At 48.0% G+C, this 144,179-nt stretch overlaps 3 protein-coding genes across 9 annotated transcripts; all 3 read right to left on the reverse strand.

Annotated features, from left to right (window-relative positions):
- Positions 1 to 335: 335 nt before the first annotated feature.
- Positions 336 to 51,426, reverse strand: TRIP11 (thyroid hormone receptor interactor 11). 2 transcript variants are annotated; one of them, XM_083166714.1, is made up of 21 exons: positions 51,104 to 51,424; positions 47,758 to 47,828; positions 46,519 to 46,629; positions 44,328 to 44,594; positions 43,874 to 43,942; positions 35,139 to 35,304; positions 34,284 to 34,607; positions 33,107 to 33,147; positions 30,055 to 30,147; positions 28,944 to 29,129; positions 24,266 to 27,235; positions 22,565 to 22,705; positions 20,887 to 21,080; positions 20,631 to 20,794; positions 20,148 to 20,251; positions 18,570 to 18,669; positions 4,989 to 5,070; positions 4,212 to 4,326; positions 3,845 to 3,970; positions 3,393 to 3,513; positions 336 to 2,233 (listed from the first exon to the last, which is right to left on the reverse strand). In XM_083166714.1, exons 1-21 carry the CDS (start codon positions 51,240 to 51,242, stop codon positions 2,034 to 2,036), a joined length of 5,784 nt encoding a protein of 1,927 aa, XP_083022840.1. In that variant the 5' UTR covers positions 51,243 to 51,424; the 3' UTR covers positions 336 to 2,033. The 2 variants fall into 2 exon arrangements, 1 of the variants encoding a protein (XP_083022840.1); XR_014466251.1 differs by lacking the exons at positions 336 to 2,233; positions 3,393 to 3,513; positions 3,845 to 3,970 and having other exon boundaries at positions 4,271 to 4,326; positions 18,570 to 18,659; positions 51,104 to 51,426.
- A 3,641-nt stretch (positions 51,427 to 55,067) lies between these two features.
- Positions 55,068 to 68,928, reverse strand: ATXN3 (ataxin 3). 2 transcript variants are annotated; one of them, XM_083167288.1, is made up of 11 exons: positions 68,805 to 68,928; positions 67,993 to 68,157; positions 66,578 to 66,622; positions 66,084 to 66,169; positions 65,853 to 65,919; positions 60,729 to 60,816; positions 59,947 to 60,076; positions 58,739 to 58,908; positions 57,421 to 57,547; positions 57,168 to 57,229; positions 55,068 to 56,868 (listed from the first exon to the last, which is right to left on the reverse strand). In XM_083167288.1, the coding sequence occupies exons 1-11, from the start codon at positions 68,889 to 68,891 to the stop codon at positions 56,777 to 56,779; spliced, it is 1,119 nt and encodes a 372-aa protein (XP_083023414.1). In that variant the 5' UTR covers positions 68,892 to 68,928; the 3' UTR covers positions 55,068 to 56,776. The 2 variants fall into 2 exon arrangements, with proteins under 2 accessions (XP_083023414.1, XP_083023415.1); XM_083167289.1 differs by lacking the exon at positions 68,805 to 68,928 and adding an exon at positions 68,664 to 68,790.
- A 7,246-nt stretch (positions 68,929 to 76,174) lies between these two features.
- On the reverse strand, positions 76,175 to 108,924 carry RCOR1 (REST corepressor 1). 5 transcript variants are annotated; one of them, XM_083167511.1, is made up of 12 exons: positions 108,322 to 108,924; positions 108,162 to 108,221; positions 91,985 to 92,065; positions 87,420 to 87,472; positions 85,295 to 85,456; positions 84,800 to 84,918; positions 84,157 to 84,235; positions 82,822 to 83,016; positions 82,285 to 82,362; positions 81,943 to 82,000; positions 80,650 to 80,885; positions 76,175 to 79,797 (listed from the first exon to the last, which is right to left on the reverse strand). In XM_083167511.1, the coding sequence occupies exons 1-12, from the start codon at positions 108,470 to 108,472 to the stop codon at positions 79,759 to 79,761; spliced, it is 1,311 nt and encodes a 436-aa protein (XP_083023637.1). In that variant the 5' UTR covers positions 108,473 to 108,924; the 3' UTR covers positions 76,175 to 79,758. The 5 variants fall into 5 exon arrangements, with proteins under 5 accessions (XP_083023637.1, XP_083023634.1, XP_083023635.1 ...); XM_083167508.1 differs by having other exon boundaries at positions 80,557 to 80,885; positions 108,322 to 108,922; XM_083167509.1 differs by having other exon boundaries at positions 80,578 to 80,885; positions 82,822 to 83,019; positions 108,322 to 108,918.
- Between the last annotated feature and the right edge of the window lie 35,255 nt (positions 108,925 to 144,179).

Here is a 144,179-nt window from a genome sequence, read left to right on the forward strand (position 1 = left end):
GGTATAATGACATGTCTGTGTGACACTGGGTGATATTCATAGGAACTGTTCCTTGTGTAACAGAAACACTGGTCATGTCCCTTCCAACCAACCAGACAACAACCATGGGCCGATTGGTCTGTGTCTCCTTGCCCCCATTTATACAGGTCTCCCAGTGTCATCGGGTCTGAGCTTACGCAAAGCTACAATACAAACAAGATCGGAGAGTGAAAACAAAAGAAAAGTAAAACAATGGGAATTGTTTCATGGGAATCATCGCTCTTCTCCCACGGACGCCCCTATGTCAGCAAGTTACGGAACACATTGGATATTCACTCAGAACCACAATGATGATGTTCATTAATTTAGATTTATTTTCTATACATTATATTCACACTATAGCCCTCCAATTATCAGGTATGTAACAAGTAAGCAATATACATGAGCAAAAAAAAAGATGCAATAACATAACACAGGTGACACCTCCCACTGCGTCGTGTAACGAGATGGCAGGACTGAGAGATTGGTGACAACGTACTAGTGGTATCTCATACCGAGAAATCAAAATCTTCAACATAGAGGAACGTCCATTCAATTAAATATATATAAAATATTACCTTCTTATCAACCCATCAAAGGCTAAAGGGAGTACCACCATTCAAGAGCTATCTGCACCCTAATGTCACCCAAAAATAGCAGCAGATGCCATTGGCTGCACCGAGACCAGGATGTACCACAGGTACGACAATAATCACATCTGCCAAAAGAAGGTAACAGGTGTCTGATATCAATTCCACAGAAACTGTGGAAAAACATAAACGGCTTCTAAAACGGTGCCGCTGACTGTAGAGGTGCAGTCACTGCTCTGTCACTCAGGGGGACAATGGTAAATTGTTACAGAACCGCAGTCACCAATCCTGCAGATGCACTAACATATGCGATCAAGAACAAACAAAAAACCAGCTCTTGCGATAAGAGCTGTCCTTTGCGTCTGAGACCCTGGAGTCCCTCTGCGCCAGCTGCGTGGCATGCTGGGAGGGATCCATGATGCATCTCTCACTCAGCGTTGCGGAGAGAAGCCCATGGGTTTGTATAGGGTATCTGCAGCATTTGCTGGCAATTACCTACGCAATTCTCGCTGGACTATAAAGCAATATATGATTGTAAGAAGTGTATAGATGTGTTACAATACCAGTTCTCATAAAAAAAAAAAAAAAAAAAAAAAAACTAATGAAAAGTAAACTCCGTTTAGTTGGAAACTCCAATTAATTTAAAGACCAATTCTTCACTTTAACCAACAGCGGATGAGATGGTTCATAAGCGATAATTTTTTTTACGGCTGCCTTGTTCCGCGGAGTTATCACCTGACAGCTGGTGAGACCAGCAGGGCACCCATCACCCGCATTCCATCGCCACCTTATTGGCAGTAATGGTTTCTTCCCTTCTTCTGTATCTCAGGCCACATAAAAATGGGTGCGCATCATACCCTAGCGCCGAGTATACAGAAATAACCAAACAAGACGCAAATGAGTGGACATCACATATGTACAATGGGGGATTGGTTGGAAGGTTTTGCAGCAGATGGTCACTGTGTATTAGGATGAAGTTAACACTGACTGTGATTCATGTACTGACAGGGACACACTGTTCTACTATTGATTATTGTCCCTAATTCAGGGGGATCTTCTTTCTGATAAAGTCTTATATCACCGAAAGTGAATCACTTCCTGGCATGTAATTATATGACCCCTAATATCAGATCGGCTTTACCGACCCCCTGGAACGGAGACCCCCTTAAAGTGTCCGATTGCAGAGCACATTTATTTGGCAGATACTGCTCTGTTGTGTGCTCGATAGTTCTACATCTGGATTATTCCTGTTGTGGCTTTTGTGTCAAGCAGTCAGATTGTTTTTTGTGTTTTTTTTTTTTCATTTTAAATAAAGTTTTCTGATTGTACAAAAAAAGTCTCTTTGGGTTTTCTTATTTACAATAGTGTTTTTAGATTTTTTTTTTTAAAGTGCTGTAATGCTCCATAGTCTCCAATCAGATAAGTCTATTGCTTTAGCAGGTCCTTCAGCATGGCCCCGGCGTCAGATGAGACTGGCATAGGCGTGAATGTAGGCAGGGCGCTGGAAATCGGCTTCATGAGGAGGTGCCCTGATGTGCCCGCTGCTGAGGTGGAGATGAGGGGAACAGCGGCTGAGCGGGGAGCCAGGAATGGGTTGGACTCCTGACGTCGACTTGGCACAGCTCCTGCATGGCAGAAAATCAGTCTCAGTAATAATCGTACATGTCATCTTCCAGTACCACAGGAAGCCAGCGCGTGACAGTGATGGCCGATTACCCAAAGGGCAGCCAAGGTGGGTTATCCATGCAGGGGGGTTATCCCAAGGGGAGAGAAGCAGAGAGGTGGGCAGCCTATGTGGGGGGCAGTTACCCATGCAGGTTATACAGAGGGGAGAGGCAGGTACCTATGCAGGGGGGTTATACAGAGGGGTGAGGGGAGCAGTTACCCATGCAGGTTATATAGAGGGGAGAGGAGGGCAGTCTATGCGGAGACAGTTACCTATGCAGGTTTTACAGAGGGGAGAGGTGGGCAGCTTATGTTGGGGGCGGTTACCTATGCAGGGGGGTTATGCAGAGGGGTGAGGGGAGCAGTTACCCATGCAGGGGGGTTATACAGAGCGGTGTGTGGGGGGCAGTTACCCATGCAGGTTATACAGAGGGGAGAGGTGGGAAATCTGTGCGGGGGGCAGTTACCTATGCAGGGGGGTTATACAGAGGGGTGTGGGGGCAGTTACCCATGCAGGTTATACAGAGGGGAGAGGTGGGCAGCCTATGCGGAGACAGTTACCTATGCAGGTTATACAGAGGGGAGAGGTGGGAAATCTGTGTGGGGGCAGTTACCTATGCAGGGGGGTTATACAGAGGGGTGTGGGGGCAGTTACCCATGCAGGTTATACACAGGGGAGAGGTGGGCAGTCTATGTGGGGGGGCAGTTACCTCTGCAGAGCGGTTATACAGAGGGGTGTGGGGGCAGCTACCCATGCAGGTTATACAGAGCTGCATTATACTGAATATTGCAGAGTGATGGTAAAGAAATCAGTGGCCTGAAACTCTGGAAACAATTACTGGCCTTCGCTTATTAAGCGCTCATTTGGCATATAGATGATACATGAACCAACAAGTCCTAAGACTACTGCGCTACCAGCAGTTATATTACCAGGTCTCATTCAGATGCTGATCGATCTATGCTCAGCCAACAGCTAAGTCATTAGTATATTTAGGCAGGTAACTTGTGGGATGTAACTGCGTGCACCTCTGACTCACGCACTACGGCTGTTCTGTCATCATCCATACCATACCCATCTACTGGGCAGCAATCAGTGTGTGGCAGAGGAAAGCGTTGTACCTGGAAGCGCGGCGGGTACACTCTGGCTGAGTGGCGCCATGTCCTGCATCGTCAGCTTGGGTGGTGGAAGCTTCGGCCGTGATTCCGTCTCCAGAAACTTCACGAAGAGCTCTGAAAATGACTGCACACAGAACATGGATTACATGACCGGAACGCAAGGAGCAGGGAAGCAATGCAGGATCACCCCATGGCCAAGCAACAAACATTAATCACCTCTTATGTTCTGTATGGCATATCCCCATATCTATGTCTGCCTCTCTCTGCACCACTGAAGCGGACAATCAAATTTCACACACACACACACACACACACACACACACTTACCAGTAGATGGACTACAGTAAACCACATAGACCAGGTGGGATCGGATGACAGAATTCTAATGAAGCCGACAGGACTTACACCATGTACGCACAAGTTGGGGACAATTTAGACTGTAATTGATCACTTACGCTATTGAACAAGGATTGATGGCTTGGCCTTTGAGGGGTGCTGGGGACACTCTTGGAAGTAGTCGCTGCTCCTCCAAGCCACCCGGTCACCCACCGGGTAACACCACGGTTATCTTCTACAAAAAGCTGCAGGGACAGGAACAGAACACTTAAGAGGCCTCCACAACTCAAACCAGTGACCCCAGCCAACAGGTCGGCCCATCTCCCTTACATGTGGTGGATCTCCCCATCCACCCAAACCCTCATTCCCACTGGTCTATCAGACTCACTGCATCACGCTGCAGCCCACAGTATAGAGTCGGCAGAAGATAGGAGAGAATACTAGGCATCAGCCATCCGTCAGGTGTGTGACCCTACAATGACTCACCTCATCCATCTCCTCTTTCTGCAGTCCTAAGATGCTCCCCATCAGTCGCAGAACCTCGAGACGCTTGTTTTTTGGGGTGTGGAAGTGGCCGACAAAGAGATTCCTCATCAAGACCCTGGGAATTGCAGGAAAATGCTTTTGAGTGAACAGGAAATAGCATGCGCCCGTAGATAACGGCACAATGCACGTGGAACATGACATGTCCAAATGCGATTAATGTAATACTAAATCCACATGCAGACGACATAAATACTTAGAGCCACGTTTGTACGTACATGCAGGAGAATAAAAGGTGACAAATCTGCTTTTGGCTGTTGCTTTGGAAGGTGTTAGGCGCAAATGCTTGTATAAAATATCCCTTTGCTAGCTATAAGCCCATCAAAATGACGGCTTCTGCAATGTAATTTCAATTTGAGCTGTGACCGTTTTTACTTTCTTTGAGCTGTGACAGGTTTTAGCACACAAACTCTCCCCCACACCCCCATATCTTCTCCTATCTCCAACCTCTGTCTTCACAGGTTTAAAACAGATCAGTGCCCCAGCAAAAATTGCTTGCACGTCTTGTTATGACATATTGTAGCGAACAAAGGAGTAATTTGGTTCGTTGAGTGGCCTCTAGTGGTCAGTGGCAGTACTTCACCTCATAGAGGTGAGGAGTCGTTAGCCTTTTATATACATATATATTATATACAGGAAAGTATTAAGGACGGTGTGGTGTGAAAGTTGAATGATTCCTCAGTGCACTACCACGCTGTGGCTGCAGGGGGTGACACTTACTTGTCCACCTTCCCTTCGGTGCTGTTCAGGAGGTTCATCAGCTTATGCTGCGCTTCGTCCAGCATCTCCTGCTTCAGATCGTCTGCAATACAGAACGAGATGGATTACTGAGCGGCGCATAGCAGAATACGGAGAGGCCCATTCTAAACTGTATCTGCGTCTCAGATCACAGAACCCCCAGACTAAGGGGATATGTGGAATATTGGGTCTAGACGGGCCGGAGCACTCCATTGTTTTTATTGTATTGTATATAGAAATGGAATGTTGTTTCTATGATTGCTGAATGACCTCGAATGTTCCCTGGTGGGTTCTCCACCCAACGTGTAAGCGTGTGAACGTTTGTGGGCAATCAGCTGGGAAACACAGGAATGAAATCTCCATATATGTACATGTGTGTTAGAGAGCGTGTAATTACCCACGGGCAAGGCCAGTAATCATGCGGTTACAGGTGTTACACGGAATACACGGAGTTACGCCTCGGCTGAGGGAGAACTCAATACAGAGTCTGCGGCTCAGTCTGTGTGCGTTCTACAGGTGATCGCTACGGGGGCTGTAATGCCAGGGCGTGAATCAGAGGATCAACATTGACAAAAAATCGGCACGTGCAAGGTCGACACATGAAAACGTTGACGTGCGTTTTTCTAAATTTTTTGGTTTCAATGTTGACACCTGAGCATGTGGACCCCCAATTAGTTTAGCGCGCACCCTTGAAAAAGTCATCCCCCCCAAAAAGTTATTGTGAAAAACTCAAGTTGACCTTTTCCTTTGCCATGTCGACCTTTTGCCAATAGCGACATTGTGCATGTCGACCTACACATCGCTGAACCCTCATCCACCGCTGGGCTGATGCGTATTCGGTCTGTCTGATGTTTCTATATAGGGGCAGATTTATCAGAGCTTGGAGTAAGATAAAGTCGAGATAGATAAAGTACCAACCAATCTGTCCTGTTACAGGCTGCGTTTGAATAATGGCAGCCTGGAGCGGATTGGTTGGTAGTTATTCTCTCTCCAAAACGTTGATAAATGTGCCCCACAGTACGTTACAGCGGAGCGGCACATGAACCTCAAACGTTTCCTTAAAAACACTCAACTAACTCATACATACCCCCTCCCCCCCCAAATAAAAGACTTGGAAACAGCGAAAATAAGAGATGTCTGGACAACATTTGTTAACCATTTATGGCAATTGAGAACCGTGCCCCTGGCAGGCCGGGTGATTCTGTGAGTTCAGAGCCTATGCTGCCAGCACGTCCATAAAGGAATCCTTCAGGAGGTTTGGCTACGACTGTGTCTGAGAATGCATTTGGGACTGTTCTCAATAGGCCTCTCTTCTGTCCATAGCAGGCAGTAACTGTTTCACTTCTGAGACGGTGACTGCAGTACGTAATTTAGGGGAGAGTACAATAACCCCCTCCTGCACACTGCAACAATCACCAGGGCGCACCTTGGCATTTCTGAGCCACGGCCTGCAGTACGTAGATTAGGGAGGAGTGCAACACGTCACCCCCCCCCCCCCCCCCCCCGGACAGATTGCCAGGGCGCACCTTTACATTTCTGAGCTACTGCCTGCAGTACGTACATTAGGGCGAGTACAACAACCCCCCTCTTCCCCGCACCCATCGCCAGGCCACACCTATACATTTCTGATCCGGTGTCTGTAGTATGTACAATAAGGGGGGAGTACAACAACCCCCCCTTCCCCGCACCCATCGCCAGGCCACACCTATACATTTCTGATCCAGTGTCTGCAGTACGTACATTAAAGCGAGTACAACAACCCCCCCTTCCCCGCACCCATCGCCAGGCCACACCTATACATTTCTGATCCGGTGTCTGTAGTATGTACAATAAGGGGCAAGTACAACAACCCCCCTCTTCCCCGCACCCATCGCCAGGCCACACCTATACATTTCTGATCCGGTGTCTGTAGTATGTACAATAAGGGGGGAGTACAACAACCCCCCCTTCCCCGCACCCATCGCCAGGCCACACCTATACATTTCTGATCCGGTGTCTGTAGTATGTACAATAAGGGGGGAGTACAACAACCCCCCTTCCCCGCACCCATCGCCAGACCACACCTCTACATTCATTGTGTTCTCTCCAGCGCACTGATCTAAGACAAATAAAATGCCCCTACATTGCTACGTGTGTAGGGGCCACAGCGATAGTGATGCGCAGCCCTCACGTCGCTATCACTCAGCGATTAATATCCAGCATGCTGGATAAAGCTAGGTAATCGCCGGTCAGGGCCAGTGTTCTTACCGCAGAACACTGACAGATTGCTCAGCACACATCGCTGTGTGCTGAGTGATCTAGAATCGCTCCAAATGCTTCAGTATCTCCCTGTGTGTAGGCCCCTTAAGACCAGGTAAAAAGTCTGACAAAAATAGCCACCAAAAGAAGGGTGTTACTATTGTCTTGTGCAAAACCCTGAATGATTGACCTATTAATTGTTATAATGCTCAGTATGTAACTCAGCCCCTTACGCACTATTAGGTTCCGTAATGAGTGGTGTAAGAACACAGCGAACACACACACGCACACACACACACACACACACACACACACACAGTTGGTAGTCAGACTATTAGGGAATTCCTGATAATATAATAGGCTGAATGGTAACAGTTTTATATGACAACCTATACATAAGATCGGGTGTGGCTCAAAGAGTCAACATGGGAAAAAGGTCGACATATATAAAATTTCAACACAAGCAATAAGACGACATGGAAAATGCTGGCACATGAAAAGGTGGACCTCAGTTTTACAGATTTTTTTTGTTTCAATGTTGCCACTTGTCGACATAGACCCCCAAATAGGTGTCATAGCTTGCCATGCTTGGGTTTGATGATGGGCCCTCGCCGCACGGTACCAGACACAACCGTAGAATACGCGGATTGCAAAGCATGAAAAAGTCCAAAGAAAAGGTCGACCATTGACATTTCGATTTATTGCTGGTGTTGAACTAATGTCAACCTAGTGCCTGTTGACCCTTTGTCGCCAACCTATCATCCGGATGCCATATGAACGCAGAGTTATAGGATTTGATACAAAAACAGCAGCACAGAGAGTGTCAGCAAATATTTACTCACTTCATAACCATTGATTACGCACCAATTGCTATCCCCACAGCAAGGCCAGAATGAGCGACCAATCAGCATTAGGAGAACTAATCTACCTAGAGATCAATGGTACATGTGGTGCAGCAAGCGCTGAGACTTACATTTACTAACGCTTCTAAAAGTGAACAGTGGAGATGTTGCCTATAGCAACCAATCGGATTTCATAATTGCATCGGATGCAATAGAGAAATTCTAGCTAGAATCTGTTAGGCTTAGTACATCGACCCCCTTCTAGTCCAGAAAACAGTGGAAAAGCCTCAGCCACGTTGGAGCGCACAATGAAAGCAAAGCAATTACAATGACCTTAAAAGCTTACAATCTAATTTCATCCATTTCAGGGACATGAAACCTATACCCCTCAGTCACCAGCCAGCACAGCGGCTGTAACAGCAAGGGTTAACTGAACGTCCAACCTGCGCCCTCGCTCACTCAGACGCACATAATCCTGCACCTTGGAAAGATATTAGCAGCCGGTATTAGGCGAGTACATTCCGGGAGGGATATAGAGAAGGAAAAGCAATTTGCCTGTAACAGTCATTTTATCGCTCAGGCTCATAACAAGATGTCAGGTTTCACTTGTGGAGAAAAATACTGCGCCAGCAGCCGGGGCCAAGACACAGGATGGGGGGGATTAAATTGTGTAGCCTCCCACAATGGTTTCCTAATTATGCTGCATATACTAAAGCCTATATATTATACCCAACATCTATCTGCCATATACTCTTATACACACCCATATAAATGCAGTGTGTGACAGTACCATCGCTGCCCAGCTGAGGGAGCTACTGACCACAACCACCCGATCTAGCCCAGGTACATGCCTGAACCATGCAATGGCTGTTCCAATGTCACTTACCGTCATACAGTCTCAGAACACATTATACTATTCCTAACGTCTACGCTACACTAAATACCCGGAACACCGGCTGCCCATCTCCTCCAGACTCATCCACAAAGCCCTCACACACCTTGTACAGATCCTTACTGTGGCTTCAGTCGCACCAAATACCCCCCACAGTCCTGGGCGTCTCGACCAAGGGTCTTCCTCACACAAACTGTGCACCTGAATCACATAAGTAGAACAGCTGGCAGTGACCACACAACAAAACTAGCTGCACTGACTGACTGACCTGCGACATATTCCCACCTGTGAGTCTGACATTGATAGCGCATTTCTCACGCCAAGGGTGAAATTTACTAAGATGTGAAATACACGTCACAGGTCAGGTTGCTATAGGCAACCAATCAGAAGCTACTTCTTATTTATTTATCACCCTCTAGAACACGGGTGTCAAACACAAGGCCCGCAAGCCAAATCCGGCCCGCCAGACCTTGTCATGTGGCCCACGCGAGGAGATAGCACGCAGGAGCAGTGTGTCTAAAACAGGAGTGCTGCGGGCTGCGTCCAAGTCCGCGGCCGCCTTACCTGTTCCTCCACTGTCGGCGGCCATAATCCTGTAGGCACATATGTATGCGGCTACAGAAACATGGCCGCCGGCCTCCACGGCTATGTGGAGGAGGGCCCGGCCGCCTGTTCCCTCTGATGCCCGGCAGTGACAGACACTGGGTGGGGACGTCATGACGATGACGCCGCCTGCCCATGCGTCTGTAGAGAAGTAGGAGCAGGCAGGGAAGCTGGACCGGGAGTCGGGGACAGTATGGACGCAGCAAGCAGTGAAGAAAAGCTGGAAGCCGCAGCAGCTGCAGGACAGACGGAGAAACAGTAAGTGAGGATGAGGATCACACTCACCATAAAAAAAAATATATATCTGCTGTTTCCTGAGGGGTCCCCGTGTATAATAATAATAATGCCATGACACCACAGGCTGCTCCTCCTGTATAATCATTTATGTGTCATGGCATTACTTTTATTGTATTATACAGGTGGAGCAGTCTGTGGTGTCATGGCATTATTATTATACAGGGGGAGCAGCCTGTGGTGTAATGGCATTCATTTTATATTATACAGGGGGAGCAGCCTGTGGTGTCATGGCATTATAATTATACAGGGGGACCTACAGATACAACCGGCCCTTTAAGGGTGACCAAACCGCTGATGCGGCCCCCGATGAATTTGAGTTTGACACCCCTGCTCTAGAAGATAGTAGACAGGATGTGAATGGTTGTCCACAGCAACATGACCTGTGAAGTGTATTTCACATCAAGTGTCTTTGAGTTGTGTGACTTTGTACAGGTGTTATATGATTTTCTGTGTGGCCCAGGTTGCAGCCCAGGGTCTCCAGTGATGGAAGAGCTGCTGTTCCCTGCGTCTGCACCTAATACGGACAATGTACAGAACGTGATGGTCCCCTACTCGCAAAGTGTCTCAGCCGCACAGGGCATTGTGCGCTGCATGGCATATGGACATACGTTAAGTGAGGTCACAGCTGTAAGGTGCCCGACGCTGCGCAGAACTGTGGGGCCTCACATGGTACACGTACACATATGGAGGCTCATGGGATGTGTGTGGGAGAGGAACAGTTAATACATAGAAATTCCTTAGTCCCCGCATTCGAGTACTTGAACGTTACCATCCCTGAAAATGAGCAAAGATTCATTAATCTTCTCGAAACACAAACACTTCTGCTCATGGATTTCCCGTCTAGTCGGCCTAATGCGTGAGACACACGGGACTTTTTTCCCCTCCTAGTCTAATATCAACACTTACACAGTGTAATCTCCTAGGGAAAACAATTAGCGCTCAATTAATGGAAAGACGTCTGCTGTAATCTGATCATTATCTCAGGAAGGGAGAATATGGAATATATTACACATGTAACAGCCAACTACTCCCCCTCCCACCTGACAATGGGCGGAGTGATACGGCTCTGGGTGGTTAGCCCTCAGATAGAAACGGTTATCCATAGGTGGCTTTGCCATAGTTAGTAGCCCTCCGTGGCATATCTATGTGCATGCACGGACTACAGCCACATTAACCACCAGCACAATGCCATCGATGTACACAATGGGGGCCTCCCACCAGTGGTAAAACTGGCCACCAGCAGCTGATGGGGGGGGGGGGGGTTTCCCAGAAGGAACTATACAAACAAAGAATTGGCGCTTTCTGTAAAATAGAAGCATATAGGGGGCGTGGCTTTGCCGGATAAGTGAGAGGACGTTCCTGGGGACTGCTCTGTATATATCCTGTTAATTGATCCTGCCCCAGGGACTGCAGATCTTTGCCTTCACTCTGCTTACCCTCCGGAGCCTCTTCTGTCTCTCCTGCGCAACCCACTGGTCTCCTACGATTCTTCCCTGCGCTGATCTCCCATTCGGGGCCTGCCGCACTCTGAGCTCCCGGGCGCCATCTTGGTTCCTATCTCCTCTTTGCTCCCACAGTGCGGCGCTGTCTGGCAGGTGAGGCGGCGGGAGTGTTTACTGAGCGGGCTGCTGAGACAAGCTCTCCTGCCTGTTCAAAGATCTTCATTGTGGCTGGTGACCTTCAATGAGGGAAGCGACTCCCACATACTGCGCTACTGTTGCGGCTGTCTGGTCACCAAGCATTATTCTAGATCCTCCACCATTCCTGGGTCAAGAACTCCTGCAACCTTGTACAGTGGATGTCCGCTAACCCCTGGTGAGTGCTGGGGCCAGAGTACCGCTGGTCCCCTGCTGAACGGCTAGAACCCTGCTTTGGCGCCTCTCTACCGGGTACCTCGAGTGTTAGGGTGACTGGTGACCGTGGCTCTCTGTTGTTGAGCGGTGAGAACGGGAAGCAGTCTCTTTTGGGACGTGCTGCCGTGGTCCGCGTGGAGGGTGCCGGCGCCATCCTGCATGTGTGCGGCCTGGGGCGCTCATATTCACCTGTTGATACCTAGCTGGGACTTGCTGTGACTACTAGTTTTTGCTATATATTGACATTCCGGATTCCCCTGTTGCTCCGTCTGCTGGTGGTGGTGTGCTAGCTGCCACCGACATACTTTGTGTCAATTGTACTGCTAATACTCTGAGGGGGGAGGGAGGGAGTTGGCTGGATTAGTAGAATTTAGCTGTGGGTTGCGATCCAAGTACGCCTTAGTTGGGGGTGGGTTGTACAGGGTGGGGGGTTATAGGGGTGGGTTGTTTGGGGGGGGGGGGGGGGGGGCTCAGTTAGTTTTATTTCTTATATTTCCTGTTGGACCGGACATCTGTATGCGCAACGATCTTTTCTCCCAGCATAATGTTTCCTTTTCCATTATCTGTTCTTAGTGGGTATTATGATGACAGACCATATTTGGTACTTATGTAGAAGACACGCGCCCAATTTGCATACGTACGGTAACTTAGGAAAATCGCACCGCATCGCACCTCCCGCAAAATCGTATGTGATCGCATGTGATTTTATAGGGTGTACGATGCCATTACATTAGCTATACAATAATATGATTGTATGACATACAATGAGGTTTTAGGTACCCCCCCACTATCCACGCCACCCCGAACACTGGCGAGGGGCGGTGGAACGCGTCCTCCGACCTTTTCATACCCCCACTATCCACGTTGGCATGGAGTTGATTATATACAGTGTGGCGAGCGCAGCAAGCCCCGCAAGGGGACGTGGATTACTTTACATGTATTCCGCGTCTGCTCGCCACGCTTCGGGCTCGGTGGCTCGCCACACTATATAAAATCAACTTCATGCCGACATGGATAGTGGGGGTATGAAAAGGTCGGAGGACGCGTTCAGCTGCTGCTCGCCACGCTTCGGAATGGCGTGGGTAGTGGGGGGGGTGCCTAAAACCTCAGTGTATGTCATACAATTACATTATTGTATAGCTAATGTAATGGCATCGTACACCCTATAAAATTGAATGCAATTTTGCGGGAGGTGCGATGCGATGCAATCCCCCGGTGCTAAGAAAGCAGTGAATATATTACATAGGAAAATCGCATTGCATCGCATCGCACGGCCCTTAAAATGGCCCATGCGATGTGATGTTCCTACGCAGAATTGCCCATGAAGCAAATTGCTTAGTGGGCGCCTGTCTACTACATAAGTACCCCATATTTCCCTTTTTGCTGCAGCCTTGTCATATTTTAATGTGACATACCACATTGATTATACGTGTGCTATATATTAGTTCTTCTCTATGCCCCCAATAGCGCCTTTGGGTACTGGAAGACTACATATCCTGTGATGCAACACTTTTGCCTGGAACGGTCACATTCAATATATTTTTATCTCCGTAGTTTATTTTACTGTCGGACCGTCGGCTGTGCTATCAAGCGGACTGCTGGACCACCACCCGCTCCCGCTGGGCCACCAGGGTACTAGTTTGTGGGCAGCGGCGCCGGTAAGCAGGGCGGTCAGCGTTGCACGTGGACACCTCCCTGGGGGTCACTTGTTAGCAGGGGTAGGAGGGTCTCCCCGCATCAGCCCCTCCCCCGGGGACAGTAGGCAGGTAACTGGGCTCAGCACAGAGACTTCCCGCCACTGACATCCCTTCTTGTCTGCCTGGCTGCACGTGAAGAGGGACACGGAGAAGCTCTCAGCCACCCAGGGTTCCACTCCTTCACGGCCAGAACGCTTGGGCAAGTCCCCCCTGTACCTCTCCTACGGGACACAGGGTATAGTATTGTGCTCCAGCCAGCCATAGCTGCTGCAGGAGCTCAGTGCCATTTTTTCCTTGCATTGTATGCTTTCCTGTATTGTGTGTACCATATTAACACTTTAGCTGCCTGTCAGTTTATTTTGTGTTAAACTGTACCATATAGCCTGCCTGTATTTCCCTATTCAATAGAGGAAAGTCCAAGAGGGTGGAGGCTCCAGCATTGCTGTCATGCACAGCCTGTAATGCTGGCCTATCCCCCCAGGACTACGTACAGGATGGCTTATGTGCAAGCTGCTACAATGCGCAGGTGCTGCCCACGCCTACGGCGTCCTCACAGGAGCCTCCTTGGGCCACATCACTCACATGATGGCGCAGCTAGTTGATAAGGTCTCAGCTGCGCCACCCCAGCAGCCCATGATGCCGTCCTCATCCATGGCGGGTGTAACCCCCTGGAGCTGGATACCCCCGAGGCGCGTTCAGTGCCTGCAGATAGATGCAGGGCTTTATTCAGGAACCCCCCGTCGTCCCGGCACCTCCGTCAGCATGACACTGACACAGAGGAGGATGAGGATTGTTTGGAGGAAGCCGTTGATGACAGTATTGATGAAGGGGAAACCTGCAATAGAGAGGAAGTTTAGCTTGCCTAAGCAGTTTTCCTCCCTCTACCCCATCCCCGAGGAGGACAGAGCCCCCTAGGAAGTGGACGCACATGTGGCAAAGTTGGTAAAACCCTCCACGCTGCCCATTCCTACTGGGTCCCTTAAGGACCCAGCTAATCGGAAGTTGGAGAACTTCCCAAAACTCATTTACACCACTGCCGATGCAAAGGGTCGGCCTGCCCTAGCATCTGCCTGGGTGGGTGGCTAAGGCTTTGGTTGAGTGGACAACTACTCGGAGGCTGCTTAGGGGGTGCCTGCAGAAACCCTGCTACCTACTATTGAATTGGTGCATCAGGCTGTACTTTATCTGGGAGAGGCGGCCCTTGATTCTGCCACTCTCACCTCCAGAGCGTCAGCTTCGGCTGTGGCAGCATGCAGATCCTTATGGCCGTGCTCTTGGAAGGCGGACACGGACTCTGAAAAAAACTTTAGAGGTCTCCCCTTTGAGGGTTCCCCCTTATTTGGACCAGAGCTGGATAAAATAATAGCTACGGTAGCAGCTTCTATGGCTGCTTTCCTGCCGTCTGCCCCTGCCCCATGGCCCCGGGTTCCCTTCAAGTCCTTTTGCTTTCAGGGCAGGGGACAGGCCTCCTCTAGATCTTCCCAGGGGTCAGATCTTCCAAACCCAAGGCTAAGTGTTCCTGGGCCACCAGACAGGCCGATCCTAAGCCAGTGGACAAACCCTCCCCATGACGGGGAGGGGCCCCACCTGGGGGATCCCAAGGTGGGCGGACGTCTGTTGGGGTTCTCGCCCATCTGGCTAGAATCTACAACAGACGCTTGGGTTTGGGACGTGGTCTCTCGAGGCTACTGCTTAACTTTTTGACATTACCCACCAAACTCATTCTTTTCCACAGATCTCCCATCGGACCTGGAAAACTGTAGGGCTTTGGAACAGTCTGTTCAAAAGCTGCTCCAGTCAGGAGTCATTGTACCCGTCCCCGTAGCCCAAAGGGGTTCTGGGTTCTATGCAAGCCCTTTTCTTGTTAAAAAGCCCAACGGTTCCTTCCGGGCCATCCTCAACTTGAAACGGCTCAATAGGTTTGTTCAGGCCCTATCTGGATGACCTGTTAATTTTGGCACAATCTGCAGACGTTCTCCAGAACCACCTGACCATAGTGGTGCATCTCTTGGAGCGTCACGGCTGGGTCACCAATTGACCAAAGTCTACCCTGCTTCCGGCTCAGTCTATGGTCCATCTGGGGGCCAGGTTAGATACGGTTCATCAGAGGATCTAGAGGAGGAACGCTGTCTGGCTCTACAGTCCCAAACCTAGCATCCTCTCTCCCCAGCGGGTGTCGGTGCATGCATGCGTGAGGGTCTTGGGTTCGAAGGTATCAGCATTCGACATGGTAGAGTATGCTCAGTTCCACTACTGCCCACTTCAGCAGGAGATTCTCTCAGAATGCTCCGGATCCTAACACAACATCCGGGCCCAGACGTTAGCTTTGTCCCCATCAGTACGTCTCTCCTTTTACTGGTGGCTCCTGAACCAGAACCTCACTATGGGGAGGCCTTTCTGGATCCACCAATGGACACTTCTCACCACGGATGCCAGCCTCCTAGGTTGGGGGGCGGTCACTTGCCAGAGGTCATTCCAGGTCCATCAACGTCCTCAAACTGAGAGCAGTCTTTCGAGCCCTCTGTCTAGCGGAACCCTGGCTGAGGGGTCGCCTGGTGCAGGTCCAGATGGACAATGCGACAACAGTGGCTTATATCAACCACCAGGGCAGCACTCACAGTCAGGCCGCAATAATGGAAGCATCTTGCATCTTTCAGTGAGTGGAGAAGAAGATTCCGGCTCTTTCAGCAATCTTTATCCTGGGAGTCCTGAATTGGGAAGTGGACTTCCTCAGCCGTCAGACCCTGGATGCCGGCGAATGGGCCCTCCATCCAGAGGTGTTCCAGATGCTGGTACGGCGGTGGGGCCTACCCGAGGTGTACTTGATGACCTCTCGCCACAACCACAAACTATCCCTGTACGGGTTCAGATCTCGCGACCCAGGGACTTGTCTGCTGGACGCTCTGATAGCCCGTGGCCGTTCACACTGATGCACGCCTTCCTGACGATTTCACTCCTCCTGTGAGTGATCCACAAGCTGAAGGCGGAGGGGGCACCTTGATTCTGGTGGCGCTATACTGGCCCAGATGGATCTGGTTCTCGCATCTGTAGGCCCTGTCAGTGGCCCCTCCGATTAGTCTTCCCCTACACAGAGACCTGCTTTCAGGGTCCATGTTGAGGCATCTGGCTTTGATGGGGTGGCTGTTGAGTCCTCCCTGTTAAGAGCCAGAGGCTTTAACTCGAAAGTGATTTCCACCATGCTTAAGGCGAGGAAACCTTCCTCGGCAGGGGCTTATCATCGCATTTGGAGGGCTTACTTTGCCTGGTGTTGAACTCGCCGCTTCAATCCCAGGACTTAACACCTGGCTAGGGTTCTGTCCTTCCTGCAGAAGGGCCTGGAGGCTGGGTTGCGCTTATCTTCCTTAAAAGTTCAAGTTTCGGCCTTGTCCATCTTGTTCCGTCGAAGGTTGGCGCCATTGCCAGATGTCCGCACATTCCTGCAGGGTGTCTTGCATATCCAGCCTCCCTTTATTCCACCGGTTACCCGTGGGACCTCTCTCTAGTCCTGTCTGCTCTTCAGGGCCCTCCTTTTGCAGTCTGTGGACCTGTGTTGGCTCAAATGGAAGACTGTTTTCTTGTTGGCGATAGCTTCGGCCAGGAGAGTCTCTGACCCGTCAGCTCTGTCCTGTAAGCCCCCTTTTCTGGTCTTCCATTCTGACCAGGCGGTTCTTCGTACCATCCCATCTCACCTACCGAAGGTGGTGTCCAGTTTTCATGTCAACCAGGACATTGTCATTCCGGCCTTTAGAAAGTCTGATGTTTCTCCTGAACGGTCTTCCTTGGATTTTGTCCGGGCGTTGCGTATCTATGTGCGCTGCACTAGGCCGTTCCGCAAGTCTGACTCTCTCTTCGTTCTCTATGGGTATCAGAAGAGAGGGTGGCCCTGCCTCTAAGCAGACTACTGCCTGCTGGATTAGCTCTTATATAAGGCTTGCTTACTTGGGCGCCTCCCTCCCGGTTCCGGCAGGGATACGGGCACATTGCACTAGGTCTGTGGGGGCGTCTTGGGTTGTTAGGGGCGGTGCAACAGCTGAGCAAATTTGCAGGACGGCGACTTGGTCGTCCGCCAATACTTTCTTGCTCTTTTACACATTTGATACGTTTGCCTCCCAGGACTCGGCCTTTGGCCACAGTGTGTTTGCTGTGGCAGAGGCATGTCCCCACCCTTAGGGGTTATGTTATATTGTTCCTCTGTTGAGGGTACTAACATGTGTTCAGAATGTGTTCTGTGTGGTGCTTCTCTTCCTTCTATCTTGTCTCCTGCCTTGGCTTGTTAAGGTGGCGTAGAGGAGGGGAGGAGCCTGGCTGCCTGGGAGGCAGTGAAGTTTTAACCTCTAGGGTGCTAAACTCTCTCCCACTCCACTACCCACTGTAAAGCCTGTGGCCCCTAACGTCCTCGCCGAGCAGTGACAGAAACGCAGGGCGGCGACAGAGAGAGAAGGAGGGCAGGGACAGAGAGACGCAGGGCAGGGACAGAGAGACGCAGGGCAGGGACAGAGACGCAGGGCAGGGACAGAGAGATGCAGGGTGGTTACAGAGAGACGCAGGGAGGTTACAGAGAGACACAGGGAGGTTAGAGACGCAGGGAGGTTACAGAGACGCAGGGCGGTTACAGAGAGACGCAGGGCGGTCACAGAGAGACGCAGGGCGGTCACAGAGAGACGCAGGGCAGTGACAGAGAGACGCAGGGCAGTGACAGAGAGACGCAGGGCAGTGACAGAGAGACGCAGGGCAGTTACAGAGAGACGCAGGGCAGTTACAGAGAGACGCAGGGCAGTTACAGAGAGACGCAGGGCAGTTACAGAGAGACGCAGGGCAGTTACAGAGAGACGCAGGGCAGTTACAGAGAGACTCAGGGCAGTTACAGAGAGACTCAGGGCAGTTACAGAGAGACACAGGGCGGTTACAGAGACACAGGGCGGTGACTGAAAAGCAGAGGTGTGTGATGGCTGGGTAAGAGCTGTGACAGAGATGCAGAGTGGTGACAAACAGACGTGAAGTGGCGAGTTGGGTGACCACACAAGACGTCAGTGACCTAGGGACCCGGGGCAAGCTTTTGGTGGCATTGTTACAGACACACTACATAAAGTCTATGAAAACATTCCATGTGACTGGAGCACAGTTCCATGTACCGCACTCACCTCGTCTCCGCAGCTCCTCTATCTGCTCTTCTTTAAGGTCCAGCTGTTCTGTGAGTCTTGAGGCAGCTTCCAGGGCACCATTGGCTTCATCTAAGCTTTCCTAGGATGGAAATATGCTTTATTCCTCACATATATGTGCATTCCCCTCTATGGCTTCTGCGCCATCATCAATTAGAATTATTGTGATATAGCACCAACATGTTATGCAGCACTGTACAGAGCATGTAACACTCTGAGAGAACTCAAAGGACCATAGGAGGAGGTTGACCATAGCAACATAACACATTCTACCTATTATTTAACATATTATACTTGATGCTCTCTGTATGTGTGACTGTTTCATTACATTCCATCCATGTTGCGAGAGATTTACTATTTTTAGGGAAGTATTATATTTCATTATACAATGGCTGCAGTCTGGTTCTGGTTCCCCAGGAGAGGTCATCTGGTTCAGGATGATAGCGGAGGAGGAGAAGCAGGTGTGTGTAAGAGATATTATTGGTTCTCCTAATCCTACATCATAGGCAGTGTTCCCTCTAAGCTGTGCGCATGCACACAACTCGACAAGCCTGCGCACAGACATGACAACAGAGCGCACAAAGCAGCAGTGGTCCCTTTTTGCAGTTGTGGACTCAAGTAATGTGTGTTTCACCCATTAACTACATTGTGTGCTGTGTTTTGAATATTTAAATGTTTAATATCATTTTGAAGTAAAGTTAACACAAATGCTGAACGTCATTTTCCAGTTATATATAAGTGACGCACAAAAATTAAAATTTCCTTCCAAAGTTGCACAGCCAAGATCTTTTGCCGCACACAGACTTCGTAAAATTAGAGGGAACATTGGTCATAGGGCATGTGAATGTGGTTGCCGTGATAGTCACATGCCACAGAAAATAACAGGGGACAGGAAGGGGTCAGAATGACAGGTTAGGCTTTGGGATGAAGAGTTTTATAGGGCAGGGGTGGGGAACCTTTGGCACTCCAGCAGTGGTTGAACTACAGATCACAGCATGCCTTGCAACGGTTTTAGCAAAACTGCAGCAGGGCATGCTGGGATATTTAAACAACCGCCAGAGTGCCAAAGGTTCTTCATCCCAGTACAGTGATGGATCTGGCATATACAATACAAACTGTTCTGCTCATATCCAAACTGTTCTGCTAATCTCTCCCTGACCATGGCCTGCTGCCACATGCAGAGGAAAAGGTATCCTGCACCACTATCATAGGGGAGCAAGTCATGATGCTGGGAGTAGGACCAAAGCCAGAGCACCCAAGCAGAATAGCCATTACACAGGGGAGGTCTGGCCAGAGTAACCAGCTCACAGTGTTTCCATCGGCTGCTGGGAGAACACAGGCTTACACTCTATAGGGGAACAGGAGAGTGATATACAAGGCTAAGTGTTGCTTAGCCAGATTGCAGAGGTGGCTGTATGACTTAGTGCAGGGGTGGGGAACCTTGGGCCCTCCACCTTTGTCGCAGCACAGAGAATGTCCATGCTGCACAGACCAGGTGGATTATGGGACACACGAGACATGAGACGTTGACCACATGGTCGAAGGTTCTGATCTCCTTACCTGAAGAAATAGCACTTTGTCTTCCAGTTTGTCCACTTTCTGCCTAAACTCTGCGTTCTGTTTCCTGTGTTTCTCTAACTCTGCAGAGTACATGGCTTTCTCCTCTGTAACATCAGACAGACATACTGACATTACAGCAATGGCTACACAGGGGTCTGGCCGCATTATAACGGTACTGGTAATATTAAATAGAAAGCTTAACCAGAAGTTGTGTCTGAGCAAAGTTTATTACAGCGGCAGAGTGTACGGAATGGACTAATTTAGACATGCAAGTATATAATTAATTACTTGTTTAAATGCATTTTATATTACAAAAAAAAACAATGTAATTTAAAATAGAGCGTGCATGTCTGTACTACAATTGCAGACAGTACAGAGGTCATGGTCCGATTCACATCATGGCCCTAACTCTTTGGGGTTTTACTCATCTGTGGTCACATTCCATGTAATCTGTGTGTGATCCCCTGCATGGGAGAGACTCACCTTGCTGGAATTGCTCTAGCACCATCTGCAGGTTGGTTAGTGACAGTGCATACTGTTTGACTTGCTCCTGAGACATGTTAAACTGGAGCATGAACTCGTCTCTTTGTCTGGACGCAAGATTAAGCTGCTCCTGCAGAGACTCCGCCTGCATTGTAGCTTGATGACTGTGGGGGCAATAAAAAAAATAAATACGCGTTTTGTTTGTCCTATTGCAGATACACCCAGCCCCATGTCGCAGTGAGCACCAATTAATTACCTGGCCGTTTCCACAGCAGAGGACGAGGATAAGACTCTCTCTTCCAACAAAGAAACTTTTTTCTTCAGTTCCATTTCTCTGTCCTCTGCAGCCAGTGCCTCGCGGGTGTAGGAGTCCTCCATCTCTAGCAGGTGATTGCGCAGCCTCCCCAATTCCTGGTTCAGTCGCTGTTCTTTCTCTCGGAGATGCTGAAGCTGAGGCGATGGACCGCCCGGAGAAAGTAAAACATATAAATATATCCAGCATTTCATGTCAACACCTAAAACCCCTATAAAGACCACAGATACTGACCTTTTCTTACAATTAAAGGATTTAGAAATGGCTCAAACCCTGTGATGCGGTGCCAGTCATGTCACCCAGGGAATCAAGTGATTAAGAAGAACCTGACCACATAACAGAATGCCATCACATAATATTGTGTGCAGAATTGCTGGTATGAATCACGTGACCAAAGCCATGTGATCCCATGAAAATTAAGGGAATGCGAAAAAGCCAAAAGGAAGGTTATGCGATTACCCCATGGATGCACACATGTACAGAGGCTTTCCTGTGCGGGGGATCTAAGGAGAGGAAAGCACTAATAGTGTGGAATCTGGGAAAGTGTTAATATTCATACTGGCCAATAAAACCAATTACAAATTAGTTTGAAACCAGAACCATTAAACTGCAGGGAGATCACAAGTTCTAAAGATCTCCAGCGAACACTCACACATTGCGTGGCATATCGGCGCACTATTTTAGAGATAGCAGTGCCAATACAGACAGCATAGTGCCCCAATCCTTGCCGGTAATCACTCCAGACTTACATGGGGAAGAGAGGTAATATGAGCTAATAACCCTTCACCCCCAAACTGCACATGTGACACGTAGCATTGCAGCGGATATTTCTAGTAGCATTATGACGACTATGCTAGGACTTCTAGTTACACATATCACTGCAGAGCTGCATATAGGACCTTATTCTGGGCCATTTCCTCCCCTGCATGTTCGTGCAGGTGAGCGATGGTGTGCGACTGTGCATGCGCATAAACCGTTATGACCATGTGCAGCCACTTGGTGCGAATGGCCAGGACGGATAGAATATTCGAGCGGTCGCACCCATGGGACCGTCCAGCATTTCATGGGTGCTCACATGAAAATGCTGAGCGTTCCCATTGAAATTCGGTGATGATGCGGGGGCCGGGAGGGTTCAGCTGACATCAGTGGATGTCAGCTGCCTGCCCGCTTTCTGCACAGGGCGCCCGCAGACCTAAGATCCCACAGAGGAGTCTAATGCTGCCCATACACGCTGCGATTCCCGGCGGTGCGATGTGTGCTGCACATACTTTTTGTACTTGCACAAGGCATGCAATGCGATGTGATGGATTCTATTTAAGCCCGGAACGCACGCCGGGATCGCAGCGTGTATGGGCAGCTTTAGGTCTGCGAGCGCTGTAGAAGTTATTGCCAGTGACCATCGAATCAATTCCTCCCTGCACGCAAGCTGCGAATGGATGTTTTGCATTTTCATGCCTGCAGCGCACATGGGGGGGGGGGGGGGGGGGGAAGAGAGAGAGAAGGGGGCCTTTGGTGAAATTCGCAGCCTTGGCTATCAACCAGAGTAAGGTCTGTACCCAAACTCGATTGGCACTCCTAGATATCCCCCACGGAAAGCAGTAATCAGCCTGGGCCAGCTCACCTCATTCTGCAGAGAGGCACTTTCCATCTGCTTCTGCTTCAGCGCCAACATAACCTGGTCCCTCTCATGCTGAAACAACATGGCCTTTTCCTGCATCGATTTCACTTCGTTTAGCAAATGGTTCAACTCCCCAGCTTTTCCCTGTGTACGAAGAGAGGTGATCATCCCACAGACACTAAATGATCCACCTAAGTAACTGTATGTGGAGAATTACAGACCAGGAGCTCCCGGACATAGTGAATTACCAGAACCCTTTTGCCACCCAACACAGTCATCAGACATCCACCGCCACCTAACACACTCATCAAATGTTTGCCAAGACGCAACACAGTCATCGGACGACTACTCCCACCCAACACAGTCATCAGACATCCACCGCCACCTAACACACTCATCAAATGTTTGCCAAGACGCAACACAGTCATCGGACGACTACTCCCACCCAACACAGTCATCGGACGACTACTCCCACCCAACACAGTCATCGGACGTCCACCCCATCCAACACAGTCATCGGACGTCCACCCCCACCCAACACAGTCATCGGACGTCCACCCCCACCCAACACAGTCATCGGACGTCCACCGCCACCCAACAGTCACCGGACGTCCACCCCCACCCAACAGTCACCGGACGTCCACCCCCACCCAACAGTCACCGGACGTCCACCCCCACCCAACAGTCACCGGACGTCCACCCCCACCCAACAGTCACCGGACGTCCACTCCCACCCAACACAGTCATCGGACGTCCACTCTCACCCAACACAGTCATCGGACGTCCACTCTCACCCAACACAGTCATCGGACGTCCACTCTTACCCAACACAGTCATCGGACGTCCACTCTCACCCAACACAGTCATCGGACGTCCACTCTCACCCAACACAGTCATCGGACGTCCACCCTCACCCAACACAGTCATCGGACGTCCACCCCCACCCAACACAGTCATCGGACGTCCACCCCCACCCAACACAGTCATCGGACGTCCACCCTCACCCAACACAGTTATCGGACGTCCACCCCCACCCAACACAGTCATCGGACGTCCACTCTCACCCAACACAGTTATCGGACGTCCACTCTCACCCAACACAGTTATCGGACGTCCACTCTCACCCAACACAGTTATCGGACGTCCACTCCCACCCAACATCTGCCGCCACCCAACAGTCATCAGACTGCCACCACCCAACACAGTCATAAGATGTTCATTACCACCCAACACAGTCATCAGATGTCTGCCGCCACCCAATACAGTCATCAGATGTCCATTGTCACCAAACAGAGTCATCAGACATTCATTATTACCCAACAGAGTCATCAGACGTCTATTGGCACCCAACACAGTCATCAGATGTCCACTACCACCAGCAGTCAGCCAAAGGCACTCAATACAGTCTGCCTCTTAACATCTTTATAACTCTCCCCTTGAGCATGTAATATGTTCTCTATGAAAGAATGCTGGACAGTCTGTGAAGATAACCCAATCTTTTAGCAGCCACTCTATTTCCATGCTACAGCTTTGTAGAAGTTTGGAAAAGATACATAAAAGGCAGATATTAGGTTGCGAGCAGGGTCCTCCTACCTCTATATCGTTCTGTTACTACCTAGTTTGTTTTATCATGGTTTCGAATTGTAAAGCGCAAAATAACCTGCTGCACTATATAAGAAATTGTAAATAAATCAATTTAAAAACCTGTTCCTTTTCTTTGAGAAGGTTCTCTAGTGCTGAGGCCTTTTCCTTCATCGAACTGGACTCAAACTCCTTCTCTCTCAACAGCATTGAAAATTGCATGTTGGTCTCATGCAGAGCTCGAAACTCAGTCTCCTTCTCCTTCTCCTTGGCCATCACCCTTTCGTTCTCTTCCTTCAGCTTGCTGATGTCCATTTCCAGAATCAGAGTCCTCTCTTTGAGGTTGGTGACAGCCTGTTTTAACAGCTCATTCTCCATCTCCTTATTCCGCAGATTTTCGCTGGCAGAGTTAAGCTTGTCACCCTTACTTTTTATGAAGAGGTCCTTTTCTTTCAGCGACTGTTGCAATACTTCATTTCTCTCTCTGACCTGCTTCATCTCCAGGACAGAGTCCTGCTGACTCCTGCGGCCCTGCTCAGAGGTCACAGCTATGGAATCCGACAAGCGCTGGTTGTTCTCCTGAAGTGTCCTAATGGTGGCATCCCTCTGTTGAATCTGACTTCTCAGCTGCTCGCACTCTTGCAGGACCTTCATGGCTTCATCGGTTTTCAGTTCGGAAGATGCAGCCAAAGGGCAAACGACGGGAACCTTACCTGTCTGCAGGTTGACCGAGTCAAGTTGACCAAGAATACGTTCCTTTGTGCTGTTAAGTTCCCCAATACTGCTTTGGACATTATTCAGCTCAACACTGAGCCCCCTGAGTTGATTCTCATTGTGTTCGTAGCTCTGAATCAGGTGGTTGTAATCCACCTGCAACCTGGAACTGGAATCACTGTCTATCTTTATTTGTCCCTGCAGCTTGTGTAGCTCCTCGTGCAGGTGAGCTGACTCATGCTGCATGTTCTGGACAGTGGTCATCACTTGCTGCTTCCACTCTTCTATCTTTTTCACCTGCTGCTTCAGCTTGTCACGCTCCTCCATCAGCTCCTCGAACTGGTTACTATTCACTGTTCCGAGTGCATTGCTGTTTTCGGCACTGGAGGCCTGGAGGACGGTCAGCAAAGTCTGGCATTTCTGAGTCAAGGCATCTATTTCAATGTCTTTCTCTCGGATGATCCGTGACAGATTCTGGATGGTCTCTCTGAACATCTCTTGGGTGCTTCCTTCTTGGCTGTGAGAGAATCGCTGGTTTTCATCTTGAAGCTTCAAGAGCGCAGACTCCTTGGCTGCCACTACATCCATCATCTTGTGATACTCGGTCCTCAGCTGACTATTTTCCCTGGTCTTCTCACTGAGGACGGCCAAGACCTGCTCTCTCTCCATGGCATAATTTTGTAGCTGTTGCTGTAGGTAAACAGTGTCTTGCATGTAACTGACCGAAGACAAGCGGGCATGAAGACTTTGTATTTCCAGGTCTTTCTGTTGAATAATCTGGGTGAGTTTCCCGACTTCATCTCTAGACAACTGATCTATCTGCTTGGTCAGTGTACAGTTCTTCTCATTGAGCATTTTAATCTCCATCTCCTTCTCTTTGATGCCTTTGACCAATCGCTCCAAATCCACCTTAGACAGGTCATGTTTCTCAGTGTCGTTATCGCAGTTATTAATATTTTGTGTCTTTGTGTCGTGGAGTACAACGGAGGAATCAGTGTGGATCAGATGCTCGTTCTGCAGCTGGGAGCTTATCAGCTCGTTCGTCTGCTGCAAGCTTGATATCTCGCTGTCCTTCTCAGAAATTAGACTCTCATAAGCATCCACCATTTCCTTCTGCTGCAACTTAATCATGTCTGTTTCTCTGATCTTTTCCTGCAGAGACTTTTGCAGCTGCACCGCAGTCTGATTTTGCTTATCAGCGGCTCGCTTCTGAAGCTTCAGCTCCTCTTCGTAGTTACTCTGCACTTTGGTCAGCTGTGTTATCTCTGCCTCTAGTTCAGTGATAATATCCAAAGTCTTGGGTTCCATTGCTGGTGGAGAACGGCTCTGGTCCTTCATGCGCTCAATTTCCTCCTTCAGGTGGCTGTTGTCTTCCTTCATCGATGCAAGTATTTTTTCCTTTTCCTCAATGTTCTGTCTTAGGAGAACACATTCTTCAGAGGCTTTGGCTTGATGTTCCAGCTGTCTTTGGAGCTCCAGATTTATCTGCTTAAGATCAGTGACAAATGTTTCCTTCTCTCGTAAGAGTTCAGTGAGCTGCTTCTGGCCTTCTAACGTACTGTTCAGCAACTCCTTGGTTTCCTCACAGTCCGTCTCTATTTGCTCTAAGGCTCGTTTGTTCTCTGCTATTTGGAAGTCTTTCTCCTGACTGAGCATAATGAGGCTCTCATGTTCTAGCTGCAAGGCTGAGGTGCCCATCTTTTGTGTATTGGAAATCTCACCGATGGTGTGTTCATATTTCTGAGCCTGCGCGATCAATCGGTTTTCCATCTGGTGTAACTCCTGCTCCAGTCGCCCTTTCTCCATCCTCAGCGCCTCAATCACGGTCTGCTTCTCCATGGACTCCTTATCGTTTGAGGCCACTGCTTCCTGCAGTTGTAGCTTCCTCTGCTCTTGGGTTGAAAGCAGCATCTCATTCTCCATCTTGAGATCACAGATTTCTTTTTCCAGATCGTCTTTTAATTGCCTTACTTCGGAAAGATGGTTTTTTAGTTTAAGAAGCTCGGACTCTTTTTCGTTGTCGTTCGGATGCTCTTGTCTAGAGAGTGAGTCCACCTTAATAACAGAAAGCTCTTCTTTCACTTGGTTTAGGTTTTCCAAAAGTTCTTTTTTGTCACTCCTAAGGCTGGTATTGGTGGTTTCCAGATGTTTCTGCTTCTCCAGCAGTTCTGCCACCTGGGTCGTCAGCTGCTGGTTGCTCAGGTTTAGTTCGCTGAGAGACTGTTTGAGCCTCTCCTGCTCAGATTCCAGTTGCTGAAGTAAACTGCCCTTCTCAGAAGCTTCTGCCAAAGCCATCTCCTTCTCGTGGTCCAGCTGAGCAGTGCGGGACTCCAGTTCAGTCCTCTGCTTGGACAGCTGCTCCTTCACAAGCAGAAGATGCTGCAAAAGAGGAGGATAATCGGGTCACTTAGTATAAAGCTCTGGTTTATTTCAATTGTGATCGCAATACAACATTACAGTGGTGCATTAAAGACACATTTACTGTACTGTACCAGATCAATTAACCAAGGAATTGCCTTTATCACAGGCGCAGCGAACAGGTTAACCCATAGCTCCAGAAACTTATCCTGAGATCCATGGGTTAATGCTCATTAGCCACAGATTTACAGCACAAGGAAAAGGGGCTATACGCAAACAGCTTTGGGTGTAACAGCCTGAGGTTACAAGCCTTGTCCTCGCACAGTAAGGATAACTGTATCTGGCACTGTGTGTGCTGCAGTACTAGGGAAGTGTCACTTGTGCCTTATACTGTATTTATCAGGAAACGTGTAACTGGTGCATTCGGATGTAACAGTCTGAGGTTACAAGCCTTGTCTCGCACAGTACAGATAACTGTATCCGTCCCTATGTGTGCTGTAGGCTGCAGTACTAGGGAAGTGTCACTTGTGCCTTATATTTATCAGGAAACGTGTAGATGGCGCATTCGGATGTAACAGTCTGAGGTTACAAGACTTGTCTCGCACAGTACAGATAACTGTATCCGGCCCTACGTGTGCTGTAGGCTGCAGTACTAGGGAAGTGTCACTTGTGCCTTATATTTATCAGGAAACGTGTAGATGGCGCATTCGGATGTAACATTCTGAGGTTACAAGCCTGGTCTCACACAGTACAGATAACTGTATCCGTCCATATGTGTGCTGTAGGCTGCAGTACTAGGGAAGTGTCACTTGTGCCTTATATTTATCAGGAAACGTGTAGATGGCGTATTCGGATGCAACATTACAGATCTAATTTTTGGTGGTCATTAAAATAATGTACTTCTGACAAGGAATTCATCTGTATAATACATTGCTCTACTTTAAGTCACTATAGATATTTGACGCCACATTGATCTTCATGATCGGTGTGAAAACCTACAGTCTAGTAACACCAATAACTTGTGATTAAAAACCCATTACTTTTATATACTTAGGTATAACGAATGACAATCACCTTAGCATTACAGACATTGGGAATCATTCAGGTACGGTTGCACCTGTAATAAAATGATGTTTCGTTTTTTTGCTCATACACAGATGGGTCCTACGTTCTTAGAAGCTGGAGGACAGTAGAATGTAAGTGGCTGCTGTTCTGGGGGCAGCGGCTGCCTCCATTCCTAAAAACGATGGTGCCGAGGCGCTCTTTAAGGGGATCGGAAAGGTCAGGGATCTCCGTCGCAGGACAGAGATTTTATGGCCTCTGCAACGGTCGCACACCACTACAAGCTGCTGAGAGAGGTCTGATGCTGCGTCCTAAGATGCTGGTCGGATCCCTACGGCATCTGCTTGTAATAGATGCCTCATACTGCATATAAGTGCTATCACCTGTGTGGGGTTTGAGGAGCACTGCTTTAGATTGTAAGCTTTCAGGAGCAGAGCCATCTTCTTTTATGTGCATTTCCTTCTCTCACTTATACCATCATCTCTTCCCCACTACCTGAGACTGTATCTATCCCCTGGGTGCTGCTACGGTATATCGGTACTATGATGGCTAATGCTGCAATATGCACTGTACTGTTGTCTTGTTTACATCATACCGTTTGTTTATGTACATTGTAAGGCGCTCCAGATCCCTTGGGGCACCATATGAAGACACAAGCAATGCCTACCTGCAAGGCCTCTTGGTTCTGTTTATCCAGCTCCTCCAGCTCGGCTGTGAGAGCTTCCTTTTCTGCACAGCTCTCCGTCAGTCTCCTCTCACGCTCCTCCAGATCTCTTCTCAGCTTCTCATGAACTCCACTGGCTTCTCGGGCAGAGACAGACATCACACTATCCAACTCCACCTGCAGTGCCTCCTGAAAATGGAAGGGTTAGTATTTGTAGCAATAAAATGAAAGCCTGTGCCTGCTTCCTCACATCGGTACTGCTGACCGCAGGCTCTACAAGGAAAGCCCATCTTTTACACACCATTCTATGCCAGTACCTGATTAAGCCAAGTAACAGCTAACTAGGGCCTAACAAGATAAGCCGGTATTAATGCACGGCAGCTTCATCACATTAACAACTATAAAACAATGAGCAACTGCTTGCTGCGACCCCGTAGAACAGACCGCGTATAATACATTGCAGGGAGATTTTCCTTATATGGATTTTGAATGTGTTACATGTAAATGATGTTATATACATTTTTAAACGTTATGTATGGTTCTTGTACGGTCTCACCGCTAGATGACATTTGTTATTGTCCATAAAAATTTGATTGATTTAATATCATCGGCGGATCCTACATTTCAGGAGGATGAGGCTTCCGCTGTCCATACTGACTGCTGCAGCCGTCTGGGTTACGGGACCTGCAGCTGACTGGCACCCGGATGGCACATGTTCAGTCAATCAGTGGCATGACAATACATGTGTAAACACCCCCTGCTTCTATGGAATGCAGCCATAGAAACAGGCCATGGCTGATGATCAGGGAGTGTCTTCATACAGAAAACCAACTCTTTGCTAATCTCAGCCCGGTCTGGCAGTCCCAGAGGGAAGAGACACCTCCCAATGGGACTGCCTGTCCTCAGAGTGACTGGCAGGTCAGACATATAATAGAAAATCACAGCCACTCGCAGTGTAGCCTGGGACTGCAACTGGCTCACTACCGCAGTGGTGGAGTTTACTGGGGGCTGCAGTCATGCAGCACATAGGTAACATCTGCCACTATTTAATACATTTTAGGCAGAGTTAATTTGCATATATACAACGAAAAATTACGACTTCTAGAATCCTCACCTTTTCTTTCTCTACCCGTTTCACATTGTCCTTTAAAACCTGGAGCTGGCTTTCCAGATCTGCCATGACATTCTTCTCTCGTAGCGATTCATCCTACAGTACATAAAAGTCCAGACATGAAACCTACAGCTTACTCATAGACATAATGGAGGACATTTACCCTGCAAATGTGCTGCTCTGCCCTCCCCCACCCCCATGTTTCCATAAATCTGTTATGCGCCTGTAACTGCTGACATCACCGCTGAATGCGCGCCCCAGAACAACACATGAATGGCATTCTCAAATACATACACCAGACAACAAATATAAAATCCTGTACAAGACAGAACTGGAGCTCCTCTGTGAGTACTACTGCTGTGAGGGGGGAGGCACCAATAGCTGCAGGTGGGGAGGGGAGATGAATCTCTTGCTGCATTTAATGCGGCTAGGGGGATAATGTTCATTGAGGAGGTTTGATGGGAAGGAGAGACTCGTGGCTTGACCACCTGCCCTGAAACTGTACCACCCTTGGGTTACAGCTCCCCAGCCTCTTAGGTTCGCATCCATCATTAACAGGACCCAATTTTGGATCCTGTACACCTGTCCCTCCAACAGGTGAGAGGACTGAAGCCACCAGGACTGAGAACCTCTGGCCCGAGGGGATAGCCGTATCAGCCGATTCATGTGCAGATGGGAGCCCGACCATTTGCAAAACTCCTGGCATGAAAATGCCCATATTGGACGGCCTCGTAGGACGCCACCAACTTTCCCAACAGGAGAATACAGAAATGTACGGAGACCTGGTTCCAAGTCAGTACCTCCCTGACCAATTCCTGAATGGCCGTCGCTTTATCCGGTGGAAGGAAGATCCTCTAGGCCACTGTGTCTAGAATCCTCCCCAGAAAGAGTCTCCGGGTAGGCAGCAGGTGGGACTTCTGGTAATTTAGAAGCCACCCGTGTTGGGACAACAGCTGAGTGGTCTGAGAAATGCTGGCTAACAGCTTTTCCCTGGACCCTGCCTTTATGAGATTGTCCAGGTAAGGAATGATGATGATCCCCTGCAGCGACAGCACCATCTCCACCATTACCTTTGTGGACATTCCTGGTGCTGTGGACAGCCTTAAAAGGCAGGGCACAGTACTGGTAATGATCCTCAAGTAGGGCAAACCGCAGGTATGCCTGATGGGACAGCCAGATCGGGATGTGCAGGTGCGCATCCCTGATATCCAGAGAGGCCAGAAACTCCTCCCCTTCCAGGCCAGAGATTACCACCCTCAAGGACTCCATCATAAACTTGAACACTCGTAGATACGGGTTCATTGATTTCAGGTTCAGAATTGGATTCAGCATCAGCCAGCTACATATGCAGCGATAAGGATCTGCGTTCTGAGACTGCCATAGTGGAGGTCCTGGCGTTAATGACGCAGACCTCCTTAAAGGTATCACAAAGGACACGCGTGGTATCGTGAATGTGTTTAACTAGGATTGTCATATCAACCAGGGGCTTTCCAGCCGCCAGGCCTTCCTGAATTTGACCGTCCATCAGTTAATGGCATGAATCATCCAGCAGCCTGCAATAATAGGTCTCTGGGATGCACCCGCAGCAGTGTAAATAGATTTTATTTCATCCTCACAAAGCCGGACCTGTGGTGAAACTAGTTGACAAAAGTAAAGTGGATCTGCTGCAGTGCCACAATTTATAGAGCAAAGGAAGCAGGAGTCTGCCGGCAGACACGTTCTCATTACCTCTCTTCAAAACAAGGTACTTTGGTCCAGTAAAGACATTAGGACACAGCCTAAGGAGACTGGCATTTTAGCCCTGTATGCACTATTGGGCATTTGCTATAAAACCTGGAGGAGGACTTTTTTCGACACTGTTAGTCTATGTTTGTCTCTCCCCCATTACTCACCCTTCATGTATGTGTATACCGGTACTAGGCTAAAATAGTTACTAACACACATGAATTGCTGCTACTTTATTTATTGATTTTATGATTTTTAAATATATATAAAGTTATTGAGACAAATACGGTTACATGTAACACCACGTTTTTTAAGAATCTCTATATATATTTTACCACACATTTTTATATATACTTGTAAGTGCATTTTTTATGTTGTGCACTTATTCAATAAAATTACTGCCAATTTCTTAATTGAATTATAAGAGCCTATTGGATACAAACATTCTAGAGGTGTGTCAAGTGCAAGGTGTCACCGCAAGGTGAATATCCTCTCTAAAAAGATTTTAACATGCCCTCAATATTTCTATCGGCCGGATCCTTCAAGGCGTCTGCCCCAGGAACAGGCAGGATTGTCTTTTTTGACAGGCATGAGACATAGGCATACACTGCTGGTGGGATTTCCCAGACTCCTCTGCCCTGTGTAGATATACACAAAGTGAAAACACAGGGGGGATAAAAGCAAGTCAGCACCAGCCGTGTAAGGGACCCAGAGGGAAGGAAACCAGCACACTTGCCCAACAGACCCAGTGGAAATGTAATGGCGCTATCAGTGGAATTTGCACTATCCCAGTGAAACATGTAAAACCATGCCAGAAGGTCACTGTTTACTAAAAAGCTGCCAGTGTGCACAGGGGGATGTGCCGCACAAATTACTTGGTGTACCCCCTAGTGGGGTTCCTGGCTTCTGCTCACCACCCAGACATTTTCAGACATGTTAGGGGTGTGCGGTGTGGCGCAATGCCAGGCGGTGTTCCGGCAGCTGGATCGGAGCCGCACCTGAAGAGGTCGGTATCCGTCTCCCCCACCCTAAGCTCCCATGCCGCGGGCATGCTGCATGTCCAAGTAGCATGCCCAAATAAATAAACGTTTAAATTAATTAAGAAAATTCTATGTAGCGCCAGAGTGTGCATCCTCTCCTGAGGGCACATTATTCTAAACTGAGCTGTGGGAGGGGCATAGAGGGGAAGAGCCAGCACACCCTGGTTGAAGTTTTATGTCACAGGCTCCTTTGCATAGTACTAATTGAATCCCCAGTATCCTACAGATGAGAGAGAAAATGGAAACATTTTTGGAAAAAGAAAACGTAGCAGTTAAATGGTTATTATTACCTGGTGTGACCGGGTTGCATCGCTCTTTTGTTTTTCAGCATCTGCAATTTAACAATAAAAAAATGATTCTTATAATTACTTAGTAACAGGAGGTATGATGGAACAAGGCTCCGCTTATCCTAGGTACCCAGCAATTGCTAGAGAGGATGGGAACTCATTCCCTGAATATACAGCAATAAGTGCTCGCCTGCGACCAGTAGTGTTTGTGTTCATTCTAGCACTCTGCCTCTTCCAAACCACCTGCAGTTCCTCCTCCCCGTCTGGGGTGTCACTCTCAACAGTGATGCTTCTAGCACAGTATGGTCTGTACTTCAGCACTCACATGCACATTTCTTTGCCCTATTTCTTTTATTTATTCAATTTTGATGCCACAGAGAAGCACATCAGGATCGAATGTGTTTGATTTCCTTTCGATTCGATTTTGCTTATATAAGTAAAATCAAGTAGACGCCCTATAATGTACATGACCTCAGTTCTGTCAGGAGACGGATCTCACTGTATTTATTATCCTTTATTTATATGGAGCCACAAGGGGCCTGCAGCACCCTAAATAGTACATAAGCAGAAACAATGCCCTCATGTGCAGCACAAACATTCGGGCGCTACTTCTGCGAGTGCAGAATACATGACACAATGTATATCCAGCTTGTATCCCATTGTCTGCTAGAAGTCGTTTGCCTTTAATTTTTCCTGCATTGTTTCTGCTTATGTACTATTTAGGGCGCTGCAGGCCCCTTGTGGCTCCATATATATAAATAAAGGATAATAAATACCGTCTCCTGACAGAACTGAGGTCATGTACGTTATAGGGCGTCTATTTGATTTTACTTATATAAGCAAAATCAAATCAAAAGGAAATCAAACGCATTCGATCCTGATGTGCTTCTCTGTGGCATCAAAATTGAATAAATAAACAAAATAGGGGAAAGAAATGTGCTATATGTGAGGAAATTAGTGACAGATCCCGGTGCCTCATGCCTCAGTGAGGTCACCAGTTCCTGTACACACTGCATCATCTAAAATGATTAGTCTCAGCTTTAAAATCAATTGACATCATTGATAGAAAGTTGTAGGCTGAGGTTAACAGATGTCCTAATAACAGAACTATTTCCGTTCCTACTAAGGACCATGTGCCTTTATTTATATATATAGCACCATGATACTATGCAGTGCTTACCTAGCAGAGCTTCTTGTAGGAGAGGAGCCGCCTGCGGCAGACCAGTGCCCTCCGCCTCCTGAGAGCTCTGCAGCTTGGCAACGTCCGACATTAATCTCTGGTAATCTAGCGCGAGTTGATTCCGTTCCCTCTCTGCGGACTCCTTTTCCTCCCGTAAGACACTTCTCTCCAGATCCGCGGCCGACGCTGCGGCACCCAGATCTCTCAGTCTATCTTCCAGCGCCCGCACCTTCTGTGCGCACTCTGCTTTCTCTGCCTCCAGGCTATGGATGGTTTTGTGCAGATCCGAAGCTTTCGGCTGGTCGGAAGAACCATCTGCGGCCCCTGGACACAAAGGTAAGACCACAACCCAATGAGGGGAAAATATGGAGAAAAGGGCCCCCATTCCCTCACTACCAATAGTGGGGGCCCCTCCCACATATTTACAGCAGTGTCCTATCAGGACAGGTTCAGGTCAAACAGCTGACACAGACTTACTAAATCTGTGGGGTGAATTTACGAAGATGAGAGTTCCATTGAAGATAGCAACCAATCAGATTGTATGTATTATCTTCTAGAACAGGGGTGGGCAATAAGCAACCCTCCAGATATTGTAGAACTACACATCCCAGCATGTCCTGCCATAATTATACTATTTGGCCATGCTAAAATGGTTGCAGGACATGATGGATGTATGAATTAACCAATCCCCGTGACGCATGTCTGCCAGTCACTCTGTGCTGAGCTAGTGACGCTCATGCAGGTGTGAGGATAATTGCATACAAAAATACAGAGTATCCAGTTACTAGGACTACTTATATGTATGACATTTGCATGACTACATATTTATATTGCATTAATAAGACTATTACAAACCTGCATTTAATTGCTCTTCTAGCTCCTCAATCCTCTCTTCATATTCTCCCAACTCTTCTCGGTGCCTCCTCGTGATCTCGGCCAACTTCTGACGATGGGCGTCTTGTAAGACAGAAAGCTCATGGTGATGATCATCGATCTCCTGACTCAGCTTCTTCCTCAGGTCCTGCAATCAGAGAGCTCATCTACAGTCACTGAGGAGACCAGAAGCCAATCTACAGTACCTGTGCAAGACCAAGGAACAGTCACCGAGGAGACCAGAAGCCTGGCTACATTGAGGTGGTCTGAGCTCCGAGACCCTTTCCCAGTGGTCAAGCACACAGGTGGCCAAACCGCTAAGCTCTAGGGTCCCTTGCTCAGTTCTTGTTGCCTGTGCTGATGCCAGTAAAGGCCCCAAACACCAGCAAGCAATACAAACCAATTAATAGATTCTGGGGTTTGTTTTGCCCCAAATAAGAAGGGGGGATGGTATATTATGTAGACCCCAAAAGGGCAGACTGAAGCAAAAGGTCGACCCAAAAAAGGTCACCATGAGTTTGTCACAGGTTTTTTTTGGTGATTTGTAGATTCAGCACATTAACCCTAATTAACGTCACCTCAAATAGCTTGCCAATCGTTGGGCCAGGTACCGCACTGTGCTCAGCAAACCCAATCGTAGTCCAAATAGTTGATAAAGTATAAAAAGTAAAAAAAAAAAAAAAGGTTTACAAAAATGATGGAATCAGCTTTTCTCAACCTGGGGTACTCGTACCCCTAAGGGTACACTGCAAATAATTTTGGGGTACTTGAAAAATAGGATTTTAATACCCACCGGTAAATCCTTTTCTCGAAGTTCTTATGGGATACAGGGAGTCGTTCAAAACGATGGGGAAAAGAGCTTATCCGAAGGAGACAGGCACATATAAAAATTTATACAGGGTGTACTGGCTCCTCCCCTCTGCTCCCCTCCCTCTAGCTTCAGTTAAGTGAACTGTGCCGAAGGAGAAGAACAATATGAGAGGAATATGTGTATATTTACCGTGGTGAGATTCATGCAGCACACCCAACATTCAACATAACAGACCACATTAGCAACCCCAGAACCTGGGAAGTCTAAGGGCCTAAGAACATGTCAACATGACAACTATTTTGAACTGTGTTCCAACTGGAACAATGTATAGAATTATCACCTAAGTGACAATTTACACTCGTGAACCTTTAAGGTACACTTATGTAACTGTAAGTTACCTAAGTAACCTACACCCTTATGTCCGCCAGGAACAAAAAAGGGTAGTAGAAGGACCCAGTATTGGTCCATATCTCACAAAGTGAGCAAGGCAAACCTCCGCACAGAGGCGGGCGCCCTGTATCCCATAAGAACTTCGAGAAAAGGATTTACCGGTAGGTATTAAAATCCTATTTTCTCTATCATTCTTATGGGATACAGGGAGTCGTTCATAACGATGGGGATATACCAAAGATATCAGAACGGGCGGGATTGTGCGGAACCTATTGCCGCAGCACCGCTTGCCCAAACTGAGTATCCTCAGTGGCCAGAGCATCAAACTTATAAAATTTGACAAAAGTGTGTTGGCCAGACCATGTGGCTGCTCTACACAATTGTAAGGCCGAAACTCCTCGGGCAGCCGCCCAGGATGTCCCCACAGAACGAGTAGAGTGAGCTTTTCACCCCAACAGGCATAGGCAGCTTTGCTACCACATAAGCCTGTTTAATGGTTGCACATATCCATCGTGCAATAGACTGCTTGGAAGCAGGACGTCCAATCTTTTGGGCGTCATAGAGGACGAAAAGTCCATCAGTCTTGCGAATCCTTGCTGTTCTCCTGATGTAGACACGGAGAATCCTTACTACGTCCAAGGACGTTGGCACCTCAGAATGAGGCCCACCAGCAGGAACCACAATTGGCTGGTTCACATGGAACGCAGACACCACTTTGGGTAGAAAACGCGGGTTAGTGCGTAATTCTGCCGTCCTCAAAGAATATCAAATAAGGACTCTTGCAAGTCAATGCCCCTAGCTCCGAGACCCTCCTAGCCGAAGCTAGGGCTAGTAAGACCACTGTCTTCCAAGTTAAATATTTCAGGTCAATTTCCTCCAAGGGCTCAAACCAGGAGGATTTAAGGAACTTCAGCACAACATCCAAGTCCCACGGTGGAGTAGGGGCCACAAAAGGAGGCTGTATATGCAATACTCCTTGCAGAAAAGTCTGCACTTCAGGAATATTAGCCAGTTTCCTCTGGAAAAAAACAGATAATGCAGATACCTGAACTTTCAAAGAGCCTAGGCGTAGGCCTAGATCCAGACCAGCTTGAAGAAAGCTAAGAATCCTTTCCAGCTTGAACTCTGAAGGAGTAAAATTTTCCTGTTCACACCAACCCACATATCTTTTCCAGATATGGTGGTAATGTGCAGCCATTACCAGTTTCCTTGCACTTGTCATAGTTCTGATGACTGAAGTGTGAAACCCCTTCTGAGTCAGGATCTGCCGTTTAACTTCCAGGCCGTCAAACGCAGCTGTTCCAAGGCCTGGAAGACGCACGGTCCTTGCATGAGTAGATCTCTTTGCAGGGGTAGGCGCCACGAGTCCCTTTGTAGACATAGAAGCTCTGGGTACCACGTTCTTCGTGGCCAGTCTGGTGCCACCAGAATCACCTCGGTTCCGTCTCTTCTTATCTTCCTTAGCACCCGAGCCACTAGGGGGATCGGTGGGAAGACATACACCAGGCTGTTGAACGTCCACGGTATGGAGAGGGCGTCCACTCCTTCTGCCTGAGGGTCTCTTGCCCTCGAGAAGTACCTGGATACTTTCCAGTTGTTTCTTGATGCCATCAAGTCTACCAGTGGGGTCCCCCACCGAGCCACCAGAGAACTGAATACCTGGTGGTGTAGACTCCATTCCCCGGGGTGGAGCTCGTGGCGACTGAGGAAGTCTGCTTCCCAGTTGTCCACCCCGGGTATGAATATGGCCGAGAGCGCCTGGCAGTGACTCTCTGCCCAGGACAGGATCTTCGATGCTTCCCTCATACAGGGCCTGCTTTTGGTCCCGCCCTGTCTGTTCAGGAATGCCAACCATGGCCCGACAGGGTCTGAATGGTAACTTGTAAGGCTGTCTGTAATTCCTGTGGTGACCGCGCCTTTACTAGCAGGTCGTCCAAGTATGGTATCACACAGATACCCTTTTTTCTTAAAACCACCATCATCTCCGCCATCACCTTGGTGAATATGCGTGGGGCTGAGGACAGACCGAACGGCAGTGCGCGAAACTGATAGTGCTCGTTTAGCAGCGCAAACCTTAGGTATTTCTGATGAGGGGGCCATATAGGGATGTGAAGGTAAGCGTCCTTCACATCTAAGGACGCCAAGAACTCCCCCTCCTCCAGTGCCGCTATCACGGCTCGCAAGGACTCCATCTTGAATTTGGTCACTTTCAAGAAAGGATTCAGGGATTTTAAGTTCAGAATCGGGCGTACTGACCCGTCTGGTTTTGGAACTACAAATAGGTTCGAGTAATAACCCTGCCCCCTCTCTAGGGGAGGGACCCGGGTTATCACCTTGGCCTGTACCAGCTTTTGGATTGCCTGCTGCAATACCACTTGGTCCTCTGGGGACGCTGGGAGGCCTGACTTGAAGAACCTCTGAGGTGGCTGTATTGCAAACTCCAGCTTGTAGCCGTGCGTAATAAGAACCTGTACCCAAGAATTGAGGCACGAGGCTTCCCAAACCTGGCCGAAGAACGCCAGTCTGGCTCCCACCTCTGCCGGAGCTAATGGTGGAGCCCCACCGTCATGCTGCGGGTTTTGCAGCTGCCCCGGATGGCCGCTCTGCGGTGGCCGAAGCGGAAGGCTTCCTGAATTTACCACGGGAGCCTCTTGCAGCATTTGAGCCACCCCTGGCTTTAGGGCGGAATTTACTAGCCCGAAAGGACTGCTGGGAGTGAGCTTGAAAAGGACGCTTCGGCGCCTGTGGAGTAGATGGCAGGAAAGTGGATTTCCCCGCCGTGGCTTTAGAGATTAATTCGTCTAAATCACTCCCAAATAACCTGCCACCTGTGAAGGGGAGGTTTTCTACACTCCTTTTGGAGTCAGCGTCAGCTACCCACTGCCGGAGCCAGAGGGATCTGCGCCCTGACACTGCCATGGCTGAGTTACGGCCGTTAAGGGCTCCTAACTCCTTCTGCGCTTCACACAGAACTTTAGCAGTGTCCTGAATATGGTGTAATTTCTCAGACACCTGTGCTACTGTCATGTCGCCCAGAAGACCTTTCTGGATCTGGGAGGCCCACGTGTATATAGACTTGGCCATATAGCAACTAGCTAATACAGGACGCTGACACGCTCCACTAGCAGTAAAGATGGACTTCAAGGTGTTTTCAACCTTTCTGTCCGTGGTGTCTTTTAGTGAAGACGACCCTGGTACTGGGAGTACCATCTTTTTGGCTAAGCGAGACACCGAAGAATCAACCTCTGGTGGCTCCTCCCACACCTTACGTCCCTCAGGATCGAAGGGAAACGTGGACTTAAACTTTTTAGCCACTTTAAACCTCATTTCTGGGTTATTCCACGCTGACTTGAATGTACTTTCCAGGTCAGCCTGCTCAGGGAAAACCACCTGTTGCTTTTTCTGCGTAGCAAAGAAGGCATCCCCTGCTGTGGATTCAGCTAAGGGAAGGTCCAACACCTCCCTGTGCCCCGCAGTAGTGACTGTGAAGCATCAGGCTCGTCATCACCTGTGTCTGCATCATCCACATCATCATCATCATCCCCATCGTCAGCCCCGGAATCAGGGGTTTGAGAGGGGGCCTTTCTCTTACGAGTATCCCCAGGGGTGGGAGTAATTACATCCACTCTGGCAGAGAGGATAGCCAGCTCCCTTTGTACTCTCTGGGTCTGTGCTGCAGTAGCAGTTAACTGTGTAGTCACAGTTTCAAGCATGGTTTTTATACCTGTAGCCCAGGCTGGCTCCTGTGAGCTGTCCTGTGTGCTACTCTGCTGCCCAGTTAGTTGTGGGGGGACCCCAGTACTTTGTGGGGATATGCATGGCTCACAAGTAACCTGTGATGAAGATGCTGGCACAAACTTATCACTGCACACCATACATGTAAGTTTCCTCACCATTGTGACAAACAAACAGTCTCCCCTCACACAGCGCGCACACACAGTGGATATGCAGTGTGAAATTAACCAGATAAATACTATGTGTAGCTTTATCTGCTCTTGTACAGCTTAACAAGCCAGTGGGGTGGTGTACAGAGGATAATGGAGGAGACCAATACACCTGATAACCTTAGCTCTCCGATTAGAAGGGCTGGTAATACAGTACAGTAATCAATAACAGTACTTTACAGTGTAAGCAGGCAAGTGTACAAGTACACAAGCGCTGAAAACCTGAAGCTGTCTCTGCAAGCAGATTCCCTCTGATCCACACCGCTGAGGAGTGTCTGGAGCAGTATAATGGCGTTTCCAGCAGCCAGGGAAGAAGCAGGAAGCAGGTTTTGGCGCCCTCACAGAGCTGGTCTCACTCTGGGTAAGCTCCGCCCAGCGTAATGGCGCCGGAGCTTACCTGCGTTTTATACTGAGACTGACATTGGGGAATGTCCAAACCTCCTTGGTAACTGCCCTGGACAATACAGGAACTGTACCCTGTCCCAGTGTAGGCAGGGGGTTACGCGGTCCCTGTGCAGGGCACCGCCATACCGCTGCCATCTTGCCGCACAATAACCCGGGGACCCCACGGCGGGGGACCCCGGGGTAATACTCACCACTGACGTCTTCAGACTGGACTAGGGGTGTGCGGCGTGCCAGGGGTGAGCGCGCTGCAGCGCAATGCCCACGGTAACATCACCAACTCAGGACGGTGGTCCTGTGGCAGGGACAGCTCGGTACCTTGAAGTGGCCAGCAGCTGAACCCTTCCCCTAGTCTCCCACGACGCAGGACTGCTGTTAAGTCCAAACAGCAGCCCCAAAATAATAAAGAAAATAAAACAGAAGATAAAACTCTCTGGAGCTCTTCCTGATCTGTGCTTCTCCTGAGGCACAGTTCTCAAACTGAAGCTAGAGGGAGGGGAGCAGAGGGGAGGAGCCAGTACACCCTGTATAAATTTTTATATGTGCCTGTCTCCTTCGGATAAGCTCTTTTCCCCATCGTTATGAACGACTCCCTGTATCCCATAAGAATGATAGAGAAATAATATTGGTAATGTCAGAAGAGGAGGAAGAAGTCTCCCGTTACCATGGAGATGAGCCACATTGCAACACTTCTGGTTTTGTCTGCAGCGTCATATCATGCTTTTCGCCTGACCAGCAATCCACTGGGAGCTACCAGAACTACTCTCAGACATCATAGAAACATAGAATTTGATGGCAGATAAGAACCATTTGGCCCATCTAGTCTGCCCCTTTTTTATCCTTCAGGTAATTTCAACTCTTTTTGATCCTTATTTCTTGGTAAGGATATTCATATGCCTATCCTAAGCACGTTTAAATTGTTCTACTGTCTTAGCCTCTACCACCTCTGATGGGAGGCTATTCCACTTATCCACTACCCTTTCTGTGAAGTATTTTTTTCTAACATTTCCCCTGAACCTACCTCCCTCCAGTTTCAGTGCATGTCCTCGTGTTCTATTACTTCTTTTTCTTTGAAGAAAATGTCCCTCCTTTACTATGTTAAAACCCTTGATATATTTGAAGATTTCTATCATGTCCCCCCTTTCCCTTCTCTGCTCCAAACTATACATGTTAAGATCTTTAAGTCTTTCCAGGTAAGTTTTATGATGTAGGCCATGCACCATTTTAGTTGCCCTTTTTTGAACACTCTCTAATGTATTTATATCCTTCTGAAGATATGGTCTCCAGAACTGGACACAGTATTCCAGATGAGGCCGTACCAATGACCTATAAAGTGGCATTATTACTTTTTTTTTTTTTCTGCTACTGATTCCTCTCCCTATGCAACCAAGCATCTGACCTGCCTCCTCTCCTACTGCCCCGCAGCCAGTCGGTGTTCCCCAAGGGTCAGTCTTTGGCCCTCTCCTCTTCTTCCTCTACACCACCTCTCTGGGCACCCTCATCAGCTCCTACGGCTTCCATTACAACCTTTATGCTGATGATACCCTAATCTAGCTCTCCTCCCCCGACCTATCCCCATCACTCCTGTCCAAGGTCTCCCAATGCCTCATGGCCATCTCAGCCTGGATGACCCAACGCTTCCTGAAACTAAACATGGCTAAAACTGAACTTCTAATCTTCCATCCCCCGAACATCCCCTCTTCTCCCACTATCTCCATCAGCATTGGTGAAACCGAGATCACCTCCACCGACCAAACGCGCTGCCTCGGTGTCATCATTGACTCCTCCCTCTTTCACCCCCCACATTCGTGCGCTCTCACAGTCTTGCCGCTTTCACCTCCGCAACATCTCGCGCATCAGACCATTCCTCTCCACTGACGCAACCAAAATTCTCATTCACTCTCTTGTCATCTCCCGCCTTAACTACTGCAACATCCTTCTCTCCGGGCTACCTCTTGCCCGCCTCGCCCCTCCTCCACCGCTCCTTACCTCTCTTCACTGATCTCTATTCACACTCCCTCCCGCCCTCTTCGCTCCACCGCCTGACCTCTCACCTAATCACCTCCTCCCACTCCCGTTTCCAAGACTTCGCTCACGCTGCCCCCTGCACTGGAACAACCTCCCACCACCCATCAGGCTTTCTGATTCCCTTACCTCCTTCAAGCGCTCCCTCAAAACCCACTTCTTCCGACTAGCCTATCCCTCCTCCTCCTAACCTCTTTCGCTTCTCCTATCCTGCCTACCCTACCCCACCATCTGTTCCCATCCGTTCCTACTTATCCTATTGTTTTTCATTTCTCCACCCACCTCCTTTTGGTCTGTTAACTCTTATGAGTAGGGCCCTCCTTCCTTACCCTACCTCTTTACCTCACCAGCCCTCCTGCCCTGTTCTTCCCTTCCTCTACTTCAGTCTTCAGTCTCCTCGACAATTTCGACACCTACTTCAAAACTGATGCTGATTTTAGTTCTACCAGCTATACCCTATTTATGCTGTATTTTATCAACACACCCTGTACGTTACCTTGTAATTTGTTTTTTGTTTGCTATGTACGGCGCTGCGAACACTTTGTGGCGCCTTATAAATAAACAAACTACTACTACTACTACTTGCTTTCCTCCTCAGTAGTTTCCATTATAGTACCCTTGATACTATATTGAACAATCATCTGCCCTGCGCTGACATAGGTGGAGGAAGCAGCGCCATTAATACCACAGGCGTTATCGGGAATGCCGTAGACAGTACACCGCCAGCGGCCAGACACAGAGGGGCCTGATTCCTGACCGCACACTAGTCCTCCGCTACCAGAGACAGTATACAGCCAGTGGCCAGGCACAGAGGGGCCCGATTCCTGACCGCACCCTAGTCCTCCGCTACTCCTTAATATTAGGAGACACATACCGCTCACTTCCACTCCACTTGTAAATATTGTGGCTATTTCAAACTGAGAGGAGGGGGTACTTATAAATGACAAGCCTAATCAAGGGGTACGGGAGAGAAAAAATGTTGGGAATCACTGATGTAAAGGATTGCCCGGATACAGATTAAAAGATCCTCCAAATCTGTGCTCAAACATTAAACATTTTTCAGTTATTTGCAGATTTTTTTCTCCCAAAAATTGAATCTGCAAATCCTAATCGTGCCCATAAATCATGTCAGAGGGAGACATTACCTTCATGGTGTCCTGTAGCATACAGATCTCACTCGGGACAGCGCTGTGCGTCCCCTGACTTTGCATAGACTGAAAGAAAGAGCAGACAGTTATTGGCTGCTCTCGTGCACCCGGTTCATCCATCCACACTCAAGACTGGAACCCCATAAAGTTCAATAATATGGAACGTTGCTTACGCACCACAATTCCATAGACCGAATGTGTAATTTCATGCAGCAACACTAGGACTTGCACCAGCAGATTTACACTTTGCTACATCAGCAACGCAATAAAACATGTACAATCCCCACATAATGACAAGTAAAAAGAGATTACAGCAGATTATTTTGGGGTCACAGTTTAGAAGAGAGTACAAAGACCCACAGAATGCAACACGTCCCAGTTGGCAGAGAGGTATCTCCCGTCACCCCACACCAAAAGAAAACCCCCATACACTTCATAGAGCGGTCCTCACCTGTGCAACGTGCTTCCAGTGGGCCACCTCCGTTTGCAGCCTGGAGACCTCATTTGACAGAGTGTTGATCTCTTGCTGAGACCAGATAACGTCACTGAAGTCCATGTCGTCGCCCTGAAAGCCAGAGGAAGGTGGCTGGATGCTGGACATGAAAGGGGAAGGGTCAGCCGCTTGGAGAGAGACGCTGGACAGCTGTGCTGAGACCTGCGACTTCTGCATTTCATCCTGCAGGGCATTCAGCTTGGCTTTCAGATGACTGATTTCCACCTGAAAGGAAGTAACAAAGCCGTTACCAATGTACTGTGGGCAATGCACTCTACACAGCCTGCGGAGACGTAATGGGTGCACCGTGCTGTACACAGCCTGAAGTGATTTACTGTATGCATTGCGCTCCACACAGCCTGCAGTTATGTACCGTACACACTGCACTCCAAACAGCCTGCAGTGATGTACCGTGCTCCACACAGCAAGCAGTGATGTACCGTGCTCCACACAGCATGCAGTGATGTACTGTATGCACCACGCTCCACACAGCCTGCAGTGATGTACCGTGCTCCACACAGCAAGCAGTGATGTACCGTGCTCCACACAGCATGCAGTGATGTACTGTATGCACCACGCTCCACACAGCATGCAGTGATGTACCGTGCTCCACACAGCATGCAGTGATGTACTGTATGCACCACGCTCCACACAGCCTGCAGTTATTACTGGGTGCACTGCGCTCCACACAGCCTGCAGTTATGTACTGGGTGCACCACGCTCCACACAGCCTGCAGTTATGTACTGGGTGCACTGCGCTCCACACAGCCAGCAGTGATGTACCAAGCTCCACATCCTGCAGCTATGTACTGGGTGCACCGTGCGCCACACAGCCTGCAGTGATGTAATGGGTGCACCACGCTCCACAGAGCCTGCAGAGATGTACTGGGTGCACTGTGCTCCACACAGCCTGCAGCAATGCACCGTGCTCTACACAGCCTGCAGTGATGTACTGTGGGCACCAAGTTCCAAACAGCCAACAGTGATGCACTGTGCTCTATACAGCCTGCAGTGATGTACTGTGCACACCATGCTCCACACAGCTTGTAGTGATGTACTGTGCGCACCGAGCTCCACACAGCCTGCAGTAATGTACTATGCTCTATACAGACTGCAGTGGTGTATTGTGCGCACCATGCTCGACACAGCCTGCAGTGATGTACTGTATGCACCGCACTCCAAACAGCCTGCAGTGATGTACTGTGCGCACTGAGCTCCACACAGCCTGCAGTGATGTACGCTATGCACCGCACTCCAAACAGCCTGCAGTGATGTACTGTGTGCACCGAGCTTCACACAGCCTGCAGTGATGTACTGTGCACACAATGCTCTACACAGCCTGCAGTGATGTACTGTATGCACCGCACTCCAAACAGCCTGCAGTGATGTACCGTGCGCACCGAGCTCCACACAGCCTGCAGTGATGTATTGTGCACACCATGCTCTACACAGCCTGCAGTGATGTACCGTGCGCACCGAGCTCCACACAGCCTGCAGTGTTGTACCATGCTCCACACAGCCTGCAGTGATGTACTGGGTGCACTGCGCTTCACACAGCCAGCAGTGATGTACCGTGCGCACCGAGCTCCACACAGCCTGCAGTGTTGTACCATGCTCCACACAGCCTGCAGTGATGTACTGGGTGCACTGCGCTTCACACAGCCAGCAGTGATGTACAGGGTGCACCATGCTCCACACAGCTTGCAGTGGTGTACTGTGCTCTACACAGCCTGCAGTGATGTACTGTGCTCTTCACAGCCTGCAGTGATGTACTGGGCGCACTGTGCTCCACACAGCCTGCAGTGATTTACTGTGCTCTACAAAGCCTGCAGTGATGTAATGTGCGCAATATGCTACACACAGCTTGCAGTGATGTACTGTACGCACCACACTTTACACAACCAGCAAATCTTTCTCTGCAATTGTTACAACTGCCCCACTTGCAGTGCAACATGGTTTTGTTCAGTTTGAGAACAAATTTGCCCAGTGAACGGGCCTGAATTAGGCCCTTGATCCTGAAGCACTGGCGGAGTCATAATATACACTCCACAGACAAACATTAGAACCTGAAGCTCCCAGTATAATGAAGCTAGGATAATGGAGACTGCAGCCATGTGACTGTGTGCTATGTACATAGGCCGTACCACACCTCCTTCTGTTGTAGCCGATTCCTGTAGTCCAGAGACTGCTGCTTCACTTGTAGCTCTGCCGCCTCCAGCTTGTCCTCCAGCTCTGTGCACACTTTCCGCAGCCGATCATTCTGCACACACAGGACAGAAGTAATGAGAGATACTGGGAGTGTAGGGAGAGAGCCACCGGGAGCGCAGGGAGCGAGAGCTACAGGGAAAGCAGGGATAGAGACACTGGGAGCGCAGCGAGAGAGAACCACCGGGAAAGCAGGGAGAGAGCCACCGGGAAAGCAGGGAGAGAGCCATAGGGGAAGCATGGATAGAGACACCGGCAGCCCAGCGAGAGAGAGGGTCTCCGGGAGAGCAGCAAGAGAGCCCCTGAGAGAGAGCAACCAGTACGAAGCTACTGAGAGCGGAGCAATAGAGCCACCGGGAGCGCAGTAAGAGAGAGAGCCACCAGGAGAGCAGGGAGAGAGACACCGGCAAAGCAGCGAGAGAGTGAGTCACCACAAGAGCAGCCACCGGGAGAGCAGGTAGCAAACTACTGAGAGTGCAGCGAGAAAGCCCCCAGAAGTGCAGCGAGAGAGAGAGTCACCGGGAGCGCTAGGAGAGAGGCGCAGGGAGAGTCACTGGGAGAGCAGCGAGAGAACCACCAGGAGCGAGCTACTGAGGGGGCAGCGAGAGAAAACCACCAAGAGAGCAGGGAGAGAGCTACCAGGAATGCAAGGAGAGAAACACCGGGAGTGCAGCAAGAGAGAGAGACACACCTGGAAAGAGCCACCGAGAGTGCAGCAAGAGAGCCACAAAGGAGGATTCAGAGAGAGAGAGACAACCACCGAGAGAGCAGCAAGAGAGAGACAACCACCGAGAGAGCAGCAAGAGAGAGACAACTACCGAGAGAGAAGCGTGAAAGAGAGAGCCACCGGGAGCGCAGGGAGGGAGCCACCGGGAGCGCAGGGAGGGAGCCACCGGGAGCGCAGGGAGGGAGCCACCGGGAGCGGAGCAAGAGGGAGCCACCGGGAGCGCAGCAAGAGGGAGCCACCGGGAGCGCAGCAAGAGGGAGCCACCGGGAGCGCACCAAGAGGGAGCCACCGGGAGCGCAGCAAGAGGGAGCCACTGGGAACGCAGCAAGAGGGAGCCACTGGGAGCGCAGCAAGAGGGAGCCACTGGGAGCGCAGCAAGAGGGAGCCACTAAAAGGGTGGGAGGAGAGTCGCTGGAGGAAGCAGGGGAGAGGGAAGAGTCCCCACACTGCACTCACCTCTGATCTCTGCATTAACTGCAGACTCTCTGTCTCTTGCATAACAGATGCCCCCAGCTCAGGAGTGACACCTGCAACAACATGAGAGAAGCGATCAGATAACAGCAACTACAACCGCAGCCTCTATGTAACCAGTGGTGGGATATTGTGCATATTTATTGCAAGTTTAGGGACTGTGATGATTGTGCATTATAAATGATTGCAACACATCCGGTGTATCTGCTTCTCTACAGACATTTCATCTTCATTCCTTTATTTCCCCATTTCAATGAGCTTGATAGATGACATAAAGCAACATACGTGTCAAAGCCGTACCTTACAATGTGACCTATGGGCCTGATTCAGAGTTATGTGCTAATCCTGCCGCAGCTGCAAATCTGTACACAGACACTATGCAAAAAGATGCAAATGCAGCAGCTGTCTGGATCTATCTGAGACAACCAGCGGTAACTTTGCAACCAGTCGATTATCAGGACTCTGAGTAGCCCAATACTCCTGCTATGTACACGAGGGATGTGAGGCGCTGCATCCGATGTTACTGATTGCTGGTGCACACACAGACAGCAGTCCTGAAACATGCCCTGTTTGGGTCACTTGTAGACCTGAAAGTAAAGAACTGTTACTGATCACAGGTGCACAAGCAGTCGGCAGCACTGAAAACATGCCCTGCGTGACGCACACACCCTCCCCGTTAGCGTATGACGCACAGATCGTCCCCTATAAAGTGTGACGCAAAGGCCTCCCTATAGTGTGTGACACACAGACCCCTGTGATGCCCAGCATCCCCTAAATGTGTGATGCACAGACCCTCCCCTATAGTGTGTGACGCACAGACCCTCCTCCTATAGCATGTGATGCAGACCCCCCCCCATACCGTGTTTCGCACAGACCCCCAATAGCGTGTGACGTACAGACCCCCAATAGCGTGCGACGTACAGACCTCCTATAGCATGTGACGTACAGACCCCCAATAGCGTGTGACGTACAGACCCCCTATAGCATGTGACGCACAAACTCCCCTAGTGTGTAATGCAAACACTCCTTTTGTGTGTGTGACGCAGACCTCCTATAGCTTGTGACACACAGACCCTCTATAGCATGTGATGCACAGACCCTCCCCTATATCGTGTGACGCACAGACTCTCTCCTATAGCGTGTGACGCACAGACCCCCCTATAGCATGTGATGCACATACCCTCCCCTATAGCGTGATGCAGACCCTCCCCTATAGTGTGTGACACACAGACCCCCTATAGCGTGTGACGCACAGACCATCCCCTATAGCGTGTGATGCACAGACCTTCCCCTATTGCATGTGATGAAAGGTACCGTGATGAGGACTTCCTTTGCCCCATCATACGCTAATCTCTTTGAATCATATTGGGAAAAGAATCAGCAGCACGGATGATGTAATGGTTAGCATTACTGCCTCACAAGCGCTGAGGTCATGGGTCCGATTCCCACCATGGATCTAACTGTGCGGAGTTTCCTCCAGGTACTCCGGTTTCCTCCCACTTTCAAAAAATATACTATTAGGTTATTTGGCAACAAAAATGAACCCTACAATAAACGAGTGTTCGTGTACATGTGGTAGGGAATATAGATTGTAAGCTCCACTGGGGCAGTGAATGTTCAAATATTCTCTCTGTAAAGCATTGCGGAATATGTGTGCACTATATAAGAAACTGTTAATAAATAAATCAGACCTGGAATAACAGTCCATACATTGAACAGATCATCTGCTGGTATTGTTACATCGACAATCTGTTCTTCATATGGAAAAGACCTCAAGAACATAATATTATAAATCATGGTTCTTCAAACTACGGCCCTCCAGATGTTCTGAAACTACAAATCCCAGAATGCCTTGCCACAGTTTTGCTATAAGGGAGTGTTAAAACTGTGGCAAGGCATGCTGGGATTTGTATTTTCACAACATCTGGAGGGCCACAGTTTGAAGACCATGTTATAAATGAATAATAATGATGCAGGTCCAGAATTCACCACGATCACAGACCGGCAGAAAGTAATGTTTCTCAACTTGGAGATCTATACCTGGGAAAAACAAATCATGACCAAAACATTCACAAAGGAGGTAGATGGGAATAATATTCTTCCACACACCAGCAATCACCACACCAAATGGTGTAAATAATAGATAATATAATAAAGTTACTTTTATATGCGTGCACCTTACACATCTTTCGATGGTCGGCAATATCATCTACTTGTTGGAGTGCCCATGCGGGCTACAGTACGTGGGTCAGACAAAAAGAGAACTAAAAAAAAAGCCTACAGTCGAACATGTATATAACATTAAGAAAGGACTGCAAACCCACAGCTTATCCAGTCATTTTGCAGATAAACATGTGAAAATCCAGAAGGACTGACCATCAATGTGATTGAACAAGTCACTATGAAAACTATAAATAATGAAAGGAACAACCATCAGGTATCCTTGACAAAGAGAGGTTCACTCTCGAAACGCGTTTGAGCCTTTGGGAAGCCAATACTCAACATGCAAACCCAGAAGTTATGCTTCCACAGAAGATCGGGAAGGATACCGTGCGGAGAAAACTGAAGGCCAGAAGACCTAGGTAAGAATAGGGAAACCTAGGGTCTTCATTATAGTGCTGGATTCAATGCTGCTGCCCCGACCAGCGGACCCCAATCAAAATTCTCATAAGCAGCTGTAAACATTTGTTTATTTTATTTTTTAACGGCAAAGCACGTTATTATCATTATTTTTATTATCCCACACACACTATCAAGCACTTTTTAGCTATATTCTACATTACCATAAAAGCTGCTATTAGTAAGCGCAGACCACACTTATTTATTTACTTGAACAGACCCTCCCCTATAGTGTATAGTGACACACAGGTCCCCCCTATAGCGTGACGCAAAGGCCCTCCCCTATAGCGTGTGATACACAGACCCTCCCCTATAGCTTGTGCCGCACTGACACTCCCCTAGTGTGTGACGCACAGGCCCTCCCCCTAGACTCTCTAAGCATGGGTCTTCAAACTGTGGCCCTCCAGATGTTGTGAAACTACAAATTCCAGCATGCCTTGCCACAGTTTTGCCATAAGGGAGTGTTAAAACTGTGGCAAGGCATGCTGGGATTTGTAGTTTCACAACATCTGGAGGGCCAGTTTAAAGACCCATGAGTGTGTGACGCACAGACCCTCCCTTATAGTGTGTCGCACAGGACCCCTATAGAGTGTGACGCACAGAACATCCCCTATAGTGTGTGACGCACAGATCCCCCCTATAGAGTGTGACGCCAGACCCTCCCCTATAGAGTGTGATGCGGCACAGACACCCCCCTATAGCGCGCTCTCACCCGGCAGCTCCTCCGCCCCCTCCAGTAACATGTCCTTGGTGAATGTGGAGATCTGCCCGGTCAGGGATGACAGGCTGCCGCCCACTTGTCCCAGGGACTGGCCCAGGCCGGAGCCCAGACCCCCGAACCAGGAAGCCATAGCTGGATCCCGCACACAGGTTACAGCGCCGCGTCCTTTCTGTGTCCGGCTGCAGTGCCACCCTCATGCCCCGGTGACCGGTACTCGCACTGTCCCTCAGCGCCGGACCGGTCTGTGCCACCTCAACGCCGCCGCCATCACCACATCCTCTCTATGGTGATGACGTGTCCGTGCCAGGGTGCATGCCGGGACGGAGCCGGTCCTCCCCATTCTAGGAGCGCTGTGTGTGAGACCTGTGCCAGTAGCAGCACCGGTGCTACCGCTGTGTGCCCCCCGGGAGGCGGCAGCTCAGGCTCAACCCTCACCCACCTTCCCCGGTCATTCGCCTAACACCCTCACTTACCCCTCCATGCAAATTCTGCCATCACCATCAAATCCCCCCCCATTCGGTATACGGTCAGTAGGTCGACATGCATTGGGACAACCACTGAAGGTCAACATGGCTTAGGTCGACACAAAATAAGCCGACATGGCTAAGGTCGGAAGGATTTAAAGGTCGACACAAGCATAAGCTACAGTGGCAAGGTCAGCAGTCAAAAGGTCGACATGGGTTTTTACATTTGTTTTGAGCCGACAGGTGATATTTCATGCAACGCACCGTGCACGAAGCATGGCGATGCACCTGCAAATTTGTTGGCCAATGCTGTTTAACCCTTGCAGGACAACAGCTACTTATTCAAAAAGATGAAGGGCCAGATTCTCTAAGCTTCAAAAGTGATAAAATGGAGAGTGATAAACAACCAACCAATCAGCTCTTGTCTGACATTTTTCAAACACAGTCTGTGATTGGCTGGCTGTTTATCACTCTCCATTTTATCACTTTTGAAGCTTAGAGAATCTGGCCCAAAATGTGGTACCTACATACCTCCCAACAGTCCCGATTTTATCGGGACAGTCCCGATTGTCAGGGCCTGTCCCGATGTCCCACCCGCGGCAGTGTCCCGCGGTGTGGGGGGGCTGTTGGGAGTCCCCCCTGTCTGCTGCTAAGCAGCGGGGAATAAACGCTATGCGCACAGCGTCTATTCCCGCAGCCAGGGGACTGGGGGCATGGCTAGAGGTTCACAGAGCCTCTGGGTCATGCCCCCATAGCGGCGAGTATAGGCCACGCCCCCAAATTAGGCCCCCCCCCCCGAAAATTTCGACTCGCCTCCGGAACGCAGGAGCATTGTCCCGGCTGCAGAAATTTAAAAGTTGGGAGGTATGTACCTATGCCCACTTTAGTGCCCTATTTCTACCAATATCCTTGTTCGTCAAAAGGAATTGCAAGTGGGTCATATGTAAATGACCCTCTTGTGTTGGTTTCAAGTGTAAATTTGGCACTTGTTTCCTAGAACGGCGCCCACTAAGCTATTTGCTTAGTGAGGTATTCTGCGTAGGGGAATTGCAACGCATGGGCCATTTTAGTGCCGTGCGATGCAATGTGATATTTTCATGTAATATTGGATATATAATTGCATTTCATAAAATTAGGTTTTACGCACCCCCCCATCCATGAAGCATGGCGAGTGGTGGCGGTACGCGTCCTATAACTTTTTCATACCCCCACTATCCACGTCGGCGTGGAGTTGATTTTATAGAGTGTGGCGAGCCCTGCGAGGGGACGCGGATTACATGTAAAGTTATCCGCTGCGCTTGCCACACTCTATGAAATCAACTCCACGCCGACGTGGATAGTGGGGGTAAGAAAACGTCGGAGGATGCCATTCCGCTGTGCTCGCCACGCTTCAAGGTGGCGTGGATAGTGGGGGGGGAAAAAAGAAATTGCAAGTGGGTCATATGTAAGTGACCCCCCCTGTGTTGGTTTCTGGTGTCAAATTTTGTGGGCCAAGACTCATTAACCCTTGTAAAAGTGAATGTCCTGAATAAGAAGCTGAAGCTCAAAAAAAGATGCTGGCCAAATAAGAAGCTAAATTCAGCCTTGTTAACTCTGATTGGTTGCTATGTGCAACACTTATGCAGCATACACATGGGGCAATTGAAGCCCTACAATTGCCCCATGTGATCGCTCTGTGTAGGGACCCCAGCGATGGGTTCCATTTATACTGCATGCCGTATATACACACACGTGTAATATATAGTCATCACTAGTGTTCTCTCACCAGAGAACACTGGCAATGCCAGATCACTCAGTACAAATCGCAGGCAGGGCAACCGTCACCCGATGTGTACCGGGTTTTACAGTGCTTACTTCTAGAAGAATGTGACAGACTGGGAGAGACACCTTGGGACAGATGTGACAGACTGGGATAGAAACTTGGGGACAGAAGGGTAGATGTATGAAACAGTGATAAGGGAGACATGATAAAGTGCCTGGTACTTCACCGGCCAATCAGCTCCTGACTGTTAAGTTATAGGCTGGGTTTTAAAAGGGACAGTTAGGAGCTGATTGGACAGTAATAAAGTACAGGCACTTTATCACTTTTCATACCTTATTACTGCTTCATACATCTAACCAAGAGTCCCATGTGACAGACTGGGAGAGAAACCTGGAGACAGAGTCCCATGTGACAGACTGGGAGAGACAGTGCACGTATTTGTCCATTTGAGAAGGAATTTGCCTTTGTGAGTGACCAGAAAAAGGGCCTCTGTCCCCAAGCGTCTCTCCCATTCTGTCACATGGGACTCTAGGGTAAATGTATGAAGCAGAGATAAGGGAGAAGTGATAAAGTGCCTGTACTTTATCACTGGCCAATCAGCTTAAACCAGAACATGGGTCTTAAGGGTTTGGGGAGTAAGGGCTATTTCACACGCTCCGGCTCTTGCCGGGCGGCGAAAACCCGCATGGCCAGGAAGCCGTGCCGCACACAGCAGTTTACAATGGTGGGGATGGACACAGCCCGGCAGCCATCCCTTCCAGCGGTGGGATCCGGCTGCTACCAGGCCGTGGCCGTCCCGTGTGAATGGACACATTTGTGTCCATTATTAACTACGGTGTGTGGCACGGCTCCCTGGCCGTCCGGCAGGAGCCGGAGCGTGTAAAAATAGCCGTAACAGGCCCTCCTCCTTTTGCAGAGGGTCCAAAGTATACATATTCTAGTGGTCGCCCTCTATTCCCCACTGTAACTCCAATGCCACCTAGTGGATGAAGTAGAAATTGTAGTGTAAAAATAATGCAGCCAGTATTTACCCTGCACAGAAGCAAAATAACTCACAGAAATCTAACGCTTTCTGCAGGTTACATCTGCCCCACCTGCAGTGCAGCATGGTTTTGTCCATTTTGAGAACAAATTTGTACCTCAATCAGATCTAAATAAGGACCAGTGTGTAGAGCAACCTTGAAATGTTGACACTGAAAGAAGTCAACATGAGGTTTTCGCATTTATTTTTTGTGTCCATGCCAACAGCTAAACCCATGAACCTCCAATTAGTGTACCACTTCACTCACCGTGCTTCGGGTCAGATGTTCTGCTGACTTTACCAATCTCAATCCCTCGCAATCTCAGTCCAAGTGGATGGGATCGTATGAAAATTTGAGAAATTCACGGTGATCTTTGGTCTAATATGTGCGTGTCGACCACACCATGCCAACCTATCCTCCAGCTCCTGTCTCCCTCTTCTCCTCCCCCCCCCCCCCCCCCCAAACCTATCCTCCAGCTCCTGCCCCTCCCCCTCCACCCAAACCTATCCTCCAGCTCCTGCCCCTCCACCCCAACCTATCCTCCAGCTCCTGTCACCGGTCATTCTCACCCCCCACCCCCCTCTATATCTCACAATGTTATCTGTGGTGATGTATAGAGCTCTCATCTATCCCAATGTGATTACCAGCACCACACTTGGCATTCGGGAAAGTCGTTTCCCAAAAATAAAACACAGATCACAAACTCAGCCGGTAAAAAAAAAGTTATTTTTAAATACAGTTGTACAGGTTGCCAAACATTGAAACTTATGATATGTGTCATTGCATCGACATTAATTGTGGCGCTCCATGATCAGCGCATTCGTTCCAGCATCCTGTAACAGACAACCTTATACTAAGTGATGCAAGAAATTCATGGGAAAGGATTCATCCGAATACTGGACTCGTTTGCAAAGATATGGCCAGCTCAAGTTGGAAGCCAGATGTGCACATTACAATGAAGTGTCTTTACGTTTGTGGTCCATGGGTAAGGTGGTTCTGCTCCACCATAGTCCATTTCAGGTAATCTGTGGTCCTCATGCTAGCCAAGTCTGTGGACTGAAACGCAGGCATTGGATGCGATGCGGCTTACGCAGCTGAAGCCTTGCAAGAGGAACTAGATTGCAGTGAAAATAAACTGATATTGTACATTATTGGAAGCTGTCCCAATTACAAACTAAATCAGATCTACAAAAATCTGTTGTTTCGGACGGAGTCAGCCTAGGCAAAGATCTGAGCCCTGTCTGATCTTTTATGATGACATCACTTTACAAAGTAGCAGAATACAGTGACAAAATAAAGCAAACCAAAGCCCGGAGAGTTTACACTCTTCAACCATCACAAGATGCACATGTAATACTGGGGTAGATGCATTAAGCCTGCTGAAGCGATAAAGTGGAAGGTGAGAACGCAACAGCCAATCTTCTAAAAGGTGCCCATACACGGTGACAGGGCAGTGCGATGAGATGCGCGCTCCCGTCACACATCTCATCGCCTGTGCTGCACATAATTTTTATACTAGATCTCATTGCATTGCAAAACCTATGTGATGCAATGCCTTCTAGTCCAAAATTGTATAAAATAATTGTACCGTGTATGGGTACCTTGAGAAACACATTAGCAGAATGCGGTAAACTATTATAGCAGTGGCATAACCAATTCATCCAATAAGTCACCAAGTGATTTATACATTTCTAGTCAGTTGCAGTTACACCTCATGTCACTTCTCCAGCACAAGCAACAACCATCGTACTTCAACGTCTCAGACAACAAGTCTGCAGCGTAATCCCAACACTTCCAGCTGCCCAACAGTGGTAATGACACAAGCTGAAGTGGAAAACCCTCATTTAATTATTACAAACTTCTTAATCTTTGACAAGTTTTGGAAACCTCTACTATATACCTCATGTATTTGTGAAGGTTATAGGTAGTATTTTTGTCCATACTTTAAGTTAATTGCTCCTTTAGGGACAAAACTACATTAAAAAGCAGCCATCCTGCAGAAGCGGGGAGAACAGCACCAGTAATCCTCTCTCTGGCAGGCACAGGAAGCTGGATCCCGCTGGAGCACCGTTAGTGAGGAATGTGTAAGGGGCAGAACCAGGCAATGGAGAGCTACAAGCGTAGTTTGGTCGTGTGGGGAGGGATCAGCCTTTTTTGCTAATGTCACGCAGCATTTAAAGATGCTTACACACGCCAGAGCGGAGTGGATGTAGAAACTGGGAAGTGCAGGACAAAACGCTGCTCCGGAAAAGTAGATGGAAACACTCAAACACACGCAGGTATCTTTAAAAAGACATTCATAAAAGCATCAAAAAAATATCTAAAGCAAATGCCTGTCCAGAGATTCAATATGTACATCCACACTACCTGCATGACCAGCAGGACAGTGTATAGTGGACAGGCCGGAGCCCAACGGTCATTTTTCTTGCATGGCTGCACTGGTCCCACCCGTGTCTAGCGATATATTCATGGCTGCTCTGAGCGTGTCCTCTTCGCTCATTCCAGAATCTAGGAGGAGAGCAAATATTAACATGCATACATTGCCCACAATGCAACACAGCAGAGAAGAGACTTCCACCCAATTTATCTCACACACTGTGCACAACGGCATGCAGTGTAGTGTATTCCGTCACTAGGAGCCAGTGATATCACTGGGAGGGCAGCCTATCCAGTCACTAAGAGCCAGTGACATCACTGAGAGGGCAGCCTATCCAGTCACTAGGAGCCAGTGACATCACGGAGTCATGTTGTGCTTCTGGAGCTACCACACTCACCATGTAACAAGTAAGAAGGAAAGAACCAGATACCTGTGTCTGCGGCTGCATTAATCTCACCCGAGGGCTGATGTTCATGCTTCATCTGCTGTTGCCTAAAACACAAAGAATCCGTGAGAGCTATGTACAAAGATGGGTGGCAGTTTGTGCAGGGCAGTAGCCTCTTAGGACTGGAGAATGGCGGTCATGTAAATAAAGTATGAATAATGGTACATAAATGTAAGTAATACTAGACATACAGGTATAAGAGGACATCTCATTGTAAATGGAATTCTGGAGTCATTACTTTTCAAAATACATCTGTCTCCTTTGCCGGAGCTCCTCCTGCGTCAGCGACTCCTTTTTGCAAGACCCGGAGCTCTGTGGCAGGTTAGGGGACGATAGAGAGCCTGCGGACTCACTGCTGTGTCCTCCTGGAATGAAAACAAGAAGGAGAAGTTGCAATGGCTCCCGTGCCCCATCCAGATTTACAATTGCGTACCAAGAGCTGTTTCACTGGCAGCGGAAACAAATATACAGAACTCAAAATTTCTAAACAGTTCCCTGGAAGTGCTGTAAAATACAAAGGTGTCTCTCACTTCATATCTGGGGAGCACTTACATAAATAGGCTTGGTACATTGTCTATCATGACATCTATATTCAGTTATGGGCGGATTTTGCGGTGACATAAAAGTTTTACTTATTTATAGACCTTTACATTAATTCAATGTTTCTGCAGCAAAATACAGAGAGAAATGTCAAACCATAAACCACTCAAGATAAGTATGAAAATGAAAAATGAGGAATACATTTTTATACAATTTTTCCCTACATTCCTTTTAATCCCCTTTTTCTTTACTCACAGGTGGCCAGTTGTGTCTTTTATGGTTATATATTAGAACACGTGTCAAATGTATAAATATTTTTGGTAACAATAAATTTATATTGTTGCAACTTTGATTATTAGTGCATGACTCGGATTATTTCAGCCATCATTTACCCTCCATTTTTAATGGAGAAGCGCCGTGACTAAAATTTGGGTATTTCTAAAATGCAGAGAGAAACAAAGAGCTGCATAGAACAAGCTAGTTGCACAAAACCTTTGTTTTGGTAACGGATAGCAGTGTTTCCGCTTTGCTCACTGCTCTGTGCTGCTGGGGACCCTGCTCCTCCCACTATATAACTCTCAGCCTGTAGCTGTGACAGCAGCCTCACATCACTGCTCTGTGCTGCTGGGGACCCTGCTCCTCCCACTATGTAACTCTCAGCCTGTAGCTGTGACAGCAGCCTCACATCACTGCTCTGTGCTGCTGGGGACCCTGCTCCTCCCACTATGTAACTCTCAGCCTGTAGCTGTGACAGCGGCCTCACATGACCGCTCTGTGCTGCTGGGGACCCTGCTCGTTCCGTTATGTAAGTCTCCATCTGTAGCTTTGTTGCCTCCAACATTGAGCCTCATAAAACAGCATAGAAGATTCAGTAGTGAAGTTATCCATTTAAAATCAGCAAGTTCTGATGTAATGACTAATGCATTATAAGGAATCCCTACAATGACCTTTTTCATCCCTGTTGCACAATGTACAGTATAACCCAGAGACTGAACACGTTCTGTACTGCATGGTACCTTGAATACTGAGCTGGATGGCTCTGCGGAGATCCGCTTCCTCGTCCTCCATGTCTATCTGTTGCCGGCTGAGGGCAAGTGCTTTCTGCAGGTTCTCTTCATCCTCGTCCATGGCGGCAGGTGCCTCGTGCAGCCTCCCGGCCTCCATAGCGGCCTCGCTCCTCTGAACTCTGTGCAGAAATCAGAGCCCACATCATCACTAATCTGTATAAACATCCATTCACAATGCTGTAAATGTACACTAAAAAAGGCGCTGGTTGGTGGCTATTATCCGGTTGAAATATCCTGGTTGGTTACAAATACAGCCTATACTCCCAGGTCTTGTGTGAGCTATTTTGCAGAGTCCTGTAACACCGTCCACTCACTTACTAACCAAGGGACTTACGTGGCCTAGTCTTGCAGTGTGACATTCTTGGCTTCAGCGCCTGTCTCTCTGAATGATGCACGGCAGCCGTCCTCCTGCTCTGTAAGTCTGTCTGTTCTGGGTGCTGCAGCAACTCCCTGGTGATCAGCCCACCCACCTGCCTGTGGACTTAGCTAGTTGGGACCCCAATAACTTTAAATATACCCTTATGCTCTTCCCGGAGTGTGGACTGTGACCCGTGGCCATTTTGGGTGCTTTTGTCCTCACGACATGATTATTGGTGTGGTACGGAGAGCAGAGTATTCCTGCTGACTGCCATTCTGTTGTATTTGCAGTGGTGGTAAATGTTGGCAGCGTGCTAGCCGCCATTATCTTTTTATTTTTATGTTCAAAATATGTTTTATTGATCCCAATAAATCACAGTTGACATAGACAATAGGGAGAATAAATAAAGGTGTCAAATGGAGAGCAATCCACAATTTTCAAATGTATACAAAATATATACCGTAAGTAAAAAAAAAGGAAATATAACACGGTAACTCTGTTGTTAAGTTAGTGATATTAGGAATACAGTTGTAAAAAAGGAAATTACATATGTAGAAATAGAGGTATCCCCAAGCCAGCCATTCCAGCAAGAAATAAAAAGGAGAGAAGGAGAAAGGATGAAAGGAGCAATACATGTTGGCATGATCCGTGGACAACTTCTGCTAATGGCAACAGCAGTCCATCCAGTTACTAGGATTGTAATACTGTAGTCCCGAGTTATCTAGTGCCGGGGGACACACCAGTGTTACATGCCCTATCCACATGTAACACTGGTCAGCGATGTCGCGGTTATTTGTACCTTAGGTCTCTGGCCGCTGCATCCTCTCCTATCAGCCGCGGCCGCTGACTCTGGTGAATCTGTATCATCTGCAGCAGCTGATCGGCCTCACAGTCAGGAAGGTCACCCTTCACCACAAATATTGAGTAACCTGCAAAAGTATTAGCAAATATGTTCTGTGATCATCATTACACACCTACTTAACGACTAGCACGCTCATCTGCGCTTTCTAGCAAGGTAGGCATGCCTAGACAACAACCACCCACCTGCCAGTCCCATATCCCCCACCCACCCGACAGTCAACTTACATCATCCCCGCCCCATGTCCCCACCCACCAGCTTGACACCATCACCTTACATCATCCCCGCCCCATGTCCCCAGCCAGACACTGTCACCTTACATCATCCCCGCCCACCAGCTTGACACATCACCTGACATGCATTCATATGAAGAAAAATTACATGACAGAAGATCTGATTCAGCCTGGATCGTAAAATTAAAGTCTCTTTCTAATGGGCAAAACCATGCTGCACTGCAGGGGGCAGATGTAACAAGTGCACAGAAAGTTAGATTTGGGTGAGATATTTTGTTTCTGTGCAGGGTAAATACTGCCCGCTTCTTTCTTACACTGCAATCTAGATTTCAATTTAAACACACCTCACCCAAATCTAACTCACTCTACACGTTACATCTGAGCAACGTGCAGCGCAGTATGTTTTGCCCATTAGAAAGAGGTTTCCCTTATTACACCAATTTATTCATTTTAAGAAATGAGATTTAAAAAAAAATTTATAATAATTACCTTCCTGTTGCAGCTGAGCCAAAAAGAGCGCAAGGTAGGTATCCGAGATCAGCTCTGGGCCCGTCAGCAGGGAATTCAAGTTAAACCACTGCAAAATTAACAGGAAATATATGGAGGGGAGAGTCCAATAAATAGAACAAGAACCATTTTTTTTTAAAATGAACCAATTAACATCTGCCAATTTATAAATTACATGCACAAATACAGATAAAATGTATCTTATAAAGCATGATATAACATGTTACATCAAAATAAAATAAAGCAGCTTTGATGTATTTGAATGATCTTGGGCAGTATAAAACAGTAAGTCATAGGTATACTTATACCAGTCCCGCTTGTTCCTATAAAGCTTCCAATTGAAGATTTTGAACTCCCCGGAGATTTTAAGTCGAAAAGTTAGATGAACTGGAATTGACGGGTGTCCATAAACCTGACTGGGTGAGGTAGCTTGTATTTTGTAATTCAGTTAGGGGGTAAAGCCCCGTACACACGGGGGAAATATATTGCTTAGCCATATATGACTGAGCAATATATGGCTGAGATTCTCCTTTTCATCAGCGACCAGAGATTGTCGCTGATGAAAGGGAACCTCTGCTGGCGGTGCCGCAGATTTTATCAGCTGGTCGCAGGAGCAAGCTCCTGCGAGCAGCAATTAGAACGGGGCTGAAAACGGGAGCGCGCGCCCGGTGATTTATCGCAGGGGCACACTCCCATCACTGGCAATATGGTCACCTGCGACCATATTTCCAGCGATTTCAGCCCCTATCGCCCCCGTGTGTACACAGCATAAGGCTTTTATATTTATTGCATTGCCTAGGCCAGTGGTAGCCAACCATAGCCCTCGAGAGCTACCAACAGTGCACACTTTCCAGACAACCTAGTTGCTGCACAGCTGCACTCATTAATCACTGACACATTTTAAAAGATCCACAGATGGAGCTAATTAGCTCACTTGTGATTCTGTGAGGAGACCTGCAAAACATGCACTGTTGGTAGCTCTCGAGGACTAGAGTTGGCTACCCCTGGCCTAGGCAGTAGTTACATAGGTGTTTTATTTTTAATAATAAATGTATTCTTATTTTTGTGATACCCAATTGATCTATTTGATTATCTAAACATTATCAATTAACTGAAGCGCTCCAATTACCATTCCTTTTTTTTCTGTATGCTATTTGTGTTGAGGGATGACCTCCCTCTGTGTGTGAGCTGCTGGTTAGAACAAACCACCTAGTGGCGCCCACTGTTTTTCACCCTAGGGTGATTTTCTAACATGTTACATCACCCTGAAGAATTAATGCCTTGTGGTCAATCCAATTAGGTGAGAGCACTGCATTTGCATATACTGTACAATCCAATCCTATTACTGCCTGGTAACTCGCATTTCTGCGCGCACTCATCAGCAGGGGACTAGGTCGGGATAATGTTGGGGTGTGCTTCAGAACCCCTAATAACTAGGCATTTTGACGTTTAAGTTAACTTAATTGGAGCAATAATTACATGTCATTTTTGGGGGTTAAAATATATCATTGGTAAATATAGTACATAAGGATGGGGCGGTGTCTCTGTTTCTTTGTCCGGTAAGAAACACAGGTTAAATGATCCACAACAGTCTACATACTCTGTTTACATCACAACACAAACCACAGACGCGTAACTATCATACCCCTTTCACACTCGCAGAGCCGGGTCATACCCGGGAATGTGTTCCCAGATGCTTCCCGGTACTCTACCCGGGAATTTACCCTTTCATACTGCACTCAGACCTGGGATCGACCCGGGACAGTTCCATTCACACTGATCCCGGGAAATCCCTGCAAATACATATGCATGTCATTAGAAATGGACTCCAGGGCACTGAATGATGACATCAGCATTTGTGAGTACGGGACCATTCACACTGACCGCATCCTGGGTCAATTCCGGAGTATAAATGCAGAAATTTCGGCGCTCTACCCCTAAATGAGGAATGAAGCGAGATCTGGGTTTAATCTCAAAAGTGATTTTTATTGTGCATACAGGTATAGTGGCGAAAAAAAGGGGGGGTGATTGGCAACCTGTGCCAATATGATGTAGCACTTGAGTTTGGGTGCTTCACTGTCAGGGCTGGGCAGTCCCGGTCTCCTGCTGAGAAAAAACCCAAAGGTTCTCCAGCTATGTCGCTATTGATGTTTGCTGGTGGGGACAGTGGCTGGTCTACCTGTGCGGGTTAGGTCAGCAGGTCAGGGCGGTCAAAGCGTTCTGGACAGTGAGGGGGGGGTTGGAAATGAGAAAACCAATACAGTTCCTGGAGAAGGCGGCTGAGATTGGTGACAGTTCACCAGAGTCAAGTGTCACGGGAGAAAACTGCAGTACGTTGGTGGGTGGCGAGCGTATGTGCAGGTGGCACCGGAGGACGGCGTCCCTTACCTCGGGTGGTGCACCCGCACTGCCTGCGTCTCGATCCTCGTCGGCGGCTTGCTTCTGCTGGTGGGCGCTGTTGGTGCCGGGCGGCTCCTGCAGCTCCGGTTCCACGGTGCTTCAACGCCGGCTGGTATGACTTCCGGGTCGGGCGATCTCGCGAGATCTCGTCCGCCGGGAGCGTACCTGGCCAGACGGAGCTCCGTGCGCTCTACTCCGGAAAGTGGAGGAGACTTAGATGTGGGGGAGAATGTAAGAGATGTGCTGTGTCTCCAACGCGTTTCGGCCCGGGGGCCTTCTTCTAGGGAGTTAATGCATGTGGCTGATTGTTTGCAGTAGTTAAGGACGGAGGGCGGGACAGAGCCTGGTGTGGGTCCTCCTGATTGGTTGATTACTGGCACACTGATTGGGTCAGGTGTCAGTCAGTTTCTGTCATGCAGTCTGAAGGTGGATTTAATTAAATGGTATTCTGGGAGTGAAATGGTTAATCTTATGGTTTTGATACATAATGAGGCATTAGAGTGGTCCCTTTATGTACAGGACTGCTGGGTTTAGGGTACTGTAAATGATGACTTGATTGCGTAGTAAAGTAGGAGTGCTAAAGTGAAGAGATAAAAAATTCGTAGAAAAAAGGGGAAATTCCTTTTTTAATGTTTGGGGGTGTCTACTTGTTTATTACTTTTTACCCACTATGGATTTGATCTCGTTGTCTATATTGAGGCCCCGAGGGGAAAAAGTTTTCATAGTGTAAATCTATCTTAGTTCTATTTTGTTGATGCGGTGGATGTAGTCTCCCCCCCTCCAGTTTTGCGGGACTTCTTGTATTCCTATGAAATTTAGGCCAGCTGGGTTACTGTCATGGTGTTCTTGAAAGTGTTTTGATAGGTTATGGTCATCTGCCCCAATTTTAATTTTGCGGATGTGTTCCCCTATGCGTATTCTGAGTTGTCTGATGGTGCGACCGATGTATTGTTTATGGCATGGGCATTCTAGTAGATAAATTATTCCTTTGCTATTGCACGTGATTTGGGTTTTTATTTTATAACTTGTTTGTGTGCTTGTGGATGTGAACTCTGTGGTGGGTTTGGTACTTCTTTTTTTCGCGTTAATGCAGCCTACGCATGTGCCGCAGTAGTAGTGGCCTCCTTTTTCGTTGTGTTTGTCAATTGTGGTTTGTATTGTACGTTGTGGTGGGATATGGTTGTTTGTTAATTTGCTTCTGATGTCTGGTGCTTTTCTGAATGTAATTCTGGGGTGTGTTGGGAGAAGGTCTGCTATTTGGTCGTCTTCTTTGAGTAGTGGCCAGTGCTTGCGTAATATATGCTGGAGTGCTTTGGAGTGTTGGGAATATTCTGTTATGAATCGTATTTCCTGGGGTTTGTCTTGTTTTTCTTTGTATTTTAACAGGTCTTCCCTATTGTATTGGTGTACTTCATGATACGCTGATTCTACTGAGTCTGGGTTGTATTTTTTGTCTGTAAATTGTGTCGTGAGTTGTACGCTTTGTGTCTGGAAGTCTTTGATGTTTGAGCAGTTGCGTCTCAGTCTGATAAATTGTCCCTTAGGTATTGCCCTTAGCCAGTTCGGGTGATGCCAGCTGGTGGAGTGTATAAAACTATTAACATCTACTGTTTTCCTGTAGGTTTTAGTGTGCAGTTGTTGGTTTTCTATAAATATGTTTAAATCAAGAAATTCTACCTCAGTTTTGCTGTATTTGTGGGTGAATTTTAGGTTGTTGTTATTTTTGTCCATGTTCGTCAGGAATTGCTGTAGAGTGTGTTCTGGACCGCGCCATATGAAAAAGACGTCATCTATATACCGCGACCAGAGCACGAGATTCGCCCCAATGTGTTCGCCCTGCCAGATGTAACAATCCTCCCACCAACTCATGAACAGATTGGCGTAACTTGGGGCGAATCTCGTGCCCATCGCGGTCCCTGTGTGTTGGATGTAGAATTGATCCTCGAACCAGAGGTAATTGTGTCTTAGGATGAATAGTATGCTGTCAGTAATGAATTTGCGCTGTTCTGGTGTCATATTGGGGTCGTTCCTGAGGTGGTAGTCAATGCTGTCTGTTCCCTGTTGGTGGTCTATAATGGTGTATAATGAGGTGACATCTGATGTTACTAACCACATGTCTTCCTCCCATTTGATGTATTTTAATTTGTTAAGGATTTGTGTGCTGTCCTTCAGGTGAGATTGTTGTGTTTGTACGTATGGCTGCAGTAATGTGTCTATGTATTCTGATAGATTGGTGGTGAGTGAGTTAATGCCCGATATTATTGGTCTGCCTGGTGGGTGTATGGGGTTCTTATGAATTTTTGGCAGGTAATAGAATACTGGAATTACCGGGTGCTGTTTCTGGATGAATTTGTACTCCTGTTGGTTCAGTATTCCTGTGTGTAGTCCTGATCGTATGTGTTTTTCTAGCTCTCTTTGAAATTGTTCTGTTGGATCTCTTGTGAGTTTACTGTATGTCTGTTGGTCGTTAAGTAGTCTGTGTGCTTCTGTGAGGTAATCCTCTTTGTTCAGAACAACAATACCTCCGCCCTTATCAGCAGGTTTGATAATTCCGGAGTATACCCAGGTCAGGACCTGGGTAGAAATCCTGGGATGTTCATCCCGGGATATTCTTTCAAGACCCTTTCACACTGAGCTAAATCCCGGGTTGATGTGCATTCATGTGCAAAAACCCGGGATATTTTTGCAAGTGTGAAAGTAACGTACCTGCTTGCCGAGCTTCCTTACTGTAAACCAGTGCTCCTTATAATTACAGATAAAGGCTCGCTCATTTCTGGAAATAGAGAGAAAAGGAACACAAGTTTGAATGAGGTAGTCGATCTTTAGGTTACAGGATTCTGCTGCAGTCGCCCCTAATAACTGGTAGGTTTAGCTCACAGGTGTCACATGCTCAACTAAAACGTCACTGTTAACAAGAACATAAAACACAGATCTTACATGGGGTCGATGCCGAGGGTCTGATACTCCGGACTGTTGAACAGAATCAGTTCTAACCCCCACACTCTCAACGCATCACTTATAACCTGTACAGGGAACACAATCAACATTATTACAGGTTGTCAGCATGGGACGCGGTCACAATCCTGGCAGTTGGAAGACAGACAGTGGAATCCAGACTGTGGGTAGTGTGGTTAGGCAACCCCATGTCTCTCTATTTATTACGCTGCTCTGGTATCCTGCCTCTTCTTGCAATCACGGAGCTGTTCAGAGGGGGCTTCACTGGAACTCACTGCATGCTTGTACTGTCAACTCCCTGGGCGAAGTTAAGCCAAGTCGCATAGGTAGTGGCAGAGCTTAAGCTACAAGCAGGACACAGAATCCAGTGAATTTATATTTTTTGTTATATATATGGGAGGCAATGTCTATCGGGATTCGCTGCTGTGTTTTTGTACCCAATCCGCCAACAAGTTAACTCTTTGAAATTGACTCACCTGGATTGAAAAGAATCCACTGTCATCCATGTTCCCAGAGGGCTGCTGCAATGGTGACAAACAGGAAGCACAGTAATTATATAACACAAGAGCCAAACGGTCAGTAAACTACGGCTAGCGTAATGTCAAAGGTCACAATACCAGGATTCATGTCGACAGTACAATACTTGCATTAGCATGTCAACTAAAAGAAATGCAGACATTGTTACAATATTGCCACTACAAACATCAATAAATGAAATGCTGCGATTTCTGTTTAGAAATACCAACATCAGGTTTGGGATTGAGGTCAGATTTGAGTATAGGGACTTAGCACAGTAGATGTGGTCTTACAACATTGGCCAGAAGCGGCAAATGCTGGAACATCTGCTGCAGCCACCAGGTAAGATTTAGGATACTTACAACTGGAATATGTGGCATTGCTATAATGTCAACAATCTGGGGCTAATTCAGAGAATTTTGGGGTGTTGATCTGTGCATTTATTTACAGTTTCTTATATAGCGCAGCAGATTCCTTTGTGCTTTACAATAGTAGACAGTGATAAATCAAATTGGGTAACAACAGACAGACTTGGAGGTAAGTGGGCGCTGCTGCAAGCTTACAATCTATAGGGACATAGGAGGGAAACACAAGGACAGGCACCAGTAATAGCATAGCTTGTAGGTCCAGAGGGGAAGCTATATAATGCATAAGTGCCTCAGAGGGTTATGCGTGTAGAACGTAGGAATTTTCAGGTAACACTTGAAAGTTTGGAGGCTAGTGGAGAGTCTTATTGTGCGTGGAAGGGCATTCCATAGGATGGGAGCAGCCCGATGAAAGTCCTGTAATAGTGAATTGCATTTGCAGATGTTTGTAGGATGCTCGAACTGCCACAAAACTCACAGCATGGTCAACATGCTGCTGGTGTTGCTGGCAGTGAGGTGTAGCAATCCAGAAAATGGGCTGTCACCACAGTTTTCTGCACTCGCGGAGGACAGCGGCTGCGTTCTCGGACACACTCACTAATTTTTTAAAAGATAATTAAGTTAAATAAAAAAAAATAGTCTCCGGAGTCAGACTCAGAGGTCATTATTCCAGCAAGATGTATTTCTCCGGATATTCACGCTCAAAAGAGCACGATATACAGTGACATGACTGTAACAGTATCTACAGCACAGTATAGAATCTGCGAGTAAAGCAGACCGTCTGCCAGTAGCAGTAACAAGACACTGCATATACTGGTCTCCCACAGAGATACGGTGGCATGAGAGATTGCGTTAGCATCACGCAATTGTTACAAATACTGCCAGGCCACTCAATTACATCCAGCAGAACCCTCTACCTGGTACGTGTAGCATTGTTCCTTCAGATTCCTGATACAAAGACGCTAGATAAAGCCCAGACATCTCTGCGCCCGATATAGGTGTAGCCGTACCTGCATGAAGGTCCTGTACTCCTCGCTGGTCAGCCCCCCTTCTGCCATGCGCATCCGCTCCTGCTCATCCAGCTGCATCGCTATAGAAGATAACTCCACAGGACTGAAGTACTCCCCCTGCAGCAGGTTGTTGAGGCAGTGCTGGGCGCACAGGGAGCCCTCTTGCTGGAAGATAGGAGAAGGCATGATCCCTTCATGTGTCACACTGCAGGCCCAACTCCAGGATACACACCTGCACCTGTGTACTCCCATACCTCAGGACACACCCCAATATGCCCTTATACCTCAGGTGCACACCCAATATGCCCTCAAGTGTTATCAGAAACACATACACCCCAATTCCTCTAGTGTGGTCAGACGCAAACACCCAGAATACATCTCCAGCCACCCGGATACACCCCCATATCTAAGGTGAGATCAGGCACAGTCACCCGGATATACCCCCATACCTAAGGTGAGGTTAGGCACATTCACCCAGATACACTTCCACACCTAAGGTGGGACAGACACACACACACACCTAGATACACCCTATACCTCTGTTGGGTTAATATGCACACACACATATATTAACCCCCATACTTAAAGTGGGGTCAGGCACACTCACCCAGCCAGAAACACCCCCATACCTAAGGTGGGGGTCACACACAGACCCGGATACACCACTATACCTAAGGTGGGGTCAGACAGACACAAACACACGGATACATAGCCGGATACACAGTGAGGGGGCAACGGTCCCGGCAGGGGGACACTGGGGTCGGCCTCCGCCACTCTCTCGCCTCCCGGCCCGGTCGCAGCTCCCAACTTACTTTCTCATGAAAGATCACCTCCATGTTTATGTGTCTCCCCACAGGCCACACCCCTCCTGTCGACGTCACACAGTGCCGGCTTTGCATTAGCCAAAGGGAGAGCAGGGACAGGTCACGTGGCAGTATGGGCCGCCCCTAAGATGTCAGGTGACCCACATTAGATCACATGATAGGAGAGAGAGGATAAAGACGCGTGACGCCATGATAACTGAGGGCAGAAACGGTCACACTGTCACTGGCCGGAAGGATGGTTACCGGTCACCATAGAAATGTCTCACCATGACCCGGCGCAGACAGCCTAGTAGTGATAGGTAGTGTGTGACGGCCTGTAGGGTGGTGATGGGGCTGAATGGCGGGGTGTAGGGTGGTGATCGACATGGTGTATTGTGTTATGGGGTGCGGCAGGGTATAGGGTGTTACGGGGTGCGGTATGCAGCAGGGTGTAGTGTGGTTATGGGAAGTTGGTAGCTGGGTGGGTGTAGTGTGTTATCGGGTGCAGTGTGTGGAAGGGTGTTATGGGGGGAATGGGATCATTCGTCAGACTGCATTTAGGTCTACAGTCATTAGGTCGACTGGCAGGAAGGTCGACCTGACTTAAGGTCGACATGGGCCAAGGTCGACATGACTTAAGGTCGAATTTGCATAAAGGTCGACATGAGGAAGGTCGACTGGTCATAAGGTCGACATGGGTTTTTCACTGTTTTTTGATCCGAATGTCGACACAGTCGACATGGACACAGTTGGCAATAAGAATCGGACCCTCGCAATGCTTCAGGCACAGTGCCTCGCTGCGCTCGGCACACTATTTTATTCTCCCACCACGCCCTAGTGCAGGCTTTCCCAACCACGGTCCTCAAGGCACACCAACAGTGCTGGTTTTAGTGATATCCAGGCTTCAGCACAGATGGTTTAATCAGAATCACTCAGGTACTAATTAAGTCACCTGTGCTCAAGCCTGGATATCTACAAAACCTGCACTGTTGGTGTGCCTTGAGGACCGTGGTTGGGAAAGCCTGCCCTAGTGGATGGTAGGGCATGAAATACCGCCTGTCGGCACATGTCGGCTCAAAAAACAGTGAAAAACCCATGTCGACCTTATGACCAGTCGACCTTCCTCATGTCGACCTTTATGCAAATTGACCTTAAGTCATGTCGACCTTGGCCCATGTCGACCTTAAGTCAGGTCGACCTTCCTGCCAGTCGACCTAGTGGGGTCGACCTAATGACTGTAGACCTAAATGCAGTCTGACGAATGACCGCATGCGGTGTGCGGCAGGGTGCAGTGTGTGTGGGACAGAATATAGGGTGTTATGGGGTGCAGTGTGTGGCAGGGTGTAGGGCAGGCATTCCCAACCACAGTCCTCAAGGCACACCAACAGTGCAGGTTTTGTAGATATCCAGGCTTGAGCACAGGTGACTTAATTAGTACCTGAGGGAGTCTGATTAAACTATCTGTGCTGAAGCCTGGATATCACTAAAACCTGCACTGTTGGTGTGCCTTGAGGACCGTGGTTGGGAATGCCTGGTGTAGGGTGTTATGGGGTGGAGTGTGTGGCAGGGTGTATGGAGTTGTAATGTGGAGGGTGGCAACAGGGTACAGTACACGCAGATGGGTGGTTGTAGGGCAACAGTACTACTAGCAGGTTGTGACTAACATATCACCCAGATACCCTGGCTTGAGAACAGGTCTCTTCTTGTTTTCCATTAAGGTGTGTACACACTTGTACAATCTGCAGGAGATCCAGATGAGATTTTGACTATATAGTCAAAATCTCATCTGGATCTCCTGCAGATTGTATGGGTTTTATCCCAAGCGATCCAGATGTGTTCAAGATACGCGCTCCCATATCTCAGCCAGAAAGTCTTGGCTGCCCTGTCTATATAGTGCAGATCTGCACTATATAGTCTAAATTGTATGCAGATAGTCTAAATTGTAATCTCATCTGGATCTTATGCAGATTGTACAAGTGTGTACACAGCATAAGTTTGCCCCTCTAGGGAGCACATTACATGTCTACACCCCAAATTTCATATCGACAGTGGGGGTGCCATTCCCAACAGTCAAAATTCAACAATGTTTAAGTAAAAGGGAAGGGACCGTACTAATGGTTATTTAAAATGTAAGTTTTATGGTACTTGTTTCCTAGCACAGCACCCACAATATTCAGTCATATGGCATCTTATGCATTGTATCGCATCGCATGCCATATACCCGCATGCAATGCGAATCAAAATTGTATAAGCACCATAATGGGTGCTTACAATGTTAAATGCACCCCCACTATCAACGCCAACCCGAAGCGTGGCGAGCACGGCGGTACACATTCTCAAACCTTTTCATACCCCCACTATCCACGTCGGCGTAGAGCTGATTTTATATAGTGTGGCGAGGCGTCGCGTATTACTTTACATGTATTCCACGTCTGCTCGCCACGCTACAGGCTCGGTGGCTCGCTGCGCTTGCCACACTATATAAAATCAACTCCATGCCAACGTGGATGGTGGGGTATGAAAAGGTCGGAGGATGTGTACCACTGTGATCTCCACGCTTCGGGTTGGCGTTGATAAGTGGGGGTGCTTTTAACATTGTAAGCACCCATTACGATGTGAATGTTCAAATATTCACTGTAAAGCGCTGCGGAATAAGTGTGCGCTATATAAGAAACTGTTAATGAATAAATGTCAATGGTGTAGTACATGGGTTCCCAAACTTTTTTGAATCACGGCACCCTAGAGCATCAAAATATTTTCAAGGCACCCTTAGACCAAATGCTTCTTATCGAGAAATTCAGAAAAAAATATTAAATTGTGTGTATATGTCACAGTTATCTGGTGAGGGACAGGATTTGCTTCTGTTTGTCCACATATATTATGATTGGCAGCCACAAGCACTGGTTTTGCCTTGTAAAATAAATAATAGGAATTAATCTTGGTCCACCAACCCAAGGCACCCCTGCAAGTGTCCTGAGGCACCCCAGGGTGCCTATGCACACAGTTTGGGAACCACTTGTGTATCTTGTTGGCTATTTATATAGGATGGATATTTGGTGCCATCTTCTGGTTGTGTGATGTATACCAGGTTATTTACAAAGAAAAGCCAAATTACACCAATGTAAGATACTTTCAAATTAAGGTTATAGTAGTGTTTTTTAACCCCACTACTGAGTTTCTACGCTGACAATTCTGGAACAGAATTATCGGTACTTGTTTCCTAACACGGCCATAATCGCGGGCATCATGTGCCTTAACTTTAAGGCACACGATGCCGGTGATTTCCCCATAGGCTTCAATGTTAAAATATTTTAACATTAAAGCCTATGCACGTCCGACGCGATGCCCCCGATTTCTCCAATTTCTCCATAGGCTTCAATGTTAAAATATTTTAACATTGAAGCCTATGCGATGGACCCGATTTGTCCATAGGCTTCAATGTTAAAATATTTTAACATTGAAAATGAGTGCATTTAACATAGGTTAAAATGGGAAATGGCCCAATATGGGCCATTTCTCATTGGGTATGGCCCTGGCATATGTGTGTAAAAAATAATGGCCCCCCCCATTGTGACCGCCACCCCCACGATTGACGCGAACCCTTTTCATTCCCCTACTATCCACGTCGGCGTGGAGTTGAGAATATAAAGTGTGGCGAGCGTAGCAAGCCACCGAGCCCGAAGCGTGGCGAGCCCCGCGGATACCTGTCAAGCCCACGAGGAACAGGTATCCGCGTCCACTCGCCACGCTTCGGGCTCGGTGGCTCGCCACACTATATATTCTCAACTCCACGCCGACGTGGATAGTAGGGGAATGAAAAGGTCGGAGGACGCGCACCGCTGCGCTCGCCACGCTTCAGGTTCGCGTCAATTGTGGGGGTGGCGGACACAATAGGGGGGCTATTATTTTTTACACACATGCAGGGGCCATAGCCAATGATAAATGGCCCATATTGGTCCATTTACCTTTTTTTTCAATGTTAAATGTACTCAGTTTCAATGAAGCCTATGGAGTAATCGGGTACATCGCGTCGTGTGCGTTTTGGTATGCACCCGACGCAATTTTTTTCCGACACGACCACCACAATAGAAATCGTGGTGGCCGTGCTAGGAAACAAGTACCGAATTCTCAAATTCTAGATTAAAATATCAGCCTGTATTTTTTTTTGCAGAACTTTACATTTAGTGTTATTATGGCATACATTTTTAGTTATATTTCACACATAAATATGTGTACTCTGACAGTTATGTATCACATATAAATATGTGTACTAACAGTTTTTGATCATGCTTATGGGCATAGTTAAATACTATCCCATAGCCCAAGGCAGGCATTCCCAACTATGGTCCTCAAGGCACAGTAATGGGCCAGGTTTTAGTAATATTTGTTTCAGCACAGGTGACTTGATTAGTATTTCAGGTATTTGATTTAAACACCTATGCTGAAGTCTGGATATCACTAAACCATGTCTTGAAGACCGTGATTGGGAATGTCTGGCTTGAGAATATAGTTAATATAATCAACATTTACATTTTTATAGTCAACAATCAGATTGGACACATGCCTACAAGTGTTTTACTGTCTAAAAACAGTTTTATCAAGGCCAACCTGGGTGCCCCAAATAGCTTATATTTATACATGTCCATAAACCAATGAAAATCTATTTTGAGTGTCACATGCACTCTTATGGAGCCCATACACGGTCCGTTGTGTACGGCTCCGTTCTGTACTATGCGATGCACGCTCCCACGCATCACATAGTACGGTACAAAAAGTATGTGCTGCACATACTTTTTGGACTAGGTACACATCGGATCGGATCGCAGTGCATGCACACTGCATGCACTAGGGATGCAATCCAATGTAAGTCCCAAACGGATCCGTTAAACGGACCGTGTATGGGCTGCTTTAGACCCATCATGGACCTCTGTGGGCTAATTATATCTAGCCATGGGTACTGTTAACTGTGGCTATATCATCTGGGGATAAGCCCAAATGTGATGAACTCTATCTCCAGAACATTGTTTCCACCAGCCTGAAGCGTCATCACAATATCCTCATCATAACATCTGCATCACGTGCCTGAAATCTGCGTACTCTCTCCATTCCACCTGAACACCCAATAGCCACTAGACAAGTGGTTCCCAACCTGCAGTACACTGCAGACCGGTTGGGGGTACTTGATAATATTGGTAATGGTAAGAAGTCTCCCAATAGCAGAAGTCATCGCCCATTGCGATGAACCACGTTGCATCACTTCCCGTTCCATCTGCTGCAGCTTCAGCATCCCTTCGTAGTTTTGCCTGACCAGCAATCCACTGGGAGCTACTTGCACTGCACTCAGACATCAGCATCCATCTGCCACGCACGGATATGGGTGGAGGAAACCGCAGCATTAATCCCACAGGCATTAGCATGAACTCCAGGGGCAGTAGCAAGACTTTAAAAGAACCCTGTTTCTGACTGTAAACTACGCCTTAATAGGACACACATACCGCTCACTTCCACTTGTAAGTACTGTGGAAGTTTCAAATTGAGATGAGGGGTACTCAAATGAAAAGCTTAAATTAAGGGGTATGGAAGAGTGGAAAAAAAAGTTTAGGAACTGCTGCACTAAACCACAGACCACGCACTCAGATCTAGTTTTTAGCCTGCTGGTTTCAATTATCAAGTGCCACCCTTGAACAATTTACCAGTACAACTATTTAGTTAATGCTTGCACTACTGCAGCCAGCGCGCTAGCACTCATTCTACATTCAAAGCGGATTTACCCATCTCACAAGTAATGCCCTGCATCAGTCTCTGCCTACTCCACCTTACCACTCTTATATGGAATGAGACATCCTGCGTCACTGCTCTGCATGCATATCACCAGTGTTCAAAGTTATTGGTCCAGTGCTGCAGCACTATTTCTAATTCAGCCAGCAAAACACATATGTAAAATGTACTCTTCCGATGCAGCACACTCCTGGCTGCTATAGACTTCTGTAATGTGGGGATATTTCCTGAGCCATCCTGTTCTAAGCAGACCCGCTCATGCTGAATATTATTCAGGTCCGTTCAGGGTCCAATGTGCATACGTGCATGTGCGTGCACCCACGGCATGGACTGTTCGCCAGATGCACACACCCAGGACAGCGTGCGAAGGGCTGCCCAGCGTTTCATGGGCGTTCCCATGAGAACGCAATGAGGCCATGGTGCGGGCAGCTGACATCACCAGATGCCAGCTTCCCACCCACTTCCGAGCGTACACGCGTATGTAAGGTTGCTCATAGCAACCATACATATGAATGCACCTTCCACATCATTCGATGGTTGGTGATCATCAAAAGATGGATGTTACTGTGTAACATCCATTTGCATGCCCTGCCTGCGAATCACACTTGTGAATGGGTGGACTCGCAAGGCTGCAAATCAACCAGAATAATCCCCTATGTGACCGTACAAGTGTAAGAAACAAGACTGAATTAACGACTTAAAATTAGACAAATAACAGGCATTCATTCATGTATAAAGAATATATTTAATTAAGATCACAAATTTAGCTTCCACTATATTTTACAGTAATATATAAACAAACAAAGTGTAAAAAAAAAAAAACCTAGAATGGTGACTAAGCAGGCTGGCTAAGCAAGAACATTCATCACAATCAAAGTAGAAAAGAGAACAAGCAAAAAAATGACAATAAGTTTACTTACAAACACGTCTAAATCACAACACACCATGTGTAACCCTTCTGTAGCTACCTTATACTTACTCTACGAGTACTGCCTGTCACTCTAATCCTGTAACTCCGTAGGCATAGAACGGTTTATTCCGACATAAGGAATATCATACACTCCAGTATAAATTCAATGTAAAATATGTAAACACCCTATTATACAACATGCATAGTCCAAGCCACAGGTAAGCAGCCTTATCGCACGTTTGCTGTGGCTGCACTACTACCCCGGTCATCCTTTGCTAATCACTGATGGGAGGTGTCATTCAGAGACAGCAGCTTACCCCTGGACAGAACCGACCAGCTATTGTGCTTTGTATCGATGCGGTCTGTACGAGTGAGAAAATTAGTTTATTTCAGGACTCGCATTACACCAATCAAAAAGGAAGTAACACTCATGCTCATCCCTAAATAGTAAGTCTGATAACTGGGAGCATTAATAGTTCCTGGTCCTTGTTTGTTCAGCGGTGTAGGAAGGCCATCTTGTATGATCCAACCAGCGTTACCCTGATCAGTATATGCAGTATACACACCCTCCCTGAGCTGCCACGCTAGAAAACTGGATAAAATTCATCTTGATTAATAATTTAAAATGTGTTTTTAACAATGTTAACTGATATACAAATAATTGTACATATTTGTACGTATTGTACCCCCCCCCCCCCCCCCCCACCCCTAATAAACTAAATTGTACGTAGACACCACAGCCTGGCATCTTACAGTAAGTGGAGGATAGTAATTGGATCACTGGGCTCCTAGTGACTCCGTAAGCTTCCTCTGCGGGGGCAACAATTTGGTTATAGAATATTTGCACCTTACCCACAAGGAAATCAGAAATAAATACAGTATGATATTTATGTACAATGTCGCAGACACGTGAATGATTACACAGAAAGACCGCGTGTTCTAGTTCCGGCTGCGCGACCCATCGGTTTATCAACCGCGAGCCACGCAGTCTGTGATAAATTGGTGCTCGCTAAAATTAAAAACAATTTGTTTCAGTATACACACGGAAAAAAAATTCTATCGCTAAAACTGTTCTTTGCTATAAATTATATCATTTTGCACAATAACTTATTATATATCTGAGAAAAACGCACCGGCTTTCACCAAAATATATCATTTGAAACATTCACATTGATAATTTTGCACAATAGTTTAAAAAAAGGTTAATATATTAGGCAAAAATTTCATGGACCCTCATTACAAAGTTAATTTGCTAAAATTCTTAATAAGCTATAAACGGGAATTTACATAAATACAAATTCAGGGAGCCAATTGGTGGGCTCCTTCATAGACCATGATCTGTTCCGCCTTCCTCTCCAGTACTAAAAGGAAGGAATAAAAATATACATACACAATGAGGAACTGCCCCAAGCAACAATCCCCATTGTACATTGGACTATGAGGCCTTGTAATGGCAGGCAGATAGATAGGAAGGCTGGAAACACGCTCACTCTCTCAGGCCAGGATGGGTGCTGCTTACTTACAGTTTATATTTGATAGTAATCGGACATGCAGGCATGCTGCAGATAAAAAAAAATACATTATGAATTCACTGCCCTCCACAAAGATTATTTAGACCAGTGGTAGCCAACTCCAGTCCTCAGGGAAGCGGTACATCTGTCAGAATGAACTTAGGTCTACAGTCATTAGGTCGACCCCACTAGGTCGACTGGCAGGAAGGTCGACCTGACTTAAGGTCGACATGGACCAAGGTCGACATGACTTAAGGTCGAATTTGCATAAAGGTCGACATGAGGAAGGTCGACTGGTCATAAGGTCGACATGGGTTTTTCACAGTTTTTTTATCCGAATGTCGACACAGTCGACATGGACACAGTTGGCAATGAGAATCGGACCCTCGCATCGCTCGCAATGCTTCGGGCACGGTGCCTCGCTACGCTCGGCACACTATTTTATTCTCCCACCACGCCCTAGTGGATGGTAGGGCATGAAATACCGCCTGTCTGCACATGTCGGCTCAAAAAACAGTGAAAAACCCATGTCGACCTTATGACCAGTCGACCTTCCTCATGTCGACCTTTATGCAAATTCAACCTTAAGTCATGTCGACCTTGGCCCATGTCGACCTTCCTGCCAGTCGACCTAATGACTGTAGACCTAAGTTCATTCTAATAGATGACCGCTTCCCGTCCTCAGAGAGCTTCCAACAGTTCACCTTTCCCAGACAACCTAGCTGCTGCAAATGTGCACTCATTACTCACTAACACATTTTAAAAGATCCACAGGTGGAGTTAATTACTTCACTTGTGATTCTGTGAGGAGATCTGGAAAACATTAACTGTTGGTAGCTCTCGAGGACTGGAGTTGAGTCCTGGAGACACAGGTCAGGAACACGGGACCAGTGCCCTGCAAAGTGGTGCTAACCTTCGATAAGCACCCAAGGTCACTTGCCACAAAAGAGTAAACTTTTTGCAGATTAAGAAAAAAAAAAGGATTATATAATTACCTATACACTGATCAATATCAATATAATAATAGCAGAAGGACAACTTATATATTACATTTCTATGATGCCATTGTCTGAGCAAGATACATCATATAACAATTAAAAAGTCTTGGTATGTTTGAGTTAGGTGGCAAAAATTCTGTCAACCACTTACAATGCATCACCATTGTGCTCTGGAAAATCTGCATTCTCCCTGTGGTCTGGAAACCGTGAGTTATTATGCAGCCTCCCGCTAAGCAGCATTTTAACTCTTAAGTAGGTGAAAAAGGGCCAAAAAGTTCCTCCTAGCAGACCATTGCCGGACTAAATCTTGTTTATATTAATCTTAAATATAAAAACCTGTTTGGTTTTATGGTGATATTTTAAGATCAGGAGGCACCATGTAAATCAATGCAGACATAGATATTGCCTAGAGTAGGCCAGATACTAAAGATGTATGGAGTCAGGTATCTAGATATCACAGCAGCAGACAATTTTGTACCAGCTGGTAACAATTGTATTAGGCACTCTAAAAATTAGATTAAAATATTATGAAAAACCCCAATAATCATAGAACTAAAATAAAAATGTAAAAAAAAATTTGAGCAACTGAAAAAACGCCAGAACCGGTATTTGCCTACAACTTGTAGAATGTTTACCACATTCAATGTGTACTATTACCTTCCTAAAAGTACTTAAAAAAAAAAAAATAACACAATGACAAAAAACGCACGAATATAATTTCTGAAAAAAAAATTGCCATAACACAGGATCCAGATAAAACAAGTAACTACCTTTCTCTAGCTTGCTGTAACGTAAGAAGGCACATAGGACAGACATACATGCAAATAAGGAAATCTTATTCCATAAACATAATTTGTAGCAGAAATAAATTATGCTCATTGCCAAGAATTAATTAGTATTCTGAAGAGAAATAAATTGGTACAAACGGCTTTGTATAAAAAAAAAAACCTCCACGGTGAAGGTTGGTTTACAAAGTAACATAATAAACCTATATATAAAGGTATTATACGTACAGAAACTATGCAGTACACAGGGAACCCGACCACACAAGAATATTTTCGGATTATGAAGTAAAAGCAGCTATTTCAAGATTCAACACAGGACATAATCTAAAAGAAAATCTATAAAAGATATAAAAAGGAGCAGATTCCCTACTTTCCGGAAAATTACAGAGCTGGAACGGGAGTGGTTTGGTTTCCTGTGGGCAATAGAACCATGCTTTATATAACTCAGCAGTTACACGGTGGGGATGCAACAATGAAACCCAGAGAGGCAGATATACTATATTTAGACAGTACAGAGGATAGATCCAAGAGAGGCGCAATGAGATACGAATGTAAACGCTGCAGCTGAGATACGGATCTGTTCGACGCTCTACCCTGTCATGTGTCCTAAATAAATAAGGATAGTGGGTAGAGAACTGGAGAAGTAATGCTAAAGTAATTTTACAACACAAGTCCATGCATAAAGAGATGGTTGTCAGCAGGCAGCCGGAGATCCTGGAATCGGGGATGGATATATGTACAGGAGGAAGGTCACCTTGCTCCGCCGATGGACAAAATCAGTCTGCGCCCTTACTTGCGGGCGAGCGTGGAAGCAGGGTGCGGGTTCTGGACATGATTAAGGCAGATATCACAAAGTGCTGAAAGTTATTTGCCTTTTTGGTAAGTAGCTGCGTGTCCACAAAACAGGATGCAGGTGGCTAGCTGAGTCCTTGTAATACCTGAAATTTTGGGCAAATGAAAGTAGTCAAACAGTTCTTATTCTCATGAAGCGGAGGGGTATCGGACATCCAAAAGCGAGGCCTGGGAAAGAAAGATACACATATAAATTACAAACAGCACACACACACAGCCTAACTAGTAACACATTTATGTAGGATCAGATTCCCAGCAAGGTATTTTATTAGAGGTTTATAAAGTGCACACATGCTCATTCACATATAGCGGTCAGGCCGTCTTTACATAGCAGGTCAAGGGACTAGATAAGTCACATGACCGCACCATTACACGGTACAGCACGGACTGTCAGTGTATTTCATCTACCAGAACCCAGTGGTGAGATTGGCTCCATCATACCATGTGACCGATTGACTCCTTGTACCCTGGATGTAAACCATCAGAACCCTACCCTATCTGCCAACTGGAAGCAGGACAACATAAATAGAGCCATAACTATTTGGCATGGAATTCCCGCATTTTAAATTTCCAGAACTAACTGCCACTATAGATCTGAGCTGTTTGGATTGTTATCTACATCACCAGAATTATTTTCATTCAAACCTATAAAATCCCCATTGTACATTGCAGCCCATATCCCACCTAGGTCTGCGGCATCAGATATCTTCACATAACTTGTGTAAATCCCTTTAACACCCTGAGCGAAGACCAACCCCCAACCCCTCGCCAGTATAGCAGAATAAATGTCAGCTTATCCACGGATAACAGGAAATGGCGCTTAAGTTCTTTGACTAGGTCGCAGTGCTACAAAGACCCCTATAGAAATGGAGACAGAAAAACCTACGAGACCATAGCAGAAATTATAGGGAAAAAAAATACAGCTACCCGCTCCTCTTTGATTCCTACATTTGTTGAACCACTCTTTATGGGCACTTTCATGTCTTCCGTGGTTACAGCGTAACCGGCAGCTTGCGTTACCTCCTCCTCTTCATCATCGGACATCTTAATAGCGGTATCTGGTAGTTTTATAGGCTTCTCAGTGCAATCATCTCCGTTCTCCTCTGGCTTCCCGTGTTCTGCTTCCCACTCCTGTAAGACCTGGTCTAGGTTGAAGCGACGGCGATAATTCACAAAGAAGTTTTTCACTTGAACCACAGACTTGTTTCCAATGACGTCAGAGATCGCTTGAAAGTCACGTCCGTATTTCCGGATAGCTGAAAAAAAAACAGTATCAATATAGGTGGTATAGCTTTTATCATTCCAGCCTTAAAGAAACGAGGTCATGGACGTAATTCCATTACTGTGGATTTCAGATATTCTCCCATACTTCACATATATACAGTAGGTTAGTTGACTCCCAGCGTGCAGGTACATGGGCAGACTAGATAGATATATATATATATATATTATATATATATATATATATATATGTATGAACCACTGAAATGCGCATATGGCCCTTTAGCGTGGGAGGGAGCAGGGTTCGCAAAAAACATGCAATAGCACGTATTTTCTCTAAATTGAAGGGGTCCCAGAGGACGCACTGTGCTGCAGCTGTGAGCCAATCACTGCAGTGGCCGCCGGCAGTCAATCATTGTGCAGTGGCCGCCCGGCAGTCAATCACTAGTGGCTTGTTGTACAGGTCGCCGTGCCCTTCCTGTTTTATTACTTCTAAAGCCGCACAGGTTTTACTGTGATTGTGCGCCCTTGCGCCACGCTGCGTAAGTACAGTCCACTGCTGAGAGCGAGGAGGACTGGACGGGATGCGCCCGCTCTCAGCAGAAAAGGGCATTTAGCGCGGCAGGGGACTGGAAGAGCTGACACACTGCTCAACTCAGAGCTTCTCGTCCCCACCACGCTCACCTACTCTGCTGAGCGGCGTGTCCGCTTTTCCAGCCCCCTCGGCAATGAGCATAATTTCAGAATTATATCTTTTCTAGTATATATGTATCTTGCTTTATATGAGTGGGCAAATTGATACTTCCCCCTGACCCAAATGTGTCATGCTGGGGAGAACAAAGTGGAGGCTTTATTCCATGGGGACCCAGAAAAAGATAGGTAGGACCCCAATTTTTTAAAGTGAGGGGTCCCAGCGACCCACTCTTTTTGGGGGGTTTTGTGATCACTGAGGGAAACGCTGCTTGAAGGAAAAGGGATATGGGGGGGGGGGGGGGGGGGGGGAGTACAGTGAAGCGATTAATGTGAAGTCAAGACCTCAGTCACTACAGTAAGCACGATCGGCTTCCATGGCTTGCCATGTTTCTTATGTACCTTGCACAGCGAGAAGCTGTTCCTCTGTTGTCCAGCGAGCATTGAACTTCTGAGCAGCCTAAAAGGGAAGAGAATACATTAATAAAATCAAGTTATATGCTGTGCCCTTACAGATTATGAGGTACAGGTTCAAAATCTGGGAGATAAAGTAGAGCTAGTTAAAGTCGCAGCCTATCTGCTCCTGTGTGTCATGGTTCAAAAAAAAGGCGTAACATGGCAGGTAGAAGCTGATTGGTTGGTGCGCTTTATCACTCTCCATGATTTGATACAGATAACAAAACTGCTGAGGGCTGGCCATAGTTTTCATCAGCGCTGGAAAAGCAATGTGTGCCTTCCACTCACCTCGGGAAGCCTGTACTCCTCTATCCCACCCTGCAGCTTCTCCTTCAGTGCACTGTTGGTCTGTTTGACATTCTGAATCTACATTGTTGGGGGGGAACAAGGAGGAAAGTGGTTTCAGTACATGCGGGGCAAACCGACCAATCACTGACAAGAGGATTACCAGCATAGACCACTCTCTGAACGACTGCGTGTTTATGGTGAGCTGGCCCTTTGACACAATCATACACAACCGCGAGCTTCAACTAACCACGGAGAGAGCGAGGGGTCTACAAGCACCTAGCTGTATTATAGATTATGCTCTTCTGGGTAAGCTTTCCCTGCACCTCACTGGTCTCTTACCAGGAAGCAGCCCAGGAGCGAGCATACCAAATATAATTTATCACTTGTCCTCTCCAAGGCACTAAGCAGAACCAGGAGAGGGGTTCCCTGTAACATGGGGATCAGAACAGGCAAGTGTGATAGGGAACAAACACCAGAAATGCTGATGCAAACAGAATAATAGGACATTTCTCTATACCAGAACAGACGGATACTTGCCTGTCTCTTTACAGACACCAGCTCCATATCCAGCTGTCTCAGCAGAGTGCTGGCAGCATTGGAGTTAGCAGAGACAGCTGCCACATCTTCCTGGGAAAGGAACATTCCCTTTGGTGGTTTTCTCTTCGCCCTGTTCTTGGCTTGGGATGGATGCTTCTCCTTTTTTACATGAGGGACAGTATCATTCTTTGTTTCCTGCTGACAGATGGATGAGAGAACGCACAATGAGAATTAGCGTCACTGTAAACACGATGACCAGGTTACCCCTCTATACCACTCTGCCTGAGCAACACCCATAGTACAGGTGGCAAAGAAACAAAAACAAAGGAGCAAAAAAGTGATCACCCGCTGTGCCCCAATGTACTCTGAGCCAACTGATGATTACCACCACCACCCCTCAGCACAAGTGTGGCCATTTAAAGTTGCCTTTTTTGCTCCCCAATACATTAGGTCGGACATAATCTACCGACAGCTCTCTGACAGAGAGCTCTCAGCCAATCACTGACTGTCCATTCAATTCTATGTGCGCCCGCTGCTGTCCGGCTTCCCCTACGCTACAGGGTCTCTGGTACCAGTCGCTGCGTTCACCACCCAGACTACTGCCTTCCCTGCCCGGCTCTCTGTTTGTGGCAATCACCGACCAAGTCCACCGCCTCTCCTGCCTGGCTCCTTCCATCAGCCCGCCCCGCTCAGCTCCTTGCCTCCTATACGCCCGTCCCCTGCCCGCCTCTAGGCTGCACATAAGATTTACCAAATCTTATGTGCAGCCGGTCCGATCCGATGCGCACAGGACCGCGCATCAGGTCAGATGGTACGTCTACAAATACGATTTGGGCCGATTTCACTGCCCGATCCATCCGAATCAGGTGAAATCAGACCCAAATCGCAGTGTATGGGGGCCTTTAGTGGTCCAAATAAATTAGGGCAGCGGTTTCCACCTCAACCCATTATGTACCCCTAGGGGAGACCCGTCTGGACAGCTGGGATGATTACTGACCCAGCGACATACTGTAACTCATCTGTGCATTGTTACAGCCATCCACAGACCATGGACACTGATGTAGAGAATGCCTCAAGTGTTTATAGTGGACCATAACTGGGTAATTGAGATAAAAAAAAACTCTGTAAAGCCTTAAAAAAAGGGGAGGGGAAAATAAATGAATCTATATACAACCCCTCTATCTAGGTGTGTCTGCTTTCTGGCGATGAGAAACAGAAGAAATGAAATCCTGCAACAGGGGTACACACAGGTCGGTCTTCTTAGAGACGGAAGACTACAACTCCCACCTCAGTTATGAAGCAGACATGGCCGTGTATCAGCACATAAGCACTTACCTCTTTCTTGGGTTCTTTTGGCTTTTCAACCTCCATATCAACTGGATTGTTACCATTTGGCTCTTCCATCTCATCGCCACTGGCAGAAAGGGAAAGAACCCACCATCAGCCACAGATACAGGTTACACACAGAATCTGTTCAGCCATTCAAATTTAAGTTGAATTAATTTTTGAACTGAGGTCACTAATCTTTATACTGTAGGTGAAATTCTGTAGAAAAGGTCTTATAGAAAAGTCTAACATCCTATGGGGGACACTGGCAAGGAGGGTATAGACTAGAGCAGGCCACCTGTGGATCTGCAGAATGTGTCGTTAGAACACGTTTGAAAATGTGATAGTTGGTAATGACTGCATCTGTGCACCAGCTAGGGAGTCTGGGAATGGGATAGTTGGTAATGACTGCATCTGTGCACCAGCTAGGGAGTCTGGGAATGTGACAGTTGGTAATGACTGCACCTGTGCACTAGCTAGGTGGTAAGGAAATGTCAACTGTTCTCGAAGACTGGTTTGGCCACCCCTGGACTAGAAAGTCCATATAGGAACAGCGTCAGCATAGAGAGGACCATGCTTGGCAAACACCCATTGCCCAACCGTCAGCCAGATAATGCAGGTGTTATATACAGCCCTGAGGCCTGGGAGTTACCTTCCTTCACGTTCCCTTTTCTGCTTGCGGGCATGGCGATCCATTACACTGGTCTTGGATCTGGTCTTTTTCCAAGAATAGTAAAATTTTACTAAGCTAGCAATGGATTTATCAGGAAGCTGTAAAGAAAAGTGGAGTTTTAGGAACACAATACAAAGTGTAGAGATATATAACTGTACTAGTAAGCCAGCTTGAAGCAAAAGCTTCGAAAGCTAGTCTGCTACCTTCTGTGTTTGTGCATGTGTGAGAGAAAGATGTAGTTCCACTACCTGCCAAGAGATGGCAGTGTTTCCTAGACTAACAGACACTAGATTATAGATAGATATATAGAGATAGATAACAACTAAGTGTGGAAACTCCAGCATACAGTACAGGCAGAAAACCAGTACAGGCAGAAGACAGATGCCCAAACCTCTAAAAACTGTAAAAATGCTTTTTGCTGTTCAGCAACATCCACATAAATCAGGATCTCTCAGCAGGAAGCAGCGTTCTTACCATTTGCTGGATCCTATGAAAGGTTTTCCCATGGAAGCTGAACGCCTGCTCAAACAGGACCTTATCTTCCACCGTCCATTCATCAGGAAAGGGGGTGAAGTTGGGTAGATCGGCCAGGGACTTCTCAATGTTGTGTTTGTGCCAGAAGAGCATGCCAAGAGCCTGCGGGCAAGCACAAGGCAAGGGATGAGTAAGCTGCCAACAGTTACATGACAGCCCTGTGATGAGTCCGGTTAGAGTTTTCACAGAGGAACCCTGAGGTCCAAAAGGATTTCCCACTGTTAGACTGCAATGTAGTCTCTATGCACTTGGCCTAAAGCATGGGTCTTCAACCTGTGGCCCTCCAGATGTTATGAAACTACATGTCCCAGCATGCATTGCCACATGTAGTTCCACAACATTTGGAGGGCCACAGGTTGAAGACCTGTGGCCTAAAGGGACATTTATCTGGATTAAATCAAGTATTGTTCTGTTTCAACTTATTTCAGGTGTGCGGCTTTGTTTGGGCTAAGTGCCTAAAGGCTGCGACTCAGACTCCTTGTGCTGCTTTAAGAAAGTTACTTTACCCACACAGTAAATAAACTGCAACCAGCTGTCACTACTGAAGAGTCTACAACATTCTGTTCCAGATTGTAAATTTGCGAGCAGGGCCCTCCTACCTCTACGACGGCCTGTAACTACCCAGTTTGTTACATTGTTACATAGGAGGTGAGGCTGAATAGAGACTTGCGTCCATCTAGTTCAACCTAGGTTTATAATAGCTAAACCCTTGTTATATAGTATGCTCTGATAATTTAAAGACAGATTATGCTTCTCATTGGTACCCATGAATGTTTATTCAACCTTATTTTAAACAGATTTATAGTGTCTGCCGACACCACTTCTCCAGGATCCAAAGTTTGGCTGCTCTGACCGTAAAAAAAAAATTTTTTTCTTCTAGAAGAACAAAATCTAAACTCGTGCCCTCGCGTCCTAGATTCCTTTCTAGTAGAAAAAAAGGGTGTATGACAGTTCCTTATATTGGCCCCTGATATATTTGTACATGTTGAGCATGTCCCCCCTTAAACGTCTCTTCTCTAGTGTAAATAGACCCAAATTGCTTAATCTCTCCTCATAGCTTAAATTCTCCATTCCCCTGATTAGCTTAGTTGCTCTTCATTGGATTTTTCTAATTCTATTATGTCCTTTTTATAGTGTGGGGCCCAGAATTGTACTCCATATTCGAGGTAAGGTCGAACCAATGCTTTGTACCATGGGTCTTCAAACTGTGGCCCTCCAGATGTTGTGGAACTACAAATCCCAGCATGCCTTGCCACAGTTTTAACACTCCCTTATAGCAAAACTGTGGCAAGGCATGCTGGGATTTGAAGTTTCACATCTGGAGGGCAACAGTTTGAAGACCCATGCTTTGTACAGTGGCATTATCACTTTTGAGTCCCTAGTTTCCATGCCCCTTTTGATACATGCTAGAATTTTGTTGTTGCTATATTACATTGAGCACTACACCCCAGTTTGTCGTCTATTTGGACTCCTAGAGCCTTTTCAAGTACTGAATTACCCAATTCATCCCCGCTTAGGTTATAACTAGCACACTGGTTATGTCTCCCAAGGTGCATGACCTTGCATTTGTCCACATTGAACCTCATCTTCCACTTTTTTGCCCACTCATCTAGATTGTCAAGATAATTTTGAAGCGTGGTAACATCTCAGTTTTGAGTCATCTGCAAAGATGGATTCATTGCTGAATAACCCCATCCCAATATTGTTAATAAAGATGTTGAACAAAATGGGCCGTAGTACCGAACCCTGTGGCACTCCACTTAGTACTGGTATCATATTAGATACGGCACTGTTCACGACCACTCTTTGTTCTCTATTACACAGCCAGTTCCCAACCCATCTACAAATATTATCCCCTAATCCCATGTCCTCCATTTTATTTACCAACCTCTTGTGCGGTTACGCTATCACCATTTCCGATTGTAAGGCACAGCAGAATTTGCTGCACTATATAGGTTAATAATAATCCAATCCATAAGTCGCACACAGTTAAAGGACTTTCAATACTTGGACTGTATGTCTATTGGGGCAGAATCCTAACAGAATACAAGAGAATGGCCTTTACCTGCTCCATGTTGTAGCCGTGCTTCTCTTTTGCAACAGAAATGTATTCATCCACTGAAAAGCAATTACAGAGAAGTTAGTATGCGAGTTCCATTAACTGCACTCAGTGACGGTTCTGTCCAGATCAAGCTCCTACACTGAGAATAAGGTGCAATATATCCCCGGAGAATCCGGGAATTCCCGCATGAAACATAAATAAGGGCCCATGTGTGCACTCTTACTGCTCATCCATTTACCAAGCCAAATCCCTTCTGCAGCTGCACATGTTCTATTCATGTCCTGAGCTGTTCCCCAATCACAGGAGGGCTAACAATGTACAGAAACTCATCTAGTGCTTACTAATTCTCAATGGTTCAAAAGGTTAGTTACAAATAATAATTAATGGATTTACAAGACCATAAGGTGTCCATACACCGAGCGATCCTGCTTTGCGAGGCGATGCATGGTATGTGCTGCACATACTTTTTGACACAACCACTTGCATGGTACTGTGGGGAGGTGGGCAGCACTGGTGAGGCGTTCAGCAACCCACTAAGTAGGGAACTGCTTAGCGAGTGGTAGTGAATCAGGCCCATAGTGTAGTCTACTCTGAACACAAACTCCTGCTGCCATCTAGTGGCAGAAACACGGATACAAGCAGGTGACATTTTTTCACATAATCAGAATGTCAGCATCAAACAAATCTATAGGTGCCCACACACTAGAAAGATCTGCGATCTTAAGATGTGCGCATAAATTAGCCTTCAAATCTTTGGTCCGCCCTGGACCAAAGATTTCAGGCAAGCGCACATCTTTACCAAAGATTTTTCTTAAGATCGTGTGTGCATTCCTTTGGATCTTTTGTTAAATCTTCTGATCTTTTGTGCAGCACGTAAGATCAGAAGATTCAGCTAAAGATCCACAGGAGCGCGCATCGGACCGATATAGACCGATTATCGGTAAATATCGTATGATATATCAGCCGATTTATCGAAAATCGGACAATCAGCCAAAAAATCTTTCTAGTGTGTGGGCACCACTGAAAAAGATTCCAAGCATTACCTTCTGAAATGTGCAGCCGAAGTTATATTGTAACTTGTCAATAATGCAGGGTACACACCACGACGACCCGCTCACGATGCACCCGGCTGTATGGTCGTCATTCAGATCCTACCTGCAGCAGGTAGGATCTCAATAACGACCGACCCGCGGGACCGCGTATCAGATCGGTATCGGTCCACACCAGGACAGAAAAGGGCCCAATCACCACACAATCTACATCCAATTGGTCAGAATTGGATCTAGATTGAGGGGATCGGGCCCTAGTCGTCCTGGTGTATACCCAGCATAAGTCTTATGGAAAATGTCATGCAAACAGAAGTTGTGTTCAGACTAACCATCTGAGTGCTACAGGCAGGCTCAGGAGGACACAATAGGATAGATCGGCTGTGTGGCACCAGTAATAAGGAGGCAATTGCCATGGTGGCCCCCCTCAGTCATGTTTTATACGATACTGGATACAAGACATTGGGAGTATTTAATTAGCTTATCTAAAAGGTGCCCACACCCTAGAAAGATCTGCGATCGTAAGATGTGAACATAAATTAGCCTTGAAATCTTTTTTCCGTCCTGGACAAAAGATTTCAGGCAAGCGCACATTTTTACCAAAGATTTTTCTTAAGATCCCGTGTGCGTTCCTATGGATCTTTTGTTAAGTCTTCTGATCTTTTGTGCAGCACGTAAGATAAGAAGATTCAGCTAAAGATCCACGGGAGCGCGCTTCGGACCAAAATCGGCCGATTTTCGGTAAACATCGGACGATATATCGGCGCAAAAATCGTTCTAGTGTGTGGGCACCTTAATGTGGGGTACACACTACGACGACCCGCTCACGATGAGAGCGGGTCGTCAGTGTTTCTTCAGACCCGCTCACGATGATGCGGGGGGGCACGACCCGCTCACGATGTGCACCGTGAGCGGGTCCGATCCGATGGCGACCCGCACCCGGCTGTATGGTCGTTCTTCAGATCCTACCTGCTGCAGGTGGGATCTGAATAACCACCGACCGGTGGGACCGCGCATCGGATCGGTATCGGTCCACACCAGGACAGAAAAGGGCCCAATCACCACACAATCTACATCCAATTGGTCGGAATAGGATCTGTATTGATGGGTTCGGGCCCTAGTCGTCCTAGTGTGTACCAGGCATAACACTCACACTAGTGAGCTGCCTTGGGGTGGTTTGGTTATGCTGGTTTAGGGGCGTCCCATGCCCTTGACTTGAATCCCTAGAATGTTAGGGACTTACCCGATGATTAGGTTACCTGGACATGGTGGGTAAGACCATAACCAATAGCTCGGTACACACTATACAATATGCCAGGGCTCGACAAAACCCGGGGGCCAGGTCGCCATGGCGACCAGATTCTGCTTCCTGGCGACCAGATTTGCCAGGAAGCAGAACCCCCCGGGCAGAGTGGTGGCTTGAATTATGGATAGCAGCGGGCCCCGCAGTGGGTTATACTGTTATATATAACAGCCAGCGTAGCAGCCGGCAGAGCAGTGCACAACTCTCCCGGCTGCCGGGAGATGGACAGGGAGAAGCAGAGAGAGCTGGCAGCAGCCTCTGCGTAAGTAGCGGGTCCCCGTGGCTGGTTATTCTATCAGCAATTACAGCAGCCTCGGGTGCCCCTGTTCTCTGCTCGGTGCACAACGGCGGCAGCTCGGTGCACAACTCTCCCGGCTGCAGCTGTATCAGAGCCGGTCAGCACTGAGGGCGCCTATTTGAAAACTCAAGCACAGAGCTGCAGTCTTTAGCTCCTGATTGGCACGTGAGCCGCCTTGACTTTTGTAATAGTCGCGCTGCGGAGTGCGGACCTTCTCTGATACATCGGCAGCCGGGAGAGTTCTGCACCAGTCTGCTGGCTGTTATATTATATTATATTATATTATATTATATTATATTATATTATATTATATTATATTATATTATATTATATTATATTATATTATATTATATTATATATATATATATATATATATATATATATATATATATATATATATATATATATAACCCACCGCAGGGTCATCTGCTTACGTGTATGCTAAATGGGGCACCTGAGGCTGCTGTAAGTGCTCCTGATAGGATAGACTGCTCACTGAGCAATGTGATGCAGTCTCTGAGGGAAGGAATCACTGGATGATTCTTGTTACAGGAGTTTAGCAAAAGCCTTTTGTCTTATATGTGGACTTGTCTGCAAGTAGTAAGCAGGACTCTGGAAGAGTTACAGTAATCCTTGTTGAAGTTATTGTAAACAGCAGGTGTTAAAGTTCTGCAACTCCACCTCCCAGAGGCTCTGGAAAGTGGGCATTGAGTTGGGGAGCTGAAGTTTTGGCTAAGGTGCTGAAAATCCTGGTACCAGCCCTGCTTGAATCCAGCACCATGTGTAGCCTAAGCCTACTGCCTCCTGAACCTGGACTGTTGTAGGAACGCTTCAGTTCATAAAAAGAATTGAATAAGTCTACTGGAAAGTGAAACAGATAATGTACAGGCATGTAATATGAGAGTGACCACCTCGCAAGACAGTATGCCAGCGAAGGAACGGTTCCCCTCTGAAAATAATTAATCACTTTATTACTCAAAGAGCGCAGCACAAATACCTATGTATACCACTCCTGATAGGATAACCAGCCACAGGACCCGCTGCTTACGCAGAGGCTGTTGCCAGCTCTCCCTGCCCATCTCTACCTCCTGGATCCTCATCCATGATCCTGCAATGGTGCCCTCCCCCGTCATTTTTTTCTTGATCTTCCCCTGCCTGGCATCAAACCAGAAACCCATAGCAATAAACATATAAGTAAGCAGCACTTATGTGGCATAATATGTCATGGGCATTATGGCGTGTGGCATAATTTGTAATTGGCATTAGTGTTTGGTTTACTGTGTAATGGGCATTACGGTGGGTGGTAAATGTAATGGGCATTTCAGTGTGTGGGATCATGTGTAATGGGCATTACTGTGTTTGGTTTACCCTGTACTGGGCATTACGGTGTGTGGCATAGAATGCAATAGGATTTATGATGTGTGGCATTTGTAATGGGCATTGTGGCATGTGGTGTAATATGTAATGGGTATGTGACATGTAATAGGCATTATGGTGTTACTTTTTGGCACACACTGTCACTATTTGTTTTCTGGCTCCTATACTTTCATTCTGGCTCCTAGATTTTTTACAAATTTGTCAAGCCCTGCAATATGCTATGCTCTATGAGGAATAGCATTCGTGCTTACCAGCGAACACCTGGGCGGTAGATTTAGTACACACGCACACACACTGGGTTATATATAGTAATGTTTGAATAGGGCATTCTCTCTGTTGTGCGTGTGGTACAACCCAAAAATATATTAGGTGCTTAACTGGCTCCCAAACAAATATTAACCCTAGTGCGTAAAAGGACAGCAAATTCACCATAATAAGAGCAGACTGGAAGACCTGGGTTCTTTCCCATGACACCTAGAGCCACACAAGCACAGCTGTATCTCAGGGTACAACGATCGGGCTAATGACAGGACACGTTACTTACATTTAGCCTCGGACAGGTTCTGATTGGGTGACCACACCAACATGCCAAGGTTCTCCCGCTCCTGGCAGCTCTTTGCCACTTCTGTAATAGACAATCACAATTTCTAGGTGTAAATAATAATAAGACCTTTTAGCAGAATGTTCCAAACTGCCAGCACAGACACCACAACCAGAACGGCTCTATCTGCTAAAGCAGCTCCCAGCACATACCTCTAGGGGGCAGCGGCAGTGATCTGTATGGGGAATCAATACTGAGTAGTACACGCTATGCTGACTAATCGGAATAAGCAGAGAACACTCACGGGAGACTGGTTGTACCTGGCGTAATGATTCTCAGACTGACCACAGAGCTGCTGCATTAATGGCATCACTAGAAGCAGGATATGTCAGATATTTACTTATAAATAAGTGAGTAGACAACACATTACCCACCCAGCACTGCACTGCAGGCACGGGCTCTCTCCTTCCCCAGCAGTTCATGTTTCCTGATTTCTCTGCAGAGTGACTGAACCCAGGAGACATAGCAGTGGATCACCATCCACTACATCTGGCGCTGGTCACAGTGCAGTCAGACCTGCTGAAGTCCAGTGTGAGCAGCTGCAGCAAAGCTCATACAGCAAGGATGCCGGCACTGAACTGCCGACGCTCTCCTCTCCACCTGGTGATGCAGCACAGATTGGGACAGGGTGCTAGAGTAAACACTACAGCCAGGAAGAGGTGACCACATGGAGAGGGCAGGTATTTGGGAGGTGGGATGCCACAGACCTACAAAGCTCAGCATTAGATCACTACCCACCATACGGGATAACTTCTAGTACCAAGACAGTACAGTTTACAGATATTGGGTCAGCCATCACTGTGGACCTCAACAGTTAGAACCATGTTGACAGTTGTGTCAACATTACGGGGGCGACGCAACGGTTCCCCCCCAACTACGGAATGCAAATTCCATTAGTTTTGTTCAGGCACCCGTTTCCATGGGAGACACCACTTCTCACTGCTGCCTGAGAAAACAGTGCTAAATGTCTGCGGTTTAGGAGCCCAAGCAGGAATTTGCATGCACCAACGGGACTTTAGCCGAGGTTACCGGTTATTCCCCAGCGTACAGCTGTAAGAGGTTATGTAGGCAAGGAATAAATAGCGCTATAAATCAGCAGACTGATTATATTTCTAGTGTACAAAATGTAAACCAACCTGCAACCACCGAAACAGGTTACAGTATCTGTATGTATAATGTCCTGCATTGTGCAAGTTTGCGTGTCTTTTTAAGCCCACTCACCATTCGTACAGACCGCCGCTCCCCTTTGCAGTGAGAATTCGCCTGCATGGCTGCGAATGGATGTTTAGCATAAACATCCATTTGCAGCCTATGGGGCGACACCCACATCATTCGATGGTTACCGATCAAACGATGTGGAGCCCACACTCAAAATTAAAGACACTCACCTGTCTTGTTTGTGTGTGTCCTGTGGGAGCATAGGGCGGGCAGTGGACATCCAGTGATGTCAGCTACCGCCCCCCCCCCCCCCCCCACGTCATCGAGGCATGTGAACACAGCCACACACAAACACCCCCCCCCCCCCTGCAGTGTTGTGTGCGAGCGCCCGGCGAAGTCCTGCTCACCATGGCCGCTCGCACACGGTGCATGCACAGAGAATAACCGAATTGATGAGTAGATCTGGTATTGCTGTATCCTCCACCATTTAGTGATCACAGGAAAAATAAGATAGGGGTTACCTAGTCCATACAATGTTCAGGGACAGCAAATACACACACAGTACCCCTTCCTTACGCTCTGACTGCAAGGTGGTGGCATGAACTGCCCTTAAATTACCACGCACAATTACTCAGTGTTTTGCAGTGCTAAGTGGCAAAACCCAACTACACATAAGGTGCGTACACACGTACAGATCTATCTGTCCAATCTATATGGTGGGAACAAAAACCTGGAAATATATGGGAGCATATGACAATCAAAAGTTGCCACTCAAATGCAGGAAAACAGAAGAAAAATAGGATTTTAATACCTACCGGTAAATCCTTTCTCGGAGTCCATATGGGATATTGGGGATTTCATCATAACGTATGGGAGAAGAGAGGTATCCACAGGAGACAGGCACATAGAAGCTCTTTCACTGGGTGTACTGGCTCCTCCCCTCTACTTCCTCCCACATGAACAGTTAATATGAAAACTGTGCCCGAAGGAACGGAAAGTATGAGAAAAGGATATAACTATGTGTTAACATATAAATGTGGTGACCTGCAAACAGCACACCCATAACACAACAATGGCAACATAACCAAGAAACAGTAACAGGATCCATTATTCAGGAGCAACAAGGCTGCAAGATCCAGGGTGCCCAATATCCCATATGGACTCCGAGAAAAGGATTTACCGGTAGGTATTAATATCCTATTTTCTCTATCATCCATATGGGATATTGGAGATTTCATCATAACGTATGGGAATTATACCCAAGATTCTAGGATGGGCAGGAACGTGCGGAGATTGCTGCAGCACCGCATTCCCAAAATGAATGTCCTCTTTGGGAATAGTGTAAAATTTATTAAATTTGACAAACGTATGTTGGCTCGACCATGAAGCTGCCCTACATAGCTGCAGAGCCGGAACACCCCAGGCAGCCTCCCAGGCAGGCCAGCCACAGAATAGGCCTGTTTGATAGCAGTACAAAACCATTGAGCAATTGATTGCTTTGAGGCCCGATTACCTTTTTTCTGGGCATCGTACAGAACAAAGAGAGAATCTGTTTTACGAAGCCTAGCCGTCCTCTGGACGTACAACTTGAGAGCCCAAACAACATCCAACATAGCAGGGATCTCTGAGTTAAGCCCACCTGCTGGAACCACAATAGGCTGGTTCAAATGAAAGGCCGAAACAACCTTTGGAAGAAACCATGGGTTTGTTCTAAGCTTCGCCCTATCCTCATGGAATATGAGGTATGGGCTCTTGCAAGACAGAGCACCCAGCTCTGACACCCTCCGTCTTAAAGCCAAAGCTAACAGAACCGCTGTCTTCCACATCAAGAATTTTAACTCCACTAAGTTCAGAGGTTCATACCAAGAAGACTGCAAGAAATCTAAGACCACCTCCAATTCCCATGGAGGTGTAGGTGGTACAAAGGGGCGGTTGAATATGCAGCACCCCTTGCAGGACAGTCTGGATCTATGGCAAAGAGGCCAATTTCCTCTGGAAGAAAATGGAGAGCGCCGAGATCTGTACCTTTAAGGAACCTAAACGTAGGCCCAACTCCAAACCAGACTGCAGAAAGTAAAGGAAGCGGTCCAATTTGAATTCTGTTGGTGGAAATTTTAACTGTTCACACCAGTGTACATATCTCCTCCAAATGTGGTGGTAATATGCAGAAGTCACCGACTTCCGGGCCTGAGTCATAGTAGAGATGACTGACGCATGCAATCCCTTGTGAGCTAGAATCTGCCGCTCAACCTCCAGGCCGTTAAACGTAGTTGCTCTAAGGCCTGGCAGATGCAGGGACCCTGAGTGAGCAGGTCTCTTTCTTGAGGGAGGTGCCACGGTCGTCTGCCAACATGGCTTGAAGGTCCGCATACCACGCTCTGCGATGGCAGTCGGGAGCTATCAGAATTGCTTCCACTCCATTGTAGCACCAAGGTGTCAGTGCGTCCACTGTCTCCGCTTGATCTCTGGTCCTGGAGCAGTACCAAGCCAACTTCTTGGTGAGCCTGGATGCCATGAAATCTATCTGTGGGTTTCCCCACAGATCCACAATGCGTGCAAAGACTTGCTCTTTCAGGCTCCATTCCCCCACGTGAAGGTTGTGACGACTCTGGAAGTCCGCCTCCCAATTGTTCACCCCGGGGATGAAAATGTCCGACAGCGCAGTAAGATGAGCCTCTGCCCAACTGAGGATCTTGGCGACCTCCCTCATGCAGGACTTGACTCCTCGTGCCTCCCTGATGGTTGATAAATGCCACTATTGTTGCATTGTCCGACTGCACTTTTACCGCCTGATCTTCCAGCCAAGGTGCAGCTTGCAGGAGGGCGTAAAGCACCGCTCTCAACTCCAGGTTGTTTATGTGGAGCTTTGATTCCCAAAAACGGACCACCTACCTTGGAAAGTCCTTCCCAGCATCATGGTGCCCCATCCTTAAAAGACTGGCGTCCGTCGTTAGCAGAATCCAATTCTGAATCCCAAACCTCCTGCCTGCCAGCAGGTTTGGAGGATGGAGCCACCACTTTAGTGATTCCTTGGATCTCATGGACAGGAAAATCTTCCTGTGCATCTGCAGGTGTGACCCTGACCATTTGCTTAGGAACACACAACCGGAACACACGGGAGTGGAACCTCCCGTATGAGATCGCCTCGAAAGAGGCAACCATCTTGCCCAGGAGCCGGATGGATTTATAGAAAGAGACTTGTACCACAGCCCAAATATTGCTCACCAGGATCTGGAGCGCTTGAACCTTGTCCCCTGGCAGGAAGACTTTCTGCTCCCTGGTATCCAGTACCATGCCCAGAAACAGCAGCTGCTGCAATGGAATCGAGGCCTTGGGAAGTTCAGTAACCACCCGTGTAGTTACCTGAATTGCCAGATTTAAAGCCTCTTCCGACCCGGCTTTTACAAGAAGGTCGTCCAGATAGGGTATGATGTTTATCCCCCTCTTTCTGAGTAACACCATCATCTCCGCCATCACCTTTGTGAATACACGGGGTGCAGTTGACAGACCAAAGGGAAGGGCCTGAAATTAATAATGGTCCTCCAGAATGGCAAACCTCAGGAAGGCCTGATGTGGGACCCATATTAGGATGTGCATATAGGTGTCCTTCACATCGAGGGATGCTAGGAACTCTCCCTGCTCCAATCCCCCAATGACCACCCAAAGGGACTCCATCCTGAAAGTAGTTGCCATTAGGAATGGATTGAGAGACTTCAAGTTTAAAATTGGCCGTACCAAACCGTCTGGTTTTGGTACTAAAAAATGCTGGAGTAGTAACCCCTGCCCCTCTCCTGAGGAGGGACCGGGATAAACACCCGAGACAGTAACAGTCTCTGAATCGCCTGTAACAGGGTGGCCTGAGTCTCTTTCAAAGCTGGTACCCCTGATTTGAAGAACCTGTGCGGGGGTGGCTTTGCAAACTGTAGCTTGTAGCCTTGCGAAATGAAAGTCCGCACCCAAGGATTGGTACAGGACGCCTCCCACACCTGGGCGTAGTGTAGCAGAGGAGCTCCCACCTCGAGTCCAACCCGTGGTGGTGCTGGGTAGTCATGCAGAGGGCTTGGATGCGGTAGCTCCGGAGCTACGATCCTTGCCTGCGGCTTTACAGAACTTTGTCAGAGAACCCCTCTATGCATTGGAGCTACCTCTCGCCTTCTGTCAGAATCTGGTGCCCCGAAAGGACTGCTGCGCTGGACCTGCAAAGGGCCAGCGTTGCACAGTGGGAGTAGATGGGAGGAATGTTGATTTCCCAGCAGTAGCCTTCGAAATCAGGTCATCCAACTCGCTCCCGAACAATCTGTCCCCCCCCCCGTATAAGGGAGATTTTCCATGCTATGCTTTGAATCAGCTTCAGCCGCCCACTGGCATAGCCAGAGGGTTCTGCGTCCGGAGACTGCCATGGCTGAACTGCGTGCATTTATCGCACCTAATTATATTTATGAATCGCATAGCATTTGGCCATATCCTGGATGTGGCCCAGTTTCTCTTAAACCTGCGCCACAGTCATGTCCCTTTGCAAACCTTCCAGTATCTGGGAGGCACAGGTGTGGACGGCCTTAGCCATCCAGCAACTCACCAGAACCGGGCGCTGACATGCGCCGCTAGCGGTATAAACAGCCTTACGGGTAGCTTCTACCTTTTTATCAGAGCTATCCTTCAGAGACGAGGACCCTGGTACTACCACCTTTTTGGACAAGTGTGTTAATGACGTCTCACACACCTTGCGGCCAGCCGGCTCGAAAGTGAATGCAGACACAAACAGCTTTGTGAGTTTAAAACATTGTTCTGGGGACTTCCAAGCCACCTTGAATGCGTCCTCCAAATCAGCCTGTTCTGGATAAACAATAGGCTGCTTTTTCTGGGCTCCAAAAAATGGATCCCCCACTACAGACTCCCTTAAAAGGGAGGTTTAATACATCCCTAAAGGTCATAATGAGTGGTTCAGTACCTGTAAGTGCAGACTGCGAGTCCTGTAAGGGCTCATCTAAATCCTCCCCCACTTCAGGCTCCTCATCTGTATCAGGAGGAATAGCCCCTGCGCCATGTTTACGGGAGTGGGGGTTAAATTATCCACTCTGGCTGATAGAATAGATAGGTCCTGGTTGACTGAGTCAGAAAAGTGTTTAGGGCCCCTTACACTTGTGAGATTTGATCCAATTTGAGTCAATTTATCTGACACAATCTGATGGGCCTGTCTGACAAAATCTTATGTGCCTGATGTGTAGGACACAATCCCGTGCCATTGGGTATAACCAAGAGATTGAACCTCCTGCACATAGCATAAATCTCGAGTCAATCAGGTTCAATTTGTTGATCAATAAGTTGAACAAGTGTTAAGGTGGCCATACACACACAGATTTATCTGCAGATCTGTCTGGTTGGAACAAAATCCTGGTTATGGATGGGAGCATATGACAGTTGACCATTTGCTTGGAAATGCTGGAAAACTGTCAAATTGTCACTCATCCATAACCATGTTTTTGTTCCAACCAGCCAGATCTGAAGATAAATCTTAGTGTATGGGTACCTTAAGGGGGCCTTTTGCTTCTAACTGAGAGGACACATCCTGCAGCATGCTCTTTATAGAACTAGCCCAGTCTGGTTCTTGAGAGGCAGACTGCATATTCCCACTAAGCTGGGGTGAGACCCCACTAAGCACTGGGGAAATACAAGCTTCACAAGTCACTTGTGAAGTAGAAGCAGGTGAAAACTTCACAATGCTTAAATACATGTTATTTTCCTGACCATGATGGGGGAACAACAACCTGAACACACACACAGTGATTTACAATGAGCACACTAAGTGACAAGTAATGCAGACGACACAACGGTTATCGGCCTAATCATGGATGGAAACGAGTCGGCATACAGACGGGAGGTGGATCGGCTAACTAAATGGTGTAGCGGAAACAACCTTGACCTAAACCCCCTCAAAACGGTGGAGATGGTGGTGGACTTTAGAAGGAAACCAAATGCCATGAACCCACTCATAATATCTGACAGAGTAGTGTCGAGGGTCGACTCCTTCAAATTCCTAGGAACAAAGATTTCCTGCGACCTCAAATGGGGTCCCAACATCATTACAACTGTCAAGAAGGCTCAGCAGCGGTTGTTCTTCCTGAGGCAACTCAAGAGATTCAACATCCCGCAGGAGCTGCTGCTCATCTTCTACACTGCCATAGTAGAGTCTGTTCTTTGCTCCTCGATCACAATCTGGTTCGGAGGAGCAAACGAGAATGACAGAGGAAGGTTGCAAAGAGTGGTGAGGATGGCAGAAAAGATCATTGGGGCGGAGCTCCCCACTGTCCAAGAACTATACCTAGCCAGGGTCAATAAGCGTGCAGGAAAGATCTTGGCGGACAAGCTACACCCTGGCCACAACCTGTTTGAACCCCTTCCGTCAGGCAGACGTTTTAGGTCCATCCCAGCAAAGACGACAAGAACTACAAAAGGCTTCTTCCCAATAGCTGTCCACCAACTAAACCATATTGAACATACCAAATACTAACTCGAACTTTTCTAGATACATGTGAAATGTATGTGATGTATGTTTATGCCTCTCTTTCCACCCCCCTTGTGTTCCCTGATTGATGCTGCACTGTTACCACAAAAAATTCCAAGCATACGCAAGTATACCTGGCCAATAAAGATGATTCTGATGCACTATGTCATGGGTCTTCAAACTGTGGCCCTCCAGATGTTGTGAAACTACAAATCCCAGCATGCCTTGCCACAGTTTTGCTATAAGGGAGTGTTAAAACTGTGGCAAGGCATGCTGGGATTTGTAGTTTCACAACATCTAGAGGGCCGCAGTTTGAAGACCCATGCTATGTGAATTACAGCTTATGTGTGGTAGCTTAACAAGCCTGTGGGTAAGACTCAGAGGCACTGGGACCTCTACACCCCAGCTCTCAGATTGGAGAGAGCTGGCAACATACATAAACCACATAGGATAGATAGATATTTGCAGATATTAACCCTTCACAAGGTTAAAACCACCCAAAACCTGTGCTGTCACTGCTGCAGAACTCCCTCTCCTTCCCCACCTTACAGAGCCCAGGGAGAAGCAGGTGCCAAAGCTGTTAGTTTGGCACCCTCAGAGGTCAGGTCCCGCTCTGAGTAAGCTCCGCCCATTGCATAGCGCTCGGGGGGGGGGGTAACATTTATTTATACTGGAAAATGGGCATAATTAGCTCTAATGCGGTGAACTCTGTTTGGGGTACAGTGGCAGAACCTAAATCCAGTCTGTGGTGGTCCTGCAGCAGGGTCAATTCGGTACCTAAAGAGGTCGAGCAACTGAACCCTTCCCCTGGTTTTCCACGATGCAGGAATGCTGTTTAAGCCCAAACAGCAAACCCAAAATAATAAAGAAATTAAACTGAACAAAACCTCTGAAGCTTCACAGTGAGCACCCTTTCCAGAGGTGGAAGTAGAGGGGAGGAGCCAGTACACCCAGTGAAAGAGCTTCTATGTGCCTGTCTCCTGCGGATACCTCTTCTCCCATACGTTATGATGAAATCCCCAATATCCCATATGGATGATAGAGAAATATATGCTTTGATAAATTTGTTATTTCTGAATAATTTAAACAATTTGACTGATCACTGTCTGTTTTTAAGTGTTTGGGGGGGGGGGGGGGATTTGATTGTCATTTGCTCCCATACATTTCCAGGTTTTTGTTCCCACCAGATAGAACGGACAGATAAATCTGTACATGTGTACGTGTGTACGCACCTTAATTGTTGCAATGGGAAAGTTCTGCAAGAGAAGACTTTCCGCACATTCCAGCTGGCCACCTCCAGGGGGAGTCTGAGCTGAGCTGTGTCTGCATCAGCCAATGAGCGTCTAATCAGTGCAACATCTCAATAGTTCAGACAGATGCCAATAGTTTAGATCCTCATAAACCCCCCCAGTATGGGAATGGTCAGAGGTGTAAGAATACTCCTATTCTAGGTATGATTAGATCACAGTACATTTGCCATTATGTCCCATCCCTACCTGCAGAATGGTGCAATAGAACAGAACAAGGTCTATGCTGATTTAGGAGAATAACGTGTGCGGATTGCTATATCTAGCATTTGCAGCTCTGATAATGGAGACAATTCCCCAGAAAGAAAGCAGTGGGGTAATCCACCAACAGGACACCGTTGCCAAACATTCCCCTTACAGGAAGTTACACTCAGGACTTGCAGGAATAAGAACACATTCAGCCTACAGATCTAAACAAGTCTCCTAACAGATGCTCTATAGATCAGCAGATTCATTCCTTTTACTTGGGTACATATAATCTCCAAGTGTAAGTGCCAGTAACGTCACCCCCCTTTTCCCTACTATATTATCCCATCCCCCTCATTGTGCAGCACTGCAACGAGGAGCCCTGGGGTAACAGTAGGAACAGTCAACTCTTGTCCTGAGGAAGGGAGGAGGGACAGAGAACCCGTAAGTTATACACAATGGAGCCAGACGTAGGGAGGGACCTCACCGCCCACCAGGTCTTATGTGACTCAGGAGAAGCATGAAGTCTAAAGGGGTTCAAGGCAGCAAGAACCATAGAGGATGCAGCGAGTGCCACCTGTAATAAGGAAGGTGTGCTGGCACTATTACATCTAACATAGAACATAATGATGTTATTATTATATTACCACTTTGGTGCCGATCTGTAGTATAACACACACCGGGGGGGGGGGGGGGGACAACTGAATATTTCCAGTGGGCATCCATTATGTTTGGGAACTCACAGAACAATTAAAATCACCCCACAAGTGACGATATTCAATTTTTTTGCCATCAGTGCTATGGAAGTGTGAAGAAGCTACACTGGGCTTACTGCGCTTGGGAGAATTTCTGGCACCAACAGCAAGCTCAAATAATGGACGAACTATCGCAACGCTAGAAGCCCATTTCTTCGGGGACTAATGTATTGCTCCCCAGGAGTGATCCTATCAAAAGGGAACAGACAGCCTGTTTTACCAATGAGATTAGTTTTCCACCATGAATGAGAAGTTCATCTCCCAGCACTAGTTACACACAGATCTGGGTGAGATTATTAGGGTGACTGGTAGAAGTCATGCCAAGCCTACCACCCCAATTTGGCCAGCCATTACCAACAAACCCAGATGAATCACTCTTGGCAGAGGAAACACTGAATCACAATCAGAGTGTTACAGAACATCATTGCTCTGTAATAGTAGCGCTGTTTAGGTGAGCGGTCACCGTACTGTCCAGCCATAGCACAGAACCACTGGCTCCCCAGGCTGGAGACTGCCTGACTAACACACAGCAGGAGATCCATCTGCCTATGTACAGCTTCCCCCACTGAGAGATACAGGGACTGCTGCAATCCTGCTCAGGTTTCAGCTGAAGGCTTACCTGGGTGCAGAATTACTCTTTATTTATGGGATGTGCACATCTAAAAAACAGGGAAAAGGAAATACTGCAAGGAACAGCACTAAAAGCGCTGGTTTTATAGAGAAGCTCCAGATCGCAGCAATGCAGGGATTGCATATCTGGGTGCTGGGAACACACAATATCACACAGCCAATGCGTGCAGGTACCGGGGGGGTGGTGGACAGCCTTGGTGTGTATAGCATTTCTGCTACAGCCAAGAGAATTTAATGCACTGCAGGAAAGGACTTAAAGCCTCATCACTAACAGCAACCAGAGGAGTATATGTAATGTGACAGGAGAGGGGACGTGGGAAGCTGCACATAATATTCTGTTACTTTATTTTATATTGTGCTTAAGAAACAAATTCCTTAAACAAACAAACAAAACATTGGTCACACATTCTATTTACCTTTATTGAACAACATACATTCAAAATCGATTCAAACAATCTATTCAATGCACAGCAAAGCACAGTATTCCCTAACCTGGCCTCTGATTCATTAGGGTCTATGGGGGGAATCCACCTGTGAGTATGTGGGGCAGCTCTGGGCCACTGTAGCAGCAGCAGGCTATGAGAAGGTCACATCTGTTAAAGACACCACACTAGTCCTTTAAATGGCGATACCAAGTACTAAGCACCAGACATGCCTGGCAGACAGACCTCCATATTACAGACTAATCACCATCAGTGAAGTCACAGTGCAGCCAATAGGTGTTGTAATGTCACCATGACAAGTGCACATGGGCCAGAGGCCAGGGCAAAGCGCACTTAGGGGGATTGATCCTATTAACCCCTAAGGGTGCGGATTATTCACCGAGTGCGAATCACCAAGACACCCGGCACACTTTACGGCGGGCCGAATTGGCTTTAAAGTGCTCGCACCTCCATATAGGTGCGATCAAATTTCAGTGAATTTGGCCCTGCGAAGCGCAAAAACGGCACACGAACGGCATCCGGGATTAATAATCTTATAGTAGGCCCTAGAACGAAGCAACCAGCATTCTAGCACAGTAATGGTTACAGCAACATCTGCAAACATGGTAATGACACTGACGTTTACGGTATCACTGTATTGTGCCCAGAACAACCCATTCTGTTATTGTGTGGGTCACTAGTCGCACAACAGCAACTAGTGAGAAACTCCCATCAGTCACTGTGAATCCATGTGCAATGTTGCCTACACAAAGGAAGCTGCTGCCAGTGGCCATTGTGTGCATTCTCTGTGCACATCCCATGACTAGAGGGGAAACTTGTGCTGAGGAAGGAGTTAAGGCCCCCATACACTATGCGATTCTCGGCCGATTTCATCCGATTTCGGCCCTTTGGGCCGATAAATCGGATGAAATCGGCCGAAAATCGCATGTGTTTGACATCTGATCTGATCAGATGCGCGGTCCCGTGCGCATCGGATCTGATCAGGTGGTCGGACCTGCAGAACATAAGATATATCGGCATCTGACCCATCATGGGCACATCGTGGGTGCTTTTGCACCCATGATGTATCAGATCCGATATATCTATATGTTTGGACCCTCCTCTCGCCCCCCGCAGTACGCATACAGCACCGGAAGCAGGAAGCCGCCGCAGCGTCCTGTGGGCTGTCAAAAATGAAGTGCGCAATGACCGGTAAAAGAAGCTGTGCTCCGTTGCCTCTGGGCTGAGCTCCGGCAGTGTACAGCACCTGATTGCCTGCGCGGCTCTCTGTAGACTCCAGTGTTATAAGAATTTAACACAGGAGTCCACAGAGAGCCGCGCAGACACTGTACACTGCTGGAGCTCAGGTCGGAGGTAACAGACTGAGCACTGCTTTATATTCACTCCTACAACAACAGTCCCATCCGTGGTACACTTCCCCAGACCGGCATTATTTATCATACCCACCGCACACACACTACCCTGTTAATCATCAGCAGTGCACAGTTCGTTAGGTTTATCACTCTGATTTATTTCAGCACGCTGTCACCTAACTGCTTTCCCTCCTCTACACATCTCCCTTTTCACCTCAGCAGCACAACTCCCCAAGCAGGGGGACACACAGACCTCGCTCTAGAGAGGACACACTATCAGATGCACAAACATTCTACACTTACCCTCCCCCGGTATTACAGAGTGATTACAGAGATCCTTTCCCCACTCCCTGCCTCATTTGGTCTTATTTGCAACATACTGTTAAAACTGTAACTAGTCCTGTAACCAATTATACTGTCAATTAAAAATATATGTACCCCAGCTACATTACTGGGGGGGGGGGGGGGGGGGGGGGGGGGCTACAGTTTAGGATCAGCCTTGCTGGGGCAGAGGGGGTAAAGGGCTACACTGAAACATTTGGGGACAACTAGAAATTATTATATTATTAAAAATAGTATTAAATCAATATTATTAATATAATATTAAATAAATTAAAAACTATATAAAAAAAAATAGAAACTAGCTCCAGGTCTCCTGGCACAGGGGAGGCGGGCTCATAAGGACAGCCTAGGATCAGAGACTCCGCTGACGGCTCAGGGCCACTGTGCGTCAGATAAATCACATGTGATTTATCTGACACAAATTGGATATATAAAACGGCACATCAAGTGTCAATATGTATGTAGGCCTCCTGGGAAGCTGCAGGGGAAGTTCAAGGAAAATCAGATGCAATTTACAGGTCAGATAAATCTTACTAGTGTATGGGGGCCTTTAGCTTCCATTAGTGAGGGGGATAGTGTCGTCCTCCTCAGAGACAGTCACACACCAGGATTTTTAAATTTGCCATTTACTCTAATCATTATGGGGGGGGGGGTTCACAATCAACATGAGTGTAATTTGCATATCAAAGGACACAGGACAAAAAAAGACCATGACAAAGCTACTTAAAGAAAAACAACAAAAAAAAGTGACATTTTCAGTTGGATAATGAAAAAAAGCATATATATATATATATATATATATATATATATACACATATATATATATATACACACACACACAGCAGTCCCTGTGTATATAATAAAAACACACCAGCCAACACACTACACATGCACGCCAACATGCTTGTCAGCCCCTGCACACAAGTGCGCATCAGCCAGCCTCTACACCACAGATGCGTGCCAACCTGCCAGACAGCCTCTACACCACAGGTGCGCCCCAGCCTCTACACCACAGACGTGCGCAAACCTGCCAACCTCTACACCACAGGTGCACCCCAGCCTCTACACCACAGACGTGCGCAAACCTGCCAACCTCTACACCACAGGTGCGCCCCAGCCTCTACACCACAGATGCACGCCAACCTGCCAGCCTCTACACCACAGATGCGTGCCAACCACTACACAGGTCCACACCAACCAGCCAGCCTCTACGCAACAGGTGCGCACCAACCTGCCAGCCAACCAACTTTCTTGAATCCCCACAAACTACAGTATAAATTTTTTTCACTGCACCCCTAGGCCAAACATTTCTTATAGATAAAGAGTTAGCTATGTGCTGGTGTACAGATGTGCTTTCAACTGGTCACATTTTACGATTGGCAGCCACTAGCACCAGTTTATCCAATCACAAAAGGCTTAAACTTAATGCGCACACGGTAATAGGAACAACAGGTATCCAGATGGCTGATAGACAGTCAGTTCTACAGTCAATTCAAAAGCAGACATGAGTTTATATTGGAAATGTATTTTCTAAAACTTTTCCACATTCACCATTCCCAATCGGAGTCCACGTGGATGGTAAAATTTGCTAAGTGCAGCCAGGCACCTGCACCGACACATGGTGAGCGAAGGGACAGGGTACACCACAAATGTAGCTAGTCATACATGTATGTTATGGTTTAGAAAATATATAAAGAGAACAGATTCAGCCATTGCTGCCTGCAGCGCCCCATCAGCTCCCCGTACTGTACTGTAGGTGGGAGGACAGTGCCTCCAATAACAAGAAATACATACACCAGGCCGAGCCACCCACCAGTTACTGAAAGGCTGGGGTAAAGGTTTAAATGTGTGAAAAGTAAACAAAGGTGAAAAAAAAAAAGAGAGAACACTGATAGGCACACAATGAGTTCAGTCTAGCGGAGAAAGGGTTAATATGGTTATCAGTGGAAGTGCAAGGAGCCTCAGAGCAGTGCATTGAATGAGGAGTTTGCCAACCCATATACTGCACCAGTAACACCAGCAAATACTGCTGTACGCCAACACATGCAGTGTGATACTGTAGCAGCACAATGCATACACACACACATATACATATATATTTTCATGGTACTTGTGTATTTGCAGGGCGCCCAATTTACATACGTACGGCACCGTAGGAAAATTTTCCTTAGTTAATGTTTAGTGCACCCCTGCCCGCATTGCAAGCCTTTTGCGGTGCAATGCAAATGTTCATTGTATAAGCACCCATGCAATGAGATGTGATGGTACTTATTTTAAAAGCACCCATGCACACCCCCACTATCCACATCACCCCGAACCGTGGCGAGGCACGCGGTCACGGGTCCTCCTGACCTTTTCATACCGCCACTATCCACATCGGCGTGGAGGTGATTTTATAAAGTGTGGCGAGCGCAGCAAGCCCCGCGAGGGGACGCGGAATACATGTAAAGTAATCCACGTCCGCTCGCCACGCTTCGGGCTCGGTGGCTCACACTTTATAAAATCAACTCCATGCCGATGTGGATAGTGGGGGTATGAAAAGGTCGGGAGGACGCGTAACCGCGTACGCTTCGGGATGACATTGATAGTGGGGGTGTGCTAAATGTATACTGGGGGTGTTGTGCTAAATCGCATGCGATCGCATACGATTTTGCGTGCAATGCGATCCACAGCAATGGTGCAGGGAATAAATTAACTAGTGAGATCGCATCACACGGCACGGAAACCACGTGCAATGCAATTTCACTATGCACAATAGCACACTAAGCAAATAGCTTAGTGAGCGCCCTGCTAATACACAAGTACCATAATCATACATACATAGATATGTACAGGTTATAAAACACAATGCTGGTACTCTAATCATTTCACTTTAGAACCAACCATCTACCTGGATCACTGTACAGATTTCTTGGGGCACTCATTATTTTACAATCTAGTCCCATAAGACTGCTCAACATTTATGCTTAAAGGCCAACATTAGCTTCCAGCAATGGAGATATACGGTATAGCAGTATAGGGTCCCACCACCCAGCTGCCCCCCAATCGAGGGGCGGCACATCACCACCCAGCTGCCCCCATTGAGAGAGGCACAGCACCACTGTGCTGCCCCCCCATGGACTGAGGCAAAGCACCACCTATCTAGCACAGTGTGGTCTGTATATCAGCACTTATATGCAAACCAGACCTGTGCTAGAAACACCACAGCAAACCGCAACACCCCAGGCAAGGAAGAGGAACTGCATGGGTTTTCAAAGTTGACGGGTGCTAGAATGAACACTACTAGCAGGGCCCCATGGATAAGGCACAGCACCAAATAGCTGGGCCCCATGCATGAGGCACAGCACCACATGGAGCAAGGCACAGCACCACCTAGCTGCCCCATGGAGGAGGCACAGGCGCTGCTCAGAGTTTGAGGCTACCACCACAATGGTGCAGAACTTACCCTGGTCGTAATCTGGAACCACCGCCTGGTACTGCAGCCCGACCCGCATGCCACCGCCACCTGCAGGGGCACAGAGAGAGGGGGGTCAGGCCGGGGGGAGGGGTTCTCTCTCCGGGAAGGAGGGGGAAGAGTTCGAGGCTACCACCCGGGGCTGACCTACCGTGCTCATCGTCGCTGGAGGAACTGGAGCTGCCGTCCTCCCAGGAGTTGCTGCCATTGCCGTTGGGGGCCAAAGTTTTGCTGCTGGCAGCGTTGTTCCTGCCCCTCCTTTTGCCCGACACCTCTGCCCCCTTCTCGATCATGGCTGGCATGGGGGAGTCCTCTGGGGTGTGCCGCCTAGTGGCCGCTGAGCCGAGCTCCGCCGCCTGCAGCCGCTCCGGTGTCGTCACCGCCGCAGAGAGAAGAGAGCGGAGAACTTTCCGTCACATCGCCAACCGCACAGCACTCCGCTCCACACAGCAGCCACAGCGGCCGGGACCAACCTAACCCGCTGCCCGGACTACTCCCGCCTCTGTCACTCCTCCATTGGCTGCCAGACAATTTTGGAAAACCATCTGGCAGGCCATTGGCTGCTCTCCACGTCACTCATCCGCAGCCGGCGCTTCCGCTGGCCTGGTTCGGTTGCGCCGCAGCAGCAGTTCTCCAGTACGTGGGCTTGAGGCTGGAGATCCCTCCGCCCCGTGATATCTGTTCTCTGCCTTCTTATTGTGGGCAGAGGGAATCATCCCCGTCCCCTGAGCGACTATGTCAGCGCAACTGAATGAAAGTCACTGAGAAACCCGGCGGCCATTGCGCACTGACACTCTGCGGCTGCCGGGGGGGCACTTTGTCAGGGAGAGCAGGAATTAGAAGTGAAGGGAACTATTTTTTTTTTCTTGACTGGGGCGGAGGGTTACACTATAAAGACTTATTTATACATATGTATATAATAACTAGCAGTGAGGGTCAATAAGCAGGGGCGCCAGTAATGGGGGGGGGGGGGGGGGGGGCTGGGGGGCTGAGTGAGTAGGTAACAAGTTTGTACATGGGGGATGTTTGCAAATATAAATTCACTACCACCCCCAGCCTCCCACACTGTGTAATAGGCTGGGCTGTGATTATCCTCCATGGAGGGGGCACCTTGTGGGGTGGGTACAGCTGCATCATTCACCTCTTGCAAGTCACCTTTTGTATCCATTATAAAGTGAATGCAATGCACAAGGGCGATTATTCTGGTTCACTCTCAGGCAAATTCCTTCTGAAATGGACAAAACCATGTGCACTGCAGGTGGGGCAGATGTAATGTGCAGAGAGAGAGAATTAGATTTGGGTGGGGTTTTACTTCAAAGTGAGATCTATATTGCAGTGTAAAAATAAAGTAGTCAGTATTTTCCCTGCGCAGAAAATAAACCACCCAAATATAATTCTCTCTGCACAAGTTACATCTGCCCCACCTGCAGTGCACATGGTTTTATCCATTTGAGAAGGAATTTACCTTTGCGAGTGAACCAGAATGACCAGCTCTGCCGCCTAAGAGGTTCTGCAGCAGCCACTGACCCTATTCTAGAGACCTCTCTGGTTGAGGCCAGTCACTGAATAATCAGGGAAAAAGTCCCCAAATCTCACCCCCACATACACCCCCCCCCCTCCCCCACCAACTCCCTTCATACACACTTAAGGTACACACGGGGGCGATTTTGTGTAATATCGCGGGCAATATGGTCACTAACAGTGTTCCCTCTAAGCTGTGCGCGTGTGCGCGCGCACACAACTCGCCGAGCATGCGCACAGACATTACAACAGAGCGCACAAAGCAGCAGTGGTCAATTTTTTGCAGTTGTGGACTAAATAAATGTGTGTTTCACCCATTAACTACATCATGTGCTGTGTTTTGAATGTTTAAATGTTTTGAATGTTTAATATCATTTTGAAGAAAAGTTAACACAAATGCTGAACATAATTTTCCAGTTATATATAGTGACGCACAAAAATAAAAATTTCCTTCCAAAGTTGCACAGCCAAAATCTTTTGCCGCACACAGTCTTCATAACATTAGAGGGAACATTGGTCACTAAGTGACCATATTGCCCGCGATGGGAGTGTGCACCGGCGATATATCGCCGCGTGCACGCTCCCGGTTTTACCCCTGTAGTTGATTGCTGGTTGCAGGAACATGCTCCTGCGACCAGCTGATTTCCACTGCCGGCCTCACCCCGGCAGTTTCTCTTTCATCAGCGACCATCTCTGGTCGCTGATGAAAAGGAGTAACTGAGCAATATATTGCTCAGCCATATATTGCTCCGCAATATATGGCTAAGCAATATATCTCCCCCCGTGTGTACGGGGCTTAAGCGATATTTTTATAGATATTACTAATTTTCAGCCCTTCTAAAGGATATAGTTTGTAACATTGCTTAGTTATCGTTATTTTAATCGTTACCGATTTCCGAGTGCATGGTATTTAGTGTACACTTGGCTTCAGAAGCATTTATTCAATTAAAATAAGGTGCAAATTATTTTCTAACCACCCTCATTGGGCAATCTTTTGCAGTAGCCTCCCTATACACAGAGGTCACTTTCTGCCATTTTAACAATTTGCTAACATAGGGGTCTATGTTCTAAGCCCTGGAGAGAGAGAACATGGACAGAGATAAAGTAGCAGCCAATCAGCTCCCAACTGCCATGTTACAAGATGGAGGCTGATTGGTTTTTTATCTCTATCCATGTTCTCTCGCCAAGGTTTAGTAAATAACCCCCTATAATTCCTCAGATATCCAAACTGCAGGCTGCTGATTGGGATGTATTCAACAAAGGATAGCGTAGGGCAGAGCAAGGGCGGTTCCACACAGCATTGGAATTAAACATGCAGAGGATACAATGACCTTATATACCATATGCTAAACACTACAGGATTCACAGCCTGATTCAGAGATGATCGCAAATGCATAATCTTTCTGAAATGGGCAAAACCATGCTGCACTGCAGGTGGGGAAGATGTAACAGGTGCATAGAGAGTTAGCTATGGGTGGGGTATAATGTTTCTTTGCAGGATAAATAATGGCTGCTTTGTTCTAAAATGGTACACACTGGTATATATATCTACAGATGGATTGGCAGCGTGTTCGGCACGGCTGTATGGGTGGTCGACGAATCACCCATACACTCAGCACAATATATCTGTGAACGACACAGATAACAGATATATTGATGGTACACACTGGCCGGTGGTGCATATATATATCAATTTTCTCTATTGATTTTTGGATCAAGCAGGATGTATATTTTCTCTACACACCCTGCTCGATCCGTCCTGCCCGACGTCACACCTGGGGTGGCGCAATGACATGCACCCATACAATTAAGCTGTCAATCACCGGTGGTCCCATGCATGTGTATAGGCAGATGGTGGATCGCCGTAGACATAGATATAGCTATATTCAGGAGTGAATGTGTTAGACAGCTGACGCAATATATCAGTGAACAACACCTTTCACAGTTATGTCACTGTTACATAGTACTGACCAATATTGCATTAATATATCGATTGATTTTGTGTACGCACTTTTACACTTCATTATATCTATAATGTCCCCCTTTTCATCAGTTCTACCCCAATGCACTACTCAGAGGATAAGGAAGCGAGGGGACCAGGAAATGAACATAACCAGAAAGCTGCTCTCTACCAATATAGCATACCTCCCAACTTTAAGGAGGGAGGAGGAGGGATGCTTGTGCATGCGTGGCCTAGCGTAAAGTGGGCGTGGTCTATACTTGCAACGTTCCCGCAAGGTCACGCCCCTGTTTTCGGCACTGTGGCGGCATGTCTATTCACAGTGTCCGGGGACTCCCAACTGCCCCACCCCAGACATGGAACACTGCCGGCCCCAGGCAGGACGTGGGAATGTCCACAAAAAAACAGGATGCTCCCGTGGAAAGCAGGACCGTAGAGACGTATGAATATAGTTTTGAAAAACAAAAAGGCCCAAAACATTATTGCAAATTGCAAACATAATATTGTACTCAGGGCTATTTTTCAGCAGGCTCCAGCAGGAACTGAGGCCCTTATTCTAGTTCACTCTTTCTGACAAAATATTTCTTAGATGGACAAAACCATGTGCACTGCAGGTGAGGCAGGTGTTACTGTGCAGAGATAATTAGATTTGGGTGGGGTTTTGTCCATCTAAGAAATATTTTGTCAGAAAGAGTGAACTAGAATAAGGGCCTCAGTTCCTGCTGGAGCCTACTGAAAAATAGCCCTGATTGTACTATATTTTATGGTATTAACCAAATGGCAAGACAGGAACCTCTGTATTTGCTCCTCTTGAACAAAATATTTCTGTTCCATTTCTTCAACTTCGCATAAGTTTTTTTTATTTATTTACATTCACTTTTAGGTACTTTGTGTTCTATTCATGAAGCTGTGAAAAGAGGGGAATGAGCCGGTGGAGGGGTTGCCCCTGGCAACCAATCAGATGCTACATGTAATGTTATAGAAGGCACTTGATAAATGTTACCTCAAAGCTGGTTGGTTGTCTTGGACAACTTCTCCACTGATTCACTTCTCCAATCTTTTCATTGCTTCATTAATAGACCCCTGAGGCCTGGAGAGAGATAAAGAACCAGTCAATTGGCTCCTTACTGTCATGTTTTGGGGTAAATTTACGAAAATTTTTAAGAAGTTATAAATGTGGTTTGCTTTGCATCACATTTTCTAGTGTTTAAAAATTCACACTATCCTTGTAAAATAAAAAATGAAATAAAAACCAATTAGGACATCTTCTTTCACTCTTTATAAAGTACTGACGGCTTCTGCAATGTACTTTCACTTTGAGATGTGACAGTTTTTAGCCCACAAACTCATCACCCCACCCTCTGTCCCTATCTGCTTCTACCACCAATATCTGTCTTCAAAGCTCTCTCTCTCCTTATCCAGCAAGTTTGAAACAGACCAATGTCTCTGCAACAATTGTTTTCACTTTCTGTTATGACATCTTTTAGCACACAAAGGAGTAATTTGGTCTATCAAGTGGCTTCTGGTGGTCAGTGGTGGTACTTCACCTCATAACCGTGAGGCATCGTTTTTGTTCAGCCAGATTCTAGAAGGAAAAAAATGTTTACGGTCAGAGCAGTCAAACTCAGGAACTCTCTTCCTGGAGAAGTGGTGTCAGCAGACACTATAAATACGTTCAAAATAAGGTTGGACAAACACTTATTGGTTAAAAACATCCATGGGTACAAATAAGAAATATAATCTGTCTTTAAAATATCAGAACATACTATACAGCAGCCAGGGGATAATCTATTATAACAACCTAGATTGAACTAGATGGACACAAGTCTTTTTTCAGCCTTACCAACTATGTAACATGTTTTATGCTTCCCATATATAATGGCTCATACTGTTACAATGACCGCTTTCCTAGATATCATGTCAGTTACAATGTGTATTCCCAGATAACTCAAGCATTCATACATCTGCTCTCAGTTACAAGCAGTTCCTCAAGGCTGCAGCCATATTTTGTGAATCCAGCTTTAAAGGGATAATGCCTGGTAAACTATAGAATGGCAAACTGATAACCGTGGCAGCAGGAGGGAGGTCGCACTCTGCCGCATCTCCCATGCAGGAACACACAGACTTCCTGTGCAGCAGGTACACTCGGGATCCTGTAGGCCAGGGGACTCATCCAGTCCCAGTCTGGGGGTGGCATTGCTGAGTTGTCCTTGCATGCATGTAGCCTAGCAGGGCATATGACTCCCGGTGTCAGGAAAAGGATGAGGCTTCTGCACTGTGCATTGTCTATGATAATACATAGCCCCCGGTCTTAGATGAGAGAATCACAGGGCTTTGCTTACAGGGGTCCACCCTGCTGTATACTGCACGGACATACGTGTTTTATAGCTCATGCCACACTCGATTATTGTTGAATAATGACCCTTTCAGACCGCACTTAAAAACCGGTATTTTGCCGATTTTTAACCGTTTTAAAACGGTAATCTGTGCAGTCTGAAAGGTGCAGGACCACTTAACCGTTTTACAAAAGCTGATTTTGTAAAACGGTTAAAATGGAGGGTCCTACCTGTTTCAGACCCGGTATTTTGGCATCAAAATCGGGTCTGAAACGGTATTTAGGACCCAGACAATAAGCTGGGTCCTAAATTCAGCGCAATAAATATTTAATCTATCGACAATCGCGCCTTTCACCATCCACCAGAAGGGGGAGCGCATGCCCATTCTGATGGAGCTCGCAACAGCCCTCTGCCGCTCCCCCATCTCACCTGTAGCCCTCCGCACTCCCCCCTAACCCTTCCCGTCTCCCTGAAGCGGAGACGGGCAGGGATTCCGCTCCCAGTTGCCGAGTGACTAGGATGTGCGAGCCTGTGAGACGCTTGCACGTCCGCATCAGATGGAGCGCCTCTCCGCCAGCCTGCACCAGCTCAGGGAATCTGGCGATTCTCTGAGCTGGCTGAGAGGCACTCCATCTGTAGAATCTGATTGGTTGCCATGGGCAACATCCCATCTTCAATAGAAATCCCATCTTAGTAAATACACCCCCAGAGGTATATAATGCTGCTTTCAGACCGCATCTCTGGCTTTGACCCTGTATTTGGAAACGTTTCCAAAAACGGGTCTGCCAGATAAAACCCCTTTCACACCGCAGCACTTAAACGGTATATTACCGTTTAAGTGCCGATTTTTTGACACTGGCAGACCCGTTTTTGGAAACTTTCCAAATACAGGGTCAAAGCCAGTGCAGCCTTCAGCCCTCCCCTCCGTGCAGCTCCCCCTCCCCCCCCCTCGCGCGTGTCGACGCCCCCGCACATGTCGACGCCCCCCCCCCCCCGCGTGTCGACTTACCCCGTGCCGGTACCTCCGTTGTGGATCCCGGCACTGCAGCTCAGTATGCTCGGAAAGCACTTATGAAAAAAGTGTCTTCTAGAAAATGGCTGCCCCATAGGAAACAGGCAGCCATTTTCTGAAAGACACTTTTTTCATAAGTGCTTTCCGAGCATACTGAGCTGCAGTGCCGGGAACCACAACGGAGATACCGGCACGGGGTAAGTCGACACAGGGGGGGCGTCGACACGCGCGCGGGGGGTGTCGACGCGCGCGCGGGGGGGGGGCTCCAGTGCTGTGAATACTTAATGAGCGCTCATTAAGTATTCACTGTGCTGAATTTAGGACCCAGCTCATTGGCTGGGTCCTAAATTACCGTTTCAGAACCGATTTTGAGCCTAAAATACCGGTTCTGAAACGGGTAGGACCCTACATTTTAACCGGTTAGAAAAAACGTTTTTTTCTAACCGGTTAAGTGGTCCTGCACCTTTCAGACCGCACACATTACCGTTTTAAAACGGTAAAAAAACGGCAATATACCGTTTTTAAAGTGCGGTCTGAAAGGGGCATGAATTAGAGATGAGTGGTACAGATTTAAACAAGTTACTCGCATCTCAAATTGGGATCTTATTGGCTATCGGCTGTCACATGTTTTGGATAGCCAATAAGAAAAATCCAAGTTTGCGATAATTTGGCTTTAAGAAGCGAGTAAATCCGAAGTGCTCGTGTAACATAAATGGGCTCCAGGGTAGAAGCTGCTGGTGAGGAGACACCAGGGTCACCCTAGTTAGGAGCAGCATGACTTTCTTCCCCGGGGGTGCTGCGTGCGTCCGCGTGCCAGCGATCCGGCATGTACAGCCCAGACGCTCGGGGGAATGTTCTCTGCTTAGTACAGGCCCGGATGTCCTAGTGTGTGACACACATACAGTGTGACATGTGCAGCCTCTCTCCTGCTGTAACCTTTATCCTAGAGAATGGATGTGATACACTGTATCCCAGTGACACGTAGCACCTGGCCCTCAGCTCAGCTGTTATACGCAGATAACCCTCCTGTGTGTGTTACTGCATGCAGAGGAGTGTAATGTGCAAGTATCAATGCCACACGTGCCACCGGCCCCTCTTACATCACCCGCATTGTATATTGTGCAGGCAGCACTGCCATTGCCTCTTACATTGCCTGCATTGCATAATGTGCAGAAACAGCCGCTGTCACACGTGCCACTGGCACCTTTTACATCTCACAAGTGTGTGGATCTACTAAGGCAGTGGCAGAACTTGTGGATTGTGAGCCAAGGTTAAAAAATATAATTTGGGCCCCCTCCTCCACCCCAACCCATGTTCGTAATATGCAACATGGCAGTTGGTGACAAAAAGAGGTAGAGTGTGACAGGGAGCGCCGCTATAACACTTCCTGCTTCGCCTCAGTAGCAGGCGAAGCAGGAGGGGACAGCGACAAGATCTACTAAGATCTTGCCCGCCGAAGCGGGGGAGCGCTAACTCCCCCTCCGGCGATGCCTCCTCCAGCTGAAGGACCGTCAGTTAACACTGACGCGCTGTCTGCTTCTCCCTGGCCGGCTGGACTGTGCATGCACGGGATCTCGCTACTCACGCGAGATCCCCAGCGCAGCTCAGAGCCAGCACCAGGGACAGTGCTGTCCCTGCTGTAGGCATAGGGCATCGCCGCACGCAGCTGTCGAAGTTGATAGCTGCAGGCGGCGGAACGGTCAGCGATGCTGACCATTCATAAATCAGGCAGGAGGCAGGCGCGCAATACAAAATATTGTATCTGCCATAAGGCACGGGGATAGCGCATATTCCCCTGATCGTTTGTTAATAAATCTACACCAGTGAGAGGCAGGAGGTGACAGAGAGAGGCAGAGGGTGTCAGGGAGAGGGAGACAGTGGGTGTTATGGAGAGCAGAGTGTGACAGGGGGAGACAGAGTGTGACAGGGAGAGGCAGAGGGTGTCAGGGAGAGGGAGACAGTGGGTGACAGGGGGAGGCAGAGAGTGACAGGGGGAGGCAGAGAGTGACAGGGGGAGGCAGAGGGTGACAGGGAGAGGCAGGGGAGGTAGAATGTGACAGGGAGAGGCAGAGGGTGTCAGGGAGAGCGAGACAGTGGGTGACAGGGAGAGGCAGAGAGTGGCAGAGGGTGACAGGGAGAGGCAGAGGAGGTAGAGTGTGACAGGGAGAAGCAGAGGATGACAGGGAGAGGCAGAGTGTGACAGCGAGAGGCAGGAGGTGACAGAAAGAGATAGAGGGTGACAAGGGGCAGCAGTTGGCCCCTTAGTCCTCAGGGCCCTGCTGCATTGCACCTTCTGTACCAATGGTAGTTCCGCCTCTGTACTATGGCCTCGGCAGTGATAAAGCAGAAAGAGATCAAGTGATGAAGGCAATAGAGAAAATGTTCAATCCAACACAGAGATGTACAGTATAAATATTTAGCCTTAGAGATCAATAGAGCCTATTTACTAAGCATTGGAGAGAGATAAAGTAGCAGACAGCTTCTAACTTCCATGTCACAGGCTGTGTTTGGTAAAATAACAGGAGATAATTGGCTGGTACTTTATCTCTCTCCAAGGCTTAGTACCTAGACCCCATATATCTAAATAAATGCATGTTTTGCATATGGCTGAGTCATACAGACCTTGGCTGGACTGTTCTGTAAAATTGGCGCTTTGGGGCAAAATTGGGCGCGATCGATCGCCCCATAACCACCCTGACTTGTGCGAGTGCCCTGTTGGGGGTGGTGGCGGTGTAACTAATGGTGACAGATGTGTTCATGGGTGTACAATCGATGGCTCAGCTTTCCAGCACCTGACCCCCGGACATGCTCATTAACTGACAGCAGTCTTGTATTAGCATATAGTGACCAATCAGGCTTCTGTGGCTGCCGGCAGCTACAACCACTGCCTGAAACTCAGAATCAGCCCCTTCTGTCTGCACATAACCCAAGCCAATGAGAGAACCTCAGCCAAAGCAATATCATTAGCTAATAAATCCATTGTGTGGATATCTATTTGCTGGTGTCACATTATTGGCTGGTCTTGTGTCGTTGGCTGAATCCAATGACCTGTCTCCATCTAATTCCAGGTCTGTACTGGCTCCAAACAGGCTCTGCCCGGCATCATCTTGTTCCAGTTTCCTTGTGTGCGTAACACAACACCTCCACCTGCAGAGGGGGCCACAGAGGATGGTGCAATCATGTCAGGTAAGGGTGCTGGGAAAGTGGTCTAATCCCCCCATCCTGCCTACAGGGCGCGTGGGAGCTGGATATCGCTCATTCCTAAATCATTTCAGTAGCGGAACTCCCGGAGGCAATGGAGACATTTGCCGCCGGGCGCCAGCCTTATAGGGGGCACTGGCTCCATTGCCTCCCAAGTTTTCCAAGCAGTCTAAGGAGTTGTGTAGCTCTGCAGCTCTTGCCGAAGTTATCAAGGGTCCCGGGCTCCAACACAAACTGGAGCGCCGCTAACGGTAAGTTGCACAGAGACTGCTCATTGAATATGCACTGAGCCGGGTCCCCGCTCATTAGATATGCACGGGCTTCCGGCTCCCTGCTCAGGCCGGGTCGCAGCTCGTGCATACCTAATGAGCGGAGAACTGTAGCAATGCATATTCAATGCATGTCCCCCCTGCACAGTGGCAGTTTTAGAGGGGTCACCAAGGCACACCCGCCCCCCTCCCGTCCCCCTCTGAATAATGTACTCTGCTGCTGGACGGCCGCCCACCCAGGAGAAGGTCCGATGCCATCCATTCAGGGAGTTTATTATTATTTATTAGCAGTTTCTTATATAGCGCAGCATATTCCGTTGCACTTTACAAAAGGAGACAGTGATACAACAAACAGGGTATTTACAGTCCATAGGTAGGAGGGCCCTGCTCGCAAGCTTACAATCAGTAGGGAAATAGGCATTGATACATAAGGAGTTGGGGACTAAACACTTCTGCCTGCCTGCAGCCTAGAGTGAAGTACACTGCAGTATTGTGAGTACCCACCCTGTGGATGTTGGGGTGGGGGTGTGCACTGTGGAAGCAGCTATGTGTGTGGAGGGATAAATGGAGCCTGGGGCAGCTGTGAGTAGGAGAGGAAATGAAAGGATCCTGGGAGTGGGGCTGTTTAGACAAAAAGTTGCTGGCTGGGTGCTGTGGGTGTTGGGGGAGGGGTGGGCGGGTTGGCTGTGGTGACAATTAAAGAGGAGGGCAATGAGGGGACAGGAGCATACAGTGCTGGGGGCAGGGAGAGGGACAGAGGAGCAGTGCTGTGGGGTAGGGAGAGGGACAGAGGAGCAGTGCTGAGTGCAGGGATGGCCACTGGCCATCGATGATTTGAAATCATCGATGGTTCATGGCCGATGTCGAATCCTTTTGCCATCGATGGGGGAGAACCAGATGTTTCCCTCCATCGATGGAATAGCAAAACAATGTTTTGCTTGTTTTTTTTTTTTTCAAAGTGCCGGGACACGGAGCATAGCTCCGCCCCGACACCCGCGAAGCCCCGCCCCGTGTTTTGATTGGCCCACAGGCCAATCAATCAAATACAGTTAATGACCATCGATATGCAAAAGTATCCATTGCATAGTTAAGCACTATCGATGGCCAGTTGCAGAATTGCCATCGATGGCAATGGCAACGATGGCCATCCCTAGCTCAGGGCCGTAACTAGGGGGGGGCTAGGGGGTCACGCGCACCGGGCGCTGGAGGGTGGGGGCGCTAGTTTGGTGTCCCGGCAGCATGGTCCCTGGGATGAGCAGCGGGGGTCCGGGGACTGGTGGGTTAACACCAGGTCCTAGCGGGGTCCCGGGGACTGGTGGGTTAACTCCGGCTCCTAGCGCTGCCGGACGGTGGGCGGGAGGCAGGTTTTGAAAAGACTTGCCGGACGCTGATTGGCTGAATTCAGCCAATCAGCGTCCGGCAAGTCTTTTCAAAGTCATCAGCGCTTCCCGCCGCCAGGCAGATAGCGCTAGGAGACAGAGTGAGTGAAGGCTGCCGCTAGACCAGTCCCTGGACCCCTGGACGCTACACACAGGTATGTTGGCAGCGGGGGTCCAGGGACTGGTGTAGCGGCAGCTTTCACATACACAACCGCTCGCTATTTGCCTGGCGGCGGGAAGCGCTGATGATTTTGAAAAGACTTGCTGGACGCTGATTGGCTGAATTCAGCCAATCAGCGTCCGGCAAGTCTTTTCAAAATCTGCCTTCCGCCCACCGCCCGTCAGCGCTAGGAGCCGGAGTTAACCTTCTCCAGTCCCCGGACCCCCGCTGCCTGACCCCAAGGCAGTGATTTTTTTTTTTTTGTGGGGGGGCGTCCAAATGACTGCCGACCCGGGTGCCGAAACACCTAGTTTCGGCCCTGCCTAGCTGAGTGGGACCATAGTACTGTGGGGACAGGAGGATAGAGGAGCAGTTCTGTGGGGGCAGGAGGGGGACAGAGGAGCAGTACTGCTGGGCCAGGGAGTGGGATCATATACAGTATATCAGGGTTGCCGACTTTCTTATTCTCCTCTCCGGGAGAAGCCCGGGGAGGAGAGATTCAGTAGCCGCTCAGGGGGCGGGGCTTAAGCGTGACATCACTAAGCCCCGCCCCCATGCTGTTAAACCAGCAAATTCAGGTATCTCCGTGGAGGGGGCGGGGCTAAAATGACGCAATTGTGTCATTTTAGCTCCGCCCCCTCCTCTGAGATCCGGGGGACAGCGGGGGTCCCCCCTGAATCCGGGAGGGTTGCCCACCCTTCCGGGGGGCCAGGAGGGAGCCTTGATTTTCGGGAGACTCCCGGAAATTTCGGGAGGGTCAGCAACCCTGCAGTATATACAGTATGCTCTATAAATGTATGTATATAGATATTGCTCAGAGTGTTTTTTTTTCCAGTTATTTATTTTTGTTATTTTCTGTCTTTTTGGATAGGTAGTTTTTTTTTTGTGTTGTTGTATGTATGTACGTATGTATATATGCACACTTCAGCTTGGCACTATGAGGGCTCCTTGATAAAGGTCCTTATGTACGGACCGAAACATCGGGGCAATGCTTTGGATTACAATTAAATTCTATTGATGACTAAGTTGACCCTTTGGACTGCTTCTTATGTATTTAAATAACAACACAGTGGATTAGTGTTGTTTGTAGTGAGTGCCCCACATCTCCAATCTACGGACCGGAGAACTGGACTATATATACTGTATATATATATATATATATATATATATATATATATATATCTCCTATATATTTGGCTACATCTGTCACTCAAAGTGGGTGTCTGTGTCTATAACGCTCTGTTCCTGGACTTTCCTCTTAATGGCCCTTATTCTGAATCGTGCGGTACGGCCCGCGTGCGGCCGTACCGCCGATGTTTTCAGTCTGCACATGCGCAGAGGTCAATCTGCGCATGTGCAGCCCAATTCGCCGCAGACGTAGTTCGTCCGCCGCAAAGGGGGCGTATAGGGGCGTGAGGGGCTTCATACCCTCATTTCCCTATGCATACGCCCCGCGTTTCATGGGCGTTCCCATGCAAACGCGGGGCGTATGCATGCTAATGAGGGTATGACGCCAGTGATGGGGGCGGGAAGCTGACGTCGCCGGATGTCAGCTCTCAGCCCCCATACAAGCTATCACACGGACGATTGTCCGTGTGGTCTCAGCTTGCGGGACCTGGTGGGGCGTGCGGCCCTGCCTTCGATGGTCGCCGACCATCGAATGCAGGGGGCAGCTCCCACCATGGTGGAGGCGTACGCCCCACCATTTTCTTGCGGATCGCCAGCCGTCCGTGTACGGACGGCCGTGGCGATCCGTATCGTGGGCGGGGATTGGTTTGTGCGGCCGGAGCACCGTGTGCGGCTCCGGCCGCACAGATCTGAATAAGGGCCAATGTGTGATTGCCTTCATCTGTGCTGAACACCTTTCTGAGAAATTAACCTGTTTAAAACAGGTGATGGCAATCATACATTAAGGGGAAGTCTAGAAACAGAGCATTGTGTCCCTCCTGGAGAGGGTCATGTTGGGAGGTATGTGACAGAGAACCAGCCCAGTGAGCCCACAGACAGTGCCAGACACCCACTGCCTTCCCATGTTGCCCAGCACTGCTACTCCACAGCCACCAGGTGAGCGCCCCCCTCCCGCGATTTGCGGCAAAACCTCCCCCGCGCGCCCCCCCCCTCCCGCGATTCGCGGCAAAAACACCCGCTCCCCCGCGACCCCCCCTACCGCGATTCGCCGCAAAAACACCCCCGCGACCCCCCCTCCCGCGATTCGCTGCAAAAAGAACCCCCCCACGACCCCTCCCGCAATTCGCGGCATAACCACCACCCCGCGACCCCCCCCTCCCGCGAATCACGGCAAACCCTCCCCCGTGACCCCCCCCCCTGATTCGCGGAAAAAACACCCCCCCCCCGCGACCTCCCTCCCGCGATTCGCGGCAAAAAGAACCCCCCCTTGCACGATTGGCGGCACACCCCCTGCTACCCCCCTCCCGCGATTCGCGGCCCCCCCCCCCCCCCCGCAATTCGCAGCAGCCCCAGGATTAAATGGCACATGCAAAACACTGACATGGCTATGGTCGACAATGAAAAAGGTTGACATGAGTTTTTGAAGATTTATTTTAAATTTTTTAAATTTTTTCATATTCATTGTCATGTGTCGACATGGACACCAATGAAGTGGCACACTTATGTCAACATTTACATGTGTTGACCTTTCTGTGTTGATTTTTTCTTGTGGCGATTCGCGTCACACCCCCAGCAACCCCCCCTCCCGCGATTCGCGGCACCCCCCGTGACCCCCACCTCCCGCAATTCGCGGCAACCCCCCACTGGAACCCCTGTGAACCCCGCCCTCCCGCGATTCGCGGCACCCACCCCCGCGACCCCCCCTCCCGCAATTCGCGGCACCCCCCCGTGATTCGCGGCAGCTCCAGAATTAAATTGCACATGGAAAACACTGACATGGCTATGGTCGACAATGAAAAAGGTTGACATGAGTTTTTGAAGTTTTTTTGTCATTTTTTGAATATTTTCATATTCATTGTCATGTGTCGACATGGACACCAATGAAGTGGCACACTTATGTCAACATTTACATGTGTTGACCTTTCTGTGTTGATTTTTTTCTTGTGGCGATTCGCGTCACACCCCCCCGCAACCCCCCCTCCCGCGATTCGCGGCACCCCCGTGACCCCCCACCTCCCACAATTCGCGGCAACCCCCCACCGGAACCCCTGTGAACCCCGCCCTCCCGCGATTCGCGGCACCCACCCCCGCGACCCCCCCTCCCGCAATTCGCGGCACCCCCCCGTGATTCGCGGCAGCTCCAGAATTAAATTGCACATGGAAAACACTGACATGGCTATGGTCGACAATGAAAAAGGTTGACATGAGTTTTTGAAGTTTTTTTGTCATTTTTTGAATATTTTCATATTCATTCTCATGTGTCGACATGGACACCAATGAAGTGCCACACTTATGTCAACATTTACATGTGTTGACCTTTCTGTGTTGATTTTTTCTTGTGGCGATTTGCGTCACCCCCCCCCACAACCCCCACTCCCGCGATTCACGGCACACACACACCTCCCCCGCGATTCTCGGCACCCCACCCCGTGACCCCCCTCCCGTGATTCACGGCACACCCCCGCGACCCCCCCTCCCATGATTCGCCGCAACCCCCACCCCGTAACCCCCCCTCCCGCGATTCGCGGCACCCACCCCCGCGACCCCCCCTCCCGCAATTCGCGGCACCCCCCCGCGATTCGCGGCAGCTCCAGAATTAAATTGCACATGGAAAACACTGACATGGCTATGGTCGACAATGAAAAAGGTTGACATGAGTTTTTGAAGTTTTTTTTATTTTTTGAATGTTTTCATATACATTCTCATGTGTCGACATGGACACCAATGAAGTGCCACACTTATGTCAACATTTACATGTGTTGACCTTTCTGTGTTGATTTTTTCTTGTGGCGATTCGCGTCACACCCCCCCACCCCCGCAACCCCCACTCCCGCGATTCACGGCACACACACCCCGCGATTCTCGGCACCCCACCCTGTGACCCCCCCTCCCGTGATTCACGGCACACCCCCCGCGACCCCCCTACCATGATCCGCCGCAACCCCCGCCCCCGTAACCCCCCTCCCGCGATTTGCGGCAACCCACCCCGCGACCCCCCTCCCGCGATTCGCAGCATCCACCCCCCCACAACCCCCCTCCTGCAATTCGCGGTACCCCCCCCGCGACCCCCCCCTCCTGCAATTCGCGGCACCCTCCGCGACCCCCCCTCCCGCGATTCTCGGACACCTAAGTTGCAATACAGGGCATCTTTCATACAATTCTAACCATATTTCTCATATACAAACGTTCACAAATTAAGGGGGCGCAGCCCCTTACGACGGTGTGAAGAGCGCCCGTAGGGCGCGATGAATCACCTAGTATATATATATATATATATATATATACTAGAAAAGTAGTGATTAATGGGCAGCAGACAGGATTGTGAGGTAATAAATATCAAGGTGCTGTGCCAGGCTAGAGGTGGAAGTCCCCCATCTTTCCCAGAGAAGGAAGAGTCCAGGGGCTCGATAATGCATTATTGTGGTTTGCCCTGCAGGATCACAGCACCATGCCCCACCCCCACCCACGCATAATCATAGCATTACGCCCCACCCCCACATTATCACAACACCATGACCTACCCCCACCCCCACATGATCATAGCATCATGCCCCACCCCCACATGATCACAGCAACACGCCCCACCCCCACATGATCACAGCACCACGCCCCACCATCACAGCACCACACCCCACTCCACCCCCGCACGATCACAGCAACACGCCCCACCCCCACGCAGATCATATCACACGCTTGCCTACCCTCCTGGAATGGCCGGGAGTCTCCCGAAAATCGGGTCCCCCTCCCGGGTATGGAGGGCAAGTCTCCCGCAATTTTCTCGTAGCCCAGGCACCCCCCTTCCACGCAACTACAAATGCAGGAATTTGCGCAGTACGGGGGAGGGGCGGGGCTAAAATGACGTAAATTGTACATCATTTAAGCCCTGCTCCCCCTTTGCGGACCCGCGAATCACGGCGTTTTGTGGAATGGGGGCATCAACCTACCGCCTGCAACCCCCACCATGTGCTTCTCCCGGATATGAAGTCCAAAAGGTAGGCAACTATGTCATAGCACCACCTCCACACAATCACAGGACCACGCCCCACCCCCACACATGATCATTTAGCATCACACCCCACTCCCACACGATCACAGCACCACGCCTCCCCCCCCCCCCCACAGATCCATCCAGGGTAGATTAGCTCACAGACAATGTAGACAACCAATAGGTCAACCCCGGAAGGTCAAGTCATTAAGTTAGCTTTGACAAAAGGTCAACATGCACTGGGTTGACCTTGACAAAAGATTGACATGCAGTAGGTTGGCAGTGACAGCAGGGCTGCCACTAGGAATTTTGGGGCCCAGGACTGATTTCCAGTCTGGTCACCCCCCCCCCCCCCCCCTTTCACTTACCGTCCTGCTGCAGGTCCTGAAGCACAGGCTTCTTCAGTGCAGGATGCCAGCGGCCAATTAAAATGCAGAACCGGCTGGTGAGCCAATCGGAGCCAGTGTACCGGCTGCCACTCTGATTGGTAACCGTACACAAGCTCTGATTGGCTCAAAAGCCAGTGCAGCATTTTAATTTGCCGCCGGCATCCTGCATTAAAGAAGGAGGCAGCACAGCGGATGAAGGTTGCGGTAGGCAAAATTAGTTGCCCGGGCCCTTCCAGAGGCCGGGGCCCGGGACAGCTGTACCCACAGCACCCCCTGTCGGCAGCCCTGAGTGACAGGTCCACACAGCGTTTTTCAGGGTCATTGGTGACACTGTGATTACCGGAGAGCATGGACCTCCAATTAGTGGACTATATGACTCTCTGCACTCGCCATGCATTGAGCCAGTACCGCTCCAATACGGTGGCGCTCGGCGCACTTTAACACTCACAGTCAACATCCACATGAAGGAAATGCATTAAAGAGTAAAAAACAATTGTGAAAAAAAATGTCGACATTTTCATGTGTCTACCACAACCATGTTAAAGTCGACTTAGTACATGTCAACCGTTTGCCAATGTTGACCTAGTGCATGTTGACCTTTTGATAATGTTGACCGAGTGCATGTCGACCTTTTGGCGACGACCGCTTGACTGCCAACCTAGACATTGCCATCCGTATACCAGACCCCTCCAGTTGCTATTTAACCTTTTGTGCCTGTAAAATACTAGTTATTGTTATATGAAACATTTAGTGGCACATAATAAGCGATTACGCAATGTTTCCATAGACAGTAACAGCGTTAGTTCCCTCTGTGGTGTCACACAGACGCATCACTCTATGCTGGTGGTTGGGCCAGCGCATGGCAAAACTTGGCGCTCCTAATAAAAGCGGCAGGCTCTGTATCATTTGGTTTTCCCAAGACAATGCAGCCACTTCAGACAATGAATGTCCTGCTAGTTACTAATAAATAGGTTGTGTTCCCCTTTAATGTATCTGGAGGTTTACTCTGCGTGACTCTGGGGTGGGATGACGGGGAGGAAGGGGGATTGCAAGGCCTTGTGATGGAACAGAATGTGCTGCGGCACAGAAGCTTATATCCAGTGTAACCAGACACACTTGCCTACCTGACTCTCTTCATGCGGGAGAAAATGCTCTGCTCCTGGACTTCCCTGGTAATGTATGATTGCCAGCACCTGTGGGGAGCTAGGTAAAGATGTTTCACCACAGGTGATGGCAATCATACATTACCAGGGAAGTCCAGGAGCAGAGCATTTTCTCCCGCATGAAGAGGGTCAGGTAGGCAAGTATGTCTATGGCTGCAGGAGTTGAGATCATTTGGTCTACAGCAGTGGTAGCCAACCCTAGCCCTCGAGAGCTACCAACAGTTCACATTTTCCAGACAACCTAGCTGCTGCACAGCTGACACATTTTAAAAGATACACAGATGGAGCTAATTAGCTCACTTGTGATTCTGTGAGGAGACCTGCAAAACATGCACTGTTGATAGCTCTTGAGGACTAGGGTTGGCTACCCCAGGTCTACAGCATGATGGTCGACAGTCATTAGGTCAACACCATTAGGTCGACATGGGAATAGGTCGAAATGTCATTAGTTCGACAATGTCTAGGTCGACAGTCAAAAGGTCGCTGCAGTTGAGGCCCTAATATATATTATATACTATAGTGATGATCTCAGAGAGAACCTGGCAGGATATACCGCAGGACGGAGGAGCCTTGGAATCTCTGGATGGGTAGGGTTACCACACTGTTCCTTTAAACATGGACACTTATGGATCACACAGGTTCTGTGGCTAATTATAACCAGGTGATATGCAGCTTCTAGGCAGCCAGCCCCGGAACCTGTGTCATTCATGAGTGCCCTGGATTAAAGGGACAGTATGGTAATCCTATGTATAGGGTTGTATGACCACACACTTTCCTCAGCCGTCACCTGTCAGAGCAGCCATTAGTCTTTTGGTCCGGTGTCACGCAATTTGTGGATTCATACGACAAATGCCCTGATCTCCTGCACCGATATCTTAGACTTGGTATAGGCATTGATAGTTGTGTTAGGAAAGGTTTACCTATGCTATCACTTTTCCCTACTGAGAATCCCTACACTAAATGATATGCACGATGACGATATCGTCTCTAGTGTGTATGCACTATATCGTTAACAATGTGCGCTCCTGCAGGTCGTTAATCCTTAGAGTGCCAACTTTGCGGTAAGAGATCCTCCAAATATCCGCTCGAAATTACGTTGTCTCTCACAGACCAATACAAATACAGCTGAGTCTGTTGATTGAAGTTTAGTTAAATATTGCCCCCAAAAAAAGGAACAGTAGCTGTGAGCGGCGCTGGCATTTGTAGAGGATCTCTCACAGCAGTGGTAGCCAACTACGGTCCTCGAGAGCTACCAACAGTTCACATTTTCCAGACAACCTAGCTGCTGCACAGGTGCACTCATTACTAGCTGAAACATTTTCAAAGATCCACAGGTGGAGATAATTACTTCACTTGTGATTCTGTGAGGAGATCTGGAAAACATGCACTGTTGGTAGCTCTCGAGGACTGGAGTTGGCTACCCCAGTCTCACAGCAATGTTGGCACTCAAAGGGTTAGCGTCATCGACTTCAAGTTTGGCGGAGTCCCAGTTACATCATTGGATGATAACGTTAACGAGATTCTTCAGTATTTTACTGCTAGACTGTAATGCTGGCCACACATCAGACCAACTTTCCTCCAACCATCCAACTAGTGGGTTGGTTGGACTGAAAATCTGGTACTGTATGGGGGCAACTGCCAATAAGCAATTTGCTCACAAACTCAGGAGAATGGACAAAAACATTCAGTGAAATTGTTTAAATCAAACAGATACATTGTCTGAGTGACAGTTGTTGTCCATTTTCAGATTTGGGAAACAAATGACTTAGTTACATTTGCTCCTCTCCAGTACCAGGTTTTTATTCCATCCAACCAACTAGTTGGAAGGTTGGAGGAAAGTTGGTCTGATGTGTGGCCAGCATTAGTCCAGCACATTTCGGAGATTATATATCAGGGTTGCCTAACTGACCCTCCCCTTCAGGGAGAAAATGCTCCGTTCCTGGACTTCCCGGGTAATGTATAATTGCCCGTGGTGACACCTTTCTTATCAATTACCCAGCTTCCCACAGGTGATGGCAATCATACATTACCAGGGAAGTCCAGGTACAGAGCATTTTATCCCTGAAGGAGTGGGTCAGGTAGGCAACCATGTTATCTATGTTACTAAATATTTGCAGTTACCCCCTGAAATGGGTGTTTTCAGGGCACATTCCACAAGTATTTAATGATAAATGGGCATCTATGATAACTATAACCCTCTATTGGGTATTTGGCATAGGGTCGACATTCATCAAGGTGGAGACACCTAAAGGTTGACATGGGGTTAAGTCGACAGGGTCGTTGGGTCGACACATGCATTAGGTTGACATGGGCTAGGTCAACAGTCAAAAGGTCGACATGGGGTTTTTCACTTATTTTTTATCCCTAATGTCGACATGGACACTAAAAAGTACACCGCATCCCACCATGCTTCAGGCACACTATTTTGTTTTCCCACCACACCCTTGTGGATGGTAGGGCATGAAATACCATGTCATCCTTTTGACTGTCGACCTAGGTCCGAATGCATGTGTCGGCCTAATGAACCTGTTAACCTAACCCCATGTTGACCTTCAGGTGTGTCGATCTTGATGCATGTCGACCTTCCTATTGTCGACCTAGTGACCCAAATTCCCTTCTATTGAGAGGAAGTTCTGCAGCCTGTAATCTTATCCCGAGAGGTGGAGGTGGGGCCGTCATGTGCCCTGACCGGCAGAGTGTGAATGAGGAGTGCTCAGCAGGGACGTCATTGCCTCCACCTCTGGTGCCAGTGGCCACATGTGTCACATGATGCAGGAGACAGATGGCCATTATAGAATAAGCAGAAGGCAGACTGGATGGTTCCATAGGACGTGTCACAGCATGAAGAGCTCACCCCTAGCACCTGCCAGTGCTCAGACTGAGGCGGCAGCCTGATAACTGCCTACAGTAGCCCAGCCAGAAGTGGGCGTGGCTTTGATTTGTAATTGGAGCTTTCAGCCTGGGGGATTGTAAATAATGAGCAGGATTGTATTATTGGTGTCTGAATCTCATTAATTAGCACATCAGCAACCTGCAACAGATAGCCCTGGGGAAGCCTTCCAGCTGTGCACCAGTGTGTGTGTGTGTGTGTAAAGGTGCGTACACACAGGGGCGATTTTGTGCAAAATCGCAGGAAATATGGTCGCTGAGTGACCATATTGCCCGCAATGGGAGTGTGCACCGGCGATATATCGCCGGGTGCGCGCTCCCGTTTTTACCCCTGTAGTGATTGCTGGTCGCAGGAACATGCTCCTGCGACCAGCTGATTACCATTGCCAGGCTCCCCCCGGCAGTTTCTTTTTCATCAGTGACCATCTCTGGTCGCTGATGTAAAGTAGAAACTGAGCAATATATTGCTCAGCCATATATGGCTGAGCAATATATCTCCCCCGTGTGTACACAGCATTACATTCCGCTTAGTTGTATGTTTATCACTAATGGGGTAGATCACAGGTTCTCAAACTCGGCCCTCAGGATTCAGGACCCCACACAGTGCATGTTTTGCAGGTCTCATCACAGAATCACAAGTAAAATAATTAGCTCCACCTGTGGATCTTTTAAAATGTGTCAATGATGAATTAATGCACCTGTGCACCTGCCGGGGACCTGGAAAACACAAACTGTGTGGGGTTGTGAGGACCGAGTTTGAGAACCCCTGGGTTACATGGATACATGCAGTGTTACCTCCCGGCCTTTTTGGCAACTGGCATTGGACAGGTGTGAGGGGTGCAGTCACACGATAAGGCAGGTACTTATTACTGCCAGTGTGCCACCCTCTGCCCTGTTCCTTCCTACACACCATGGCAGGTGTGCATGGCAACCATTGTCTGGCAGTGGGACTTACCAGGTTTACGTTTTTAGACCTTGACTTACCTGCTTCTTTCTATAGGAAGGATATCCAGCTGCTAGAAAGGGATCCGTTGGGATCCACCTAGGGTTACCACCTTTTCCCTTTAATTCCGGACACATATTAATTACACAGGTTCTGTGGCTGGCTGACTTCAAGACTCCATATTACCTGGTTTTAAACTTCCACAGAACCTGTGTAATTAATATGTGTCCGGAATTAAAGGGGAAAGGTTGTAACCCTAGATCCACCACCGCCTCATACTTTTGATGTACCCTAGATGTTAAAGTGCTACTCACCGTATGACTCTGAAGAGCTGTAGAAGTAGGACTCTGAGCACAAATATCTCGATCTTTGTTACAGCTTGGCGGTTGGACCATACTTGACCATACTTGCCTACATGACCCTCTCCATGAGGGAGAAAATGCTCTGTTCCTCCTGGACTTCCCTGGTAAAGTATAATTGCCATCACCTGTGGTGCACTAGGTAATTGATAAGAAAGGTGTCACCACAGGTGATGGCATACATACAATACCAGGGAAGTCCAGGAACAGAGCATTTTCTCCCGCATGGAGAGGGTCAGCTAGGCAAGTATGGGTTGGACTGACGCTGTGGGGGTGACGGGACTGGAATCTATGATTATAGTGAATAGGTCGGGAGAGTAAGTGATCAGCACTGTTCTGCAAAGCATCAAGCAGAGCCGGGAGGGGAGTCGCAGGCGGCCCGGGTGCTCAGGTAGCGCTGGGTATGCCCCCAATATTATGAAAATGGGGGTTGTTGCCCAAGAGATGGAAATGTACCCTAATTAGGCAGGAAAGGCCGCGAGTATCCAAGACAACAAAATAACTGTACATATGTGTGGTGACAGCAGCGGCGATGGTTAACACCAGTAATGGCGGCTCTGTTAAAGCGGTCTTATGAATGGGGGTAGGTTTGCTGGGGTGGGGATCATTAGGTCAAGCGTAATACGTCGATACATTAAAAAGGTCGACATTGTCAAAAGATCAACAAGCAAAATGTCGACATGACAATGGTTGACAGAAAAAGGATTGACATAAGTTTTTTCAAATTTTTCCAGTGTCTATGTCGAAATCTGACACATCTGCCACATGTCCAGCCCCCAACTGTCACATGTTTATCTCCCAACTGCCACATGACAGTCTGCATTAAATGTCATGTGTCCAGCCTCCAACTATCACATCCAGCTCCCAATTACCATGTTTCCAGCCCTGAACTGTCATTTGTCCAACTCACAACTGCCATGTGTTCAGTTCCTGTCATGTGTTCAGCTCCAATATGTGCTCTGCTCCGGTCTTGTGTTCAACTCCTGACTGCCATGTGTTTGAAAAGTAACAGTTGGGGGCTGATTGGCTGGAGCACCATTAATGATATGCTGCCAATCAGCTCATGCATGACAGTTGGGAGCTGAACATGACAGTTGGGAGATGATTGTCTGGAGTGACATTTATCATATGCAATGAGTTTTATCACTTTTTGATAAATGGGGTGCCTGAGAATGTAAGCTGGCTGGACGGGATGCAGTTACAATCCAGGGGTCAGAATCCTGGCGTTCAAAATCCCGACACTTTCTCCCTCTGTGGGTGTCCACGACACCCATAGAGGGAGAATAAATTAGTGTGCCGAGCCCGCTGTGTGACGAGCGCAGCGAGCCCGCAAGGGGGGGAACCATGTCACGCCCCCCCCCCGCCACACTTGTCTGGATTTCAGCGGTCGGGATTCCGGCATCGGGATTTGGAACCAATCCCGGCTGGACAGGAGCCTGATAGAGCAAGGGAGGGTATAGGAGAGGCCCTAAGAAAGCCGAGAGTGGGAAGGTGAGGCACCAATCAGCAGTTAAGCAGGTGGGAGGGACACACCAACATCCCAAAAGTTGCGGGAGACTCACGATTTTTGGGGTAGTCCCCGTACCCCTAGAATATTAGGCAGAATGGGGAGATAATACAGGGAACTTCTGGCCATGTCAGTATACAATGCTGAGATATAGGAAAGGAATAGCTATGATGACGCTATTCAGTGCAAATCTCCTCATCAGCCGTCCGCTCCTCCCACTTCAGGTAAGTGGGCCTCTAGGGGGTGGTTGTAGCTGAATCACTTACTCACTCCTATGAGCGTCTTGGACCTCCATCCGATTTTAGGAGCTGATTGGCTGGTAATATATCTACATCCACTTTATCTCTCCCGAGGCTTAGGAAATAGACCCCATTATCTCTCTTCACTTTATTTTTCTCCAAGCCTTGCAACATCTGCCCTTGTATATTTGCTGTGGGTGTACATTACACTGGTCAGTGCTCCAACATCTGTAATAGCTTATGCAGTCAGTGAAAGGGTTAAATCCCCTCTCACTACAAATGAGCAGAGCCACCCCCACACCCCTTTTTATAAATGCTCTTATTTGGATTGCACGCCCTGTTACTTGCAGTGTACTGGAATTACAGGTTCTCCGGAGACAGCCGGAGGACAGAGGGGATACAGTAGCTCTGATACAGGATCCTATGCATCATCGTGCAGGCCGGGGATTCTGCATCACACCCTCCCCTGACCATAGCGACTATGGGAGGGTCCAGCCAGCAGTGTATTTATAATACTTACCCCTCCGGAATCTCGTGACTACGTCAGCAGCATTGGGGAAAGCTACAGAAAAATGGCTGCTGAACCATTTTCCTGGATATCTATGCATGCGCCTTAGGGGCCCCATTTATCAAGCAATATTTGCGGCTAAATCCCCGAAAACTGTTTCGGGGGTTAACCGCAAATATTAAGTAGCACTGAAATGTATTAAAGGGGGACCGCAGCAGGAATCTCCGATCCCTGTTGCGATCCCCCCTGCAGCGCCGCCGGCCGCATCCCCCATAGGTTTCTATGGGGGATGCAAAGCTGCCCAATGTATCAACATCGGGCAGCCCGGCATCGCACCCCTGGGCTATCGCCATTCTATGGCTACACATCGCACTGTGGTCAACGGGGTCGCGGGGGGGCAGCACGTAACCGCGCATGCGCAGACCTCCCGGCTTCCGGCTCCGGGCATCGCAGGGACAGGCTTCTTTTGGAGCCCTGTCCCTGCGCCCTGGCAGGTCATACATTCAGGTGATATGATCGCATTTTACAATGCGATCCTGGGCGGTAATATTTCGCCCAGATCGCATTGTAAATGCGATCTTGATAAATGTGCCCCTTAGAGTTTGGGCACTATAATGTAGCGTAGTGCAGCGCTGCTGCCGGCTGAGAACAGATGGAGAAATCCGTACACTGGAAACCTCCTTTCCGGGGGGCCTGATTTCTGGGACCCTCCCGGCCATTCCAAGAGGGTAGGCAACTCTGCTTTACCTGCAGTACAAGTTATGTGAATGAATATTTGTTAATGAAATTAATTTATTTATCAATAAATATAGCCACAATGCTGACAGTGGCGTAACTATGAAAATCGCACACACTCCCCCCCCCCCCCCCGCCGAAACAAAATCGGGTAAATCTGCGGGTCCCGGACACAGCACAGCGGCATTATAATAGCCTCACAGACCCCCGGCGCCTGCACTTACACAACGCCTCCCCGAGACCGCAGGGTGTGTGGGGCTATTGTTACACCCCTGAATGCTGATGAATTACACACTCAGGTAGTGATCAGTCAGCAAATCAGAGAATTGGCGCCATCGTGAGGCATCACACCAGTCTAGCAATCTCCCTGATTCAACCCAGGATGCAGCTGTTGTATTATTGGGAGCAAAAAATAAATAAGAGATGTATACATTCAAGTAGGATTATCAGTGCCATGCATGGCTCAATGACAGTGTAATGGAGAGAGGCAGTGGGTGAGGGGAATAGGGCAGGGACGTGCAGGCAGGGGAGGCAGAGCCTCCCCTGTCATAATGATGAAAATAATAAAAAGAAGATATTTATATATCTTCTTTTATTATTTTCATAATTTCGACCTCTCCCTCTGCCTACCACCCTCTTACACTGCTGCATGTGAGGGTGGGAGGCAGCGGGAGAGGTGCCTCCCGCTGTTAACATTAAAACTCTGGGGGGCTGGTAGGGGAGGGCAGGGTGCAGCAATGGGCTGTAAAAGCGCATTGAAAATGAATGGGGAAGCGGCACTTATACTGATGCTGCAATGACAGGGGCACCAGTATGAATGTACGCCCCCAGATGTGATTGGGCCAGTGGATCCGCTGTCCAATCACACACATGCAGGGCCCGCCTGGAGAAGATGCATCAGCGGGGAGTCCGCCACCGCCGAGGAGAGTACTGACCGCCACCAACGCAGAGGAGAGGACAGGTGAGTCCACCGGGGGGGGGGGGGGGGGGGGGGGGGCGGGTAGTAGGCTGCCGCATGTACCCCTGCTGCCTGTGCCCGCCCACGGCAGTGCGGAGAGGTGAGTACCTCCACAGGCAATGTCCTCACCGCACGTCACTGGGATAGGGTGACAGAGAGAGACAATGGGTGATAGGGATAGGATGACAGAGAGAGAGGCAGTGGGTGAGGTGGATAGGGTGACAGAGAGAGGCAGTGGGTGAGGGGGAAAGGGTGACAGAGAGAGACAATGGGTGACAGAAAGGGGCAGTGGTGACACAGGGAATGGGTAACAGAGAGAGGCAGTGGATGACACAATGAGCCTTATTCTAGTTCACTCTTTCTGACAAAATCCTTCTTAGATGGACAAAACCATGTGCACTGCAGGTGGGGCAGATGTTACTTGTGCAGAGAGAATTAGATTTGGGTGGGGTTTTACTTCAAAATGAGATCTATATTGCAGTTTAAAAATAATGCAGACAGTATTTACCCTGCACAGAAACAAAATAACTCACCCAAATCTAATTCTATCTGCACATTTTACATCTATCCCGCTGCAGTGCACATGGTTTTGTCCATCTAAGAAGGATTTTGTCAGAAAGAGTGAACTAGAATAAGGCCCAATGAGAGGCAGTGGGTGACAGAGGGAGGGGGTGACAGAGAAAGACAGTGGATGACCCAGGGAGAGGTTGACAGAGATAGGCAGTGGGTGACCCAGGGAGAGGGTGACAGAGAGAAGCAGTTGGTGTCAGGGAAAGGGTGACAGAGAGAGGCAATGGGTGACCCAGAGAGAGGGTGACAGAGAAAGGCAGTGGGTGATCCAAGGAGAGGGTGACAAAGATAGGCAGTGGGTAACAGGGAGAGAGTGGCAGAGAAAGGGTGACAGAGAGAGGCAGTGGGTAACAGGGAGAGGGTGACAGAGAAAGGCAGTGGGTGGCAGGGAGAGGATGACTAGTAGCTAACTCAGAGGGCGGTATTCAATGTGAATACCGGCGAGGTGCAGCGAATCCTGTTTAGGATTCGCTGCACATTCGCCACGTTCCGGAGCCTCGCCGGCTCCGGTATTCAATGAGTCAGGGGCTCGCTGCCCCTGACCGGCGAATATGAGCTCATGCGGCGAACGCCGCAGGGAGCCTGAGGACGGTGGCAGGCAGGGAGATGGAAGTCTCTCTGCCTGCCCCAGAGCGTATGTGGGGGGGAGGTGGGCTCCCCGGGTGCCAGGCAGCACAGGCTGCCCCCCGGGGGTGCCAGCAGGGGACCGGGTATATTCACTACACCCGATCGTGCATATGTAACGATCGGGTGCAGTGAATATATGAATATCTAATGAGCGGCTTGGCTCCGGCGCCCCCTGCTGGCTGCTGTGTAAAAAATATATATATATATTTTTTTAAATTAAATATATATTCATGTGCTTACAGCACATGAATAAAAATAGCATGCCCCTCCTCAGAATAAAATTCCTGATTTTTTGACACCAAATGTAAAAAACAAAACACTTTATTTTAAAAGTTCACATTCCACTTCTCCATAAAAAGAAAGAAAGGCAGTTTTTTCTTTAAAAAGAAAGAAAGGAATGTGCAGCGAATCCTAAACAGGATTCGCTGCACCTCGCCGGTATTCACATTGAATACCGCCCTCTGAGTTAGCTACTAGTCATCCTCTCCCTGCCACCCACTGCCTTTCTTTCTACTTTCGATTGCTACTCGGTGAATCATGGCGAAAAAAACCTTCAAATGTATTCGCCATCTGGTCATTGAATAGGGTGATTCACCGTTTTAGTCAGAAATTCGCCAAACAGCACAAATTCGCCATAAAAACTTGGCGAATCAGGCTCATTGAATACCGCCCAGAGTCTTACTCGCTCAGATTGGAGGCTACTCTCAGACAGAATCTGAGCCTGGCACGTTTGGATGGTGCATAGAGTGTCTGCAAATGACCCATGCACCAAGTGGATTATTGTGTCAGGAGAGGCACAAAGAGGGCATCCCAGCCCTCGCACCGTCAGGCGCCTGGCTCTATACCAGGGAGCGCATGATACTGGCAGCAGCATAACACAATAATACTAATAATAAGTAACAATAATAAAAAACTCACTGGGGACATTTGTAACAGCACTACTGAGGACATGATAAGTAACTGGCACTATATATGTACAAGAAAATGATTGCTTGGCATTCAAATTCAATATCTGAGATAGGACACAAATTTTGTTTCATGTTTTGAAACCTTGTTTTTTGAACAAATAAAATATATTTGTGTGTATTTTATGTGGTTGATGTGTTTATACAGCATAAATGCAAGATATTTCAAAATACATAATTGAAATATTAAAATATTCCGAAATACAAAATAATCCTTTATCCAAAATTCTTCTGGTCCCGAGCATTTTGGATACGGGATACTCAACCTGTAGTAATATTATTATTATTATTATTATTATTATTATTATTATTATTATTATTATATTTACCAACAGAAATAATGTGTATCTCCCAATGTTCTAGCACAACAATTGGTAACCCAGATCACCTTAAACCATATCAGCCACAAACAATGGGCACCATCTACACCAGGCATTCCCAGCCACGGTCCTCAAGGCACACCAACAGTGCAGGTTTTTGTGATATCCCGGCTTCCGCACAGATGGTTTATGTTTCATGTTTTGAAACCTTGTTTTTTGAACAAATAAAATATATTTGTGTGTATTTTATGTGGTTGATGTGTTTATACAGCATAAATGCAAGATATTTCAAAATACATAATTGAAATATTAAAATATTCCGAAATACAAAATAATCCTTTATCCAAAATTCTTCTGGTCCCGAGCATTTTGGATACGGGATACTCAACCTGTAGTAATATTATTATTATTATTATTATTATTATTATTATTATTATATTTACCAACAGAAATAATGTGTATCTCCCAATGTTCTAGCACAACAATTGGTAACCCAGATCACCTTAAACCATATCAGCCACAAACAATGGGCACCATCTACACCAGGCATTCCCAGCCACGGTCCTCAAGGCACACCAACAGTGCAGGTTTTTGTGATATCCCGGCTTCCGCACAGATGGTTTAATCAGAATCACTCAGGTACTAATTAAGTCACCTGTGCTCAAGCCTGGATATCTACAAAACCTGCACTGTTAGTGTGCCTTGAGGACCGTGGTTGGGAAAGCCTGATCTACAGTATTTTAGGCCGTGCATAATCTGGGGCAACATCCTGGAAGCAGCATGTGCAGAATACAGTACAGGTATTAGTGCTGTCCTGCAATGTGCTGCACCCGATGCACGTGATACCTGCTCCAGGCTGCCACCTAGAGGCAGCCACTCTCCTAGCAGTTCTGCATTATGACTCTAATGCTGCTTTCAGACCGCATAACTGGCTTTGACCCTGTATTTGGAAACGTTTCCAAAAACGGGTCTGCCAGATAAAACCCCTTTCACACCGCAGCACTTAAACGGTATATTACCGTTTAAGTGCCGATTTTTTGACACTGGCAGACCCGTTTTTGGAAACTTTCCAAATACAGGGTCAAAGCCAGTGCAGCCTTCAGCCCTCCCCTCCGTGCAGCTCCCCCCCCCCCCCCCTCGCGTGTGGACCGAGAGCATGTCGACGCCCCCCGCGCGTGTCGACGCCCCCCGCGCGTGTCGACACCCCCCCGCGCGTGTCGACGCCCCCCGCGCGTGTCGACGCCCCCCCACCCCACCCCGCGTGTCGGCGCCCCCCCCCCCCCCGTGTCGACTTACCCCGTGCCGGTACCTCCGTTGTGGACTGCAGCTCAGTATGCTCGGAAAGCACTTATGAAAAAAGTGTCTTCCAGAAAATGGCTGCCCCATAGGAAACCCTGTTTAAAAAAACTGTCTTCCGTATGGGGGGCAGCCATTTTCTGAAAGACACTTTGTTCATAAGTGCTTTCCGAGCATACTGAGCTGCAGTGCCGGGAACCACAACGGAGATACCGGCACGGGGTAAGTCGACACGGGGGGGGGGGGGGGGCGCCGACACGCGCGGGGGGGTCGACACGCGCGGGGGGCGTCGACACGCGCGCGGGGGGTGTCGACACGCACGGGGGGGGGCTCCAGTGCTGTGAATACTTAATGAGCGCTCATTAAGTATTCACTGTGCTGAATTTAGGACCCAGCTCATTGGCTGGGTCCTAAATACCGTTTCTGAGCCGATTTTTGCGCTAAAATACCGGTTCAGAAACGGGTAGGACCCTGCATTTTAACCGGTTAGAAAAAACGGCATTTTCTAACCGGTTAAGTGGGACTGGACCTTTCAGACCGCACACATTACCGTTTTAAAACGGTAAAAAAACGGCAATTTACCGTTTTAAAAGTGCGGTCTGAAAGGGGCATAACTGGCATACACAGCAGAATGGTATGCACCCCTTTGCTGAGTACCGTTAGCTTCTTATGTATTTGTTATACATTTATAAGCACTGTAGTATTTTTCCTACATAATAACATTTGCAGAACGTTTGTTATTACTTCCATAGTTCTATGTCACAGCTAAAATCTGAAAGCTGATATTTTCGGCATTATCCATACCCTCCAACATGACCCATTCCATTAGGTACAAAATGCTCTGCTTCTGGACTTCTTCCTTAATTTAGGATTGCCTTCACCTGTGCTGGAACACCGTTATCATCACTGAACTAGTTCAACACAGGTGACTGCAATTATCAATTAAGAAAGAAGTCCAGAAATAGTGCATTTTGTACCTAATAGAATGGGTCATGTTGGAGGGTATGCATTATCCAGATAAGATAAGTATCTTTTATTGCTTATGCGTTCAGTTGTATTGCAGAAGAGAATATGATGATTGTATATCTGCAGTACACGTGCCTTCCTGTAATGCATCTGTGTGGAAATGAAAGATTACCCGTATAATCTTTGCATAGTCTGTAATACCCATTGTATACACATGCTGCTTTTATACCTTGTTACAGTAACAAACCTGTGTCAAGAGCTCAGGTATTGGAAGTTATGCCAACAGCGCCACCCACAGCATTGTATTGCCCCTATGGAATACCAACTCTACAGTATACTATGGGGATAAATTATCTATGAATATTTGAATGACCCCCAATAAGTGGTAATAAACTGCACCTGAGGCAGCTGCTCCCAGACTGGTAATTGCTGATAATCCGGTGCATCTATCTACATCCTATGTGCCAATCTCTCACTGCAGCTGTCTGAGCGCTACAGATCCTATAGAGATTCATGCTGATTCTAACCATGTTTTAGGATTCCATAAGTATCATCACCGGACAAAGGCCCTTATTCTGGTTGACTCGCCCGGATGCGAATTCGCAGCAGCATGTGCTGGGCCATTAGCATGTGCACGCCCAGCATTTTCATGGGAACGCCCATGAAACACTGGCCGTTCACATTTGCTAATCCCCCCTTCCTTGCTCACAAGGCTGGGTGAACATACTTTTCACCGAGTTTGCACGCACCCAGCATATAAATGTGCGCAGAAATGCTGCTGCACATAACCAAAACATTGGTCCCCGTGCGTGCGAGCTGTTGCTGCGAATGAACCAGAATATGGGCCAATAAGTGTAGATGGCAAGATTTGCATCATTCTAATAGGACATTATCAAAGTTCCTGCAGTTATTTTACCCTATGATAAAGTAATGTTGGATGAAACGCGTCAGTACTCCATAGCTCCTACACTGCCTGGCTTGTATGAGTATTGACATCTCTTAAAAGATACAAAGGTAAACCACTTTATTAGTGGGTGTACTAGAGGGGTTCCCGCTGTGACGACGACACAGTCATAAAATGCTGACGCAGAGCTTTATAGTAAGTTGTAACCAAGCACAGCCTGGCCAGGTTCAATAGAGGACACCATATTTCTCACTAGATAATCTGCTGGTCATCTACCCAGTCACACCTGCGCCAGCTCCCAGGCCAGAAGCCATGACACCTAAATGACCCAGTCACCCAGCTTTCCTGTAACACGCATACCCCCCCTCCAACAAACCAACACAAAATACCCCACCTATAAGTACCAACAAGTCTCCAATCAGAGAGCAGACAGCGCAAAGCTAGACTGGCCAGGATGATATGCAGAACACAGATACCAGAGTGGGCAGCGACTTTGCAGGTTCTATTCCTCATGTCTGGGCGGGTGCAGAATATAATATTCTTACACATCAGCATCCCTATGATAAATTAATTATTCTTTCTGCCCCTTGGAGCCACAACAGCCTCCTATCATCAGAATTATGCTATCCGTATGCAAGCAGCCTACCATTAGTTCATTGTATAATCAGTAGAACATGGCATGCTCATCTTATGGACTACATGACTGGTAGAACTAAGAAGTCCTCCTTAAATCCTCGCTTGCTGTTGTAATGACTGGCATTGTTCCTTCCTCTGGGCCGCAGCATGGATCGCTAATCAGAGAATTCCCAAATCAAGCGATTAACAAACAGCGACGCGTGCGCAGCACCAAATGGAAAAAAGATATCTGTACGCATATCTGCTTAGTGTACATACTGAATTAAACCCATAGATCATCGTATCCTATCGTATCATATCCAGGTGCTTTGCCAGATCTAGGATTTGTTATTGATTAATAGACTCCTCAGTGCCCCCAACTGGTCGCAGTGCTGCTGCAATCTATATCGGGTCTCAGTATTATACGGACATAGGCATGCGCAGCCCATTTCATTAGGGGGTGCACTGTCAATGGGGTGTGTCTAGCACCACCTATTGGGCATGTCTAGCACCGCCATTGGGTGTGTCTAACACCGCCAATCATGCGTGTTTACCATCATCTATTGGTACTCGCTACAATATAAAACGTCTCTCAGCCAAACATAATATCCTGCCTATTTCAGTTTTAATCTTTTTATTACTGTGTGTAACAGTACATGCAAATAAAGTAAAAAAATATATCAGGGTTGCCTACCCTCCCGGAATGGCCGGGAGGGTCCCGGAAATCGGGTCCCCCTCACGGTCCCCCGGAAAGGGTGGCAATCCTCCCGCATATCCCCCCCAGCTCCTGCGATGTGTCCCTCGGCGGGGGGGTCCGCAGGTAAAATGCCGCGATCGCAGCATTTTAGCCCCGCCCCCCACAGTGCAATGACTGAAATACCGGCATTGCACGGCAGGGGGCAGGGCTAAAATGCCGTGACGCTGTAGACATGCCCCCAACAGGGCATCATCTGTGTGGCCACGCCCCAGACCGCCTCTTTTTCCAGTCCTGGAAATGGCCCCGCCCCCCTGCCTGACAGAGCTGGCTGCCCTCTCCCGGAGAGGGCAGCTCAAAAGTCGGCAACTATGACATATATGGATGGTGCTGGTATGTAGTGATATGACAATGGCCTAGTTAGTACAATTAACAATGCAAAACACACAATTGATTGATGGGCAAATCTTTTAATGGAATACAGGTCTAAAAAGCAAAAGTCTTTGGTAAAAGATATTGCTGGTATTGCTAGCGGCAGGGAGTTGTTCATTAGAGTGGGCACAACAATTGGGGGTGCCTGTGCACCCCTAACACTCAATATACCTATGTATACGTATTCTCCTAATGATGCACAGACCGTGTTGGCAGCAGCTGTTGGCATAACACCATCAGCGAGCTAAGTGCAGCAGGTTCCCAGAGCCTGTCTCACCCTGCGGATGCGAGCGCCTGTGATTCCTGCCTGTGTGATCACTGTTGCATCACCCGCATGCTGTAAGAATCACTGACAACCAGGAACATTAATCTAACTGCAGCTGTAGCACAGGGCTGGAATACGCTGCCTACTGTTACCCAGGAGATAGCTCTCAGGGGAAATGTCACTTTACATGCCCTTGTGCAGCGATGTCGGGATACTCAGAGTGGGTATCCCGGACAAAATTTTCACCATGAAAAAAAACGGCAGAGATTCGCCTTTTCAGTATTCAATCACGGACATTTTCACCTGTTTTAGAGTCCATTTTCACCAATGCCGTTTTCACTTTTTTTTGGGAGGTGTATCTGGATGGTGAAAATGGCCGCAAAAACCGGCGCAAACGTCCGCGAAGTCGCCAAAATACAGGAATGTCTGTCAATTTCGCCAATACACGCAGTTTTCAATTGAATAGGCGAATCAAATTCACCCATAAAACGAGCGAAAATTAATTTTTTCGCTTGGTGAAAATTTAGTCTGGGATTGAATATCCCCCACCCCTTAGTCTTAAGCAACTGACTGCACTATGGCGCACTGCACACACCAGACCCCCATGGTCGCTGCCAGCAATGGCAGATTGGAGGTGGGTGGAGCTTGAATCATGCAGTTCTGATTGGCATTCTTGGGCAATGGGGGCGGTGGCGGCATGCCGGTATCGGGGATCTCAGCGTGTTTCCACTTACACCGACAGACAAATACTGTTGGATATTCTGACCAATCACAGAGTGGATCAGAAGGATGATTTCTGCTAGATTGTGCATCTCCGTGCGCTAGTGATAGGCAAAACGGGACACTAATGAGAGCTGGGATACAGTAGATCAGTCAGTGAAAAGATCCGTATGTTTTTTTAGGCGGCTCAACGGTTCACTTTGAAAGAAGGGGTAATTTGGTAATAACGAAGCATAATTTGTTTTACAATCATTTATTGCCATTTTTTTTTTAAACAGTGAGCTAAACAAATAAGAACATACATAACCGAGTAAAACTGATCGATGGCTGGATGCAGAATCGCCATCGATGGCTGTTACTTGCAGTAGCAGCACTGAACTCAGTCTCCGGAGTCAGTACATCTCAGCTGGCACAGGTGGCAGTGCTGATCTCAGGCAAATGCATTGTAATGAAAAAAAAAAACCTAAAAGAACGACGGTTCACCTTTTTGGGATCGGCGGCTCCCTCAGTCTTTTATGGGATCCGTTCAAAAGACCCGCTTGGTTCGTGAACGACCTATCTCTACCGTGCGCACCACCGGCTGCATGGAGGCGCATTAAGCATCAATTCACAGTACTGGCTGCAACAAAAAGCTGTTGCGGCTTATCAGCACCCTCAGCTGAATGAGGGCTTTAGCTTCTGCCATGTAAGGCAGCACAGTGCGCATCAGTGCTGGGTCTTAGCCCTCAGGAGCCCCCTACAGGGTATAAAAGGTTACACGCCAGGAAACAGACAGCAGTGCAGAGGAGAATCCCCATCTTGCCAACACAACGGCAGCCATCTCCGGAACGGTCAAGTGGTTGCCATAGAGATGGCAGTATGGTCATGAATTTTTCAGTGTAGTAGTACTATATAATAGTATAATGACCAGACAGGGGATTTACACTTCTCTGCATAGAGCCTTTGCCCAGCATATGTAGGACAGTGCCTGGGTGACTGCCGCTGCAACAAGGAT

The sequence above is a fragment of the Crinia signifera genome, chromosome 12 (assembly GCF_055691185.1).
Source record: "Crinia signifera chromosome 12, ASM5569118v1, whole genome shotgun sequence".
NCBI lineage: Eukaryota > Metazoa > Chordata > Amphibia > Anura > Myobatrachidae > Crinia > Crinia signifera.

Excerpts from the sequence above, each read along its gene's own strand:
- TRIP11 (XM_083166714.1), bottom strand. The coding sequence starts at position 51,242 with ATGGCTTCCTGGTTCGGGGGTCTGGGCTCCGGCCTGGGCCAGTCCCTG. Across the intron at positions 29,130-30,054 it reads AACGGGTAGAGAAAGAAAAG|GAGGCACTGCAGGTGGAGTT; the intron begins GTGAGGATTCTA and ends TTCCATTTTCAG. Across the intron at positions 3,971-4,211 it reads AGAAAGAGGAGATGGATGAG|CTTTTTGTAGAAGATAACCG; the intron begins GTGAGTCATTGT and ends CTGTCCCTGCAG.
- ATXN3 (XM_083167288.1), bottom strand. The coding sequence starts at position 68,891 with ATGCAAAGCCGGCACTGTGTGACGTCGACAGGAGGGGTGTGGCCTGTG. Across the intron at positions 66,170-66,577 it reads GTGGATTCTTTTCAATCCAG|GTTATAAGTGATGCGTTGAG; the intron begins GTGAGTCAATTT and ends TTCCCTGTACAG. Across the intron at positions 60,817-65,852 it reads TAAGGAAGCTCGGCAAGCAG|TGGTTTAACTTGAATTCCCT; the intron begins GTACGTTACTTT and ends TTAATTTTGCAG.
- RCOR1 (XM_083167507.1), bottom strand. The coding sequence starts at position 108,472 with ATGCCAGCCATGATCGAGAAGGGGGCAGAGGTGTCGGGCAAAAGGAGG. Across the intron at positions 82,001-82,284 it reads AGGAGTACAGGCTTCCCGAG|GCTGCTCAGAAGTTCAATGC; the intron begins GTGAGTGGAAGG and ends CTTCCCTTTTAG. Across the intron at positions 80,886-81,942 it reads ACAGCTTCTCGCTGTGCAAG|CTATCCGGAAATACGGACGT; the intron begins GTACATAAGAAA and ends TTTTTTTTTCAG.